This window comes from Pipistrellus hanaki (genome assembly GCF_964339955.1).
Source record: "Pipistrellus hanaki genome assembly, chromosome: 10".
NCBI classification, from domain to species: Eukaryota; Metazoa; Chordata; class Mammalia; order Chiroptera; family Vespertilionidae; genus Pipistrellus; species Pipistrellus hanaki.
Genome location: NC_140512.1, coordinates 41,736,335 through 41,871,149, shown reverse-complemented (window position 1 = coordinate 41,871,149; position 134,815 = coordinate 41,736,335). Strand labels below are relative to the sequence as shown.

At 38.4% G+C, this 134,815-nt stretch overlaps 1 protein-coding gene across 2 annotated transcripts; it reads left to right on the top strand.

The window, feature by feature from the left end:
* The first annotated feature begins 48,329 nt into the window (after positions 1-48,329).
* On the top strand, positions 48,330-114,861 carry HYCC1 (hyccin PI4KA lipid kinase complex subunit 1). Of its 2 annotated transcripts, XM_084896538.1 has the most exons (12): positions 48,354-48,562; positions 71,774-71,852; positions 80,596-80,697; positions 85,914-86,093; positions 87,616-87,696; positions 88,189-88,304; positions 90,686-90,781; positions 94,493-94,609; positions 96,740-96,827; positions 97,338-97,497; positions 109,094-109,389; positions 110,296-114,861. In XM_084896538.1, the coding sequence occupies exons 2-11, from the start codon at positions 71,802-71,804 to the stop codon at positions 109,360-109,362; spliced, it is 1,260 nt and encodes a 419-aa protein (XP_084752664.1). In that variant the 5' UTR covers positions 48,354-48,562; positions 71,774-71,801; the 3' UTR covers positions 109,363-109,389; positions 110,296-114,861. The 2 variants fall into 2 exon arrangements, with proteins under 2 accessions (XP_084752663.1, XP_084752664.1); XM_084896537.1 differs by lacking the exon at positions 109,094-109,389 and having other exon boundaries at positions 48,330-48,562.
* Positions 114,862-134,815: the final 19,954 nt, after the last annotated feature.

Sequence of the window (134,815 nt, the reverse complement as noted above, 5' to 3'; positions counted from 1 at the left end):
CGGCTGACTACATTAAAGTATCTCCGATTAGTGTCATCTCCCTTGGGACAGGGTTGGTATTTTCTTCCCTGCACTGTTAGAGGTTGGTATATCGTAGGCGCTGAACAAGTTATCACTTTGCTGCAAGTTATAGGCTTATAACACGGAGTTATTTACTCATCCATTTCTTTTTAAAAAAAATACATTTTATTGATTTTTCACAGAGAGGAAAGGGAAAGGGATAGAGAGAAACATGGATGGGAGAGAAACATCCATCAGCTGCCTCCTGCACACCTCCCACTAGGGATGTGCCTGCAACCAAGGTACATGCCCTTGACTGGAATCGAACCTGGGACCCTCCAGTCCACAGACCGAGGCTCTATCCACTGAGCCAAACCGGTTAAAGCCATTCCTTTCTTATTAGTTGACATTTAAGTTGTTTAGACTTTTTCTATTTTCAAAAGATTGCTATGAACATGCGATCCTTTTTTTTTTTTTTACCTCCTTATGAAACTGGAAATGTTGGCGTTCGTGCTGCCCGTCACTACCAGAACCAGTAAATAGAGTCAAGCATTGGATTTTTATGGGTGCTTTCATCGGGAAGACGGTGTGTTATGTACCCCAAAAGACCGTCTTATCTCTCATCTCAAGTTGGCCTTTTTATGAGGAGAGAAGTGCAGATAAAGGGTTTGAAATTCAGGAGAAATTAGGTAAAGGGTCTGGGATTTAGGGGAAAAGTTTAATCAGACAAAGCTGCAGTCTGATGATTTTTCAAGCAACCCTTCATCTGCGGACTGGTGATTCTTGATCTGAATCCTGGGAGTCTGACATCTCTCCCAGAACACAATGGTTCAGATACTGCCTTGGTCTCTCACAGTCCTCCTGGGCACAAAGGTCGAATTGCTTGTGGGTCTCCTGAAGTCAGGGTAGGTCCAGTCATACCTTTCAGTCCCTGGAACAATAGTCTTCTACATGCATTAATTACCAAGACTATTAGCTATATAACTAAAATGAAACATTTTTAACTTCTTGATTTCCCCATTATTCCCCACTGTTAGTCTATCTCAGGGGTCTTCAAACTATGGCCCGCAGGCCACATGCGGCCCGCAGAGGAGTCTGATCCGGCCCGCCAGGTTTTTTGGGCAGTGAGCGCAGCCGAGGTGTTACAGTAGGAATTAGTAGTTCATATAGTCCGGCCCTCCAGCACTCTGAGGGACCGTGATCTGGCCACCACTTTAAAAAGTTTGAGGACTCTATCTTGTTTCAATTAGATTAGTTTCACTTGGGAAAAAAAAAAAAAAAAAAAGATTAGTTCCATATGGAAGTAATCATTTTGCTGTTGAGCATGTATCTTAGCATTAGTCTTGTAGGGGATTTGGGAATACACTTAAAGGAGCACATTGTATGCAACAACAAGCTATGATACTGAAAAAGATGAAAAGAATGAAAACAAATGCCTCCCTAAGACCAGTACCACTAGAGAGCCAGGAGGTTAGTGGTCGGCAAACTCATTAATCCACAGAGCGGCAAACCACGGCTCGCATGGTTTGGGAGCCGTGGTTTGCCAACCACAGGATTAGACGCATCAATACCAAACCATGGCTTGGGAGCCGTGGTTTGCCAACCACAGGATTAGACGCATCAATACCAAAGAATCCCTTTCTTCGTTTTATCATTTACTTGATTTACTTTATGCTCTTTGAGCTGTGAATTATCAGTCAGGTTGAAACAGCAGAGTCCTTTAAATTCTTCACATCCGTGACTTTGTCTTAAAAGGAGGTCGTCTATAGCTGCCTGGTTTTCTATTAACACTGCCCTAACTTGTCCTAGTTCTTGACTGACACTGATGGCACTGAAGGCTTGAGAGGTGGCATTCAAAGCCTTCACCACAGTGCAGGCTGATCTATAGCACTTATTTCTGTACTCAGAGAGGTTACCATGACTGGCATTGCATATGAAGATATGTTCATTGGGGCGAGAAAGGAGCAAATCCCTGTTACAATCAGGTGCAAGGGAGAGCTCCTGTGGAGCCCGTCAGTCTTCCTAGAGAACATGGTCCCCTGGGACTGGTTGCTGAAACAGAGGAATAGACAGTCCTTCTGTTAGAGACGACCAGAGAGGAACCAAGCAATACTTAGAGAGATGGAGTTACACTTTATCATGATCACATGCACGGGTTGAGAGAAAACTGTATTTCAAATTCTGGGCCCCAACGTGAAGGAACTTTCCCTATTTATATCTTTTTACCTTCTTTATCTCCCAAATATATATATTTTTTTCTGGTCCCCTTTGCAAGTTTTAAAGAGCCCCATGTGCTGGGGCTTTGAGACCTCAACCAAAGGCTTGGCCTGGCACCAGCACTGATAATTTCCTCTGGGAAGGTTTAATGGCCTCTGAAGTGGGAGTAGTCTTATTTTCCTTATTATTTAAGCAAGCCAGCATTTACAGAAGCCAAAATAACAGAGTTAACATTTCAAACAGCAGTTTTTATATAAGGTGGATGCTTCACTTCCATATATTCGAAACAATCCTGTAGGCAATTTGACGTGACCAAAGGCAGAGATACATTAGTGCTGGTGTTGCAATTTATCTCACACCTGCTGAAAGCTTAAAACAGCTTAGTACAGTTGACAAAAGTTGCACAATCCTCACTATATTAGTAACTTTTAAGGAAAACATTCCCTGTCCTTTAGAGTTACCACAGGTCTCCAGTATAAATATCAGGCCCATATTGTTTTTTTTTTTTGTTTTTTTTTTTTTTTTTTTTTTTTTAGCTTTTATAAACTTCAAAAGACCTCCATTGGCTCCTTTTGTGAAGATAACAGATCACTCACCGAGAGGGAAGAGTTCCCAGTGGACAAAGGAAGGCGGTAACAAACTTGGATACATTGATACACCAGATTTTTTTGTATCCTTCCACTCAAGGATATTTTTCCATTGATTTTCTACAGAATGGAAGGGAGGGGGACAGACAGAGAGAGAGAAAAATTGATGTGAAAGAGACACATGCAACTGAGGTACATGTCCTCAACTGGAATTGAACCTCGATTGGAATATGATCCTAGCCCTCGCTGGTTTGGCTCAGTGGGCCAATGCTCTATCCATTGAGCCAAACCAGTGAGGGCTAGGATCAGATTTTAAAAAGGAGCTTTATGACAGGCAAAAGGCAATATTTTAGTGTTATTTTATTTTATTTTTAAAATATATTTTATTGATTTTTTTTTACAGAGAGGAAGGGAGAAGGAAAGAGTTAGAAACATTGATGAGAGAGAAATATCAATCAGCTGCCTCCTGCACACCCCCCCACTGGGGATGTGCCCACAACCAAGGTATATGTCCCTGACCAGCATTGAACCCAGGACCCCTGAGTCCGCAGGCTGACACTCTCTATCCACTGAGCCAAACCTGTTAGGGCATTTCAGTGTTATTTTTAAAATGCCTAATAAGGCTGTGCATGTTTTCATATGTTTATTGGTCATTGGTGAATTGCCTACTTGTGTCCTTTGTTCTTTTTTCTTTTGATCTCCCCCCCCCTTATTGATTTGTAAGTATTCTTTCTTTCTTTTTTTTTTTTTAAATATATTTTTATTGATTTTTTTACAGAGAGGAAGGGAGAGATATAGAGAATTAGAAACGTCGATGAGAGAGAAACATCGACCAGCTGCTTCCTGCACACCCCCTACTGGGGATGTGCCCGCAACCCAGGTACATGCCCTTGACCGGAATCGAACCTGGGACTTTTCAGTCTGCAGACAGATGCTCTACCACTGAGCCAAACCGGTTTCGGCGTAAGTATTCTTTCTTGAGGCAGGTTTTAGGCAAGTTGAGTTTTAGGTAATATATGTGTGAAAAATGTCCAGTAAGCATTGAAAACTCAGGATGAGGCCTCCAAGAAAAGAATATAAATGAGCAAAAGCATATTACTGATTCATAGCTCAAGGAAGGAAAGGATCCAGCAGAGGCAAACCAGTATTCAGAGTGACCCAGAAAAACATGTCCTCATGTGACCCTCAGCGGCCAACGTTCTTTTACTACACAGTTTAGTGTGGCCTGCATGCCTGCAGGGAGTCCGGTCTTTTTTGAGTTTTACTCCCCGAGAAGCCCCAGGGGTGTTGATTCATGTCCAGATGTTTGTCCATCTAGCTATTATTTTTTTCTCTCAGCAAGTCCAAAACTCAGTGTGCCCCCTTGAGGCGAGAGGATGCCACAGAGCCGTCCCGATGCTGTTAACTCCAGAATGCGCTCCCTATGTAGTGTTGACCAAGACACTCCGTACACTGCCTCCTGAAACCTGAGCCCCGGCCAGGCCACGCTCTCTTTGCCCACTGACCATGTGCACGATCGCCTCCACTGCCGAAGCCGAACCTCAGGATGGCCGTCTGCTGACCCAGGCCAAGCAAACCGCCATGGCTCCAATTGTGCCACCACGGGATGTTGCAGATCCCAACCCCGGTTACGATTGCTCCTTATAGTACAGAAGGGAAATGCACAATATGTTGTCAAAGGGGTCTACATAAAAAGTGCCCGAGCCTTATCACCTTCTAACCCGTGTGACTCACACTCACTCCTCGGAGGCCCCTGCCTGCCTCTGGGTGGCTGTGTTGGGGGCAGGTCCACTAACGAATCCAGGTTTCAGGATTCAGGTTTCCTAGTTGATTGCTTCACCTATCTCTACCCGTCCTCGTGGTAAATCATCTCCTAGGGCCGTGGTCAGCAAACTGCGGCTTGCAGCTCTTTGGCCCCTTGAGTGTGGCTCTTCCACAAAATACCACAGCCTGGGCCAAGTCTATTTTGAAGAAGTGGCGTTAGAAGTTTAAGTTTAAAAAATTTGGCTCTCAAAGGCAATGCCAATCGTTGTACTGTTGCTATTTGGCTCTGTGGACTAATGAGTTTGCCGACCACTGTCCTAAAGATTTTGTTGTTCTTTCCTGTCGCCTAATTTTAAGTCCATGGAACAGTTTTGATTCATTTGACCTTGGGAGGGAAAGAGACACGTTCTCACTTCCATTCCTCCAAAGAGTACCATCATGTGTTGAGGGCTCTGACCGATGCATTCTCATTCCCAGCATCATTTGCTTGGAGTGGAAGAGTGCTATCGAAATGTTCTGTTGTGACTCAGAGACACAGAGAACAGACTGGTGGTGGCCAGAAGGGGAGGGAGTTGGGTGACTGGGTACAAAAGGTGAAGGGACTGAGAAGTATACATTGGTAGTTACAAAATCATCATGGGGATATGAAGTACAAAATAGGGAATATAGTCAATAGTATTGTAATAACTATGGGCGGGGTCAGGGAGTACTAGAAATATCAGGTGGGGGAATACTTTGTAAAGTATATAATTATCTAACCACTATGTTGTACACTTAAAACAATATGAAATAATATTGAATGTCAGCTGAAATTGGAAAAAAAAGTAAAAAAAAAAAAGTCCTATTGCATCACATCAGCACCTTTCTCACTCTCTTACCCAGGCAAACTTAGGCGAAATGTTGGACCCCCAGCAGAGGTGAGGTTTCTATGAGGACCCGACCAAGCGAGCAGCCTCAGAATGTATTCATAAGCTCACCTCTTTTGGTAACATTTGCAAAAGTAGATATTTTTGTATTCTTTTTCTCAAAGCTCTCTCCTCCCAGTTACAAGAACTTCAGGCTCTGCAAAACCTGGATCCATTCCCGATCTCAAGCAAAACGTTGCAAAAAAGTTATTTTGTTGTTTTAACTTTTAAGAGGTAAAGTAGCACAATAGTTTCTAGCCCACTTGATTTGGTCCCAGATTCCATTTCTCACTAACTGTGAAATGCTGAGTGTGTTACTTAACCTCTCCGAACCCGAGGTTCCTCAGCTAGAAAACGGAGAAAGTAATGCATGTCTTCAAGGATTGTTGTGGGAATTAAAGCACCTAGAATGGTGTTTAGCACTTAGTAGGTAATCAAAAAGCTTTGTATGTTGTTATTTATTTATTTGCTGCAAAAATACCTTTCCTGGAGAAGTGGGAACTTATTTCTCATGTGTTTTATATATCTATTTTTTTAAATTTCTTACCTAGACCTGGCCAAAAACACTCAGAAAAACAAACAACAACAACAAAAACAAACACAAACAACCGTGAATATGAGAAGAAGAAGCTAGAAGAATGGGGCTCTGCTCTGAATTCCTAACTGAGTTAGGAGGAAAAGGATCCAAATGATTGCCAACCAGTAAGTTTTTTTGTCCATATCTCAAATTTGAGGTTTTCTGGGTGATTAGATTGCCTTGACTTTCCCAACATTATATTACAAAAACAATATAATGTTTCTATCTAGGCAAGAAGGCTAGAGAATGTCTTTCAAAACCATTCACTTTTGGTCTAAATCTGAAAGGGAAAATCTGATACTGAAAGTATAATGAGGAGTCAACATTCTTTGAAATGTGATAGCAAGAGTCAAGGTGGTGGTCTTCAGCTCATATACCAATATGTTAAGTGGCCATGCCCAAAAATATAGTGTGTGTGTATGAGTGTGTGTATGTGTGTGTGTTTTCCCAATTAAAATGCCAAACATATTTAGTCTTCCATACTCATGGAAGTCTTAAGTGAGAAAAAAGATGATAATTTAGCCCTGGCTGGTGTGGCTCAATTGGTTGGGCATTGTGATGAATGTTTCTCTCACTCTCTCTCTCTCTCCCTTTCCCTCCCTTTCTCTCTCAAATCAATAATATATATAATTGATTTTTTTACAGAGAGGAAGAAAGAGAGTTAGAAACATTGATGAAAGAAAAACATCGATCAGCTGCCTTTTGCACACTCCCTACTGGGGATGTGCCCGCAACCAAGGTACATGCTCTTGACCGGAATCGAACCTGGGACCTTTTAGTCCGCAGGCCGACGCTCTATCCACTGAGCCAAACCGGTTTCGGCAATAAAAGTATATTTTTAAAAATAGGATAATTTAGTCACATCCTTAGCTTAAAATATATGAATTAGGTACATAGATGCTCTGTGAAAAAGACTTGGGAAGGAAAGACAATAACTCAAATACCTTCAAGGAATTATTTGGAATACAGAGAAAACCCAAGGAGACTGGAACATTTTTTTTTTATAATTGCTTAATTGACTTTTTTGCCTGTGGGTCATGCACTAATTCACTGTAACCGTAGCTTGTAATTAAAATGCTGTTTTAGTTAAGAAGACAACATGACAATGAATCTGTCTATGAGAGGATTTCAGCCCAAGGCGTTTGTTCTGCCTCTGAACTCAGGTCAAGTTGGCTGCAGTAAGTACATGCTCTTTCTGAATTCCTTCCCACTGCACATCATCTTTTTCCAGTTTGTCTTGAAGGTCCATCTGCTGCCTATCCCACCCTTTTAAGGACAGATGTATTCTCCTGAGCTTATATTTATCTTCATTCTTCCTCATTGCCCCCCCCTCTATCCCAGAAACACACACATCAGAGCCACCCTGTAAAACCAGTGGAAATTTGCCCCCCCCCCCACTTCCTTCTCACTGAGGTCTTACAGACTAGACTTTCTAGGTAATTCTTCCCAGCTTCTCTAGGTTTATTTTCTATCCCCTTTCCCTCTACATTTCCACATATCTTTTCCCACACTCCACAAGCATTTCCAACAATAGACAAAACACACAGAAAAATTACAAATGCTGATTTTCTAAATCCCCCAAATAGGTTGAACACAATCCCCAACTATTCTATTGCTGTACCAACATTCAAAATCTGTTGAGAAAATTTCTGTGTGTGTGTGTGTGTGTGTGTGTGTGTGTGTAAGCATTTAAGGGAAAAAAATCTTTTGACTTATTATGTAATTTCTGGTTCCCTCACTGAGTTCAATAAAAATCAGACAAGACAAATGATTCTAACAAATAATTTTACTCAAGAATTTTGCTTTTAGCCCTGGCCAGTGTGGCTAAGTTGGTTGGGCATCATCCTGTGCACCAAGAGGTCACCAGTTGGATTACTGGTTAGGGCCCAGGCCCAGGTTGCTGGCAGATTGCAGACTCAATCCCCAGTTGGGGGCCTGCAGGAGGTAACCGATCTATGTTTCTCATCCATGTTTCTCTTTCTAGAATCAATAAAAACGTATTTTAAGAAGAAGTTTGCCTTTGAAGCTCTGTACTGTTCCACACATTACCTGAGATACCTGCCTGTCCTTCAAACAGAGTTCACAGTTACTTTTACCTGTCACTTTCTTCTTAGCGCCTACCTGTGTGCAGAAGGAGGGAGCCATCCTTACCTTCACCCAAGAGTATTGCTTTCTTTGTAGTTTTGATGCCTTTGAGGTTGTGATAAATATACACTGTGTATATACTAGTAGCCCATCACATGGTATCGCATGCAGTAGGCCGCCCGCCGCTTCCGCGGAAGCTGGTGGGAACTGCAGCGCTCCACTGAGAGCCATGCTGCTTCCAAAGGAGGCGGGCCTGCCATCTCCGCTCTGGGCTGCACTCATCAGGCCCCTGGCCCTGTCTGTGTCCACTTTGGCTCAGCCCAAGCCGGCATGGCGACAAAGCAAGCATTCCGCCAGGCCGCTCACGATGCCTGCTCTCAGCGGCTGCCCCCCCTCCCAGAACTCCCCTCCTCCCCACGCCGCCCTCCCAGGACCGGGGGACTGGCTCCAGTGGGGCTGAGAGGACTTGGCGCCATCATCTTGTGGCTATGGGCACCACCATCTTTGTGAGGGAGTGATGGTTAATTTGCATTATATTTATTTATTTTATTTTATTTTATTTTATTTTATTTTATTATTATTATTTTTTGCTTGCAGCAGCTCTCTAGACCTGTCCTTCCCAGCCTCTCATCAGATGACTGCCACCATGAAGGACACGACCTGGACTTTTAAATACAATTCACTATAACCACCTCACTATCCTAAATTACCAAAGCTCTGTGTAAAAGAAAATGGGTCCAAGGGTCTTTACTGAAAGAACTTTGAAATATTATAACTTCCTTATATTCGCTATATCTGTTATTCCTTCTTTGTTTCCCTGGAAAACTGGTGAACATTCTACAGGGCAACAAAACCATAACATCTTTGGGTCTGATTTCTCTAAAGGCTGCAAAATCATAACACCTTATTCAGTCCCTCAGGGTAACCTCTAGCTTCACAGGGCAGTAGCACCATTTTCTCTTTTACCAATTGTGGCTTGTTAGTCAAATATACTTCGAAAACAAAGTGGCCATACCCACTAGAATGGGAGGAGGATAAATCGGACTGCAAAGTTCCACTAAGTCTTTCTTCCAGTACTAACTTTGAAAGTCCCCAACATTAACCTTTGTAAGGGAGCTGGTACTTTCCTATACCACCATTGCTAGAATTGTGTTTAAAGTAGGAATAAACAGGCTCTAGGAGGCAAACCTAGAGATGTAGCCCATGACTTTCAGTTTTGTGTGAAATCTGTTTTGGCTACTCAGAAACCTCTTCTGTCCACCAGCCATTTGCCCATGGAGTTCTATTTAGGCAAAAACAAACAAACAAAAGCAAACAAACAAAAACAGTTCCCTTTTTAGCTGCATTCACAGCCACTGCTGCTTCTCTTGAATGCAAGAGTCAGAGAACTGTTTATAAAACTGGACTGACCAAGAGAAATATTGTGGATGGCAGGGATTTATTTTTTCTCCTTATCTTAGAATCCTTATCCTAACATGGCACAGTCAATAAATGAAGCGAGCATATACAAACATCACTAGACTATAAATACTTCTTGTTCATGACCTTTACCTAGTGCTGGAATGTGATGAAATGGGATAAATGAGTTTCTGAAATGCCTGTTTGAATGTCAGTATCTTTTCCAAAAACAAGGCAATCAGGTATCCTGTTAACTCACATGCATGTCTTTTTTTTTTTTTTTAAGGAAAAATTGTTGAAAAATCATCAGGAGGTGGTGGATTGATGATTCTCTCTCATCATTGATGTTTCTGTCTGTCTCTCTTCCTCTCCCTTCCTCTCTGAAATCAATAAAACATATTTAAAAACAAAAGAAAATCTTACATACATTTTTTTCCCTCTTGCTAAGCACCTCTAATTTTTTTCTCTCTTCAACAGATATAGTAATCCCAAAATTTGGTTCATTTGTGAATTTTAAAGGATAACGCCTCTTCTTTGGGGGCACTATGAGCTTCTCAGTGATCGGAAATGAACACAGCACTTGTTGCTATGTGCTTACTTAGCACTCGCTGCTACTTGCTTCAGACAAGCAGGGAAAAAGCTCTTTTCAAGACTGAAATATAATAATAGCAGTTGACAGATTCTATAGTATTCCCTCAAAGTGGATAAAAATCATATTCTTTACCTGGTAATCTGTGCTATAGTCTTAGGAAGAATCTTGTAACACAACAGCATTGTGTGTGTGTGTGTGTGTTTGTGTGTAAGAGAGAGAGAGGGGCGTTTAGATGTTTATTTGATTATTTTTGCTTGAGAAACAATCTAGATTTTTAGAAAGAATTTGGGCCCAGCTCACATGAACTGTGTGCCAAGATGTAACGAATCCTGGGGACAAGAGCGGGTTCTCTCTCCGCCCTCCGGCTGCCTCACGAAGGGCCTGGGAGAAGTTGTGCCCTCCACCTCAGAGTGGCTGAATTTAATGCTTAGATCCAAGAATCGGACATTAGTCAGGGATCCTGTCCTCTGGGTGGGGTGGGATGCCATTTGCTCTGATGAAAACTGCAGCTAAGGGGAGGAGCTGGTAAGGGGAAGAGCTGGTAAGAGAACCCCTTAGAACCCATTGATACCTAATTATCACAGGCAAAGAAAAAAAACAAAACAAAACAACCCACAACGGGGAAAATGTGTATTTCCTGCTTTACAGACAGCTCCAGAGGATCACAAGCTACAGCTACAGTGTCCTTGGAGAACACTGACTTCTCCATCACTGCCAAGGAAGAGGTTAAAATGGATATTTTTACTTCAACCATTTGGGAACCCTGTTTAACCTCAGAGGAATAGGGATTGTCTGAGACTGAATATTTGATTTCTTGCTCATGACTTATATCTTGTCCTCTTTCCGCCTCTAAAACAATTTCCCCAAATCCTGTGGTTTCCCGTCCTCTTCCCTTTTGGGGTTATATGTAAATAAATACCCATAAGAGCCCTAGCTGGTTTGGCTCAATGGATAGAACATCAATCCGCAGACTGAGGGGTTCCAGGTTCGATTCCAGCTAAGGGCACATGCCTGGGTTGCAGGCTCGATCCTCAATGGGGGGTGTGCAGAAGGTAGCCAATCAATGATTCTCTCTCATCGTTGATGTTTCTATCTCTCCCTTCCTCTCTAAAATCAATAAAATATATAATAAAATAAATACCCATAAACGATTAAAGCAAGAAAATAAATTAGAATTAAAATACCAATTTTTGTTTTGCAGCCCTTTCTCAAACCCTTCTTGGCACCTGGAAATTGTGTCTGTGTTTTTCTACATATTAGTATCTTTTCTTTAGTAGAAACATGGCGGAACGTCTCAGAGGCCAGTGAAAAACCACAGCCTCTAAGAAAAGTAGGACATAGCAACTCAATCTGCTTGGAGGAGTCAGTATAAACTCAAGATTTACAAAAGGGCCAAAATCGGTTTGGCTCAGTGGTAGAGCGTTGGTCTGCGGACTGAAAGGTCCCAGGTTTGATTCCAGTCAAGGGCATGTACCTTGGTTGCAGGCACATCCCCGGTAGGGGGTGTGCAAGAGGCAGCTGGTCGATGTTTCTCTCTCATCGACGTTTCTAGCTCTCTATCCCTCTCTTCTCCTCTCTGTAAAAAATCAATACAATATATTTTAAAAAAAAGATTTACAAAAGGCATATGTCCCCGCTCTGCCCCAGCAAGAAATAGTAAGCAGTCATCACAAACTCTCACGAGTACTTACAATGCTCACATTTGGGTCTTTGATACTTTTCTCCACTAGAAGGAGCCTGGACTCCTCTGACTGTAGTAGTTTCCAAGATTAGAGACGAGGGGGGGGGGGGGGGGGGATTAAATGGGTAGGAAATATCCTTCTATTGCCAGAAAATTAGGATTCTTTTAGAAATACAGTAAAGTCTGTGCAGACAGTGCCAAAGGAGCACATTAAAGGTGTTCCCACTGACTAAATTTCTGAAAAAAATCAATAATCAAACGATTATTTTTGCTATTTAAGTTCATAATGAAACTCAAAAGCAAAAAGTTAGATGGAGCAGGAGGCCATCCTGGGCATGGACACCCGACAGCAGAGATGAAAGGTTCGGCACAAGGAGCCCTCAGCCAGGACATCTACCTGCGGTATAGGTCATGCTGTACAGGTTTTGGGCCAGAGGAGCCAATTCACCTTGCAAGTCGTGCAGAAGAGGTTCATGAATGGCACCTGCCGGCCGCCCCTGTTTCTTTCCCTGATGATCCAAAAGATGATGCTTCCTGGCTGGGGCAGGGGTGAGGGTGTGTGCAAAACCGCTGTAGTCGTAGGGACAATAACCCATGACGTGCGTCCAAGAGGTGCCCAAACTGAAGGCGTGAGCAGCCACGCTGGAGCCGCATCTTCAAGCCCAGACACAAGATCCTCATCCTCAACTAGCTGGCCCTGGACTCCCCCAAGGGCTGTGGCACTGTCCTGCTCTCTGGTCCTCACAAGGGCAGAGAGCTGTCTGGGGATTTCACCAAGGCTCCTGGAACCACGCCAAACCTTATCTGTGCCAGGGGGCCAAGGAGCCAGCCACAGCCACACAAACCCAGATCCTAGCTTGTTATTAAAAATATTTTGGATGTTGACAAAGAGCAAGGTTAAAATGTAAGCAAAAAGGTGGATATGAGACAAAAGAATGGTGACTATGAATATATTTGTTCAATTTTTACTTAATGAAATGAGATAGTGTTTTTGTTTTTAATTTATGCCTTATTAAAGAATAATTTTAAATGATTTTGGGCTGTGATCAGATTCCAAATCCAACTGAGCAGCAATCATTTGATTCCCCTAACCCTGCAGTTCTGGTAATCAATATAATATTGTGAGTGTGTTTGTCTCTATTATAAGTTGGTTAAAATATTTATAAAAACCTGATAGGTTAAATTTGTGATTTTAAGTAATTATCAAGAGCATATAATTAAATAAGCTTATAATCACTAATTATCTGGGAAATTTTAAGTAGTTAAATCTGTGATTTGGTGTATCAGCTATATGAATAGTGTATGAATGTTTAGGAAAATGTTGATAGTTTAGTATTTAAATAAATGCTAATTGTTTAATGCATCAGTTAAGTTTCTTGTGCAATACTGATGCATGAAATGCAACCCCCAAATCACATATTTCATATTCATGGCCAGCGGGAGGCTCTCCGTTAGACTGTGAGTTGAGTTTAGGTTTGCTCTGGGACCAGTGGCTATTCAGGGCTCTTCACAAGGCAGATGGCAGAATTACAAGAGGAGAGTGGAAACATGTGACTACCTTAATTCCTTGGCTCAAAACTGGCAGGCTTTCTTTTTGGTCCACATTCCATTATCTCTAAAGCAAGTCACATGCTCAAGGCCAACATCAAAAAGAGGGGCTCTCACTGGTTTGGCTCAGTGGATAGAGTGTTGGCCTGCACACCAGAGAGTCCCAGGTTTGATTCCAGTCAAGGGCACATGCTTGGGTTTCGGGCTCGGTCCAACGTGCAGAAAGCTGCCAATCAATGATACCCTCTCATCACTGATAGTTTCTATCTCTCTCTTCCTCTCCCTTTCTCTCTGAAATCAATAAAAAATATTTTTAAAATAAGATAGGAAAAAATGCTCTACCTGCATTTTTGAACCATGGCAAAAAGGGAGGAGGGAAGGCAGAATCGTGAGCAAATAAAGTAATTTACCACACTCAGTACATCCCTGAGATAAAAATATTGGATAGTAACTGAAGCACAAATAGTAGTGATTATTTTCCATGCACAAAAGCTGCTCATAAATTAAAGACTTTCTACAGCCAAGTTCTGGGTAGTGGAAGGCTATTTATTTTTGCGGGGTCAAATGCACTATGATGAGAACTTAATATCATTTGACCTTAGTGTTTTTGAAGCAGGATTGCAAAGTTACTCATGATATAGAAATTTAGGAGGGGTTTAGTTTATTTTGTCTATAGCTGATTTGGTCTTGTGATCTGGTACGTAGCTGGAAAGAACAAAGTCAAAGCTAACTCAATTTAATCTGGTTTAAGATGTATTCTGACCTTGTAATTTAAACCACCTCTTTAGGTAATTTCTCAGGTTCTTGGGTTTCCCACATTTTCATACCCTTCTGCCTTCTTATCCGAAGAGAATAGATCACTAATCTGAAGCTATGGGGTAAGGAGAGGGGCCCCTGTAGTGTTTGTTCTCTTGGTTCTTGATTGTGTACTGCTTAGTTCATCCAAGTTTTGGCTATAGGCTTCAGTGGCTGCTAAATTCATTTTCTTCTTTTTTCTTTTTTTCTTTTCCGATTCAGTCAGGACCTAGTCACCCTTCCTTGTTGACTTGGGCCCCTTCTGCTCTTTCTGGCTGCAGACCCTTAAAAGTATCCCTCCACTCAGCCCCTGGCCAGGCTGTTCCTCCTGTGTGATCATCTCCCCCATGGCCACAACAGGGCCATGGCAGGCTGCTGGCTCTCCACTCTGTGTATCCAAGGCAGGCTTGGGAGTCCAATTGAGCTCTTTCTCTCTCTCTCTCTCTCTCTCTCTCTCTCTCTCTCTCTCTCTCTCTCTCTCTCTCTCTCTCTCCCTTCCTCTGCTCTCTCCTCTCTCCTTTCTCTCTCTCAGCCTTTCTCTCTTGGTCTTCCTGCTCCCTTTCCTTCCCTCCCTCTCTCTCTCAGGGACCTCAGCACTCCAGTCTCAAAAGCATGCCGGGACACCTGGACACTCACACTTGTGTTGAGATTAAGCCACTCAGCACAGCTATTCCAGAATCCCACAGAAAGGGTCCAGATGACCACCTTGGAGCATGAGTTTCTCACTGTTTGTCTTTCCCTTCCTCTGGTCGCTCTTTTCCTTCTCACCACCCCCTGGACTACAAGTGGGAAAGTTTACTTTTACTTCTATCACATCCTCCTACCACAGTGTAGGTGTTTCTTGGCATAGTGTTACAGGCAAACAGGAAAAGCTCTGTGATTTGGTTTGCCAAGTCTAGCTCCTAACATGTTAAGTGGGAGCCAAAGTGATGTAGAAAAAGATCTCTTTCACTTTGACAGTTTCCCACTGCAAAATCCTAGTTTATATGTCAGAAGCGGACTGTTATTTTTTTTTTTTTCTTCATTCCTAATTACCATCCACCCCTCGACAGGCACAGAGATGGATGCTTTTAGATCTGTAAAGAGAAAGTCATGACTAGGAAAAAGCAAAAGAGAAAAGCATGTGAATTTCTCAGAGTTCTGCTGTTGGCACACTGACACTTTGCATTTGTCAGGGTTCCAGTTGAGTAATAGTTCAGAAAATCTGATTTGTTTCCACTTCTAGGTCTATGATTTCCTTGGGCAACACTGTGGAGAGCAATCTGGTACGTACATGATATGAAGGTTGACATTCACTGGTAAACAGCCATTAACTTTATGTCTGTGTTCATTTTGGGGGTTGGGATGATGAGGATTACCTAAATAAGAAATGAAAATAAGTGAGTCATCTCCAAATTATCTGTCATCACCGCCGAGGCAATAGGAATCCTTGTCAGGTACATCACCCACCTTTAATCTCTGACCAAAAGAAGACATGCGTTGTCATAATTCCCCTCGCTCTCTCTCTGTGGCCAGATTCTGGGATATTCAACTTTAGGACAATAAACTGGTGCCCTGTGGCGTTCAGCATCTCAGAGGGAGACACCAGTTCTTCTTGACAGTGACCTGGGAACATGAGGAGCATTATTCTAACAGTACCTGTAACTCTCAAAATGAATGCTGCCCCTGCTCTTTGTTTTTTTTTTTTTTTTTTTTTTTTTTTTTAAGAAATGGAAACCACTTCCCACTTAGTGTTCAGCTTATCAAATCCCATCCGGAGTAGAGTTCTAGAGAGTCTCCTAGAGGAGATTTGAAACAAATGCCCAGCTCCCTCAGGACTTGTACAATCTGGGAGATGAACTGATATCTCCAAAGAGAGGGACAGGCCACATCTCCTGCTTCTATTCTATCACTGTGCTGGCACGTAGGACTAGCAGGGATACTTTGATGACTCAACACTGATAGCATCCTGCCCTGTGGAGTGAAACTCTAAGAGTTACAACCTTCTCAGTAGAAGATATTATCTCCCTCGTATATACCCCTGGGTCTTTAAAATCCCTTTAAAATTCAGGATCATATTGAAATAAACTTTTTGGGGAAATCGAAGCTGTCAGGTTGATTATCTAGACAAGAGGAGAGCTGTAAATATTTTAGGACCACTCTGGGCAAAGAGAGAAAAACAGTATTCTAGGGACCATTACTGTATTACTCACTGCTCTCTGCGGTATGAACTCAGCATGAGCACAAGGCCAGTGGGGCTAAAATTATGTGTTCAGATCTCCAGGGTAGAGAGATCTGACTCAGTTTTATGGCTTTAGATGAGCATCCCATCTCCACCCTGCTCCTGCAAGGGAATAATCTTCAGTTGGAAAAACATCTTGCTAAATAGTTGGTGTTTTAAGTATCTACTGCTGTGTAGCAAATCACCACAAACTTAGCAGCTTAAAATAACATTATCTCACAATCTCTGTGCGTCAGGTGTCCAGGCACACTTTAGCAGTGAACTCTGCTTTGGGACTCATTTAACTGCAATCAGATGTGATCTCACTGGGAGGTTTATGATCTCACTTCTGAGCTCACTCAGACTGTTCTGGCAAAATTCACTTCCTTCACTGGTAGTGAGGGCCCCAGCTTCTTGCTGCCATTGAGGCTGTCCTCAACTCCTAGAAACCATATTGTTCCTAGAGTTGCCCGCAGTTGCTTGCCTTGGAGACTTCCCAATATGGCTGCATACTTCATCCAGCTAGCAAGGAGAGTCTCTAGAGGCTGTGTACTAGCAAGACAGAGGCTGACATAACGTAACATGATCACAGAAATGACAATTCATCACCTTGGTCTCATTCTATTGATTAGTACCAAGTCGTAGGTCTTGTACACACTTAGCAGGAGGGGATTATAGAAGTACATGAACACTGTGAGGTGGGGTGATGAGGACCATCCTAGAGCCGTGGTCGGCAAACTGCGGCTCACGAGCTACATGTGGATCTTTGGCCCCCTGAGTGTGGCTCTTCCACAAAATATCACGGCCTGGGCAAGTCTATTTTGGAGAAGTGGCATCATAAGAAGTTTATGTTTAAAAAATTTGGCTCTCAAAAGAAATTTCAATCGTTGTACTGTTGATATTTGGCTCTGTTGACTAATGAGTTTGCCCACCACTGTCCTAGAGACTCTGGCTGCCACATTTGGGAGAGAAGATAAGTCCTGCTGAGGGTTTGGATGTTGCATAAGTTCCAGATTTAGGGGTTGGTGGGTGAGCTGTATCATACCAGGATAAGGAAAGGCAAGGAGAAAGAGTAAACATTAAGTGGAGAAAAGAGCCAACAAGATAGAGCGCAGGATTAGGCAAAGCCAGTGAAAGAACATGGTAATAACCCGACCAAAGGGTCTTTTGAGAATGACAATGCTTAGGTTACCTGAGTGCAAACCCTCCCTGTCTCCCATGAAATCTGCAGTAGAATCTACTTTTTTCTGGAATGTTATTATAGTTGGGAGTGATTTTTTTTGTTTTGATGTTGCAGAAACTGAAGAAGTTTGTCCCAAGTTTGACATGAGAGGTAATGGAGTGTGAGGCTGGAGCAGGTCCAGAGGACATGGGGGACTAGAGCTGAGGGGTTCCAAGGTGCTAATTCACTGAAGTCTTGGAGAGGCCTTCAAAATGTCCCCTTGTCAAGGGAAGTGGCAAGAGATATGAGAGGCTAGGGTGCCTCCAGCCATAATTGGCATTACATAGAAATATGAGGACTTTAAATAATATTATTTTAAAATTGAAAATTGGGGGAGTGGGGAGGAGAGAGAGAGAGAGAGGGAGAGAGAGAGATTTGGGGGTAAAGAAGGGAATGCATTTATTAACCTAAGTTGACTATGTCTTGGTTGCCTGGATCACTCCTACTTTAAGCAATAAGTCACACAGTCACTGACTGAAGGCCCTCCTATGTGCCAGGTCTGCAGAGTTTAAAGAGAGATTAAGCAAGAGAATGCTTTCTATGTATTTCTAGGTGGTCCTTACCACAAGTGCTACCAAGTAAGGCCTGGACTTCCCATTTGACACATTTCAAAACTGAGTCTCAGAGAAGTTAAATAATTTGTTTAAGGCCACACAGCCAGTAAGTGGCAGAGCCAAGATTCATATCCATGCCTGTCGCATCCTAAAGCTCATCTTCTTTTCATTCTTTTTTTTTTTTTAATATATTTTTATTGATTTTTTACAGAGAGGAAGGGAGAGAGACAGAGAGCTAGAAACGTCGATGAGAGAAACACCGACCAGCTGCCTCTTGCACACCCCCCACCGGGGATGTGCCCGCAACCAATGTACATGCCCCTGACCGGAATCGAACCCGGGACCCTTCAGTCCGCAGACCGACGCTCTACCACTGAGCCAAACTGGTTTCAGCTTCTTTTCATTCTTTTCTCATCCTAATGTTTGAGGGAATTTTGGGCTGTCTGACAACATAATGTTATTATGAGCCCTGTTAAATTGTGCAGTGCTTATTTCTCCATAATATATGCCTGCATAGCGAGCTTTAGGAACTCTCCTAATGTCACACATCAATGATTTTAGTTTAGATTTGAACTAATTAGGAAGCTTTTGGTTGCAAGTAACAGAATATCTGACTGAACATTGCTAAACAATAGGGGTTTATTATCTTGCATAAAAAGAAGTTTAGAGGTAGGAAGTTCCAGAAAGCTTAATGATACCTGAGCTCCGGGTCAGCTAGGCTGCCATTCTCTTGGCTTTCTCCTTGTGGCCACAAGATAGCTGCCACTACTCTAAACATCACACCCTCATCTAATAATACCAGCAAAAAGAAAGGATTTTGTTTTCATATGACTCTCTCTTTTATCAGGGAAGAAAATATTTTTAATAACCCTCGGCTGGTTATCCTTATAATTGATTGGGCACCTTTCTTTCTTAAATCACTGTAAGTAAAGGGAAATGAAAATGCCATGACTGGCTTCAGCCAGTTATGAAGAACTCCCAGAGGCAGGATGGACCTCCCCTGAGCAGATTGCTGCCTGGCATTTGAACAAGCCTGGCATTCTAGTAGCGATGGAGAAGGAAAGACAGACCATTGGATCTACAGTGTCTGCTGCAGGATTCTGTGCCAAAGGCTGCTCGCTGAGGACATGTGGGCAGAGCCTCCGTGCTGAGTCACTGTGCTTGTGTTTTGGAGATCTTCCTAATAACCAATTCCTCTCTGACATCCTTGTCCCATGGCTCAATGCAAATATTTAGTTGGGTTCAAGTTTCGGTCTTTGCACTTGTGAGAATTAGCTGCCATTCTCGGGTACATTATTATTATAAAGCACATTATTATCCCAAACTCTTACTGCCTTGCTTCTAATGTTTTTGAAGAAAGAGCAATGAGTCATTTCTCACAGGATTGGAAATGTGAGTACCTCCCTTTGGAAACAGCACACAAATGTATAAATGGCAAGCATTCTCATCATGTTTTGTGCCCCTGGTATAATGACAACACAGTAATGTCATTACAACAGTAATGATAATAATGATAATAATAATAATACCTACCATGTTTCAAATGGTGTCAACCACTGGGCTGAGAATATTTATACAAACATATATTTTAATCCTCATAACATTTCCATGAGATAGGGTTGCATATCCCCATTTTACAGATAGGAGAATCAAGAGAGAGGTTATAGGACTTGTCAATAGGACCAAGATCTAGGCTTTGACTCCTGCGGACTGGCTCAGAGTGAGCTTGCTGAATGAGTATGGTGTTCTGCTCCCAGTAAGCTCAGGATGTTTGTCACCAGCTGCAGAGCAAAAGAGAGAGGGAAGGAAAATGTTTTCTTATAATGGAAACTGACCATCATGGGGGAAGCATTCAACATTCATTTGTAAGAAGGAAAATCCTGAGTAATAGTTTTAGACAAGCACTATTATACTGTCAAGGTTAGCTGGGGTCAAATCCAAGTTTTGCCACTTACTAGCTGCATGGCTGTGGGCAAAGTATTTCAGCGCTGTCATTGCCTCGTGTCATCATGTATAACTTGGGAGAATGGTACCTACTTCACAAAGCTATAGAGAAGATTATATGAGTTAATGGATATAAAGCACTTAAAACAATGGCTGGAACCTAGTGAGTCATTGAGAGTTTGTGGAAATATTATGGGCCTGGAATCAGATGGGCTAAGGTTTGCATCCTAACTGTTATTTGACATCTAGGTGACTTGGGCCAAAATGCTAGACTCTCTGTGCCTAATATACGACTGTGTTAATAAATGAGTTTTAAGAATATGACCTGTTTTGCCTAGTCGGCATGACTCAGTGATTGAGTGTCAACCTATGAACCAGGAAGTCATGGTTCAATTCCTGGTCAGGGCACATATGTGGGTTGAGGGCTCAATCCTCAGTGTGGGGTGTGCAGGAGGCAGCTGATCAATAATTCTCTCTCATCATTGATGTTTCTATCTCTCTCTCTCTGTCCCTTCCTCTCTGAAATAAATAAAAATATATTTTAAAAAAGAATATGACCTGTTTTAATAGTATGTTTACAACATTACCCTTTCTTTGTAATCAAAATTCTGTATTGATAGGTCTGATTGGTACCACGTGACTTACTAATATCAGGTTGGTGTTGCTTTGAATGTAGCAACTCAGATTCCTCTACCTTAACGATAGACCTCAGTATAACTTCTCAAATTAACATCTGGCCAAAAAAAGTGCCACAACTCGTAAAACATGTAGGACTAAAAGAAGGGGCAAATGTTAGGAAAGGTGATAACAGTATCCACTAGGCATTTTATCCTCTGAAATTCTCAGCAAAGGAGTCTCGATGCGGAGACAAGGCGAAGCTGTTGCCGCCTGTCGTAAATACACTGATGCAGAGTGTTGCTGCTACAGTACAGTGCATGTAGGCACGCACACCTTCTCCCCCACTTTATAAAATTGTGTGTGGTTTTTCTGGAATGTGGGTGTTTTTTTTTTTTTTCATTATTAGAATTCAAAAGAAGTTTATCTCACAAAGGTGAAGAGCCTCTTCTTTTTTTTTAGTGCATTTTATTATTATTATTTTAAAATTTATGCCGGGACCCGTTTGGCTCAATGGATAGAGTGTCGGCTTGGGGACTGAGGGGACCCGGGTTCGATTCCCGTCAGGGGCATGTACCTTGGTTGCGGGCGCATCCCCGGTGGGGGGTGTGCAGGAGGCGGCTGATCGATGACTCTCTCTCATCGATGTTTCTAACTCTCTATCTCTCTCCCTTCCTCTCTGTGCAAAATCAATAAAATATATTTTTAAAAAATAAGATTTAATTCACTTTTATAGTATTGTTTGGACACCAGGCTTTTTAAAAGCTTACATTACAGGCAGTTACATTCATGATCATCTAATTCATTTTGGGAGCATATTTAAGATGACAAGCACAATATTAGGCACTGGAGGTACAGAGGTCAAACACCCAAAGATTTTAGCCATTCTAATAGGGCATTCTAAAGTGCCCCTATTCTTTCTTCTTTCCAAATTATTCCTCCTCTATATCTTTAACAGGTATATCAGATTATATCATTGACTCAGGGCCTGTTCTTGGCCAAATGCTACAGAAGAGGGAAACCTGACAAGTGAATTCACCCAACAATGTCAGGGCCCTTGCATGACCATTTGCAGTGAGGGAAGAACTGCCGTTTACAAAGTCAGAAACAGAAATGCATTTCTAACAAGCGTTTAGGTAGAGATTGTAGATCAGAGAGTCTGTAAGGCCCCTCACATTTCCTGGGGTCCACTCTCTCAGTCAGAAAGGTCCCGAAGTCCTCTTGGACTAGACCTTAGTATCTGCACCATTACACCCTGAGCAAGCTAAGCACAAGGCAGGACTCAGGGATGCAGAGATTTTACATCTTCATTTATGCGGTGTATTTTCCTTAGACCTCAGTATAGCACATTTAATAACCTCAGGCCAAAGTAATATCTTTAAAAAATATATATTTTATTGATTTTTTTACAGAGAGGAAGAGAGAGGTATAGAGAGTTAGAAACATCAATCAGCTGCCTCCTGCACATGCCCTACTGGGGATGTACCCGCAACCAAGGTACATGCCCTTGACTGGAATCGAACCTAGGACCCTTAAGTCCACAAGCTGACGCTCTATCCACAGAGCCAAACCGGATTTGGCTAAAGCAATATCTTTAAACCTGGATAATATGAACAGTTATTGCTATCAGCTTTTAATTTTTTCCTATTAGTGAAGGTTAGGCTTTCTCATTAGTGAAGGCAAGAAGTTATTATTTTGTAAAATTTTTATTACAACAGACCCAAACTCCAAATAGTTCAAGCCAAAACAAATTGCTGCCTGAACTTGTTCAACCAATACCCAAATGTCCACTTCCCTTTGAGCTTTATGGAGCTGGCCCCAAAATAATTCCTCTTTGGTAAGTGTGGGGGTGCAGGGCAGTTCACCTCAAGATATCCCACAATGGCACACTGCTCACTGCTCACTCACTTTGAATTACATTCACTTGAGAAGCAGCAAGAGTGGGAGGAGCTGTCTGACTTCCTCTGTCTCTCTAAATGCAGGAAATACCAGGTATACCAGTTAATAACGGTGGATTTTGTAATAAAAGAAAACACGATAATTTCAAGAGAAGCCTCAAAAGTGCTTTATTCAAAGTAATGTCCATCACTAGCCACACATTTCTCCATCTTTCAGGGAATTTGTGGATACCATCCCAATAGAACTTTTCTTATTTTGAGGCAAACCATTCAGAGACCCAATTTTCCACTTCTTCATATGTTTTTAAAAAATATATATATTTTATTGATTTTTTACGAGGAAGAGAGAGGGATAGAGAGTTAGAAACATCGATGAGAGAGAATCATTGATCAGCTGCCTCTTGCACACCCCCTACTGGGGATGTGCCCGCAACCAAGGTACATGCCCTTGACTGGAATTGAACCTGGGACCTTTCAGTCCGCAGGCTGACGCTCTATCCACTAAGCCAAACCGGTTTCGGCAACTTCTTCATATGTTTTGAAGTGCTGCTCAGAAAGTGCATGTGCCATCCATCAGAACAAGTGGTCATCTGAAGGGGCGAGGTCTGGTGAATATAGCAAGTGGATTAATACTTCCCAGCAAGATCTTTTAATGTGTCTTTAACTGGTTTTGAAATGTGTGATGGGTGTGTCATTCTGGCCCATTCTGGTCATTTTACGATCAAAGCGTGGTTCAAGTTGATTATTTGTTGTAGGTAGCAATCAGTATTAACAGTTTCATCTGGTTTTAGAAGCTCATAATATACCACACCTTCCTGATCCCATCAAATGCAGAGCATTGTCTTTTTTCCGAAGTGATTTGCCTTGCAGTTGATGTTAATGGCTGACCTGGATCAATCCATGTGCATTTGGGATTCTCAAAATAAATCCACTTTTCATCGCCAGTCACAATTCCATGCAAAAAAGACTTTCTTTTGTGCCGTTGAAGCAACATTTTACTGATGACTTTTTGGTTTTCCATTTGTCTTTCATTCAGTTATGCAGCATCCATTTTCATTTCTTTAAAATCTTTCCCATTGCTTGTAAATGATGGAAATTGTTTGCTGAGCAACATTTAATCTTTCTGCATGTTGTTTTTGAGTTTGACACACATCTTCATCCAATAATGCTTGTAATTGTTGGTCTTCAAACATTTTCTGTTGACCAGTCATTCTTTGTCTTTCACATCGAAATTATCACTTTTAAAGCATTTAAAAGTGCTCACAAGTATCTTGAGATGGAGCATGTTCACCATAAGCTTCCCAAAGTATTCAGCAACACTTTTCTTCAAAATAAAATAATGAATTAAAATCCCAGCAAATGCTCTTTTTTTTGGCACAAAATTCAACATTTAAGCATAAAAATATCTATGATGTTAACATCTTCAGCAAATTTGACATATGAAGTTTTGAAGCTTGTTGTCAATACAACAAAATAGCATACATATCAAATCACATATATATCAACATATGTGTAACTCCATCTATTGAAAAAAAAATCTGCATTATTAACCGTAAATCTCCATGTGCTAGGCACCCTCTCTGTTCCTCAGGGCTGGGAGACAACCTCATCACAAGAGGTTTCTTAAAAAAGCCCGGGCCGGGTGGTTCAGTTGGTTGGAGTGTCACTCCATACCCCAAAAGTGTGAGTTCAGGGCACATACCTAGGTTGCAGATTTGATACCCACTCCCCCTTTAAAAAAAAAAGAATTAAAAAAAAAAATTCAGTCATAAAAGCCTGTGTAAGCAAACCTTATATCGCCTTTACTAATTTACTGCCTAAGCCCAAACCTTGCTTAGAGTCCTTTCTAATGAGCACTAACTTTTTTTGTCTTGCCAATTTCTAACAGATTTATTGCTTCATTGTCTAAAAAGTGTTTTTTAAATGCCTGGTTTGATCGTAGTATGATTTTTCCATGTGCACGTATTAAATTTTTTTTCTCTTGTTAATCTCTTACTGTGTCAGTTTTATTACTTTATTACTAGAGGCCCGTAACACAAAGATTCATGCAATAGGCCTTCCTTTCCCTGGCTGCCATTTTCCCTCTGGCAGCTAGGGCCCAGGCCTTCACTCTGGCCTCCGCCTTCCATCTTTGCTCCAGCTGAGTGCCGCTCCTTTAGCTCCCTCCATATGCATACTGCCCAGACACCTGGAGCAGCTGCAGGGCAGGGCCACCACCATCTTTGTCAGGTTAATTTGCATACTCACTCCTGATTGGCTGGTGGACATCATGAAGTGACAGTCAATTTGCATGTTTCTCTTTTAATAGTGTAGATTACTCCAACCATAAGAGATAAAGAAGGGTAGGGGGAAGCAGGCATTTTCTCTCTTGCTGACATAAGTATTTGGAGTTCAGATGAGGACTTATAGGAATCATGATTTGCTGGGCTGCCACTCTGCTCTCTGAGATAAAATGGTAATAAATTTTAAAGCCTATGACTTTCTATAATGAAACTGACAGACCAAAAGCAATTTTCAGTTTTTCACAAGGATCCAGGGAGTAGAACTCCCTTCCGCACTATTAAACATTTCTTGGCAGCAGCTTGCTCGATGTGCCTGAGAGCTCTTGGCAGGAGCTATAATAGAATCGCCCTTCTTCCCTCTCTTACCCCAGCAATTCATAGTCGATTTATATTACTTTCTGAGAAAGGCAATTCTCAGTCCTAAGGGACATCAAAATGAAAAGTACACCAAATGAAGTGTTTAATTTAATCAGCCCAGGGATTAAGTAAAAAGTCTTTTTCTCCTTTGGGCTTATAATAGCAAAATAACCTTCTGTTAGACTTGGTTACACAAGCACTTATAAAATAAACTTCTGGCATAGGTGATGTATCATTTATTGTAAAATGTAGCAGAGAAAGACATTGGAATATAAACCTATTCATTTCTTATGGGACTGCATTTTTTTTTTACTATAATAAAAAGATTCTATAATGTCTCAATATGATAGATATTTATCTTTTTAATTTAAAAGAAAGTCATAGACTGTTTTTAAGAGCTGTTGAAGGTTTACATAAAAATGGAACAGAGCTCTGGCTGGTGTGACTCTGTTGGTTGGGCATAGTCCTGTGCAGCAAAAGGTTGCTGCTTCGATTCACAGGCAGAGCACATGCCCAGGTTGCAGGCTCAATCCCTGGTGGGGGCATGCAGGAGGCAGCTGATTGATTGATGTTCTGCTCTCACATTGATGTTTCTCTCTCTCTCCCTTCCTCCCTCTTTAAAAATCAATAAAAGAAAATTCTTTTAAAAATTCAGCAGAAAGTTTCTACATATCACTCTCCTCTCAGTTTCTCCTATTACTAAAATCTTGCACCTGTGTGATATGTGTTGCAATCGATGAACCAGTTTTGATATGTTGTTATTAGCTAAAGTGCATAGTTCACATTAGGGTTCACTCTGTCTTGTACATTCTATGGGCTTAAACAAATGTAAAATGACATGTATCTACCATCATAGTATCATATTGAATAGCTTTACTGTTCTAAAGATTCTCGTTCTGCACCTATTCATCTCTCCCTCCCCACAAACCCCTGGCAACCACTGAACTTTTTAGTTTTTAGTTTTTAAAATATATATATTTATTATTATTATTTTTAAAAATATATTTTATTGATTTTTTTTTTACAGAGAGGAAGGGAGAGAGATAGAGAGCTAGAAACGTCGATGAGAGAGAAACATTGAGCAGCTGCCTCTTGCACACCCCCTACCGGGGATGTGCCCGCAAGCAATGTACATGCCCTTGACTGGAATCAAACCCGGGATCTTTCAGTCCGCAGACTGAAGCTCTACCGCTGAGCCAAACTGGTTTCGGCCTACTGAGCTTTTTAGTTTTGCTTGGTCATTTCCAGAATGTCTTATATAGTTGGAATCATACAGTATCTAGCCTTTTCAGATTGGCTCTTACACTTAGCAATAAGCATTTAAGGTCCATCCATATCATTTTGTGACTTGATAGTGTATGTTATTGCTGGATAATATTTCATTGCTGAATATTTCACTGTATTAATGCACAGTCGCTTGTTTTTCCATTCATCTACTAAAGGACATCTTGGTTACTTTCAAGAGTTGGCAATTATGACTAACGCTGCTATAAACATCCACGTGCAGGTTTTTGTGTGGATATAAGTTTTCAACTCATTTTGGTAATCACAAGGGGCCATGATTGCTCTCACATGCAAGATATGCTCTGTTTTGTAAGGAACTGCCAAACTGTCTTCCAAAGTGGCTGCAACATTTGACATTCCCACCCACATTCCTAGGACACTCTGGAAAAGTTAAAACTATAAGGACAGACACAGGCTGGGGATTGACTACAAAGGGGCACATAAATGAGAGTTCCTGTTGTTCCACATACTTGCCAGTCTTTAGCGTTTAGATTTTAGCAATGAGATTTTAGCCATTTTAATAGGTACGTAGTGGTATTTCATTGTTGTTTTAATTTGTCCACATGCATGTGAAAGTGTCTGAAATAGCCCTGGCTGATGTGGTTCAGTGTTTAGAGCAGTGTTTCCCAAACTTCTCTCATGATGAGAATCACCTGGTGGAGTTGTTAAAACACAGATTCCTGAATCCCAACTAAGAAGTGCTAAACTAGAATTTTTGAGAACATATAGGTAAAATTGCATACTTAACTAGTGCTCTAAGACAGATTTTATATACAGAGCACTAAGTTAGGTATGCAATTTTACCTATATGTTCCCAAAAATTCTAGTTTAGCACTTCTTAGTTGGGATTCAGGAATCTGTGTTTTAACAACTCCACCAGGTGATTCTCATCTGAGAGAAGTTTGGGAAACACTGGTTTAATTAGAGTAGGGGTGTCGAACTCAATCAGAGAAGGGGCCAAAATCTAAAATCCAGCCTAAATCGCGGGCCGAATGGTTTACTGAACAGTCATAAACTGACAATGTCATAAACTGACAGCGGAGTGCAGTGATGACAGCGCGGTGCGGGCCACATTGCAAGGCCTGGCGGGCTGGATTTGGCCCGCGGGCCTTGTGTTTGACACATGTGAATTAGAGCATCAGCCCCCCCCCTCCCCCCCCCCCCCCACTGAAAGGTCTCAGGTTTGATTCCCAATCAAGGGCACCTACCTGGGTTGCAGATTCCATCCCTGGCTTCCTGCAGGAAGCAAACAATCTCACATTCATATTTCTCTCTCTCAAAATCAATGGGAAAAATATCCACAGGTGAGGATTAACAAAAATAAATAAATTAGCGAAAGTGTCTAAAAACATATTTCTACCTCCTGATCTGGACTTGAGAGATAAGGTTTAGGACTTTTATGATATTGTATGTAAAATTGTGTGTGGTTTTTCTGGAATGTGGGACATTTCCATTATTAGAATTTAAAAGAAGTTTATCTCACAAAGGTGAAGAGCCTCTTTTTTAGTGCATTTTATTATTATTATTTTAAAATTTAATTCACTTTTATAGTATTGTTTGGACACCAGGCTTTTTAAAAGCTTACATTACAGGCAGTTACATTCATGATCATCTAATACATTTTGGGAGCATATACTAAGATGACAAGCACAATATTAGGCACTGGAGGTACAGAGGTCAAACACACATGATCTTTGTTCTTAAGAAAGTCAGACTTGTGGAGCTCCCGTTGTCAGCCAGTAAACATAGAGGTGAACCCAAAGATGTTCTGTCAGTTCCCATTACCTCTGGGTGCTCAGTCCTGGTTGAGCCAGTAGATGTCATTGTAGTGTAGGATAGATAACTGATCAGCTAGCCTGAAGGCATGGAATTAAAAATGTTTTATCTTTCTTGTCTTGATTCACTACGCACATACATACTAAAAAACATAGTGCAAGTTTTTTCTCTTACTGACACACACACAAAGCTGCTATTAGTATAAAATTGTGGTTATTTTGAAAGGGAAAGGAGGTTTCAAAGCCTAACTAAGACGTATTTCTACAAAAGGAATATATATATATATATATATATATATATATATATATATATATATATAACCAACACTATTATAACTCCTGGAATATAACGTATAACGTAGCAGGCAACTTGAGACTGTTAACCTTTCAACATGATAATGGAGACTTAAAGCCTTCATATATAAAAAAACCTAACAATAACCATTACTTTTATTTAATAAAACGAGCTTTTTCCCCTTTAAAAAAACAAAGACAAATTGAATACTTCCAGTAGCAGTTTGAAAGACTTAAATTTTAGCCTTTGTTATGTTATTTCAGAGGCTATTCTATTCTGATATATATAAAAAATTTGTACAAGAAAAAAAGGCCTGTTTTAACTTTTCAAGTGCTCATCCATTCATTAAGTAAATTATGTTAATGCCACATAATTAATATGATTATACAGGGCCACAGCTTATTTATCTTGTACTTCAAGCTTATCCTTTCTCCATTGAATAACCTCAGCACATTTGACAAAAATAAATGGATCACCCTAGCTGGTTTGGTTCAGTGGATAGAGCATTGGCCTGCGGGCTAAAGGGTCCCAGGTTCAATTCTGGTCAAGGACACATGCCCCAGTTGCAGGCTCGATCTCTAGTAGGGGGCGTGTAGGAGGCATCTGATCTGTGATTCTCTCTCATCATTGATGTTTCTATCTCTCTCTCCCTCTCCCTTCCTCTCTGAAATCAATAAAAATGTTTGTTTGCTTTTTAAAGACAAATAAGCTGTGATTTCTGTTCTCCAGGAGCTCATGGGCTAGTACACACACACACACACACACACACACACACACACACACACAGATGTTACTGTTAAAAGATTTTAAAATAGGGATATATGCATACATATTGCTCAGAGAATAAAGGGTCTAACTCAATATGGTGGCTGTGAGCAACAGGGTAAACTTGACCCAAAAAGTGACATTCAAGCTGGTTCATGAAGTATAAGCAGGGTTTTTCAAATAGACTGGGTGCTAATGTCTTATAAAACAGCAGGAATGCAAAGAGCAGCAGAAGAGAACATGCACTCAGAAAAAATGACAAGTCATTCAGTGTGGCTAGAGAACAAGGGACAAGGTGCCTTTGAATGCAGAGATTAAGAGAACATGCGGCTAGAAAAATGGGCAAGGGGTCTTTGTATGCCACGAGAAGGGATTTGGATTTCTGTAGACGGTTGGGAGCTATAGAAATATTTTACCTAGAATAATAACATTATAAAATTTGACTGTAAAAACCCATTTTGCTAGCATTTTGGAATATGATTTGAAGAAAGAAGAAACTAGAGGTAGGGAAACCAGTTTGATGATTGCTGTAGAAATTTAATTGTGGGGTGCTGAAGCCCTGGCCTAAGGCAGTGACAGTGAAAGTCTAGATTAAAGGACACTTCCAAAAGACATGGGAGAGTGAAACTGATGAAATTAATTGAAAGTATATAGGGAGAGAAGAGGTGAGAGGGAAAAGGGAATTGAATATGTTAGAATTCTGGTTTGAGTAACTGAATGGCAAAACCATTAGTTGGTTAATTTATTATTGAAGAAAGCAAATTTTAAACACAATTGTCTAATAATCCATTTTCAAATAAGAGTACATATTTAAGTTAGAGAAAAATGTCAATAAAAGAATTCTGGATCCTATTTTTCTTTTCTCCCAGTCAAGGACATATTTCTTTGCTCCTTCTCATTCAAATACTGAAACAGAATGGAATCTGAGACCTTGAAAACCATGTCCAATCTATGCCTGAGCTATTTCACTAGTGATTCAATGGTTACCTTAGAGATGAGATAAACAAAAATTGTTCCCTTTTGTGTTCCAGATAATTGTCTTGTTGCCTAGGAAGATAAGTTCTAACCTCTGGCTCTCTGGAATAGGATACCACCTCTTCCTCTTTGGTAGTTTATTTCATTCTGCTTTGAGATTTATTTCCGTTAAAATCTCCAAACATGTTGTTCCCAGTTTATTTGAATTGCCTACTTCTTCAATTTACAATATATAATTATAACAATAGCTTCTGAGTGTCTACCATGTATCAGGCTTTGCAATACGTGATTTGGTGATATTATTTCTTTAAATCTTAATACACCTATAAGGTACAAGGTGGTCTCATAATTTTAAATATGAAGAAGAAGCTCTGTGAGTTTAAGAATCTTGCCCAGTCTCCTTAACTGGTTAGTGAAAATAATCAGTACCTGTACTCAGGTCTACCTGACTCCAAAGCCCTTGACATTTCCATTATGTCACACTGATTAGATCTATATACAGAAAAACAAAACTTGAAATAAAAAATGTAAACGTGCTGAAACTGGTTTGACTCAGTGGATAGTGTTAGTCTGTGGACTGAAAGGTTCCAGGTTCGATTCCGGTCAAGGGCATGTACATTGGTTGCAGGCACATCCCCGGTGGGGGGTGTGCAGGAGGCTGCTGATTGATGTTTCTCTCTCATCAATGTTTCTAACTCTCTATCCCTCTCTTTTCCTCTCTGTAAAAAATCAATAAAAATATATTTTTAAAAAATGTAAATGTAACAAAAGCAGAGGAAATATTATAATGAAACTCCATGCACCCTTCACCCAGCTTCAATTATTAACTCAGCCAGTCTTTTTCATATTTTTTAAAATTAAAATTTATTTTTATTGACTTCAGAGAGGAAGAGAGAGATAGAAACATCATTGATGAGAGAGAATCACCCCCCACTGGGGCTGGCACCCACAACCCAGACATGTGCCCTGACCAGGAATCGAACCGTGACTCAACCATCCTCTGATCAAAACTTCTTTTTTTTTTTTTTAATATATTTTTTATTAAATTATTATTTTTGTACATATACCAATGCCCCCTTGCCCCCGTACATACCTTTTCTCCCCAGAGTTTTGTGTCCATTGGTTGTACTTATATGCATGTATACAAGTCCTTAGGTTGATCTCTTATCTCCCCCAGATCTCCCCAACCTCCCCACTGTAATTTGACAGTCTGCTTGTTGCTTTACTGTCTCTATATCTATCTTTTGGTTCTTCAGTTTATAATGTTCTTTATCATCCATAAATAAGTGAGGTCATGTGGTGTCTCTCTTTCATTGACTGGCTTGTTTCACTAGCATGATGTTCTCCAATTCCATCCAGGTTGCTGCAAATGAGAATTTTTTCTTTTTTATGGCAGCATAATATTCCATTGTGTAAATGTACCATAGTTTTTGGATCCAATCATCTGCTGATGGGCACCTTGGCTGTTTCTAAATCCTAGCTATTGTAAATTGTGCTGCTATGAACATATGGGTGCATATATCCTTTCTGATTGATGTTTCTAGCTTCTTGGGATATATTCTTAGGAGTGGGATTACTGGGTCAAATGGGAGTTCCATTTTCAGTTTTTTGAGGAAGCTCCATACTGTTCTCCACAGTGGTTGCACCAGTCTGCATTCCCACCAGCAGTGCACGAGGGTTCCTTTTTCTCCACAACCTCGCCAACACTTGTCTTTTGTTGATTTGTTGATGTTGGCCATTCTGACAGGTGTGAGATGGTACCGCATTGTTGTTTTGATTTGCATTTCTCGGATAATTAGTGACTTTGAGCATATTTTCATGCGCCTCTTGGCCTTCCTTCTGTCTTCTTTGATCAAAACTTCTTGCCTCAAGGACAAGGAAATGCAGTGGAAAGCTGGTGGGCTTTGGAGATAGACAAGTGTGAAGTGGAATTTTATCTCTACTACTTTGTTGGTTAACCTAGCCACATTGGTTAACTTCTCGAAGCATTAGTATTAGATTAACCATTGGATTGTTGCAGGCACAGAACATTTGTGCACCCTCTAACTTTCAGGTAACAGTATCAGCTAAGCTCTCTTCTGTTTGGTGAATCAAAATGATTAGCCCAGGTCTGAAGCCCTGCAGGGGGGCTCACAAAGGCCAGTGATAGAGTTGCAGAGGTGGCCAGAGAGAGGACAGGATGCCAACCAGCCTTTCTTTGTTTTGCTTTTAACATAGACCAAGACTCTGAGGTGACCTGCCCACAGCTACTTCCTCAAATCACCAGAGCAAAGAGGGTACACCTCTTTTAGGCTGCATACTGCTCATTCATGACTGGCGGTCACTTTTCCAGTCCCTTGGGACATTCCCTGAGACCTGAATTCTAGGCAGGGGGACAGTAGAGAGGGAAGAACAGGGTATAGTTTGCTTCCCTCCACTATCTAGTAGAAAAAGCCCTACTTAGAACGAGGAGAGGAGAACAATCTTCTAAAAATTCACAGTTACTGGGCAAGTAGAGGTCGATCCAGGATCTGCCTGTGTGGTGCTGCTTATTGTAAAACTAGAGGCCCAGTGCACAAAATTTGTGCACTGGTGCAGGGCGGTCCCTTAGTCTGGTCTGTGCCCTCTTGTAGTCCAGGAGCCCTTAGGGGATGTCCGACTGACAGCTTAGGCCAAAGCCCTGCTGGTAGTGGGCTTAGGCTGGCAGTTGGACATTCTTAGCACTGCTAAGGAGGCAGGAGAGGCTCCACCACCACTGCGCTTGCCAGCCATGAGTCTGGCTTCTGACTGAGCAGCGCTCCCCTGTGGGAGCACACTGATCACCAGGGGGGCATCTTCTGTGTTGAGCATCTGCCCCCTGGTGGTCAGTGCATATCATAGTGACCAGTCATTCAGCTGTTCAGTCGATTTGCATATTAGCTTTTTATTATATAGGATTCAGCAGATTGCTCTGGGCTCTTCCTCTCACATTTGAAATCAGCCTTTTTCTGGCATGTTCCCCAGTGTCTGAATGGGAGTTTTTTAAAATGATGCTATAGATAGATAGATAGATAAATAGTGCTCTCAGAAGCCCTGGGTTTCGATGATAATGGAGAGGGAATAGGAGAGTAGAAGGGGCTTGAGCCACTCCACTTCCATTCTGTAAGTTCTGCTGTGCTCAGATTCATTTGCTGATTCTGGAGGAAATATAATTTGGCAAAAGAACAGGGCTTTGCTGCTACACACACACACACACACACACACAGCCAAGCAATTTTGGATATTCTGCCTAAGGGGAAATTTTTTAGGGATAACGGAGAGAAGGAGCAGGCAGAGAGCAAGCAGCAGACTCCTGAACTCATCTGTACTATGAGACTTTATTACTAGTAGGTGGTGTTCCCAGTGAAGTTAAGAAAACATATGTGTGCATGTTCATGTGTGGTTGGTAGAACCTTTGGGATGAGTGGCTCTTGACTCTGCTTGCACATTATGATCACCTGGAGAGCTCTGAAAAATACTTGTGTCTGGGTTTTACCTCATAGAGTTGCAAGATCCTTGGTCATTAACCCAGGTCTCCATATTATAATATCAGAACAATTATGTATTACATAACTATAAATATATACATATATGTGTTATAAGTGTATATTATAAATAAAAACTTTATAGGAAAACTTGGCACAATTATAAAGTTGAAGTGTTAAGAATGACTATCAATAATGACATTTTTTGATATTTCCCAATTTTATATTATTTTCTGCTCATGAAGACACAAGATATATGGCCATAGGCTGTCTTGGCATTGTGTTATAATAGATAAAGAGAGATGCATCTGGGGGAGATAATAGATCAACCGAAGGACTTTTATACATGCATATAAGTACAACCAATGGACACAAAACTCTGGGGAGGGAGGGAATGTGTGGGAGGGAGGGAGGGGGGCAAAAAAAATCAATAAAATATATTAAAAAAAAAAATAAATAATAAAAAAGAGAGATGCAAAACAAGCTTTTTTTTTCATTTTGTGTTTTTATGTATCTTTATGATTTATTACTGCTTCCTGATTACAATAAAGAACATTTTAGAGAGTTAATATGACTATCAGGGGTATTGGTCATGGCCTTGGAAAACCACAAGGCTATAAATGTCCACTCTGCTTGAATAATGTTGTAAGAAAGTATAAACACTAAATAACTTCAGAAGCCATTTAAGTATAAACACTAAATAACTTCAGAAGCCATTTATTGTAAATTTACTTTAAAAATCAGTCATTCTTCAAGATGACAAAATTAAACTGCTCAAACCAACTATAACATTAAAATTTAAAGCAAACATAAGAGCTCCTTACTTTTTATGTATTTGAAAGGTGTGTGTTTGCTAAATTGATTACCTTTTAACTTTTAAAAACGATGTGTTGATAGAGCCATAGAGCAACTGGCCTAAACAATCCTTTAAACCCCGTGGAAGTGAGTCATGAAATATTCACAGCACACACTGTAATCTCAGAGGCTAAAATGCTTCCCTTGTTGATGTAGCTGCTTCGCGGGAAGGTTCTTTCCTAGGGAGCCGTGGCCTTCGTTGCCATGAGCCTAACAACCTTCCCAAAGCTCGGCCTGTCGGTGCCGTTACCTCTCCGTTGCAAGGGAGCCTGTGAAAGGAAAGAGGGGAATCCTCACTCCACAGTGACTATTCTGTGCTGAGGTTAACACAGGTCAGGAGGAACATTTCTGATATTTGGAAATGGTCTCCCAAATTCAAATGTAGATCTATGCAACCTACTTGAAAAAACTCGGGGGAAGAGATTGTTGGGAGAGCTTGCATGGGGGGAGGGAGGCTGATAGAAGCTCTAGGCTGTTCTCATCCTGGACAAGCTTCTCTATTTGGGTTCTTACGTCTAGAAAACTTTTAGCCAAGAAGTCACAGGTAATCTTTCCATCCCCTGTGCTGCTCAGTAAGGTCATTAAAGGAATGGAAATAAATTTTGGGAAATAAATAAATAATGAATGAATGAATGAATGAATGAATGTTCTACAACCCTCTTCCCCTTACTCAGCAAATGACATTTCTCAACAGGCACTAGGCAGGGAGGAAATGCACATTTATTGAATGCCAGCTATAGTTCAGGTACTGTGCTAAGCACTTTTATATGTATCATCTCCTTTAATCCTTACAGATACCAAACAGAAATGTTATTTTATAGATTGACAATTTAAGTTTCAGAGAAGCTAGGTAATTTTTCTGAAGTCATAGGTCATGAGAGTGGCGAAGCCAAGGTTCGGATTGTCGCCTGAATTCAATGTCCACATCCTTTTCATTACACCAAACTGTCTTTAAAGAAGCATGATGCCTTTCTCTGGCTGGCACTCCCAGAGACGTGACCTCACCGGTGCACGTTGGAGCTGCCCGAGGGGAGGTCCCTACGCCCCCAGCACAGAACCCTGGAACCTGGGGGTGAATTGGAGAGGAACCCAGGCTTGGGGCTTCTCAGAAGAAGAAATTGGTGCTCAGAACATTCTGAGCCTCTTGAACGCCCCAGGGAAACCAGGGGCTTCTGGGAGCGCAGAGAGCAGGCCTGCTGTAAGCTTTTTCCAGCTTCTATCTGCTGAGCAGAGCCTTGCCAAGTGCTATCCCCAGTAAATGTTGCTGGTTCTTCCACCAAGGATCATGCAGAGCTCAAGCCCCAGATGTGCTCCCTGTTCTACCAAGGGGTCCCAAGGCTGTTTTTCATCTTTCTCGCCTTGGGTTTGGCACACAGACGTGTGTTTACCTGCCGGTGGACTTTGCTTCTTCCACCTTCCTTCCCCTGTGGCATGGTGGGTAGGTGTGCAAGTCGGCTCTGGCGATGTGGCTTCAGATGGAGGAAGCCAGGGCACAGGTCCACAGGATGGCTTATATATATGACAGTATATTCACAAAAGGATTTCAATTGAGTTTTTGAGATAGTCCTCTTAATGATGACCTTGTTTGAAAACCCCATGGAGTGGAATATTTGAAACCAGTACTGTTCTTGAAAAATCCAGATGTGTATACTGTTAGTATCTCAAGAGGCATAACTTTCTCTTTTCATCTCCTAACATAACCCCAGTTTGGTCTGGGATTCCTTTTAGTTTAAGGCAGTGGTCTTCAAACGTCAGAATACATGGAACACTTGTTAAAACTCAGATTACTGAGGCCTCACCCTCAACATTTCTTATTCAATAGAGCTGGAGTAAAGACCGAAAGTGTGCATTTCTATCAGATTTCCAGGTTTTCAGAAGCTTAAACTGCTGCCCTGGGGATTACACTTTGAGAATCACTGGTTTAGAACAACAGTGTCACTTCTCTGATTGGGGGTAAGCAAATGTAGTCAACAGGCCCAATCTGACCAAAGGCAAAAGTTCCTCAACCCTTGGTTGGAGGGTTTACTCTTTCCTAATGTAGAAGAATAATGGACAGTTATTGGTTGCTGGCAGCCATTTTATTGCCATGAGGAGAGAACCACCCTCGATAATAAGCCAGTGTTATAGATGGCAGAATAGAGGGAGGAACAGAGTCCAAGCCTTTGATGACATTATTGAACCACTGAATCAACCAAGCACCTCCTGGTATGTAAGATTGTGCAAATTTCCTTGTTTAAGCTACTTTAAATCAGAGCTTCTGTTACTCTGGCCACAAGTAACTAACTACGTAATGTCAAATGTATGTCTTAAACTCAATAAAATGAAAATACATCTATTTTTAAAAATTTTATTGATCTGAGAGAGAGATTTGTTGTTCTAGCCATCCATGCACTCATTGGTTGATTCCTGCATGTGCCCTGACCGGGGATCAAACCCACAACTTTGGTGTTATGAGGACTATGCTCTAATCAACTAAGCCACCCAGCCAGGGCAAAATACCTGTATTTAAAATGAGTAACATTTAAATTTAATACCAGCTTTTTCTTTCCCAGATAATTGACAATGTTATCTTTCATTAATGAGATAATACCTATATAAATAATAATCCATTTCTATGCTTTTAATCACAGAAAGTACTCAGTAAAAGAACACACCTATTCTTAATGCTTTCATAATGTACTGTGAGCAGAAAAACAATTTTCCTTCAAAAGATTCAATGTCATTAGTTAGTAGTTGTCAGTGAGAAACATACTCCAGTACATTTCTAAATTAGGAAGCACTTGAAAGTCTCAGACAAGACAAATTCCTTCTAAAGAAGCAGATCAACGTTATCTTAACAATTGCCATTTGTCAGAGCCTCCATTCTGCTTTGTAAGTCAGGTAGGAGCAGAAGTGAAATAAATTACTTTACCTCCTTCATGTTTCATATTGTTACCTAAATAACTGCAACTGTGAGAAGGTTATAAAAAATAAAAAAGCAAAACTCTCAGACAATGTATTTGCTCTTTCTTCTTGTACCACAAAACTGGGAAAAAAAATGCATATGTTTATCCAGTTCATTTCTTCCATGTACAAACATGCCATTCATTCTTTATGACCATAAGCAAGCACATATTTGTCCGTGATTCTGATACATTTCCATGTAAGACTTCTCTCTGTGAAAGGTAATTTTATTGTGGTGTGAACATTCGCTTCTCTTTATGTTACCTGAGGACAGAACCTCCCTAACCTTTTCAGTTACTTTGGAAGGAGCCAATAGCAAGTTTTGAGTTTTTATCAAAAGTTATAATAAATAGCAATAGTAATATCTGTTACTACTTAGTACTCTGTGTCAGACATGATGTTAAGGGTTTTACAGGGATCATCTCATTTTATCCAACCATTAACTCATTCACAAACATTGTGGAACACACAGCATTTGCCAGTCTGGTTCTACAGACCATTTTGAGCTAGAATGTTCCTCAGGGTGCGGAAGAGTAGCAGTGTGACTTGGGATCCCAGGGCAAGAGCCATATTGCTCAGATGGGAGATGGAAAAGATAGAAATCACAGTCTCTCTTTTTTATTCCCTGAGTTTCTGCTCCCAGGACGGTGTACTGTGTTTCTCAAAGTTTATTTCCTGATATTTCCACAAGAGAACGATAATAGGTTATTTTAAAAGTTTTTAGGACTAGGCTGGCCAGTGTGGTACAGTGGTTGATCGTCGACGTATGGACCAGGAGGTCACAGTTTGATTCCTAGTCAGAGCACATGCCTGGGTTGTGGGCACGATCCTCAGCAGGGGTGTGTGCAGAAGGCAGTGGATTGATGATTCTTATCATTGATGTTTCTCTCTCCTTATCCCTTCCTCACTGAAATAAAATTTAAAAATATTTTAAAAAATGTTTCTATGACTAAAAATTTTGAGGGGGTAACATGGGGGTTCAACCATTAAGCAGAAGCCGTTTTATTTGTTTATTTGTTGATCCTTACTCAAAGATATTTTTCCATTGATTTTTTTGTTTGTTTTTGTTTAGAGTGAGTGGAAGAGAGAAACATTGATGGGAGATAAACACATCGATTGCTGCCTCCTGCTCATGCCCCAACCAGGGCCCGGGCCAGGAAGGAGTCTGCAACCAGGTTATGTACCTTTGACTGGAATCAAACCCAGGGAGACCTTTTGGTCTGCAGGCTGATGCTCTATCCACTGAGCCAAACCAGCTAGGGCAAACATAATTCTTTGCTACTGGAGTTTTCTGTGCTTTTGGGCTCTCCAGGAAGGTGCTGCACTAATGTATTTTCCAAACTTATTTGACCACAATCATGCACCCCCATTTCTACCCCCACAGGAGGTACAGTGTTAGGGTTCTATGGCACACTCCTCAGGAAAGGAAGCTATTTTTGCTCTTAAAAGCTTTTCTATTTCTTCCTCCACTTCACAGCTTCCTAGTGCTCTAAGAGCTCCAGTTGTTATTCTCCACAATTGCAAAGTCCCCACCTCCATGCCAATCTTCTGCATCAACAACACATCTAATTTCCAGACATCACAGCCATTTTCAGTCAAATCTGAGATAGCTACAATAGACATTAAGCTTCTCAAATCCTTTTATTTTTTTAGATAATGTAGTGGCCCCATTCATGATGACTGGGGGAGGAGGGAAGAAGAGGACACAGAGAGGAAGGTTATTATTAGGAAGAAAAAAATATAAATGTCAGTAAATAAATGAAGCTTGGTACAGCTAAGTTCTGAAAAACTTTCAACTTCTGACTAACAACCAAAATGCAAAATGCATTCAAGTCATGGATCCTAATACCCCGGATGCAAAAATGAAAGGGAAATCTTGGAAATTGCCTGCTTAATCTGGTTATGTTTCAAAGTCAAGTCCAATAATTCTTATCAGAAAAGGTGTGGAGAGGGAGGGAATGGTCTTTGGAACATGGACCCTGTAATTTGGTATTTATATTAGCCAAATAATTTAACCATTTCCAAACCTGGGTTTCTTTTGTGTAAAGTGTGTACCTCTATATTGTTGAGTTGCTGTTCTGATGAAGTCCAGTTAGAAAACAATAGTGTAAGTCATAATAAGAAAAAATAAAAATAAAACTCTTAACTCTGTATGCCTTTTCCTCCTCCACTCCATCCTCAGACCTCATCATCCTCTGCAGATGAAAAAAGGAGTAATAGCTAACATCAAGTGGGGAGGAGAGGATGAAGGGAGTTCTATAATTCACAGCTTCCTTTTGAACAGAAGGTTTTTTGTATGAGCCAGAATCCTGATAGGAAACTGAACCATTCAATGGAAGAGGCATTAACTAGTAAAGGGACTGTTTACAGAGATGAGGGCATGGGTAAGGGAGCCAGCAAAGATGTTGAGGTACAAGCCACAGTGGGAAGGAGGAGGCAAGGAGAGCGAAGGGGTTAGCAGAGAGAAGGGTCTCTCTCTCTCTCTCTCTCTCTCTCTCTCTCTCTCTCTCTCTCTCTCTCTCTCTCTCTCTCTTTCTCTCCCTCTCTCCCTCTCTCTTTCTCTCTTCTTCCTCCCCTCAGTTCTCCTGCAGGTATCTCCCACTGGCTCAAGCCAGACAGAACCAGAAATCAAAGGAGCCCAGGGGAATGTATTATGAGTACTGAGCCTCTCAGGGACCAGAACGAACAACCTGTGGAGAGGAGATGGACAATAACCCAGCCTCTTTAGCCACACTCCTAACTTCTGGGTAAAAACTTTGAGCAAAATCCCAATATGTCAACTAAGGGAACACTATATTTTTAGAGTTTAATCCTCTCATTTTATAGATGACAAAGCTGAGCTCCACAGAGCTTGTTCAAAGTCACACCCGCAGTCTGACCTTCCTTTGCCGGAGGTGACCAGGCTGATCAGGGGAAGGAGCCAAACACAGGTGGCTTCTCCCCACCTGTATAGATGGAACACTTGTTGGTACTCTTATTCGTGGTTAAAATTCTTTTCTTAGAAGCAGGAAAAACCCCTGCTAGTTCAAAGGTGTCCGTGCTGTGCTGCAATAGCAGTGCCCTCTTCTAGACGTGACTGCTGCCCCATAAATGTGACCACGTCTTTGGATTTTGAAACATGAATTAAGTAACTGTGTGTTTTTGTTTCTGAATGTCATTAATACTTCCTATCATAGCCATGACACTGTACCTCAAACTTAATTGCCTTAACTAACACAAATTTATCTGTAAGTCAGAAGTCTGACATGGGTGTCACTGGGCTAAAATCCGTATCTACTGACCACATTCCTCTCTGGAGGTGCTGGGGGAGAATCTGTTTCTCTGCTTCTTCCAGCTTCCATAGGCTTTTGTGTTCCTCGTCTTGTGGTTCCCTTTCTCCATGTTCAAACCCAGCAACAGCATGCTGAGTCCTTCTTACACTGTCACTTTGACTTTCTCTCTTGCCTCTCTCCTCAACTTAAAAAATAAATAAAGTGCAGAGCATGGAAAGGTCTGCATTATTCTTCAGGGAAATGCAAATTAAATCCACAATCAGCTACATTACATACCCACCTGAATAGCTGGATCTTAAAAGACTCATAATATAAATATTGATAAGGATATAGAGCAGCTGGAACTCTCATATTCCACTGATGAGTGTGTAAGTGATAGAACTACTTTGAAAAATGATTTGACAGTATGATGCATATGCTAGCCCTAAACCCAGTAATTCTACTCCTGGATATATACCACAAAAGTGCACATACATGTGCATTTGAGAAAAGTGCACATATTATACATATACACGACTGCTGCAAGCAGCATTATTTGTAATAGTTCTCCACTGGAAACAACCCAAACATCCACCAACTGTAGAATTGTCATTGTGACATCCTACATAATAAAAGGGTAATATGCAAATAGACCAAACGGCAGAACAACCAAACAATCAATCAAAGCTTAATATGCTAATGGTATGCTAAGGCCCCTCAGCTGCTCACTATGATGTGCACTGACCACCAGGGGGCAGATGCTCCAACTGGTAGGTTAGCTTGCTGCTGGGGTCTAGCTGATTGGGACTGAGCGAGATGGGCTGGACATGCCCTGGAGCTCTCCTACAGTCCCTCCCAGCCCGATTGTGCTCCAGTGGGTCCCTCAGCCTGGCCTGCACTCTCTTGCAAATTGGGACCACCCAGGGATGTCAGAGAGCCAGGCCACTCCCCTTGGGAAGGCGCCCGACACAGGGCTCATTGCTGGTGAGTGCTCTGCGGCAGCACTAGTGAGAGCTCGTGGCAGGCACAGTGAGGCTGGAATGAGTGGGAGCAGCAAGAAGGAGCTGCAGGCGGCCTTGGACTTCAGTTTTGTCCCGATCCCTGCAGGCCACCCAGAGGGACTCCATCCATGCCTGAATTCGTGCACCGGGCTTCTAGTATTCATATAGTAGAAAACCATGCAACAATGAAAAAGAATAAACTACAATTACAGCAAGAAACATGGACAGACTCCACAAACATAACGTGGAGAGGAAAAGTCATACTCACAGGTATGCATTCTGTATGATTCCACTTATATAAAATTTAATAGTCATAGATCTGTTAAAGCTGTAGGAGTGAAACTGGAGGTTATTTTTGGGAAGGAAGAAGGAAGTAATGATTAAGAGCAGGCCCAATGGGACTCCTGGATTATTGTCCTTTTTTTTTTTTTTTTTCTTTCCCTGGGTCAATGATTGCAGTGTTCATCTGTGAGAATCCTCTGAGGTAATTATATTTTTGTTTTCTCTCTTTTTTACATGTGTACTTCAATTGAAAACAAAATTAGAATGTAGATGGTGCAAATCAACAAAGCCTGTCCCTGCTTGACCCTTTTTAGCATATATTTCCTTCAACAGTCCCCCTGATTTTTCTTAGCTCCTCTCAGTGCCCAAGGTCTCCAGATTGAGAGACCTCCCTAGATATTGTCAGGCTCGGACATCTACATTCCTTCTCTTTGCCCCACCCCCAATTTTCTTTCCTTTGTTAGGGACATAATCATTTAATATTTGCCAACTTTTGGATGACTAATGTGACATTTTTCTCTTCATGGTGTAATTCAAATTTGGATTTAAAAAAAATCCTCAGGAGTGACTTTAGAGATTAGTATCATGGTTCAGGGCATAGAGGTGGAGGTGGTTCTGGAATGGCACCCCTTAAATGAAACCAAGTAGCTGGGCCTGGACATGCACCCCATGCCTGTGCAGAGGACCTGCCTCAGCTGAAGCAGAGAGGTCTAGAGAAGGCATCCCCTGGTTCTGCAGCGTAACGGGTATGAAGACAGACCAGCTGCATGGTGTCCTTCCTGAACATTGCTGATGAGGTTGAATTCGCTCACTGAAACTTTTTATTGGCATAAATATCAGGGTGGGGTGATGATGACTAAGCATATGAGAACAAAATGTGAAAAATGGAAGTATTATTCATACACTGGACTCTCTTAACCCAAGAATTACATACCAGAGTGACTGTGCTAGCAGAACTCTTCGGGGGTGTGGCTCTCCTTCCCAGACTCATCTACCGATTCCCATTCCTTGTGCGTGTTGAATTTTTTGGGCATATCACAACCAAAGAAGTGTGTGTCCCATTTGCTGCCTCTTGTCTCTGGATGGGAAGTTAATATACAGGGAAAAAAATTGGAAATATTCAAGGTGATACACAATGAAGTGCTGCACTGAATACAACTGAAATACTTTGCTTCTGATGCATTCCAACGGTCAGAAAGGGGAGAGATCATGTTTCCACTTGGCCTGTGGACTTGGGGGTGGGTGTGCAAACCTGAAAAAAAGTCATAAACCAAACCAAGACAGCAAAGGAAAACTGCCCACTTTTCATGTTCTCCTTTAGCCTATATTTCAGAAGTTCTTTCATGAGCTGAGCTATTATTACTATTGTTGTGGGAGCCAAAGATGACAAAGCACAGTTCTACTTGGAGGTGGTGGAGTCCCTGTTAATTACAGTTATCTATATTTTCTTTTCTGTGTCTCACAAATATGAACAAAATTGGCTCAACTATTAAAAGACAAGGGAAAGAAGACTTTTTCCTTAAAATATCTGTTATAAAGATATTAAAATTAATTTTAATGTGTGAATCTTTTTTGAAAAAATAATGGAGAAAATTCTCTTCTTTCCAGATGCTATTCCTAGAAAAACCTGAAACCAACCTTGAAGAATAAAGTTCTTTTTGCACACTGCAATTGGTCCAGCTTCTTTCACTTGGTCTATAATTCTAGAAGTCCAATATTGGTTTATACAGGGTGAAAGGTACAACGATTCACTTAGAGTATTTTAGGTGATGCAGATGGGAATCTTATCGGATTGTGGGAGAGCTGCCATTGGATCTTACATATGTTGAACACAAACACCGGTGCAGCAGTAGGAAATGAGCTGTCTCATTGTCCCCTAGACAGCAGGACTTCATTGATCCTCATCTTTGTTGCAGTGACTCATTGTACTGTCTCTACCTCTACTACTCCTTTGTTACCAATGTCTTTATCCTCCACTTTGTATGTCTTTTCTCTGCCGAATGTCTTCAGATCACTCATAACTTGCCCCTCTTAGGGCTTCTCAGGGCTTCTTCCTAGTTCCTTACTCCCACCATATGATTGACTTTTCTTTCCATTTCCAGTTCATATTCTTGAAAGAGAATGGAGATAGGTAGTCCCCATCATCCCTGTTTGGGTAGTGTTCCCATCAGGTCACCTTTCAGGCCTGGTTATCTATTCTATGAAGGTGGTTATATGGCATAGACCATAGCTTAGGCTGCTCCCTCAGCGTGGGGAACTGGCTGGAGTGGCTCTCCAAGAGGGGAAATCTGGCATAGCAAGACAGAATGACCTCTTAGTCATGTTCTTTTGTTCTGATTTTCTTTAAAAAAGTATACTGACAAAGTAATATATTTTTCATGTTTTGTCAAAATTCTCCTGACTCTTTCACTTAAAATAGTCATGTTACACAGAAACAAAACATAGATTGGTGGTTGTCAAAGACTAGAGGTTGGGGGAAATAGGAGGTTACAGTCAAAGGGTACACATTTCTAATTATAAAATAAATAAGTCCTATGGATGTAGTATACAACATGATGCTTATAATTAACAATACTGTGTCATATACTTGAAAATTGTTAAGAGTAGATCTTAGATGTTCTCACCATGCACACACATATACAGAAAGAAAGAAAAATGGTGAGTATATGAGGTGATGGATGTGGATGTGTTAACTATCCTTATGAGTTATTTCACTATCTGCACACACATACACATACATATATACACATAAATAAAATTATCACATTGTACACCTTAAACTTATACAATGTTATATGTCATATCTCAATAAAGCTGGAAAAAAAGTCATGTTACCTAGCTATTTTCTGGCTGATTTTAATAGAAGTATATTTGAGCTAAAATTTTCAGAAATTTAAAATCATAGGAAAGATATTTATGCTTTATAATGTTCAACTGACATTTTATTCTTTTTTTATTTGTTTATTTTTTTACTTAATTTCCCCCTCCCCCTTTACTTTCTTTTCTTTTTTAAACTGACATTTTAATAAACATTTTGGTAAGAAGGTAAATGCATTTCAATACTTAATGTAGAATTGTGCCTATGGCTATCAGAAGCTAGCAATCATGGAAGGTCTGGAATATGCTGACTTTAATAAAGTAGGTAAAAAGCATTTCTCTTTTAAAACAGAATTGCTCTCAGGCATCTTTCTGGTGCTTTGCTGCTAAAATATTAATAGTTATATGTAGCAGTTAACTGCAGACTGTTACTGTTGAAATTATTGTTATATGCACAAATTGTGATGAAAAGGAGAGTGGATTACAAACATAAATCTGTGTTTGTGTTTTACTCTAGAGGAAAGACAACTTAAAATGCCTTTTGTATCATCTTACCACTGCAAAACAGGAAGTGAAGTCAGGCAGTCAACTGCTTCCTGTCTTCTTGCGGAAAAGAAACAGATATGTAAATATACTAGGCAGCCTTCAGTTCTCTCTCCACTCAGTCCATCTCTATGCATGGTCCCGATTTGGCATTAGTAATGTTATGCTGCCATTTCTATGTTCTCCACCCTGGGTGTATGTTAGAATCAACTGGGAAGCTTTTAAACTAAACCTTACATCCAAGCTCCACCCCCCAACTTTCTGATTTATTTGGTGTGTCTTGGTTTGGGCATTTATATTTTTAGAAGGCATCCTAAGTAATTTGAAGAAGCAGGCAGGAAGCCACTAGGCAAAAGGACAGAATCTGAACATTTAAATCTGGCCAGCCCAAACAGCCTCCCATGCCCTCTGTACATTGCTTGTGCTTCTCCTCTTTGTTCAGTTTCCAGGCATTCCAAGAGGTTCTTCCTCACACTTCTCCCTCACCCCCTACCCCCCATTCAAATTCCTGTGCATTTCTCAAGACTCGGATCAGTATTACCTTCTTGTGACGCTTTCCCTGACTGCTGGACTTGCTCCCTCTTCTGAACTCACACAGCGGTTACTGCCTAGAAAATCCTCTGAATAATTAATCAGTCATGTTCTGCTTTGTGCCATCTCTTTCATTGTTGTGTCGAATGATTAATCTTTGCTTAACTCTTCACCTGCTATCCAGCTATGTATGCTGTAAGCTTCTTGCATTCCTTTGCATTCTTGTCAAGCTGAATGCCTTATAGTGTGCAGAAAGTCAATAAACCTTCGCCCTTCCCTCCAATGTCTGCTTCCGAAGGTGTGGTTCAGGCCTTCATCTCTCCTGGAGTTTTGCCCTATCCTAATGGGCCTTCCCTGACATTGAGACTCTGGCTCTTTAAATCAGGCCAACACATGGTGGCTCACATGGATAAAACGATCAGTAAAACTGATTGTGTGTGTGTGTGTGTGTGTGTGTGTATTCCCCTGTTCACTCTTGCTCTCTCCCTGTTTTGTGAGCTAACTGACCCTTTGGCTTTTGTTTTCTTTTTGGCCTGTCACTCTCCTACTTCCTGTTTTGCCATGACTTGATAGCAGAATTCAATTTCTCTGTTTTGATTACTTGTGTTCTTTACTATGTCAGGGTATAATAGACTCACTAGATCTTCCTGTCCCTGTCCTTTGGGTAAACACTTGCCCTGGCCGGGCTGTGGCCCAGCTGATCTAAATTACCACCCCAATTTTCCACCAATTCCCTGGCCTGACCTGTCAAGATTCCCCTTAAATAGAACAGATACTCTCTACACTGGCTTTAGGGTTTTCATCCTTTAAAAGAGACCTGATTGTGTTGTCCTCATGATTAAAAGATTCTGTTGGTCCTTCATTGCCTGTAGAATAAAGTCTAAATCTGAACTGTCCAATAAGGGAGTTATTAGAATGCAAATAAAGATCGAGTTCTTTAGCTATATGGTATATGGATTTCAAGTATTCAATAATCACATGAGGATAACGACTATCAAATATAGAACATTTCCATCTTCCCAGAAAGCTCTGTTGGACAATGCTCACCTAATACCTTAGTGTAGCTCATGAGGCCTTTTACAATCATCTCAACCCTTTGCTCTAGCTTAATTTTTGGCTGCTACTCACTTTTCAGCCTACACATTTTTTAATGTTCCCTAACTGCCCACTGCCCTGTCACAGCTCCATGCCTCTGAACATGCTGTTTCTCTTCCCTTAGACTTTATTCCCTGGTAAACTGCTAGCTATCTTTTAAGATCCTATTCAAACATCCCCTTCCTTGTGAAGTTCTCTTTCTTAAAGTGTTCTCCTTGCTCTTTGAACCTAGCTCTGTTGCCCTTATCACTACATTTTGTTATTTTTTGCTAACAATCATGGCTATGCTCTTGGAAGGGAGATCCTGCCTGATTGTTCTATAGATCCCCCAAATGATTACCTAAAATTGTTTGCTTAATGCCCTTTTGATATCAAGTAATATGTTTTCTTATTCATGTGTAGCATATTTGGAAAGCTTACTTGTTGCTTTAGAAGTAACCTAGAATGACTTCCCATTTTCAGGTTGAAGGTCCATTTTTCTTCTCATTAATACTGATTGGATTTGAGAGGGATGTGGTAGTAGGAATTGACAAGGTAACAACAACAACAACAACAAAAAGAGAGGGACTCTATGTAGGAGCTGACTCAGATGTGCTCAGCTTCCAGTCGTTACATAAAATAATGTGTCTTGAAGTGTAGGGAAATAGGAAGATGGAGGTATGGGAAGTTAGGGGGGAGTCCATGGAAAAAATTGGGAAATTGTATTTGACTTTTTTCCAGGCTAAGGCCAAAAGCAACGATATAATAAAGTGGGAAGAGTTTTTATTACCTTTTTATAAAAACGTGTTTTTTTGGCTTAGAATTTAGTACAATTTTGATCAATTCTTGTGTCTCCAATTACTGGGAAGTAAGTCCTTTTGATCAAGAAATTAAAATACCAGTGAGTTTCTCTTCTGTGATTACGGTTAACATCACTCCGGAAGGCTTATTTTTTGTCTGTGAGGGCTATCAATCCTAACTGCTCAGAGTCTGCCAGACCTTCACCCATCACTCTTTGTGGCAAATCTCAACAGTCAATCATCTCCACTCGGGCGCTCCGACCACGCCCACTGCGGAGACCACGCCCACCGAGAGTAGCTCTCGCTCCCACCTCACGGGTCCGCCCCCGACAGAGCAGAGGGAGATTCTCATTGGTGGAGAAGTTGTTCTGGTCCCGCCCCAGGCGGCGGCGATAGGCCGAACTGGAGTGGGGCGGTAGCGGTTGGTTGCCTGGGGACGGGTCCCCCGTCTTGCCCGTCAGAGTAGCTGGCGGCGGCGGCTGCTCTCGGAGCTGGGTTGTCAGTCAGTGAGCGGAGGGGGGGGAAGATGGCTCGTCGGGACCCGCTCTGCTAAGGAAGAAGGGAGGCAGGTGCCGCTGCTGCCCGGGGGAAGGAGGAGCAGACGCCTCCGCCGTCGCTGCGAGCCGGGCGAGGGAAGTTCTGGGAGTGGAGGTCCGGGAGCCGCTTTGGTGAGTGCGGTCGGACGGCCCACGGCGGGGCCCCCAGGGCGGCCCGCGACCGACAACTTTTTTTTTGTCCGGGAGGAGCCGGGGGAGGCGGCGGCGGGGAGGGGACGGGGACCGGGACTTTGTCTCTGGGGCGGCGGCTTCGTTGGAGGTAACGGCTTCCGCGCGAGGCGTCGCGGGTGGGCGCGGGACCCCGCCGGGCGCGGGGGCGTCCGGGGCTGCGGGCGGCGGGCCCGGGCGAGGGGCTCGCGGTCCACGGCCGCTCGCCCCGAAGTTGGGCGCCCCTCGCCCCCCTCCTCCTGCTCCTCCTGCCGCTGCTGCCGCCCGGGCGGCGGCCGCCTTGTGCGCGCGGACTCGAGCCTTTCTTCCCGGCGAGGAGCGGTCCAGGCTCCGGGCGTGACCCGGCTGTCGCTGCTTCGGGGTGGGGGGTGGGGGGTGGGTGGAGAGGTTGGGGGGGGGGGTGTGGGACCGGCCGCCCCTCTGCTGAGTTGACCCTCACCCTCCGCCAGCGGCTGATGCTCCGGCCTGACCTCTCCCATCCTTTCCTCCCAGCCCCCGAGGCTACCGCTCTCGGTCCAGTCTAGTGGCCAACATAGTCCCGTCGACCCTTAAAATCCGGCCCCCACCCCTCTCGTTCTTTGAAAGCGTTCGCTGGGCTCCGTGGTCCCCCGCAGGACATGGTGGTGGTTCAGAAAGCAGCCACGATTCTTCCCTTGGTTTTTACACCGGAGATCTCTTCAGCCTTTGCCTCCTTTTTTTTTTTCTTGGAGTTATTACTCCCCAGAGGCCGGTTTTAACCTTCTGGAGAATCAATCGTCTGGGGGTGTTTTTTGTCTGAACATTGTCGCATTGAAAGACCTCAAGTTTGCACGCCTCAGCTGAGCTGGGTGTCCGCCCTTGAGCGTGCACATGTGTGCATTGTGCACTCAGAGTTTAGGCAATTTCTCAAAGATTGGACGTTGCCCTAGCGGTGGTGATTGCACCGAACCGGTGTGTGGGATACAAAACGCTATCGCCCTCCCGGCAGCCGCTCCGCTGGCTCTCCAGGTAGGGGAGTTGGTGCCCCTGGCCTGGCAGCTCCCGCTTTTCTCAGAGCCCCCACTGCAGGCAGGAGGGCCCAGGAGGGCCCACGCAGCCCTTTGGCAAATTACTTGTCTTTTTGAGTCACACGTAGGTTTTGGAGCTGGTGTGCCACCTCTTTGGTTCATGCAACACACTTTTACAGGTTGAGGTTTTCGGCTTTTAAAATCTTATCTACATAAAGTCATAAGGATCTGTGTAACCTTGAGTCAATGTTATATTCCCGGGAGGCTTGTTTTCCTTGAGAATATTCTCTTGAACATCCAAACTCTACCCCCTTTAAGCTCCCCAATTTACAAGCTTTTTTTTCTTTAGGTTAATACATTTTAAGGTTTGCAAGACCCACATTAGTCCAAGGTACCACATTTTTTAAGTGCAGGGAAAAGCAAGCAAGAAAAAAGAAAAAAACCTTTAGTTATTCAAATAATTCACATAAACAAAATGGTAAGGAAGAAAACCATCACATGGTTGAAAACACATTCTGGATTTGGCTTATTCTTTTTTGATTTACACTGATTCTTACCAGAGAGGGATTATAAAACCCTCTTAGTTATCAGCCTTAACAGTACCTGGATATGGACATCCAGATAAGGCATTGGCTAGATTAGTATGTTATTCCTACTTCCTTTCTTTGCTGTATTTGTCTTTTCTGAAATCTACTGTAGGTTGCATTTTTTGTTTGTTTGCTTGTTTGTTTAGAGTTGTGTCATTTTGACTGAGTTTAAAAATACCTTACAGTCAAGATATTTGACTGATATATTCAGGATCCTGTTGCCTGATATTTATTTTATAATGAATATTAAGAAATCTTTAAATAATGTTAGTATGAAGATCATGTTTAGGGTATCAGGTTTATATTTTGTAAATAATTGAAATTATGTCAAACAAATTTATTTTGTACTGGCCCAAGCGTTAGGTACTAGGGATACAGAAATGAATGTCATAGCTATTTGTCATCAAGGAATTTATTAATTTACAACACAGGTAAGTAAAATAACAATCCTACAACCATGTGATAAATGATATGCCTAGTGTAGTAAGGGAGCAGAGTAGGAGATGGCTAACAGCTTGGAGTCAGGAGCACACAGTAGAGTTTTGAAGTATGGTATAATTTTGCCAAGTGCAATGAATCACTTTCCAAGAGGAGAATATAGAAAGTGAGAAGGCAAGGAGGCATGAGAAACCATGATAGCTTAGAGAAGTCATTCTCAATGACAAGTCCAAAGTCACTAACATTGACATTGAATGCAGGGATTAGGGAAGTGGTGGAAGATGAGACTAGTGAGGGTGGTAGAAGGCTGGACCAGGGAATTGTTTCCTGGCTAAGGTGATTGCTTTGAAAATGACCAATAAGAAACTAATCGATTTGTGTTTTAGATCCTTACTCTATGTCAGAATGAGGTAGAATCTGATTGGCCCTGTCACCTTTGGGAAGAAAGAAGGAGGAATCAGGACCCTGAGGATTTGACTTCATTCTATTGATTGGAAATGAGGAACACATAAGTGGAGGGAAGATGATAAATTATGTTTTCAATTTTTTAAAATTTGACCAAGCTATGGAGCATTCAGGTGAAGATACAGGTGTTTGGATCTAAGGATGTGGAATTTGTAAAGGAAATCAGGATTAGAGGGGAAATTGGGGGTTAAATTGAAGCTGTATTGATTTAGTTATGCTGAAATAAGTCAGGGAAAGCCTTTAGCATGACAAAAAGCAGCAGCCAGAGAACAGACTCTGATAGAGCAGAAGTAGGTAGAAGAATAGTGTGAAAGAGAATTGAAAGGTGGAGTCAGAGAAAGGTGGGAGGGCCATCAGGAGAGATACTAAGGGTGGAGAGATCTTCACATAGAGGAGGAATGGATGGCCAGTTTTGAATACTGTAAAGAGGTATCAAGTAAGGAGAGGACTCCAGGAACCAGTGAATTTGTCAGGAGTCCATAGGTGACTTTAACAAGTACAGTTTTAGCTGAGTGGTGATTCAGAAGCCAGTCTTCAGAAAATTGAGAAAGAATGTGTAATGATGATAAAGTAAACATGCTTGAATGAGGCATTTCAAGAAAACTGAAAGAATGGAGAGAGGAGATAAAGACCGTATAGAGCAGTGGTTCTCAATCTTAGCTGCACATTTACAATCATCTGGAGAGTTTTTAAGAATCCCAGTTTCCAGGGGGAGCCCCCATATCAATTTGTGGGTGGGACCTAGACACCAATATTTCAACAGCTTTATTGAAGTTTAATTAACATTTAATAAACTACACACTTAAAATGTATAGTTTAATTGACATATGTTTACATTCACAAAACCATCACCAAAATAATGAACAGATTCATCACCTCCAAAAGTTTTCTCACATCCCTTTTCTTGCATCCCTGTAAACAAATAATTGCTGTACTTCCTGTTACAATAGATTAGTTGCATAGGTATTTTAAAGTTCCCTGGGTAATTCCACTGTGCAGGCTTGATGAAACCACTATAGAGGGATTCAGGTTGAAGAAATGTTATGCTTGTTTCTTTACATTCTTAAGGAAAGAAAGAAATAAGATATTCAGGAAAGATTAGATGTTTATTGGAACTAAGTTCCTGAGACAGTAGAAGTGATTAGAATTTAGTGCTTTAACCAATAAGAAAGGAAGATAATTCTGGAAACAAAATCTCTAACAAAGATGTTAAAGATAGTATATTTATTTGTTATTAGCATCAAAGTTGTAATCATATAGTATCAGGATTGGTTCTCTGAAGTACTAAAAAAAAAAAAAATTAGCATGTTGATATTGTGGAAATGGATGCCCTTCAGAAAACCCCTTACATGGAGCCTGAGACCACTGGCACTCCCATGTAATGTTTTGTCATTTTTATGAGAGGAGCAGATGGAATTAACAGTTTGATTATTGCTTACTGTTGAGAGCCAGAGTCTTTTTGGCCCTTGCAGAGTAAGGCTGCATATTTGCACTGAGGAAAGAGAACATTTAACATTTGAAAATCTCCTGTTTACAACATCTTTGCTCAGAAGAAATCCTGCTGGCTTGTCGTTAGGACATATGCCTTTTAAACACATTGGGGGAGAAAATAATTTCTCTGTCTCCCAAATGAGACTGAGAAGATTTGTGATTAGAAAGTGTCGAAGGCCCATGCTTTCTATACTGAGAAAGATAATACCTACATTCCCCCATTCACTTTTTAGAAAATAGTTTCTGGCTCACAATTTGAATGTAGGTAAAAGCTGAGCCCTATTGGTGCTGAGGTCCGGGGCTGTTCCTTACTCTTGATTCTTACATTTGCCAGGGGGCTAAAAGCAGAATGGCTAATATCTAAATATTGTTTCACATTGTATTTGATCATAAAGGTGGAGTGAAAAACTTTTGATTCTTTTCTAGAGTTCTCAGCATTTATTTCACTGTGATTAAAGTACTAAAGTATGCTCTGACCTAGAGAGGCTTGGCATCCTTGATTTTGGTGCAGCCTAAATAGAATGGGAATATAAATGTTGCCCTGGTTTTGGATACCATTGTTACTACAGTCAGCAGTTTTGTAAACATTCTGTATTTTCTTAGTTACTAGTGTAATACATAATAATTGTAGTAATATTGTAAAATTCGGGAAAGCATAAATAATCATTATTATCACTTTGGTCTTACTGGCCTTTTTAATAGGTATTTACTTTTTTTTTTTTTTTAAGCCATATCACATATAGTTTCATTTTTTGGTTTGAACTGTTTTCTTGTTGTTTTATTTTCACTTAATAGAATGAATGCTTAACCAAGTCAATCAAATATTATATATTTATAACATATAACATCATTTTAAATGTGTGGAAATATTTGGCAAATGGATTTATAATCTTTTATTAACCACCATTTCAATTGTTAAAAATTTAAGCTTTTCTCAATAAATGTGAGTGAATAATGTAGCAGTTAGGTTCTTGACAGTTTAATCATTACATTTTTATTTCCTTAGGACAGTGTTTCCCAAACTTTTGACATATGTGTACCCCTTCTATAATTTTCGTAACACTGAGTACCCCTCGTCAAAAAAAAAAGAAAAAAAGAAAAAAAAAGGATGTATTAGGCACGGTGCAGTGCATATCCCCACCAAACTCCGGTGCAACACGTACCCCCACCGAACTCTTCCCGTACCCCTGGGGGTACGTGTACCACACTTTGGGAAACACTGCCTTAGAATAAATTCTGAAGTCAAAGGTTATGCATATTTAAATTATTTTAAATAGATACTAATAGATTGCCTTCCAGAAAGGTTTAATTACTATTCATATTTATTAATTGTTTTGAGAAAGCCAGCAACCTCTTCATATTCAGCACTAGCAATGAAAAACTGCCATTTAATTTGAAAAGTTACATCTTTTATAAATTTTATTTCATTATTAGTGACACTAAATATTTGTATTTATTTTGTGAATTATCCATTAGTGTCCTTTGTTTAAGATATTTGGAGATTTTTAAAATTTGAGTTATGAGAGCTCTTTGTATGTGAAACTATTATACCTTTGTCAAATTACATTGCAAATAATTTCTTCAGTTTATCATCTGCATCCTAATTTTGATTTTGGTGTAGGTTTTTCTTTTTAAACAGATTTTTAAAATCCTCACCCAATGATATGTTTTATTGACTTGAGAGAGAGAGAGAGAGAGAGAGAGAGAGAGAGAGAGAGAGAGGGAGAGAGAAGGAAGGAATAGGAAGAGAGAAACATCAATCTGTTGTCTCTTCCATGCACCCAATCTGGAACCCTAAACCTAGGTATGTGCCCTGACTGGGAATCAAACATGAGACCTTTTGGTGTACAGGATGTTGCTCTATCAAACTGAACTACACTGGCCAGGGCTTTTTACACAGATTTTAAAACATTTTTAGTATAGTTAAATCTATCAAAATTTTCTTTTATGGTATCTGCCTGCTTAGAAAAGCCTTCTCGAATTTCCAGATTATATCACTCGTCACCGCTATTTCCTTATATTACTTTCACAGTTTTAAAAAATATTTACATCTTTATATATCTTGGATATATTTTAGTATAGAGTGGCAAGTCCATTATTTTAATACTTTTTATTGAACAATAATTTTTCCTCAAAGGATTTATTATTTTTAATTTTTTCTTTAGCGTCACAATTTTTGTGATTCTTAAAGTCAGTTTCCCTTCTTTTTATAGATTTTATTAGGGTGACTCTGGTTAACAGAATTATATAGGTTTCAGGTGCACAATTTTACAACACATAATCTGTACTTGTATGTTCACCACCCCAAGTTAAGTCTCTGTCCATCACCATTTATCGCCCTATATCCACCTTCAACTTTTTTCACCCTCATAGCCACCCCTCCTCCAGCAATCACCATACTGTTATCCATGAGTTTTTTTCTCTCTTTTTTTTTTTTTTTTTTTGGCTCAATCCTCCCTCCTCTGCCACTCAGCCCTTTACCTCACCCCCAACTGTCTAGCCTGCTCTCTGTATCGTATATATGAGTCTATCAGTATTTTGCTTGTTAGTTCATTAGATTCCACATATGGGTGAAATCATATGGTACTTGTCTTTCTCTGACTGGCTTATTTCACTTAGCATAATGTTCTCCAGGTCCATCCATGCTGTTGCAAAAGATAAGATTTCCTTTTTTTTTTACAGACCAGTATTTCATTGTGGAAATGTATCACAGCTTTTTTTTTATCCACTCATCTACTGATGGATACTTGGGATGCTTCCAAATCTTGGCTATTGTAAATAATGCTGCAATGAACCTGGGGGTGCATATATTTTTTCAAATTAGTGTTTTGGGTTATTTGAATAAATCCACAGAAGTAGAATTACTGAGTCATAAGGCAGTTCCATTTTTAATTTTTTGAGGAACTTCCATACTGTTTTTATAGTGGCTGCACCAATCTGAATTCTCACCAACAGTGTACAAGAGTTCCCTTTTCTCCATATCCTTCCTCAGAGGTTTTAGATGTCATCTTTATTATATAACAAATTACGTCTATATATATCCATATGAATTTTTCTAGGCCTTTTATTCTGCTTCATTGGGATCTTTATTGATCCAGTAATTTCAAACAGTCCTAATTATTAGAACTTTTAATATACCTTATTATATGGTTGTGTGAATTTCCATTATCTTTTTCAAAAGATTTTCAACATTTTTCATGTATTTATTTTTCCAGATTACCTTTAACTGGAAACATTTTACTAAGATTCTAAAAGATCCCCATTGGGATTTCTAAATTAACATTTTGGAGGTAATTGTGATATCTTTACAATCCTATATAATAAAAGCCTAGGTGATGTCATGCCCTCATCCAACGCCCTTTTGTGACTTTATCACAAGATGGCCGCTACAAAGATGCCCTCCACAAGATGGCCACATGCACAGTGGAGGTGGGGCCTGGGGGTCCTGCAGCTCCTGTGCAGCATGGAGGAGGCTGGTCCCAGTGTCTACCACCTTGCAAGGAGGAGGCGGGTCATGGTAGGGGAGGGCAGTTGTAGGTGATTGAGCCGGCAGGGGAGGGCAGTTGGGGGTGATCAGGCCAGCACAGGGAGTGGTTAGGTGTCATTCAGGCTGGTAGGCCGGCGAGTGGTTAATAGCCAGTGGTCCCGAGGGGTCCCAGTTTGGAGAGGGTGCAGGCTGGGTTGAGGGACCCCCTCCCCCCATTCACGAATTTTGTGACCGGGCCTCGAGTATAATTATTTTTCCAAGTCATCTTTAATTACTCAGTGTTTTATAGTTTTCTTCATTTGATTCTGCCCATCTTCAAAGTTAAATTTTGATATTTTAAAACTTATTTTGCTATTGTGAATGTAATCTTTTTTTCATTGTATTTTAAAGAGGATTACATCTTCTAGATATGGGACATAGAAAAGTTGATGATTTGTGTATACTGTTTTCTAAATGGTCATTTTATGAGTTTTTAATTCTAATAGTTTTTATTATTTTGTAATAAGGTAGTTATAGCATTGCAAATGATAGTTTTATCTTCTTGCCAATATTTGATATTCATTCCTTTTTAAAAAAATTATAATTATCAGAATATCTAGGATAATGTTAAATTATGGTAGCAAATAGTAAACATCTTTGGCTTGTTTCTCATTTAAATGAGAATAATTTTAGGGTTTCAAAGTTGTGCATTTTTTTTGACAAATTTTTTTAGCATGTTGAGAAAATAGTTTTTAACTTTCTTTAAGTAGAAGAGATAATATTTGCATAATGCATTTTATTTTTACTTAAAAAATATATTTTATTGATTTTTACAGACAGGAAGGGAGAGGGATAGAAAGTTAGAAACATCAATGAAAGAGAAACAATCAGCTGCCTCCTTCACACCCCCCACTGGGGATGTGCCCGCAACCAAGGTACATGCCCTTGACTGGAATCGAACCCGGGACCCTTGATTTTACAGGCCAATGCTCTATCCACTGAGCCAAACCAGCTAGAGCTATTTTTATTTTTAAAAATATATTTTTATTGAGGAGAGGAGAGAGAAACATTAATGATGAGAGAGACTCATTGATTGTCTGCCTCCTGCACATTCCCACTGGGGATTGAGCTTGCAACTTGGGCATGTGCCCTGACCAGGAATCAAACTATGACCTCCTGGTTCATAGTTTGATGCTCAACTGCTGAGCCAGTTGGGCAATATAATGCACTTTATATAATTCACATTTTAATTTATTGGGTGTTCAAAAACAATTTGTATTCCTGAATTTTGTTTGTACCTTGTAAAGAATGTGATGTAAGATCAAGGAATTTTGGAAACAGTACTTTCCTACTGTTTTTTAAATATTTGCCATTGTTGAGGCTTGTGTCAGTGTAGCCTTGTAGTAGTAAATGTTAAGTGATATTTGTTTGGTGTGTGTTTCTTGAACAAAAAGTCTTTTGATTAGCTGATGAACATTAGTTGCTTTCTCATATAAATGCATAAAGATTCATTTAGTTATTTGCACGAGACTTAATGAAAACATTGTATTTGAGTTCTTAAACTGTACTATGAAAATTATTTCAGGTTATATCGATAGAGTGATTTATAGACTTGGAAATTTAGAGAATAATGTAAGCCTTAAAAGTGCTAAAATTGGTCAAGCAATTATGAACTCTATTTTTATCCTTTTTTTTAAAAAATATATTTTATTGATTTTGTACAGAGAGGAAGGGAGAGAGACAGAGTTAGAAACATCGATGAGAGAGTCATCGATCAGCTGCCTCTTGCACACCCCCTACTGGGGATATGCCCGCAACCAAGGTACATGCCCTTGACCAGAATCGAACCCAGGACCCTTCAGTCCCCAAGCCGACGCTCTATCCATTGAGCCAAACCGGTCTCGGATATTTTTATCCTTTTTAAAAATATATATTTTATTGACTTTTTACAGAGAGGAAGGGAGAGGGATAGGGAGTTAGAAACATTGATGAGAGAGAAACTTCGACCAGCTGCCTCCTGCACACCCCCTGGGGATGTGCCCCAACCAAGGTACATGCCCTTGACCAGAATCGAACCTGGGACTTTTCAATCCGCAGGCTGACGCTCTATCCACTGAGCCAAACTGGTTTCAGCTATTTTTAACTTTTTTTGAGCCCTTCTGGGTTTTTTTGTTTTTTTCCCCCCCTTCCATTGTCAATAACATTTAATTAATTGAGTTAGGGTACTGGTCCTAATTAACATACACATACTACACTACCCTCCTCTGCCCATGTGGAGCATAACAAGTTGCCCATTTGGCCTCTTTAAACTTGCTAGGTATATATACACTCTCTTCATCCCTAAATTTCAAGTTTCCTGCTCATTTGTCAACCCATAGATATTACAGTGGTGGACAGAGTGACAACATAGCCCCTAAAACGTACACACTTTAATAGTTTAGAAGAGGGAGAGACTTTTAGGGAAAATTATGAAACTTCAAGTGCATCCTGATAGAGGAATAGGGAAGAAGGTGGAAATATTTTAGAAATGGATTGGGTGAAAGCATCCACTAAGTAGGGAAAGTAGAACTGTGCAAATCAACTAAACTACTGGAGAAGTACAGAAAATCAGAAGGATGGTTACATGGGTGATAGAATTCTAAAGTCAGTGACATCTTCCTAGTAGAGTTTCAGAAAGGAAGACACTTGTGACAAGGTTAAAGAGAAAGAATGAGTATTGAGGAAGAACCAATAGATTTATTTATAAGACCATCGAGAGTATATGATGAGAACCAATAAATACTGTAAAGGAGGTAAGGAATAAATTGGTGGTGAAATAATTGGAGGCAGTGGCAGTAGATTAGGTTACTAAATCAGAATGTTAATCAGTGAAGCATAAATAAAGATGGCAGTATCTGGAGGGCACTATAATCTAATAAAGCCTTCCTCTCATTCTCCCTCCATCTCGTTTCAGGAAGTGTAAGATCCTGAAATTCATTCTCAATTGTCAAATTGATAAATATTTTGTTAGTGATAATGAGAGCTATCATTATTTATGTCTATGGTGTGCCAGTGCTTTATTTGTATTGTTATTTTTTTTTTTTACCTTTTTTTAAAGAGAGCATTTTTATTATCTTTAATATATTTTATTGATTTCAGAGAGGAAGGGAGAGGGAGAGAGAGATAGAGAGAATCATTGATAGTCTGCCTTCTGCACATACACCTCTGGGGATTGAGCACTGGCCATGTGCCCTTGACCAAAATTGAATCCAGGACCTTTCTATCTGCAGGCCAAAGCTTTATCCACTGAGCCAAACCAACTAGGGCTATTTTTTACCTTTTAAAAAACTTTATTGTTTTAAGTATTACAAATGCCCGCCACCCTTCGACACTCTCCATCCTGCTGCTGACCCCTCGTCAGGCCTTCCCTGACCAATGTTTGTCCATGGGCTATGCATATAAATTCTTTGTTTAATATTTGTATTGTTTTTAATCCCTAAAACATTCCTATAATGCAGATGTTGATAACTACTTTTCACAGTAAGAGCACCATTATTAACAGTTCTGAGGTCACTATAGTAAATACCAGTGATACACTTTTTCATCTCTTTTCTTTTTCTTCATTCCAGTAATTGCAAAAAAAATACTGAAACCAAGAATTTTCTGAAAATCACAGGCTAACAAATGCCAGAGCTGGGTCTAATTGTGAAATAAAGACTGACTCCAGTATCCTACCATGTTTTTTCTGTGACCCTATACTTTTCAACTTGGCTGCCAAAGAGAATCATCCATGTAATTTATTTTTCCCTACCAATTTATTTTAGAATGAAAATATTCTAGTTTTTAATTTTAAATGAAATATTAGGGAGAAAAAAAAGAATAAAAGAGTATTGGATTGTTGAATGGTGATTGAGAATGGGGTCTCTGTAGTTAGACTGCTTGAGGTTTAACCTTAACCACTTACTAGTATGTGACCTTGGACAGGTTATTTGTTTAGGCTAGCAGCAGCTCCTCCCTCCCTCCCTCCCTCCCTCCCTCCCTCCCTTTCTTCCTTCTTTCCTCCACCTCATCTTCCTTCTCCTCCTTCTCTTCCTCTCCTCTTCCTTTTCCTCCTTCTCTTCCTCCTCTTCCTTCTGCTCCTCCTGCTTCTTTTGTGAAGTAGAGATTATATTATCACCACTTGAGAAGACTGTGAGGTTTAAATGAAAATTCCCATAAAGCACTTAACATGGTGCCGGACACATATGTGTTTGAGGAATATTAGACATTATCACAATATCGATATTATCCATGGACATCTATTATTGCTACGTATGAAACATTTGACTCACACTAAGTGTTTTCCAGACTTTAGTCCCAATGATGCCAGTTGTGTCTGAACAGTGAAGGATTCATGGTCAAATGTTTTTGGGAAAATACTTCATTCTAAACACTTTTTTTGGAGATGTTTATAACACAGATTTAGCATATAAAGGCCCTGAAAAGTCCATTGATTAAGCTTAAAAGAAAGAAAACTCTTTAACTTTCTTTCTTTTTTTTTTTAAATATACTTTATTGATTTTCCACAGAGAGGAAGGGAGAGGGATAGAGAGCTAGAAATGTCGATAAGAGAGAAATATCAACTAGCTGCCTCCTGCACACCCTACTGGGGATGTGCCCCCCAACCAAGGTACATGTCCTTGACCGGAATCAAACCTGGGACCTTTCAGTCCACAGGCCGACACTCTATCCATAAGCCAAACTGGTTTTGGCTTAATTTTCTTTGTTCATTTTTTAAAATTAAGGTATTATATGTGTACATATCTAAGGTATTATATGTGTACATTCCCCCCACACACACACACTCCCATACATGCCCTCCCTCTCCAGAGTTTTTCATCCATTGGTTTTGCTTATATGCATGCATACATGGCTTAACTTTCTTGAATAGTTATATTTTCATCTGGGAAACCTTTTTTTCTTTTCTTCTAACGTCAACTCAGAAAGCACTGCCTAAATTATTTAATGTACTTGCATTTACCTTGGTTAGTAAATTAATACAGAGGTTTATCCTTTTATTTTTCCTGATTATAATCTGCAATAACAATATGATGTTTAGTTAGAAGGATCCAGGAGTTGGAGATTCTGATATTTCTGTAACTAGGAGAGTGATCTTATATTTTACCTCTGTATATGCCTTGATTCTTTTAAAAAAAATATTTTATTGATTTTTACAGAGAGGAAGAGAGAGGAATAGAGAATTAGAAACATCAATGAGAGAGAATCATCCATCAGCTGCCTCCTGCACACCCCCTACTGGAGATGTGCCCACAACCAAGGTACATGCCCTTGACCGGAATCGAACCTGGGACCTTTCAGTCCACAGACCGACACTTTATCCACTGAATCAAATCGGTTTCGGCTGTGCCTTGATTCTTAATGTGAGATAGATAGACTAGGTCTCTAAATTTCTTTTCTTCTACCTGTGAAATTCTAAATTGTTAGGTAAATGACTATAAACAATTACATTGAAGAGCTATGTTAGATTTGACTTGCCTGTTAGATTTGACTTTTTTTCAGTCTTAGTACCAATTGTTATAGAACCAGCCTTGCAAATATATTCTAGGTATAGGAGCTAAATCCTGATCAATTATCTGATATAAAATTAATTATAGAAATAGTCACAAGCAACACTACAGTCTGGTTAAGGTAAAATTTTTGAGCACTTCAAATTTCTCAAAGGTTTGAAAAATCTGTTAAAGAAGTTCAAATTCTAGTAAGAAGTTACACTGAACATTGTTTTTTTTACAAACTTAATTTAGTTTACTTTGTCACATTCTGAAAAGTTTGTAGCCTAACAATTAAAAAAATAATAAAATCTATCCTTAGCCAGAGATTATTTGTTAAAAAGTATTTCCTCAAATCAATGCTGGTAATGATACCTTACATTGATTTATCATTCTACAATTTAGAGTGGTTTCATGTTTTATTTTCTCCTTTTAAATATTGAGTGTGGTAGGTTAGGACAGCTGTCATTTTTTTTTACACTTCAATGTCACTCAACAGTCAAGTCACCAAAACTTGTTACCAAATTTCCCATCTCCATTGGAATAATTGGTGTAATTGGAACAATTGGAATAATGGTGGCCCCAGTCACTATTCTAGCATTTTTCAGCATCCTTAAACTATCATGTTCTGTTGGAGTCACTGATTTAACTTCCTTGTCCTACATATTTTCTATTAATGCAGCCCAATGTGGCATTAACCTTTTTTTAGTGACTATGTTACATTTTAAAATCCCTCTTAAGCGCCTAAATTATTTTTCTGTAAGTAGTTATGTTTCCCATCTCTTTTTTGTCCACTCTTTAGAATCAACTGTATGATCTTCATTTAATTTTCATTCATAGCTTTACCTTTTAAGATTAAGTGCATGTTACTAACCTGTTATAAGAATGTGCTTTGTATAGGTGTTAGCAGATCTGTTTGTGAGTGTGTGAGGGATAAGGGTGGATTGGCTCTGGTTATTTGTCTGTGGTAGTGAGAGATTTCACTTAGTTATGAACCAAACAAGCAGTTTTATTAGCTAATCAGGTTAATATTTTTCTAATTGGATTATTAATTTTTGAAAAGTTCAGGAATCTTTTTATGAAATAACATGTTATGAATCTTGTTAATTTAGCAGTAGTGCCAACATCTCTTCATATCATGTCCATGACAGCAAACTTTAATACCTGTAAGTTTAAAATGTTTGAAATGTAAAATATGACATGACAATCAAATGACAAAATTCTTATATGTAAGATTAATTGGAGATTAATATTGAAATAGAATAAAAGCCGGGACTGGTTTGGCTCAATGGATAGAGCGTCGGCTTGGGGACTGAAGGGTCCCGGGTTCGATTCCGGTCAAGGGCATGTACCTTGGTTGCGGGCATATCCCCAGTAGGGGGTGTGCAAGAGGCAGCTGATCGATGACTCTCTCTCATCGATGTTTCTAACTCTCTATCTCTCTCCCTTCCTCTCTGTATAAAATCAATAAAATATATTAAAAAAAAAGAAATAGAATAAAAAATTTAACTGTCAGAGCAGTTATTTAAATTAACTTGATTGTCTATCTAGAACAGTGATTCCCAAAGTGGTCTATATCGACCCCCAGGGGTCTATGACAACCTGCAAGGGGTCTACGTCAGCGAAAAAAAAATTTGGGGGTCCATGAAATGAAAATGGGGGTCCACGATAGTGGATCTCAACATACACTGATAGTACCTATTTACTTACATCATATTATCTTATAATATAAAAACATATAAATTATTTATAAAAGTACCTATGAAGTAAAAAATTTATTATATATGTTTATAAAATTGTGTAAGTTGTAGGATAAAAACCTGCACATAATGATATACCAGTATCATCTTGTTACAAGCATACGCGCAGTAAACATTCTTGCCAATTTTTGTCTCAAAGCTTCGCGAACTTGCACCGACTTGTTCAATTCGTCACTCTATAAATATGAATGTGAGAAAAATACGTTCATTCGTTTCCTGAATCTTGAATAGGAAAGTGCTGAGAAAACATTTAAAAAAATATAAACTGGTAGTTTATCATACAAATTATAGTGAATCAGTGTTATTTTGTTTGAGAATGCCGGAGAAAAGTAGGTACATTATTTTTTATTAAATTTTATGTTACGTATATTTTATATAACAGATACAAAATTTTATTTTGAGTAGTTTTAATTTAAATTCAATAAATAAATGTATAAAACTTAACGTGTTTTTATTTCAAGTTTTTAACACTAAACTTCACTACAGTTAGAAATTTACAAAAAAATCAATATCAGGTAAGTAGGGGGTCTACCCAAAACCGAAAAACATGGCAAGGGGTCTACGGCACAAACAAGTTTGGGAACCTCTGATCTAGAATATTCAAGATAATAGATAAGAATTACTAGAAGTCTGGCTGAAACCGGTTTGGCTCAGTGGTTAGAGCGTCGGCCTGGGGACTGAAAGGTCCCAGGTTCGATTCCGGTCAAGGGCGCGTACCTTGGTTGCGGGCACATCCCCAGTAGGGGGTGTGCAAAAGGCAGCTGGTCGATGTTTCTCTCTCATCGATGTTTCTAGCTCTCTATCCTTCTCTCTTCCTCTCTGTGAAAAATCAATAAAATATATTAAAAAAAAAAAGAATTACTAGAAGTCTGAATAATTCAGTAAGATTGGTAGAAATAATCAGAATACACAGGAAAAGGATGGCTTTCCTAAATACTTGTAATTAGCAATTATAATTACAAAGAACAAAACATAAAGTTTAAAAAAAGAGAAGAGCTCATTTATAATAGTAGCATAAACTAGCCCCTATCAGATAACAAAAGGCACTTGTAGAACAGACTGTTGATTGTTCACAACTATTTGTTTTTCACTTCTTTCTCAGGAGTAGAACCCAAATTTTTAGCTATGTGTCACCCTGTTAAAGATTATTTTGCTTAGCTTCCTATAATGTTATGTGTGGCCATTAATACTGAACTCTGGCCAATGAGCTATATATGGAAGTTATCAAGAGCTCAGGGAAGGACGTCTCCTTAGGTGGAAGGCATTCTCTCTCTTCCTTACCCTTTTTTCTTGAATGAGGGGAGAATATGAGTAGGAGAGTCAGAGACCCCACATAGAGACGAGGCTCAGGGACAGAAAGTTAAAATGAGGTGTATATTGAGAGCATTTTGAGCTAACAATGAGGTACAGTGTGTGTGGTCATTACAGGACAATAAGAAGAGGAGATGTTCAGTAATTAGTAGTTTGCTCTGCCAGGTAGATAGGTCAAGAAAGGTAGTCTCGGAGCTCCAGTGGCACAATCGGTTAGCACGTGGTACTTATAAGAAAGGTAGTCTCTGATGATCTCTTATTATGGGTAATGCCCCTAACTAAAATTCTTCTAGTTGGCTTAAGGCACATGTGTCAAACACAAGCCCCGCGGGCCAAATCCAGCCCGCCAGGCCTTGCAATGTGGCCCGCACCGCGCTGTCATCACTGCACTCCACTGTCAGTTTATGACATTGTCAGTTTATGACTGTTCAGTAAACCATTCGGCCCGTGATTTAGGCTGGATTTTAGATTTTGGCCCCTTCTCTGATTGAGTTCGACACCCCTAGTTTAAGGGGTTGTAGGGGACAGATGCTCTTATGAGCCCACAGGGTTTCAGTTGTCTTTAGATCAGAATAGTCTGAATACCACAGACACACATCTTGGGGTGACTTGTTCTGAACCCCAACAGTTCCCTCCTCTGAAGCTTCCTGAGAGAAGTATCACATTCCAGAAGTTGGGTCCATAGAGATTGTTCCATATCTCATTAAACTAGTCTGTCTAAGCATAGGTCAGATCATTTAAACAGTTATTCATTTCAGGAAGTGGTGATGCAGGTGGGCTCCCAAAATTAGTCCTATGATGCAAGTAAATCAGGGGTTTAATAAAAGGCACTTCTATGGAAACAAGAAAAATGAAGGCTAATGATTGGAGCAGAGTATGTTCTCAGTTTCTGAGTTCTGAAGACAGGCAGTAGAGAAGATTTCCAGATGTCTAGCCATATCTAGATATTGAGCAAGGTGCTTCTATAGATGTCTGTACTTAAAAAACACATGGCTTTCTTTTTTTCTTTGGTCTTAGGAATTGAGGATGATAGGTGGGCTGTGAACTGCTTCTAGAGCTGCATTTCCGGTTTCACAATGTCCTGTGTAAGATAAGGGCAATTGCTCTCAGTTTCTCAAACGATATCATAGGTTGTCCTTCCTCCCAAGCGACTTCATCCCTACTTAGTTTTTTTCCCTTTGGGTACATAGTTTTCATGTTGTTTTATTTAGCATAGGAGAGGATGTATTTTTAAAAACATGTTTTTTAAATTTATTTCAGAGAGATGAAGGGAGAAGAGAGAGTGAGATAGAAACATGGATGAGAGAAAAACATTGATCGCTGCCTCCTGCATGTCCCACATTGGGGACTGAGGCCAAAACCTGGGCATGTGCCCTGACCTGCGACCTCCTGGTATATGGGATGAAGCTCAACCAACTGAGCTAAACCTATGGAGTGTGAGGGGTGGGGAGAGAGATGATTTCTAAGAATTCCTATCATACTCTTTAATATTCAGCTTCCGATTTTGCCAAATTCCTGTTTTAAAAAAAGTTATTAAATCTTTTCAAATAACTTGTCAGGTTTCAGCTGGAATAAATGGTAAATATTTCTGGCAGTATTACACAATTGCATGGATTCAAGAGACTGCAAAGGTCATTACCTTCCAGATCATTCCCTCTGATAGTGAAAAGAAAAAAAACCTGACAGACTTCAGTCCCAGGAAGGCAGGGAAATGTTTCCTGATGAGACACAATGTCTATTTCCACAATACAATCAGATAAAAGAGATGCAGCTACTTTTCATGAAGCTGTGCACAGCATAACATCTTGCCTCTAATCTTTTATCTTAACTCCATTAACCATTAAATCTTAACTGTAGTCTCCATTAGAACTTTTATCAACAAGTTTTGGTAGATGAATTGTTCCCTGCCAGACATCCTTTCCCATAAAACATTCAGACAAAGTTGACATAACATAAAACCTGTTTAAACCTTCCAGTTTTCATAATTGTATCAACCCTTACATTACTTTATTTTTTAAATCTAATTCTAGCCTGAGTTAGGGCTTCACCAATGGGTTTTTGTTCCCATAATTCATGAAATTCTCATGTCAAGGAGCCCTAGAAATTTCTCTTTGTTTTACTCTATCAGTATTAAAATATAGGTATCTTATTTTGTTTATTTGATTTGGAAGCCCTTACTTTTAACTGATCTAATATTCTATTTGGAACATTACTCAAATAATCATTGTACTTTAGGTTATAATTTCCTTGAAGGCTGGCAGCAGTTTGGTAGGACCATAGCCATAAATGGATTTAAGCACACATTTCTGCTTGGCCATACGTTGGAGCTTCCAACCTGACAGTTACCAAATTCAGTTCATAGGACATAAAAATATATACATTGTCTTTTAATAAGATTTTGCCTTTTGTTTTTTTCTCTTCATAAGTGCAGAATGGTTACTAGGTGTACCGGTTAATGGGGTGGATTTTTTTCAATAGATGGAGTTATGCATACTAGTAGAGTAACTAGTTTGCTTTCATATTATGGATCTCATAATTGATTCTCTTGCACTGATGCTAATAAAATGAGAGTCAAAGCTTCTGTTCTCTGTCTCAAAACACACACACACAGAACAAAACAAAACAAAACAAAACAAAATAAAATAAAAAAAACAGGCCTGATTTAACCTTACCTTTGCTTTATATTATACTCTTACTCCTATTTTCTTTTTGCATGGATTTGTTTGTTTTTATCCTGTTATACACATTTGTGAAGCAAAGTGAAACTCAGTAAATATAAATGTACATGATGTGTTTTTTTTATTTATTTATCCATTGTTTATTTAGTAAATTAGGATAGAAAGTTATCACAAATAGAATTTGTCTACATCAAGTCATAGAAAATTGAGGTAACATTCTTACAAATATTCAAAATAGCCCTAGTTGGTTTGGCTCAGCCGAAAATATGTTCTTCTTAAAATTAAGACTAATTTTTATTTCTTTTTTGTGTGTTTGTTTTTTAATCCTTACCCACTCATGTTTAGAGAGAGGAAGAGAGAGAGAGAAACATTGATGTGAAAGAGAAACATTCGTTGGTTGCCTTTCGAATGTGTCGTTCCTGGGGATCAAATCCATAACACAGTTATGTGCCCTGACCAGGAATCAAACTGGCAACCTTTCTTGTTACACAGGACACAACCAACTGAGCCATTCTGTCAGGACTGAGACTAATTTTTAAAAGGTTAAAAGGAATCAACAGAGATATGCAAAGGATCAAGAATAGTCTAAGTAATCTTTAAGGACAACAGAGCTTAAGGACTTGGACTTCTAAATATCAAGGCTTACTATAAAGCTTACCAAAAACTAGGGTAATTAAGCCAGTGTGTTATTATCATAAGAGTCGGGGGTAGTAGGGAGCGGGGGAAAAAGGGACAATGAAACAGAGTGGCCAGAAACAGACCTACACATACATGATTACCTGATTTATGATGAAAGTGGTACCAGAATTTAGTAGCAAAAGGATAATCTTTATAATAAATTTTCCTAAACAAAAAAAGTATTGGGAAGAGTGGCTTTGTTTCACATTTTAACAAATTTCTTTAATGACTTAGCTTAATAGAACACAGTTGGATCCTTATAACTGCTTCAACATTCAAACTGATATATGATAATCAATTTGTATTTTAATTTTTTTTTACATTCAATGTGATTTTGTATTAGTTTCAGGTGTATAGCATAGTGATTAGACAATCATATACGTTACAAAATGATCGCCTCAATATTTTAAGTACTCACCTCCCACCATCACTAAATTTGGTTATTTTCTCTTGTCAGTCTGTCTCATGTAGATTTAATTATTAGACTAGTCAAAGAAACCTGAGAGGGTAGAGGAAAGTTACGCCCCTCACCCCCATCCCACAGTTGGCACTGTAAACAGAAAAACTCACTGGCTGGGCATTGTTCACCCTAAAGCTGCTACAGTAGAGAGATCCTAGGACCTGTAGCAAGCCCATAAAGATAAGAATCTTGCCAAATCAGACTCCCAGTTCTCTACCAGCACAGTCTGGTGGAAGCACAGTGGCTGGAGTCCTTTTTTATCCCCTTTCTAAGTTTAGATTAGCAAAAGAAAATATATTTTTAAAATATATTTTTATTGATTTCAAAGAGGAAAGGAGAGGGGGAGAGAGAGAGAGAAACATCAATGATGAGAGAGAATCATTGATTGCTTCCTGCACACCTCCTACTGGGGATTGAGCCTGCAATCTGAGTATGTGCCCTGACCAGAATCAAACCCAGGACCCTTCAGTTTGTAGGCTGACGCTCTATCCACTCAGCCAAACTGGCCAGGGCAAAAGAAAATATTTGTAAAACTAATTTCTTGGGCTTATCAATGTTTGGTTATTTGGTATGAGTAGTTATGAATTTTATTCTGTATTTCTCTCTGTGTCTGGTGTCTCTCCTTTTTTGTCTTGTCATATGTCCTGAGAACTTGACCTTATGACCAGTGAGAATACTTTCTCTCTGGCTTCCACTATCTAGAGGTTGCACTTGTGTACATCCTGCTCTCTGTCCAGCCAAGTTAAGCTCTCAAGGGAATTTTCTTTGTATATCCATTTCCTTCCAGGGATGATAAAAACAGGGCCTCTCATTCTTGTTTTCCATTAGTTGGAGAATATATATGCATATGGCAGGCACCCAAGTAGGCTGTGGATTTGACCTTAGGAAATCTAGACACCCCATTTAAAAGGGGGTGAGGAGGGTGGGAAACATGATTCCCTCTATTTTGGAATGGCTGTTTCTAACTCTGGGAGCCAACTTTATCTTGTGAGGGTTGCATTTTTTTGCACTCTCCTTTGGGGATGTCCCTTGCTTCCAGAATATTAGTTTGAGTAGCTATTAAGATCCTACTCGTCAATAGACAAACCCTTAGAATTGGAAAACTTTCTAAATGAAAAAGAAAGAAAAACATTTTTAGAGAACTCTCATATTGTTATAATGGCTAGTCATTAAGATTCCTTAATAAGGTGGAGGGAGATAAAGAAAAATAAATTCAGACACCTTCCTGTTTGCCTTCAGACATTTGCAGATACAGAGAAAACAAGCCCGGCCAGCATGGCTTAGTGGTTGAGCATTGACCTATGAATCAGGAGGTCATAGTTCGATTCCCGGGTTTTGGACTCGATACAATGTGGGAGACAACCGATCAAGGATTCCCTCTCATCATTGATGTTTCTATTTCTCTTTCCCTCTCCATTACTCTGAAATTAATATATACATATTTACAGAAAGAAGGGGGGGGGAGGGAAAAAGGAGAAAAGGATGGGATATTGGAAGTATACTAGTAAAGAATAGATTTTCCTGATACTAAAAATGGAAGATGTGAATTTCCCCCTCTTTTGGACATAAAAGGAATAATGGGATGGGGAGTGAGCTGGGGGGGAGGGAGGGGTAGGGGGGAGGTAATAGGGGGAAAAAAGGGGACTTATATAATACTTTCAATAATAGAGATAAAAAATAAAAGAGGACAATGTGGTGTAGCAGTGTTTTCAGTAAGCTTGGACATAATTCCAAAGTGTAGTGCAGATTATCTGAATACACAGTTTTATGAAATCAATAATACTGTACAAATAGATGGTTTTCTGATTGTCTGACTTGATCCAAGAATAAAATTTAGAATTTAGAAATGGGCCATTTTTATTCTGAAAAATAAAATGTGTATTCTCAAGTAATTCTTCTTGAATATGAATATGTATATATATATTTTTCTTAATGTTTTTCATGGAAATTAAACAATAAGTTTTACAACTTATCTTTAGCTAAAAATTTGTGTTGTTCATTAAGGGACATCTGCATATTTAGATAGCTGAGCGGAGACTGTATGAGTTGATATTCTTCAATAATACTACTGCATAATAATAATATTTTATTGTAGGTACTGCAGTAAGTTCTTTATTTACAACTTTTTGTGGAATTCTTACCACAACTTAAAAGTAGGTACTATGGTTATCCCTATTTCACAGATGAAAAAAGGCCAATAAGTTGCTCAAGGTTATATGCCCAGTATAATATAATTAGGATTCAGTTTCTGGCAATTCTGTCTCAGTTTCTACTACTTGATAATGCCGATGAAAATTCCGAAGCCTAATGCAGTTTTTGTACCTGAATTAGGAGGTTAGGAAATTTAGATAGAGCTAAGATTTTCTCAAGAAACAGTTTCTAAGTCTACTGTTATATAGATGGGTGGGTGAAGAAAACTACATTGAACTCTGACAAGTTTTGCTGTAGATAATTTGTTTTGCATTTCCTAAGCTTCCTTTTTTAAATTTTTTATACTTAAGTAATTCCAATCATCTGAATAGCTATTGTTGAATACAATCATTATCTTGGGTAATACCACTTTTAGTTTTGTTTTATAAATATTAAGCTTTTAGGGAACCAAGTGGCTTGCCTAGGTAGACTGTTATTCTTATAAACAACTGAAATATAAGCAAATTAAATTACTTTAATGCCTTCTATAAAATCAATTTTGGATGCATGTCCTTTTGAAAATACACAGTTTTAAAATATTTTCTGCAATTTTCTTGTGATGCATCATCTATTTGAAATTATTCACTTGAAACTAGGAAAAAATGTTCAGTATGTTTTGCAGCTGGCATTCGTGAAAGCTGAAAGTTACAGAGCCAATTTCATCATATTATGGCACTTACACTTTTGTCAAAATTCTTGCCTTTTAATGCTTGTTTGTGCATATTGGTTTTGAAATGAACCCAGTAATTTCTGTTTGAAATTGCTTTACTTTTACTAATAGGAAATAAATTTTATAGGTTTATTTCTACCTATAATAATCTGACTATAAAGAAAACATACTTAAGTTGAAACCGGTTTGGCTCAGTGGATAGAGCGTCGGTCTGTGGACTGTGAAGGGTCCCGGGTTTGATTCCAGTCAAGGGCATGTACCTTGGTTGCGGGCACATCCCCAGTGGGGGGTGTGCAAGAGGCAGCTGGTCGATGTTTCTCTCTCTTTGATGTTTCTAACTCTCTGTCACTCTACCTTCCTCTCTGTGAAAAATCAATAAAATATATTAAAAAAAGAAAAGAAAAGAAAACATACTTAAAATTTTAACAATTTTCTATGTTAATTTTCAGATTGAAGATTTAGAACAGATGTGGAAAGATGTTCACTTCAGAGAAAGGGGTTGTGGAGGAATGGTTGTCAGAGTTTAAGGTAAAATTTATTTTAATATAATTTTTATATTCCAAAGAACTTTTGTCTGGGTTTTAAATTCTAGTGGCTTTTTTATTTTTATTTTTATATATGACTGAAAAGCTAAATATTTGTGGAAGCAGAAGTATGTCCCAACAAATCTTGATAGGTAATTATTTACACATAGTAATCTTTTCTAGAAGATCAATTCCTTTTTTTTCTAAAAGTGGTTCAGTTTGTTTTCTCCTTTTCATGGCAACACTGCAAAGAACGGTTGGTGTCTGAATTTTGATGTCATTCTTTTCAACCACCATCAAACTCCCAACTTGTTAAATGTTAGTGGGCATCATCAACAGTGAGGAGAAAATGGGAAGATATTCACCCAGTTTTCTACCAGTGGATCTTTCTCTAGTTGGCTAACTCAGTGACCATATAAGGGGTGTATAACTTTTGGTTAGTTGATGAAAATAAAGCCTGTTTTCTTGTTTCATGACTTGTGTCTCTGATAGCTAAAATTGTGATGCTTTAACCAGTTAATTACCTTGTCCTTGTCTTCCGGGTCTCAATGTTACACATAATTATGTGAGCTTCATGATCATGAACCATAGGGCTGCAACTGTCACCTTTTTTGTTCAGCTTTACCACCCCAAGACCTTCAGGGACAAACATATAGTCTGACAAAGTCAAATTTTCTGGCTTGTTTCAGTGAGGGAGATTATATAACAGGTACCAGGGAGGCATTTCACCAAACAAAGGAAAAGATAAAATTGTTGTAGGATTTAGAGCACATGTGTCAAACACAAGGCCCGCGGGCCAAATCCAGCCCGCCAGGCCTTGCAATGTGGCCCGCACCGCGCTGTCATCACTGCACTCCGCTGTCAGTTTATGACATTGTCAGTTTATGACTGTTCAGTAAACCATTCGGCCCGCGATTTAGGCTGGATTTTAGATTTTGCCCCCTTCTCTGATTGAGTTCGACACCCCTAATTTAGAGGAAGGGTGGAGTTCAAATGAAATTTAAATGAAGCTATATTTTGATGGACTTAAAACAAAGCAGGGCTATGTATAAATGGGGTCAATATCTGGTCTCAACTTTGCAGTAGACTCAGGGTATTGTTGTCTTGGAAACTACAAAGTTAACATTTATATGGAATGTTGTGTTCAAAAACCCCTCCTCTGAACCTTTGTACATACCTTGGAAATTGAGCCTGCTTCTCTGTGTCCAGGTGAAGTAGCTCCTCCCGGCAGAAGTGGGATGTTTCATTCTTACTGATTAATGTTTAAACAGCAGTGTTTTTGATATTTCTGATTTTAGACAATAGGACTTCTCAGTGAGTAACAACATAGTAGTCACTCAAAAAAGGAGCTTGTTATGATACTTTTGGCTACAGTGTGTCTGAGAGAATATTTCCTATTAAATTTGCAGCTGGCCTTATGGTGATGTTACCTCATCCTGATGAATGAATGGCTGAGCAGATTTTTACTTTTTCAGCTTTCATAGTCAAGAATTGAGTATCCTGCCGAAACCAGTTTGGCTCAGTGGATAGAGCGTCAGTCTGCAGACTGAAAGGTCCCAGGTTCGATTCCGGTCAAGGGCATGTACCTTGGTTGTGGGCACATCCCCAGTGGGGGGTGTGCAAGAGGCAGCTGATCGATGATTCTCTCTCATCGATGTTTCTAACTCTCTATCCTTCTCTCTTCCTCTCTGTAAAAAATCAATAAAAAATATATATATTAAAAAAAAAAAAGAATTGAGTATCCTTCTATGGAACCCTAAGTAATTATAAAGTAAATTAGAATATTATAAAAGTGCACTGTATAGCCGGGACCGGTTTGGCTCAGTGGATAGAGCGTCAGCCTGTGGACTGAAAGGTCCTGGGTTTGATTCTGGTCAAGGGCATGTATCTTGGTTGCGGGCACATCCCCAGTGGGTGGTGTGCAAGAGGCAGCTGGTCGATGTTTCTCTCTCATCGATGTTTCTAACTCTCTGTCCCTCTCAATTCTTCTCTATGTAAAATCAATAAAATATATTTAAAAAAGTGCACTATATAAATTTTACATATTGTAATAGATTGACTAAATCTTACATGCTTTTTTTGATGCATATTGTTGTCTTTGTGAATTGAGTGTTCATGGTGTTTTTAGGTTTTTGTTATTTTTCTGCTTTAAGGGGTTTAATATGGTTCATTATATCATGATTTTTTTTTCCAGTTTGATGGAAATTGTCAAGTTTAACAATTGAGTACCACTTCTAGAACATTCTTATGTTTAATGGTGAAGTCAAATTTGCAAAAGCAAATATAGCCAGTTAGCTAATAAGTCCTTAATAGGGGAGTTATGGAAAGATATCATGTTGAAAGATGGAGAATAGGAGAGGGGTCAACTATTAAGGCAAATAATTTAAAATAATGACTGAATCCCTTCCCTTCGCCTCTGTTTGTTATTCCCCTTCCCTTCAGGCTTGACTATATAGATACCCTGGGAAGTTTAGCAGTAAGGGCAGTAATGTTCCCAGTGTTTGAGGAAATGGGTTTTTGGAGGGAGGGTTTCAGAGATGGCATGTATAAGAGTCAACCAGAGTAGTTACATTGGTAGGTTGGTTACTTTGAGCAAATAGGTTATATGGAGGATAATGGGAGTTAGATTTCTCTGTGTCTGAGAAAGAAATTAGAAACATGGAATGGGAAAGGCAAGAAAGAACCCTAAGATCCTAAGGTGTTGTATTGAAATTAGGAGAATCATGGGAAAGGAAATTTTTCCATTGGCAGGAGAGGAGTGAAATCCTGGGCCCCATGAAATAAAAAGTAATTTAACTTAATTTCCCCTGCAAGATTAAAATTATCCAATTTTCAATCAGTTTGGTATAACAAATGTTTTAAATTATTATCTAGTGTATCTTATAGCCAGTTAAAGAGATATTTCCTATTCCTTGGTAATTTGCTATGGATTCCTGAAAATTATTTTGAGTATTAGTATTATTTTGAATTATGCTAATGTGTGTTTAATTTTTTTTTTTTTTTATGTTGGATAAAGAGATTAAGGTTATCAGGCAAAATCAATAGTATACTAGAAGTAATAGAATGCAAAAAAGTGCTTTAGAACAAACCTCTTAAGTATTTTTAAAATTAGAGTATCTTGTCTTTGGAAATGATTTGTGATGTTAATTACATTTTTGGTTAAAATTTGGCAAAATTTGAAGACATGCTTCATACTAAAGAATCATTTGGCAGATGGTTTTTAAAAAATGTAAGGATGTGTGATATAGGTTGGGTGGAAGAGAATTAATGAAGATGGACAGATGGCTGGAGAACCAATAAATAAAACAACTCTGTCCAAAAACATGAGATTAGATTTTTGAGTGATATATCTATAATAATAAAAGGGTATATGCTAATTAGACCAACATAAAGCCGGGGCCATGGAGAAGCCAGCCCGGGTCCCTGGTGCCTGCAGGCGGTTGGAGGGAAGCCAGCCCAGGTCTCCAGTGCCTGTGTGCAGTTGGAGGGAAGCCAGTCCTGGTCCCTGGTGCCGGCAGCTGGGGAGAAGGAAGGCCTACTCTTGCACGAATTCCGTGCATCGGGCCTCTAGTACTTATATAAATACTAGAGACCCAGTGCACAAAATTCGTGCTTGGGTAGGGTCCTTAGCGGCTGCCAGCTGCTGACCGGGACCTTTCTTTGTTCTGTACCGCCTCCTGGTGGTCAGCACATATCATAGTGAACGATCAAAATCCAAATGGGTCGAACTCCCGAGGGGATGCTTTGCATATGTATATATTTTTAGAAAAGGCCTTTGCTTGGTTTTTTAATTAAAAAATATTTTTATTGACTTAAGAGAGGAAGAGAGAGAAACATGAATGATGAAAGAGAATCATTGATTGGCTGCCTCTTGCACACCCCACACTGGGAATTGAGCCCGCAACCCAGGCATTGTGCCCTGACCAGGAATTGAATCATGACTTCCTGGTTCATAGGTTGACACTCAACCACTGAGCCACGCCTGCTGGAGGTTGGTTGTTTAATTTAATTACTATGTGCTAATATGGCCAAAGCCATCATGATTGGTAAAGTGGTATAAAGTTTCTGAGAAGTCAGAAATATTTTGATCTAATTATAATTCTTCTGCTGGGTGGTTTTATGATATTGGGCCAATCACATAACTTCTTTGGGTCTCAGTATTCTCATCAGAAAAATTTAAGTCTAGGTAGTCTGTGAAGATGATTTTAGTTCTTTCTACACTGTTCCATGGTCATGGTCTGAACTCCCAATCTCATAACCTCACTCAACATTCTCTCAAATGTATAAAGACAACTCAGTTTACTTTGTGTGATTCCCCCCCCCCCCCCTTTGGAAGAACCATTCAGTGTTTACTTTGGCCTTGGGCTTTTATTTTCAGCGCACTTGATATACCAAAATAATTAGACTGGGACTTCATTATTTTAAGATTTCATGAATTTCAACCTCTAGCTTTTCAAAGTTTTACTTGTACCAAATTATCTTTCAGATTGTATTATTTTCTTAATGCTATATATAGATTTATCTAGCAGATTTCCAGACTCCAGACTACTAAGTTTTTTAATTTTCTGGTAATCACTGAATCTCAGTGTAACTCAAATCCAGTCTTATGTGTAACGTTTTTGAACAGAATTGCTTTATTTATTGGTTCTTCACCCATCTGTCCATCTTCATTAATTCTCTTCCACATAACCCATATCACATCTTTACATTTAAAAAAACCATCTGCCGCCAAAATCGGTTTGGCTCAGTGGATAGAGTGTCAGCCTGCGGACTGAAAGGTCCCAGGTTCGATTCTGGTCAAGGGCATGTACATTGGTTGTGGGCACATCCCCAGAAGGGGGTGTGCAAGAGGCAGCTGGTCAATGATTCTCTCTCATTGATGTTTCTAGCTCTCTATCCCTCTCCCTTCCTCTCTGTAAAAAAATCAATAAAATATATTAAAAACAAAAACAAAAAAACCCCATCTGCCAAATGATACTTTCTTATGAAGCATCTGCCTTCAGATTTTACCAAGACTAATTTTCCAACATAATTTCCATAACTACTTTTTTGTCTCCAGTTCTGCCTTCTGAAAGTGTGAAAGCTTAACTGGTATTTAAGAAGGCCAGTACTACCCTAGTTGGTTTGGCTCAGTGGATAAAGTGTTGGCCTGTGGTCCCGAGTTTGATTCCGGTCAAGGGCCCATACCTTGGTTGCAAACTCTTCCCCAGCCTGGGCCCTGGTCAGATGTGTGCAAGAAGCAACCAATCCATGTGTTTCACATCAATGTTTCTCTTTGTCTTTCCCTCTCTTTTCCACTCTCTCTAAAAATCAGTGGGGATGGAGCTGCCTGCAGACTGAAGGGTCCTGGGTTCAATTCTAGTCAAGGGCACATGCCTGGGTTGTGGACTCGATCCCCAGTAGAGGGCATACAGGAGGCAGCCAACCAATGATTCTCTTTCATCATTGATGTTTCTCCCTCTCCCTCTCCCTTCCTCTCTGAAATCAATACATATATATTAAAAAAAGAATTTAAAAAAACCAATGGGGGAAAAAAAAGGCCAGTACCTTTGAACTGATACAGTGCAGAAAAATATAAAGATTTGCTGTAACACTATTTAAATCATTAGGGTCTTTTAGATCTTAAAGTTTTCAAAGCACTGTTCATAACTACAGCAATTATATTTTCTCCCCTGTATAAGCAATATTAACTTTTCCTATATTCACAAAATGAAATAATAATTGAATTGTGATAAAATGCAATAGTTCATGGCACTAATTTTTAGGAGACCTGTCCTGTCATTGAACAGTAGTAGGTTGGTTCAGGGTATTTTTCTAGAGGTTGGCTTTTCCAAAAAGAGCTATTTTTGTTTGTTTTGTCTTTGGCTGTTTCACAGAAAACATTTTACCTCATGAGGCTTAATTGGCACATAAACTCAAATTGTAGCTAACATTTTTAATGAATGTTCCAATTTTAGCTTAAATAGTATACATAATATTGTAATAATCTTTATTTTTTACTAATTTTTATGATTTAATTTCAGTTCACTCAATTAAAAATTTTATAGTTAGACATACATATGTATGTGTATATAAAATAATGTATTTTGCATATATAATTCAGGTTCATTTCCATCCACTGTATTAGAAATCTGCTGTTTATTTGACTATTATTTCCTTTTATATAGATTCCTCCAATATTAGGTTACTCTTGATCAAATAAGGGAAATGAAATGTTGTCTGCAGATCTTTTGTTACATTCTTTTGAAATATTGAAGAATGCCCTAATCTCTTCTTTATATAAATAGCTGCAGTAAAACTCCTTCCTTCCACCAACACCTGAGAATGGTGGAAGTTTCCCAGATAGTTCACATTTACTTACCACTCTGCTGAACAAAACTATTTTATTAAAATTTAAAACTATATTATTTACTTATATAACCTAAAGTGAGATATGACCTAGTTTTAAAAAATCTGGTATATAAACAGTGACAGTATTCATTTCTTATATTCTTCATTTATAATAAATTCCTTCAGCAAATGTTTTGTACACAAACATAGCTTGTGCTGAGTGCTATGGTTGGAGAGGCCATAAGATAGTTCTTATCCTCAAGGAGCTCACAGTAAAGTGAAAATGAATCAGATATCCTTATTATAAAAATTATGCTGTTTAGTTTTCTATGTGTATTTATGCACACATACACCTATGTTTACTAACCATAGCCTACTTTATTTGTTTATTTAAAAAATATAAATATCTTTATATTTATATTGATTTCAGAAGGGAAGAGAGAAAGAGAGAAACATCAACGATGAGAGAGAATCATATTGGCTGCCTCTTGCATGTTCCATACTGGGAATGGAGCCTGAACCTGAACATATGCCCTGACTCAGAATTGAACCATGATCTCCTGGTTCATGGGTCAATGCTCAATCACTGAGCTACACCGGCTGGGCAACCATAACCCACTTTAAATCATGAAATACTAGGATATGGGACGTGTAAAAAATAATGTATCTTGGAATGATGTTAGCAATATATTGAGACACTAGTGGCCCAGTGCATGGGTTCATGCACATTGAAAGAAAAGTAATTAGAAGTAATATTTTAATATAGCTATTTGCCCTTTCTCTATGATAGAAGTGTCAGAGATGAAAGAAAATTAGTAAAATGCATATAAAAATGATATATAAATTGAAAAATAAGCAATAACAAAGACATGATGTAAAAATGATATAAAAAACAAAAACATGATATAAAACAGGATCGATAAAAACAGTGACTGATAAATTGATAAAACTTATTCTAATATCTTCCTGTACACCACATTAAGAGTAAAAACACTTTCAGAGAGCTTGACTAATTTCCCTTATGATGAAGTATTTACAACTTTAACTTTAACGTCACACACTCTTCAAACTTGAGAGAAACTAACATATAACTGACCATGTCTGAAAACAGATTCAGATAGGAATATTCCTACTCTGTTTAGAGTTTGTCCTTGTGATTTATTAATAGTAATTGCAAATGCTGGCATCATGGGAAACTGTCTTTGAATTAATTTAAATGGGAGGCCAGTGTCAGATGGGGACAAATATCATGCATGCATGAGTCATTTATTTTTAAATTGCCAGTGTGCATCATATTTTCTGGCCAGTCAGTTGGGTGGTTAGACAGACATGTGGTTGGTCACTTAGCCTTTTATATATCTAGAAGAAGATGCACATCATATGTACTGGCTGGTTGGACGGACGCATGGTGTTGGTCACTCATCCTTTTATATATATAGATATATAGATAATATCTGCTGCTGGATTTTTGTTGATTGATTGCTTGAAGGAAGTAATGTGCATGAGAAAGAATGACTTGGGAGACAGACATACTGTTAAGGAAGGGGTATTTTCTAGGATAGGTTTTTATCCTTTGTTATGAAGTGTTCTGGTTTTGCTTTTCAGATTTTCCTACTATTTTTATCCTAAACCACCTGACTTACTCCTGGAGTTTTATCTCTTCTCATTTCTCCTTGGTCATGGTGTCCTTTATGAATGGGTGATTAGTTGTCTATATTTTGAATGTCATGAGGAAAACTGGTTTGTTGGTAGTGTGGTTACCTTGTTCTGCAGTTCTGAGAAGTCTAAAATTTCTCACCAATTTTATAAAGGAGAACAGCCTTACCTAATTTAACAGCCACCCAATATGTAACTCAGAAGAGTTACTCTGATAATGATCTGTAGCTTTCAGGTTTGAAACATTCAATCCTTGTACAATGATGTTATTAACATAATGTTTATTAAAAAGCAGGATTTTGAAAAAAGCAGGATCAATATGGCTAATGAGATTTTTAACTTATATAATACTACAGAAAAATGTATTTCTGGCTTTACACATGGTTTGTATTCTCATTTTTTACCATACACTATGATTAAAGATGAAGTGTTGATGTTAATTTACATCTCTGTTGATAAGAGGACTAAATATATTTTTTGTTTTATTTTTGCAATTATTTTTTTGAGAAATAATTTACGTAACAATTTTTTTTTGTCTTAAGGTGACAATGTGATTTTTAGTATATTCATAATGCTGTGCAACTAAAACTGCCATCTAATTCCAGGACATTTCCATCACCCTAAAAGAAGCCCCATACCTGTTAGCCACTCTCAACTCTCCCATCCCCCAATCTCTGAAAACAACTGGTCTACTTTCTGTCTATGGATTTGCCTATTCTGGACATTTCATAAAAATAAAATGTATTTTTTATTTTGTTTAGACACTACCAGAAGCATCTTTACCAAATTATGCCACAAATTTGAAAGATAAGAGTTCTTTAGTTTCATCTCTTTATAAAGTTATCCAGGAGCCACAAAGTGAGGTAAGTACTCTTACAGTTTATTGTACTAGAATTATTGATTGTACTCGTACAGTTGATTGATTTTAAAATTTTTATTGTGAAATATAACATATATAAAAGAGTAAGAAAAATATGTGTTTAAACAACTATAGTGTACATTATTAGTGTTTAACTAATTGCCTTTGAAAAACGGGGTAAGAGAAGAATACTGTATGTTCAAAAATGGCAGAGTAAAAAAACATTTATAATAAAATGAACTCCAGTGTACCCACCCCCAGGCCAAGAAATAGAATTATTACCAAAATCCAAAAGCTACTTCTGAACATGTTCCTCCTCATCTTTCTCTCTATCTTGCTTGAGGTAGCCTAGAAAAGTCTGGGTTACTACATTCATCTACTCCTTTGGCAAATATTTGTGTCCACTATGAGCCAGCCACAATGCTAGGCAATAGAGAATCAAAGATAATTAGAATCTTTAAAGATGAGTAGCATTCCTCTCAAAAGAGGAGGGAGTAGAAAGTAAGTAAACACATACTTCCAAGGCAATTCTTAACTGATGCTAGATGGATATGCTTGAATTTGCCAGGTGTACAAGATAAAAGACCATTCCAAGCCGTAGGGATAGTTTACAGAGGCCTGAAAAAATGTAAGGCATTTAAGGAAAGGCAAGCACCGGCTGGTGTGTTCCTCAGTCCTTTCTTTTCTCTTGCTTCCATTTCCTTTTCTTTCTTTCTTGGTAGCAAATTTAGTTCAAAGGTGCTAAAATGATCTATATTCCAGATTCTAATGCTTATAAATCCCACCATTCATAATAGAAATAGAAAAGGGTTAGAAATAGTGTTGGCAATAAAAAGGCATGGCATTTAGGAAAAAAAGCAAATACATAGGCTAATGCAGTAGATAAGAGAGGATAAGACTGGTAGGAACTGAGGCTGGAAAGATAGATTGGGTTGTAACCATTGTGGACCTTGAAATCTATCATAAACAGTCTAGACTTTTTTTGCACTGAAGGGATGACTTGATTAGATTATTCTTTTAAGAAAGTGGCTAGGTGGTGGATATATTTAGAGAATGGAAAAGTTGAAAACAAGAGACTAGGAAGCTATGAAAGTAGCCTAGGAGGGAGCTGTTGAGAACCTGAGTGTGCCAGTTAGAATGGAAAGAGGGGGATAGAAGGGAGGAATATGAGGCATGTGGTTCTTTTGTACTTGATTTTGGTAGAAGACATGAGATGCTCTAATACCATGAGTATCATTATTATTCAGTGCTAAAATAACTTATACTTTGGAGTTCAGTCCTATATAAACCCATGTGCCTTTGGGATGAAACTGTCAGAGTCTTTGGATATTTGAGTAGTTCACCTCTGGAGGGAATCTGGAATAACCCAGCTTCTGCTGAGTGTGCTATAAAGTGCATCATGAATTTTAAGTGCTGAAGGAAAGATTAGGGAGTATAGTGACAAAAATGTTAACTGGAATAACTGAATAGAATAATCATAATTTGCTTGTCCCTCCCTTCTCCTCAAAGCTTCTTAATTTGTATAGTATGTGTAAATGGTTTCTTGAAGAGTTTTAGTTTTTAATGTTTTGGTAAAAGTTTTCTATATTTAGTGGAGAATTATTTTACCAAGTAGAGTAAGTGTACCTATGTGCTTTATAATTTTGTAAGCAAGTTAATTCTTATTTATCATTTTGTGCTTCATATTTTTGAAAGACTTAAAAATTATTCTTTTGTGTTTTAACCAAGCTACTTTGGATAGAGTTTGTAAGGTAAATTTCTGATAGGCTAGTTTGGTTCATAGATTTCTTTTATTCAAATTAACAGTGAAAACAGCTTTAATGGTTCATAGCACTATTTCTCAAACTGTGATGAAAGACCAGTTTTTAAAAGTTTTCTAATATGTCACAGAATATGTATACCTAATGGTCATGGTGAACATGTAACTCACATTACATGTGAGCTCCCACACAGATTTGGTCAACTCTAACTAATTTATACTCTGAATAAGTCTGCTGATCATCCACTTGGATGTTGTAGCAATATCAAGTTGCTATAAAAGTTTCTTCCTTTTAGTTTCTGTATTTATATTGTTGGGGACTGGTAACAGTTTGTTGATGGTTTTTAGTCCATGGACCACACATTTAGAAGCACTGATTTAGGAGGTTTTGCATATAATTTTGTTTTATGGTTTTTGCCTGATTAATGTGGTAAAGACAGTGTGTAATCTGTATTCTTTTTTAAAAAATTCTTTGTTGTTGAAAGTATTACATATGTCTCCTTTTCCCCCCATTGATCTCTCCCCGGCTGTTCCCACCCCTAGCATATGCCCTCACCCCCCTATAGTCTGTATTCATCACACCCCTATAGTTTGTTATGCTTATATGCATGTATACAAGTCCTTTGGTTGCTCTCTTAAACCCTTCCCCACGCCCCCCACTTTTCTTTGAAGTTGGATGGTCTGTTTGATGCTTCTATGTCTCTGGATCTATTTTTGTTTATCTATTTATGTTGTTCATTATATTCCACAAATGAATGTGATCATGTGATATTTGTCTTTTTCCGACTGGCTTATTTCGCTTATCATAATGCTGTCCAGGTCCATTCATGCTGTTGGAAATGGTAAGCGTTCCTTCTTTTTTACAGCAGCGTAGTACTCCATTGTGTAGATGTACCACAGTTTTTAATCCACTCATCTGCTGATGGGCACTTACGCTGTTTCCAAATCTTAGCAATGGTACATTGTGCTGCTGTGAACATAGGAGTGCACATATCCTTTCTGATTGGTGTTTCTGTTTTCTTGGGATATATTCCTGGAAGTGGGATTACTGGGTCAAATGGGAGTTCCATTTTTAATTTTTTGAGAAACTCTATACTGTTTTCCACAGTGGCTGCACCAGTCTGCATTCCCACCAGCAGTGCATGAGGGTTCCTTTTTCTCCACATCCTCGCTTGCATGTGCCATTTGTTGATTTTGAGCATATTTTCATGTCTCTTGGCCTTCTGTGTGTCCTCTTTTGAAAAGTGTCTATTTAGATCCTTTGCCCATTTTTTGATTGGATTGTTTATCTTCCTTTTAAGTTGTTTGAGTTATCTACAAATATGAGGGATTAAAACCTTGTTGGATAAAACATTGGCAAATATGCTCTCCCATGCTGTAATCCATATTCTTAAAAGACAACTCATGCCGGGACCGGTTTGGCTTAGTGCATAGAGCGTCGGCCTGTGGACTGAAAGGTCCCGGGTTCGATTTTGGTCAAGGGCATATACCTTGGTTGCGGGCACATCTCCAGTGGGGGGTGTGCAAGAGGCAGCTGGTTGATGTTTCTCATCGACGTTTCTAACTCTCTGTCCCTCTCAGTTCCTCTCTGTGTAAAATCAATAAAATATATTTAAAAATAAATAAATAAATAAATAAATAAATAAATAAATAAATAAAAGACAACTCAGCCCAGCTGATGTGGCTCAGTGGTTGAGCATCAACCTATGAACCAGGGGGTCATGCACAGTTCGATTTTTGGTTGTGGGCTCGATCCCCAGTAGGGGTCGTGCAGGAGGCAGCCGATCAATGATTCTCTCTCATCATTGGTGTTTCTTTCTGTCCCTGTCCCTTCCTCTCTGAAATAAATCCTATGTAAAAAAAAGCCTAATATGCTAAGTGTCCGGTTAATTGTTCAACTAATCAAAGCATAATATGCAATGATATGCTAAGGTCACTCAACCACTTGCTATGACGTGCACTGACCACCAGGGGGCAAACAGTTGACCAGTCGACAAGTTGCTATGATGTGCACTAACCACTAGGTGCAGATGCCCCGACTGGTAGGTTAGCTTGCTGCTACGGTCCAGCTGATCGGGACTGAACAAGACTGGCCCGACATGCCCTGGAGCCCTTCCACGGTCCTTCCCTGGCTGGCCAACCTCCTGCATCTCTCCCGGCCCTGATCGTGCACTGGTGGGGTCCCTCAGCCTGGCCTGTGCCCCTTTTACAATCCAGGACTCCTCAGTGGATGTTGGAGAGCTGGTTTTAGCTCTATCCCGCAGGCCAGGCCGAAGGACCCCACTGGTGCACGAATTCATGCACCAGGCCTCTAGTGTGTGTGTGTGTGTGTGTGTGTGTGTGTGTGTGTATAAACATCCATTATAAATTAGTTTCTGTACATTACAAGTATTGGTAGTTTTTGAAAATCTGTTTAGTAACTACTTAAATTTATTGCCTGATGGTGTGAAAAATGACTACTCTGAATCTCTTCACATATTTGTTTATGACTGTGTGTGATCACTGAATATGCTTTTTAATAATACTTACCTACAAGGGTCTCTTACCTTGACTTTCTGATTTTAAAAATGTCTGTTATACAGATAGCTCAGAGGTTGTGATGGGAGAGGAAAGGTTATACAGATAATTTCCAAATCATATTTAAAACAAAATGACAATGTTTAGATTATCCAGTGCAATTAACCATGGTTACAATAGGGATGTAGATCTAAGGGTTCTGTAATTATTCAGCTATTCCATGCATTTGTCATTGTTGTCAAATGCTGCCTAATTCTAAACTCAGGAGGTGACAGTAACTACCTAGGATTCCCACTTCAATTTCTCTAGCCCTGTAGCCAATTATTTATATAGTGGCAATTTTTACAAATTTTTTAAATTTATTTTTTCAATATATTTTTAATTGATTTTTTACAGAGAGGAAGGGAGAGAGAGAGAGAGCTAGAAATGTCGATGAGAGAGAAACATCGACCAGCTGCCTCTTGCACACCCCCTACCGGGAATGTGCCCGCAACCAATGTACATGCCCTTGACCGGAATCGAACCCAGAACCTTTCAGTCCGTAGACCGACGCTCTACCACTGAGCCAAACCGGCTTCGGCAGCAATTTTTTTTTTTTTTAATTAGGAAGAAAGGGTATTAAAGATATTAAGGAGAAAGTATGTCCTAGGTATTTTAAGAAGTTAAAAACATACGGTTTTAATAACAATGCTAACTTAGAGTTATAAAATATTTAAAGTTTATAAAGTGCTTCTATACACACTTGGTTTGCTTGAGCCTTCCAATAGAGTTCAAAGTTTTACTAAATAGTTAGCAATGAGTAGTTTTGTTCTCCCCTACAAAACAATGGGAAACACATTTATATATTTCAGTAATTACCAATCAAAGAAAGACTTGTATATTTTATATATCAATGTCTTTCAAATACAGTCCAATCTTTGAATTAACATTTTGCCTTGTTCCAGTTGCTAGAACCTGTCTGTCACCAGCTCTTTGAATTCTATCGCAGTGGAGAGGAGAAGTTACTTCGATTTACACTGCAGTTTCTTCCAGAACTGATTTGGTGCTACCTAGCCGTCTCAGCAAGCAGAAATGTGCACAGCAGTGGATGCATTGAGGCTCTTCTTCTAGGGGTTTATAATTTGGTTTGTATTGAATGTGGTTAACAAAATGTTTTTTGGCAAAAGCAAATGCATAACATTATCAGCAAAAGCAAATATCAACTATTTTTCATGTTTGTAAATCTATTTGTGTTTTTTGTACATCAAATGATTCAGCTCATTCTTCCAAACATAACTTTATGCGGTTGAAGGTTATATGGGCATACCGTATTTTCCGGCGTATAAGACGACCCCCCAATTTTACAGTTAAAACATAGGTTTAGGCCTATATTCGCTGTATAAGACTACCCCCCACTTCCGAGGCAACACCAGTTCTTTTTTTAATAGACCGCCTCTCTAACTCAGCCAATCCAAGCAGGCTTTTTATGCATGCAAATTATATATGTTCTGTACCCGAAGCTACATTGTGTTCTAGTAAAAAGCTTGCTCAGATTGGCCAGAGTCAGAGAGGCAATCTATTAAAAAAAGAACTGGTGTTGCCTCGGAAGTGGGGGGTAGTCTTATACAGCGAATATAGGCCTAAACCTATGTTTTAACTGTAAAATTAGGGGGTCGTCTTATACGCCGGAAAATACGGTACATATAATCTATATATATAGAAGGCTAATATGCAAAGTGTCCCTGTGAGTTTGACCAGGAGACCAGGAGTTCGCTCGCTCACTATGATGTATGCTGACCACCAAGAGCTGGCGCGGAATGAAAGAAGGCTCTAGCCAGTAGCCAGCAGCTGGGGAAGGGAGGCCCTGGCCGGCCCTAATCACTGACCAGACAGACCTAGGGACCCTAGCTGTGCATGAATATTGTGCATCGAGCCACTAGTTATGTAAATAAATCTTTTGGGGATTGACTGAAGACTGAAAATAAGACCAATTCTTTTATAGAAGTATCTGAAAATATCATTATTGAATTTAAAAGTTTTTAAACTTAAAATCTATTGTCTATAAATTGTTTGTGACCTTCACAAAAAGTTTAGGAGAAAAAAATTTAGTCTAACATCTACCATTAATAGTTCTGTAAAATCTGGACTATCTCCAAAGTTTATAACATTGATTTAACATGTAGTTTGAATTAGTAGTAGTGTTTGTATATTAATTAGTATGACATTCTAGATAGTTAAGGTTTCTACTTTTAAAATGGAAAAAAAGTAACTTTTTCTTGACATATTTTGTAACTATGTCAATTGATTTAGAAAATGTAACTTTTTACATGAAAAAAATTAATGACTATTAAGATTACATCTAATGTCAGTCATCCTTGAAATTACGTTACTTATATTTAATTTTTTATGCTACTTAAATTTTAAAAGGTGAAAAATTTATGCAATCTGAAGGGAAACCAGAGTATTATATTACTTATATTTTAAAAGTGAAAGGTTAAGTCCAAATGTTTCTGAATAATTTATGATGGATTATCATAATTTAAGATTTCAGTTGACTTTAAAATTCTTTTCTTTTCAGGTCATACTTGAGAATAACAATTTAAATTTAACCTTTAAATTTATGTGTAAAACGTAACTATTTTAATATACTTTCTTTTACTTTTGTAGGAAATAGTTGACAAACAAGGACATAGCAAAGTACTGAGTTTTACGATTCCATCTTTATCCAAACCATCTGTATATCATGAAGTAAGTGGCATTTTATCAGTGTTTTTATTATTGCTAAGATTTGAAGTTGCTATAAATTGGGGTCTGGTTATTGAGACAAAATTTTTTATCAGTTTATTAGTACCGTAAGTATAAAACACTAAAGTATTTGCTATTTTCAAATTTGAAATGAGAATTCAAAATCATTGAACTCTAAAATCTGATTCTTAAGAAATTTATTTAAAGTATTTATTTTGAAATATTTTTCTCTTTTTCCAATGGATAAGACTAGTCTTTTTTTTTTTTTTGGTAGTAATTATGTGTTTTCATGGTAGAACTTTTGAAGTTAAACTATTATTTCTATTTGTAGTTTGGTTGTTTGTTATTCTTTGAGCAGAAAATTTAGTAGACAGTTTGAATATTTTTTAGATATATGATTTCATGGCAATTATTTTTAGTGGTACATGTATTCTAAGTTTCACATTTTTAACAAAGGGTTTTTATTTTTTATTTTTTCGAATGTCCTTTTTTTAGCCTTCCAGCATTGGTTCCATGGCTCTGACTGAGAGTGCACTATCCCAGCATGGTTTGTCAAAAGTTGTGTACAGTGGACCTCACCCCCAAAGAGAGATGCTAACAGCACAGAATAGGTATGCTGTAGAGACATAACTTATACTACTACCACACTGATTTAAAACATTATTTCAGTAGGCTTATAAATAATGTTTAATGAGTTGTATATAGCAATTTTTTATTTATTTTTGTTTGTTAATGTCTTTATATATTTTTTAAATTTAATAAATCTTTATTGTTCAGATTATTACAATTATTCCTCTTTATTTCCCCATAGCTCCCCTCTACCCGGTTCCCATCCCACCTTCTGCTCTTACCCCCTCCCACTGTCCTTATCCATAAAGTGTATGATTTTTGTCCAGTCTTTTCCTGCACCCCCACACCCTTTTTTGTCAATCAACTGAGAATTGTCAATCCACTCCCTTTCTATGCCCCTGATTCTATTATATTCACCAGTTTATTCTGTTCATCAGATTTTATTATTCACTTGATTTTTAAATTCACTTGTTGATAGATATGTATTTGTTGTTCATAATTTTTATCTTTACATTTTTCTTCTTCTTCTTAAAGAACACTTTTCAGCATTTCATATAATTCTGGTTTGGTGGTGATGATCTCCTTTAGCTTTTTCTTATCTGAAGCTCTTTATCTGCCCTTCAATTCTGAATGATAGCTTTGCTGGGTAAGTAATCTTGGTTGTAGGTTCTTGCTATTCATCACTTTGAATATTTCTTGACACTCCTGTCTGGGCTGCATAGTTTCTATTGAGAAATCAGCTGATAATCATATGGGTGCTCCCTTGTAGGTAATTAACTGTTTTTCTCTTACTGCTTTAAATATTCTCTTTTTGTCTTTTGCTCTTGGCATTTTAATTATGATGGGTCTTGGTGTGGTCCTCTTTAGATTCCTTTTGTTTGGGGTTCTGTGTGCTTCCTGGACTTGTAAGTCTATTTCTTATACTTCCAGGTGGGGAAAGTTTTCTGCTATTATTTCTTCAAATAGGTGTTCAGTATCTTGCTCTCTCTCTTCTTCTGGCACCCCATAATTCTGATGTTGGTACCCTTGAAGTTGTCCCAGAGGCTCCTTACACTATCTTCATATTTTTGGATTCTTTTTTCTTTTTGTTTTTCCGGTTGAGTGTTTTTTGCTTCTTTGTATGTCAAATCTTTGACTTGATTCTTGCGATCCCCTAGTCTGCTGTTAGATCTCTATATAATATTTTTTATTTCAGTCAGTGTATGCTTAATTTCTAGTTGGTCCTTTTTCATATCCTTGAGGGTCTGGCTAAATTTATTGGCCTTTTCTAGAAAATTCTTGAAAAACCTTATAACTGTGGTTTTGAACTCTATATCCAGTCGTTTTCTTTCCTCCATTTCTTTCATTTGTGATTTGTTTCTTTGTCTCCGCATTTTGGCTGTATCCCTGAATTGATAGAGTGGCTTTGTGTGCTAGGTGTCTTATAGGGCCCAGTGGCTCAGCAGTTCCAGTTACCTGAGGTGGGCACTCTTGATACACCCCTTTGTGGGCTGTGTTCACAGTCTTGTTGTGGTTGGTATCCCTGGGAGGAATTGACCTCCAGGCTAATTGGCTGTGAGGATCAGCTGTGTCTATGCTGGGAGAACTTCTGTGCTGGAGACATCCTTATGAGATAAGACTTGCAAAAGCCTCTGTGCTCAGCTTGGATGGGGCGGAGTCTCATTGCAGAGCAGACAGCATTGGTTTCCTGTCAGCCCTGCCCTAATAGGTCCCTGTATCTCAGTGTCCCATGGTAATCGCTGCAAGCACCTCTGAGAGATAGCCGCCCTCGAGTTCCACCTGCTGCCGGACAGCCCACATTCTCCCTGAATGAGTCTGGGTCCCCAGAGTCTCGCCTAGAACTGGAGTTCAGCACAGTTGGGAGCTTTTATCTCCCTCCTGCTTGAGAAAGCCAGCCATGCACTCAGTTGCCAGTCCTCTCCATGCATGCATCTCAGTACCTCTGCCTTCCACAGTTCCTCTGAGTCTCAGTGTGCTTTTCTCTTTCCTTCTAGTTGTAGAATTTCCACTCAGCCATCCTTCCTGTGGTTCTGGATGATGTACGTTTTGCCTTTTAGTTGTAGTTTTGAAATTGTAGTATGAGGCAGCAATTTAGGTGTTTACCTATGCTGCCATCTTGGTTTCTCCTCTATATAACAATTTTTTAAAATATTAAGTCATTGTACAAGAGAAAAAACGTATTCCCAATTTGCCACTTATCCTTTGCTTTAGATGTCATTGGAAACATCAAATTTTTAAGATAATTTTAATGTGATTGTTACTTGGGAAGTCTTTTTTCTTTTTTGAGTTTTATATTATTGTTGTTGTGATTATTTTATATACGTTTATTCTGTAACATACTTCTCCCCACTGCCAGCTTAATTTAATTATGATTGACTTAAAATTTTAAAGATTTGTAAATATTTTTTTGGTTTATCTTTAGGTTTGAAGTATTGACATTCCTTTTGTTGTGTTACAATGCTGCCTTAACCTATATGCCCAGTGTTTCTCTTCAATCATTGTGTCAGATTTGTTCAAGGTAAATTAAAATTTAAGTGTTTTTAATATTGAAATAATTAATCTAGGGTTGCTAGTTTGTTATATATCTCAGTTGTTTTTGTTATTTGTTTAAAACTTTTTTTATTAATTTGCAAGAGAAGGTAGAGAGGGAAAAAAAGAGAAACATCAATGTGCGAGAGAAATATTCATCAGCTGTCTCTCAACCAGGGATCAAAGCTGCAACGTTGGTATATGTTATGACAGAATTGAACATTGATCAGTTGCTTCCCACATGCGCCCCAATCAGGGGTCACACTGGCAACCTTGGTATGTGCCCTGACAGGGAATTGAACGCACCACATTTTGGTGTACAGGATGACACTCCAACCAACTGAGCCACACCAGTTAGGGGTATTTAAAATGTTAAATAAGCTGAAACCAGTTTGGCTCAGTGGATAGAGCATTGGCCTGCGGACTGAAGGGTCCCAGGTTCGATTTTGGTCAAGGGCATATACCTTGGTTGTGGGCACATCCCCAGTGGGGGGGTGTGCAAGAGGCAGCTGGTCAATGATTCTCTCTCATCGATGTTTCTAACTCTCTATCCCTCTCTCTTCCTCTCTGTAAAAAATTAATAAAATATATTCTTAAAAAAATAAAAATAAAAAAAATAAAATGTTAAATAAGTTGCACTAGCTGGTTTTGCTCAGTGGATAGAGCATTGGCCTGTGGACCAAAGGGTCCCAGGTTCGATTCTGGTCAAGGGCACATACCTTATTTGCGGGCTCCTCCCTGGCCTGGGTCCTGGTTGGTATGTGTGTTGGAGGCAACCAATCAATGTGCATCTCTCACATCGATGTTTCTATTTGTCTTTTCCTCTTCCATGCTCTATGAAAACTGATGAAAAAAATATATTTGGGCGAGGATTAAGAGTTGGAAAAATAAGTTAAATAAGTTAATATGAAGTTCAGCCTAGCCAACACATAGAAAGTTATTATAGTCACAAAAAATACAACAAAGAAGCTGAGGTGGACACTTGGAATATTTAATGGAATATTTCACCAGAAAATAATAATATTATATAATTAAGAGGATGGAGCCATTATGATCTTTCAGTATTTGACATGTGGTTGTTTCTGTTTTGTTTCTTTTAAAAACAATTATTTATTAATTTCTGTTGTGCTCTAACTTGGTACCAAGAAATAAGTAAGAGATACAGTTTTTAAGCTTTCCTTGTTTATACAAAATTGAGCCACCAGGTTGGTTAAATAAATTATGGTAGTTCTTAGGTATACTATGCAAACATTTAAAAATGTTGATTTAAAAATGTATTTACTGATAGATTGTGTATGCAATGATTCCAGCATTAATTTAAAATATGACAATAGTCATTTCTGGTTAGTAGAATTATGGTTTATTTTAATTTTCTGTTCTGTTCTAAATTTGCTATGCTGTGATGAACATGTTACCTTTAAAAAACAAATAAACAACAAACCAAAACAAAAAGATTTAGAAAATGCTTTTGGTAATTCAAGTAAATAGAGAATTAATAAACTTGTAGAATAATTCAGATTTGGAGGACTTATTTAGAAAATGTAACTTTGAAATATTAGTAAGAGGGAGGGTGCATAGAGCAATACTTAGAAATCAAATCAAAATGAACCAAACAGAAAATCAGAAATTGATACTGAATGAGATATAAAACTGTACAGGACCAGAGGGAGAAGGTTGGTAATAAAGCAAGAGGCTTGTTAGAGAATTGGAGAGTCAGATGATTCCTAAATTAGCATAATTAAATTTCCTAGATGTTGGAAGATGATACCAATGTGCCATTTTCTCCACTTACTGAATTTCTCTAATAAGTTTCTTGTTAGTCAAAGGTGCCCAGACTTTTACATTTTATAAGATCTGTAAAATTTTTATAAAAGATGCATAGTGTTGCCAACTTTTTATCTTGCCAAGTGATATTATAAATATCTACCCTCAACATTATTAACAAAACTGAAACTATTTTAATATAAAAAAAGAGGGAGAGTGGAAGGGAAGGACAACATTTATAAATTAAAAATGGGATGTTTAGCTTTCTTTGTTTCTCATGTCACTATGGTCTAGTAAAACTTTGTTATGGACTAAAATGAGAATAAGGACCAACACTTCATAAAAACTAGTTTAAGGAGTGACTTGATGTAGCAACATTCATCTTTAGACTTTAAAGCAGACTACAGAGCCCAACTTCTATTCTGGAGTAGTGTCTTAGATGGTAGGGCTCAGGAATGCAGATACAGATATAAATAAAGACATCTATACCATAAATCTGAAACTTAGCATCTTCTAAAACAGTATCTTATTTGTCCAAGTTCATTTAATGACACTACCACCCATACTGCTATCCACTCTAGTGTATAAATAATCATATACTCCTATTCAATTTTATTTCTAGATGTGACTCCTCCCTTACTTCTTTAGATTGCTCACTTAATCTCACTTGTGGGATGTTTTGATACTTTCCATTCCTGTTTCAGTGACTTCCAATACAACCTGTGTGATATAATTGAAAGACCAAGCTGATCATGTTACTCCCTTGCTTAAAACAAGACCTTTAGCTGCTTCTCATTGCCTACATGATAAAGCCTAGCAGGATGTAAGATACTCTGTGATCTGACCCTTAGCTAGCTTCTCTATTCCTAGCCTCCTAGCATTCTATCCTACTAAAATTTCCCCAGTCTTCTTGATATCATGCTATTTCACCCTTTTTTCTTCAAGGCTCTAGGTTTATTAAATAAATTATGGTAGTCTTTGGGTGAGGATTAAAAAAGAAAAAAAAAGTAAAATGAGTTAATATGAGTCACTAGGTTGGTTAAATAAATTATGGAAGTCCCAAGAAATAGCTTTCTGGAAGCCTTCTCTGACTTTCTACTTCTTCCACTAGAGATTTCCACTCTCTCTTTTTGTTATTTCTGTAACTTGTTCATTGAACTATTTGTTTACTACACAGTCTCCATGGTTAAATTGTGAATTCCTGTGGGTGCTAAAGCTTTCATATATATCCCTAGTGTTTGACACAATACAAACCTTTTAAAAAAAAAAAATTCAATTTATCTTTAATTTAAGGTATGTACAATACTATATGATGTTTGAATGTCATTTTAGAGTATTTTTTTTAGCCTGCAGTTTGTGTCAAGAATTTTGTCAGTGCCCAGATGGCATGGCTCAGTGGTTGAGTGTCTCCCATGAACCAGGAGGTCATGGTTTGATTCCCAGTCAAGGCACATGCCCAGGTTGTGGGCTTGATCCCCAGTGCAGAGTGTGCAGGAGGCAGCTGATCAATGATTCTCTCTCATCATTGATATTTCTGTCTCTGTCTCCCTCTCCCATCCTCTCTGATATCAATAAAAATATATTAAAATATTTTTTTTCAGGAATAGAGAATCACACCACAGATCTATTTATAATAAATAGTGCTGAATCCATGTACTAGGTTTTATAGTGACTAAAATATTGATCAAAATTAGTGAATCAACTTTGAGAATATGGTTCACTTACTATATATTGTACTAACACCCCTCTAGCTTTATGCATTTCCCCCCCAATCTAATTTGCTTAGGAAAATATTACAGACAAATATTCTGTTTGGAAAGATTCTTTTGTTTAGAGAAGTGAGCAAACCCAGTACATTGTTGGCTTATATATGTTAAAAAATAAATTACCTAAAATTTTACCAATTTTACAAATATTTTTATTTTGGTCTTTCTAGAATCTGTGTTTGTGGATATCCCAGACAACATGTAAGAAAATACAAAGGTGTAAGTAGCAGGATACCAGTTTCTTCAGAATTCATGGTGCAGATGTTAACAGGGATTTATTTTGCTTTGTAAGTTTATTTCATATACAAAGTAAACATTTTATCTTTTTGGAAAATTATAGTTGTTTTATGTTGTTTTATTGTTACTATATACTTGCCACAGTAGATAAATAATTGGCATATTTTTGTGAAAAAATATCAAGATCTTGATAATAGTTTTATTTCAAATATATCTTTTAATGTTCTGAAGAATTTGCATCCAACTAAAACACTTAAATTTAAGAACAGAATGAAAATTAGCAACACCTAAGTATATGCACAGTTCCTTTTTTCATTACTCTTTTTGCTGTAATTTTCAAATAGCCTTTTTTAACCCAATGAATATCTTTTTCCATTCTAGAAATTTTAACTCTTAAAAAACATTTTAAAGCCTCTTTGATCACAAATAATGTATTATTAGTTTCTAATATTGATGCTCAGCCTTAATGCCTTACATACTAGTATTTTTCTTTGAACCTTATCTTTTACTTGGTAATTCTCTTATTACACATATTTTACTGTATTTTTTATTATATTCATTGGTATTTTAACTTTCCATAGTAGATTATAAACCTCTTGAATGAGGCAGAATTTATGATCTTTGGGCCAAATGTGGTCTGCTGCCTGCTTCAAAAAAATTGTGTGTGTGAGATCTATGGCTGCTTTTTTTTTTTTTTTTTTTTTTTTTTGCTGTAGTGACAGAATTGAGTACAGACTTTCTGGTGGGTCACAAGCCAAAAATATTCATTATCTAGTCCTTTAAGAAAAAGTTAACCCCTGGATTAGACCTTTTTTAAAAAAAATATATTTTATTGATTTTTTTTACAGAGAGGAAGAGAGAGGGATAGAGAGTTAGAAACATCAATGAGAGAGAATCATTGAACAGCTGCCTCTTGCACACCCCCTACTGGGGATGTGCCCCCAACCAAGGTACATGCTCTTGACCGGAATCAAACCTGGGACCTTCCAACCCGCAGGCTGACGCTCTATCCACTGAGCCAAACCGGTTTCGGCATTGATTAGACCTTTAATATTGTCCCATTGTAATCACATTTTCCCTCTGATATATTGCTAATATTTGCAACATACATCGCGCACACTTCTAAAGGACTATCAAAATACAAAGAAGTAATTACTTAGGATATTGCAAACCACAGTAGTTGTAAATTCTCATTAAAAACTATGGGAGCCCTATCCACAGTTTGGCTCAGTGGATAGAGTGTTGGCCTGTGGACTGAAGGGCCCCGGGTTTTGATTACGGTGAAGGGCATATACCTTGGTTTTAGGTTCCTCCTCAGCCCAACCCCTTGTCAGGGTGCATGCAAGAGGCAACCAATCGATGTGTTTCTCTCACATTGTTGTTTCTCTCTGTCTTCCCCTCTCTCTTTCACTCTCTCTGAAAATCAATGGAAAAAATATCAAGGTGAGGATTAAATTTTTTAAAAAAAAACCACCATGGGAATTACAGAATAATCCTATATAATAAAGTGTGAATATGCTAATTGACCATCACACCCTCACAAAGATGGTGGTGCCCACAGCCACAAGATGGTGGTCCTCAGTCCCCTCAGCTGTGCCACGGGCCTGCCTCCGGAGTCCCTCAGCCCCACTGGCTGTGGGTCTGGCTGCGCCCTGCACCTGCCGACAGAGTCCCCCAGTTCCCTCAGACCTGCCGGCCGTGCGTCTGGCCACACCACACGCATGCTGCCAGAGTCCCCCAGTCCTCTCCAATTGGAGAGGTGCAGGCTGGGCTGAGGGAACCCCACCCCGTGCACAAATTTCATGTACCGGGCCACTAGTTTGACCATAAAGTGTTCTGAACATTATTCTAAGGTAAAAAATTTGCTATGTTCTGACTTGCTTTGAAAGTATAAAATGCTTTGATATTGCCTGCCTTATTTTTATATCTGTTTCATAAATAGAAATATCTTTAGAGAAGAAATGTACATCTATAAAATATTCTATTCTATTAATTGGCTTTGAGATACAATTGAAAGGAATTAAAAGAGTTAAAAATATGTATTTAAGGAGAGAGTAATGCTAGGCAATGTGCTAATGTGACCAATTATTTTCCTCAGTAAAGATAGTTTCTCATTGTATTTTGTTCAAGTATATAGAATTAATTTAAAATAATTATATTTTATTTACTTAATTTTATAGTTATAATGGAGAATGGGATCTAGCTGAAAAAGCATTGGATGATATTATTTACAGAGCCCAGTTAGAATTATATCCAGAGCCATTGCTGGTAAGTGCCTCATTTATTGATGCAATTTTTTAAATTTAAAAATTCTCAAATTAGAACTGTAAATTGAAGAGTAGCCAGTCATGTCATTAATACTCAGTGATTCATGCTCCTGTTATACTAGGAAAATTTTATATTTGAAAAGGTACACATATAATAAAATTTGATCATTTCATTTGCCTAACTTCTTGGATACATGATAGTCTTTTTATCTTACAAGAATGTTCTCCTTAACATGCTAGAGCTACACTTATTATTGATAGTTAGCATTAGGTATTTGGAAATATAATTTAATCTTTTGAAATTTCATCACTTGCATATTATATTTAACTATATGTTTTCTTGTGAGTTCTTACCCCTTATTCCAGAGGATTTATATATTATCTTATAGGAAATACCTTAGAGGAAGTATTTTTTTAAAACCTGTTAAAATTTAACATCTTGTTTTATCTAAGGTATAATAATACATTTTTATTTTTAATACCAATCTTAAACTATATGTTTCCCTCTTAGGTTGCTAATGCAATAAAGGCTTCGTTGCCTCATGGTGCCATGAAATCTAGTAAGGAGGGTACAAGGTGTATTCAAGTTGAAATCACACCAACTGCCTCTAGAATATCAAGAAATGCAGTAACCAGCATGTCAATAAGAGGTCATCGGTGGAAAAGACATGGTAGGAAATAAAAAAACTCTACACATTAGAGGATTGTTGAGTCTGTCACATTTTTTCCTGGTACTGTAACTCCTGGCTTTAGATAACAGTATCATAGTGGCATGGAAGAAAGACAGGCAATAAGGAAAGTAGAGCCCCTTATGTTACATACATGAGTGAAAATTTATTTAAATATTATATTGGTTTTTAAATTATCTTTCAATAGAGAGAAAAGTAGAAAAATTCATTTAAAAATTGTTCATACATTTTGAGTTTCTATTTACAATTACTTACAAATGTTTCTGATTTCTAAATATCTTTCTAGCAAAGTACACTTGCATATTGAAGTAGAACAACTAATAGGGACTTCAACATTTTATTTTGGATTTCCTGTAAAGGATGCCATAGTATTGATGCAACCCTAGGCATTTCTGTTTTCTGGAAGTTAATTTTCTTCAAAGATTGTTTAATATTCCTCCTTGACTGTTTCATTTTATTATTTGAAAATTCTATTGGAAGTTAATTTTATTCACCATGGTCTTCTCAATGCTTCCTATTTCTCTTCCTTCTTTTATAATTAATTATTTCTTATTTAATTTCTTATTCTTTTTATAACTCCCCTTCTACCTAGAAGTTATTGTAGTGGCAAGTATCCATGTAAATATCAGTGTCACCTTTCTCAGAAGGTAATAATAGAGTGGGAAGCAAAAAGTCACTGCTATGCCCTAAGCAAACATTGATTAGGGAAAAAGCAAAATCAGTTCTCTATTTTCTTTTTCCTACAAATTGATGAAAATGGTAGCTCCTTTTGGTATATTTAGTTATATTTGTCCCTATGGTCTCTTTAGAGAAATGCAAATGTGAGAAGAATGAGATTATTTATGGTGAAATAGAAAGTTGATGATGAGAAAAGTTGTCATTTTTCTTGCTCAGGGAAACTAGGAAATAGTATGTCAAATAAAGAATAATGATGAAAATTTCGAGCTTAATCGGTGATCACTATGAATCTTTTTCTCTTTAAAGGTAGTGTGACAATTCTTGAAGTTCCTTTAGGAAGGCATTAAAAGGCATTAAAACGATGGTAATGTTTGCCATTAACAAGGCAAATCATGTTACTATTTAAAACAAACAGATACTTCAGTTTCTTCAGTGAAAATTATGTTACTGAATGGAACTAGATTATAAATATAAAGTCATTTAATTAGATAGTACCTTAGAGATCAGTGTTTTGTTTGGGCATAAATAGGCGAACATAGGCACAGACAATGAACCAAATCATATGGGTCATTTTGAGCATAATGGCTCTCAAAATACCAGTTTAGGAAATGTAAGAATGAATTTTAATTCCCTTTGTTTACTTTCCTTTCTTGCTATTAAATGGGAATATTGGGAATTAGGAAGAAAAATATGGGTCCTTCAGTTAAAAATGTAAAATATTGAAGCTCAATTGTATTTGTGCATGTGTATGAGAAAAAGAGAAGGTGTGTGGATGTGTCCATGCATGCATTTAACAGAATAAGCTATGCACCCTGCAATAAAATAGAATGCATTTTTCCAGAAATAATTTTAAAGGAATAAATTACCAAAACAAGAGAAAAGACTACTTGAGTTATATTGTATCAATTAGATACTTACATATTTTCCAGATTACATTTTGGCCTCCACTTGGGTAGCTGGCACTTACGAGTACAGCTTCATTAAAATAAACTTCCTTATCATCGGGTCCCTTACACTTATTCAACCTTCACAACTCCTGTTTATGGTAACAAAAAAGTCACAGATGAGGATTTAGAAGAGAATGAACTACAGAAAGAAGTCAGGTGAATGGAGCAGATTCAGAATATAGCTCAGTCTTGTTTTCCACTTCTGTAGTGCGAATTCCCTTTATCCAGTGGACTCTATAAAGTATTCTTAGTCTAAGGTCCTCATTTATCTCTACAGGTAGGTTGCATTCTCCTGTTTTTAATGTAGCCTTGGCTTTCCTTTTTACAGCAATATTTTTCATTGTTATCTTGTTTTGCTGAATTAAAAACTTTTCTGTTTTCCATCTTTGTAGTCCTGATTCTTGCTTAAAAACCTTATTATTCTGGGCTCTTTATCTGATACTGGCTTTTTATGGGGAATAAAAATATCTTTGCTTTAGTTCTTACATATAAATAATTCTCAAGTTATAAATGGATAATTAAATTTATTATATATAAATTACATTTATTATATTGCATTCATATTATAAATTACATATATGAATTACAATAAAATTTAATTTATTTATAATTATTTTTTGCAGAAACAATGCTAAAGGGCTTGTAAATTCCATAGTGACCCACATAACCCTTTTCATCCCTTAATGTTTCTGAAGCAGAGTACTGCAGACTATAGGTTTAGTTGATGACTGTGTGAAAACAAATTTAGAGTTTATTTGATGGAACTCTTAATGCATTTCCTATTTCACTTTATAGCCATACTACTCCCTTACCACACCAAACTTCCCAGGAAGAGGGATATCTTCCCGTACTCTGAACTGTATCACACAATAGGGACGTGGAATATGCAATTTTAAGCCTACAAGATTAGGATTGGGGGAAAAAGAGGGAGGAGAAGCATGAACTTTAAAGAAGAGTCTTTTTCTCTTTAAAAGAAGAAAGCAATTGGCTCCTTTAATCCCCTTTCCTTGAGTTTCTTCCCCCCTTTTAATCTTTTTTCTTTTATTTATGTTTTTTAATTTATATAATTGGTGTGTAAAATTATATTTAGTTCCAGGTGTGCAACAGGATTCAATAGTTGTATTTACTGCAAAATGGTCACCACAGCATGTCTAACTATTTCCACACATAGTTACAAATATTTTTTTCTCGTAATGAGAATTTTCAGATCTACTCTCGTAGCAACTTTCAAATACACTTTTATTAATATAGCCGCCATGTTGTGCATGTGCATTACATCCCTAGGAGTTTCGTTTTTGAAAAGAGTGTGTGTGTGTGTATATTATATTTTTTATATATATGTCTGGAGATTTGTACCTATTGACCAGTGGACCACTTTTACCCATACTCCTCAGTGCTTCCCAACCACCAATTGTTCACTGTATCGATTAGTTTAGTTTTTTCTTTGTTTGGATTTCACATATAAGTAAGATCATATAGTAGTTATCTTCCTGTGTCTGACACCTTACTTCACTTGGCTTAATTCCTTCAAGACATATCCCTGTTGTCATAAATGATAAGATTTCTTTCTTTTTTATGGCTGAATAATATGCCATTGTAAATGTACCACATCTTCCCTTTTTTAAATTGAAAGGATCTGGTTTATTATTTCTTTTTATTATTGATACCTACCTGTTTGCATAAATGAGATATACAAGTTGAATCTCTTCTATTTTCATGTTAAGTGGGGATTGAAAACAAGTATTAAAATAACATTCTAAAAAATTCTGATTTAATGGAACATAAATGTCAGATAATAGAATACTGTACTTCAGGCTAGAAACTACATTTATTTTGTAAATATGATTTTATGGCTTTATGAGAAAATCGTTTAGTGGAAAACAAGGTTGCTAATACTTAAAAAAGCATTTTGAAAAATGCAGAAATGATCATTTTAAACTCCAAAGTAGCAAACTTTAAAGAATTGGCTATTGGAATTTTACATCTGTGATTAAAAATGTATAAAGCTTGCCAAAACCGGTTTGGCTCAGTGGATAGAGCGTCGGCCTGCGGACTGAAAGGTCCCAGGTTGGATTCCGGTCAAGGGCATGTACCTTGGTTGTGGGCTCATCCCCGGTAGGGGGGTGTGCAAGAGGCAGCTGATCGATGATTCTCTCATCGATGTTTCTAACTCTCTATCCCTCTCTCTTCCTCTCTGTAAAAAATTAATAAAATATATATTTTTAAAAATGTATAAAGCTTATGTTTTTAACTTAAAAACTATCTATACTTACTTATTAATGAAATTTAAGAAAACTAGCAGTTTTATAAAAGGTTTAAATATTTTTAGTATAATTTTGAGAAGCCCCATTATTTTCATATTCTAAAATGCTATTTGAGGAACAAATTTTCCTTTCCCAATATAGATGATAAAACATTTAGACAAAAAATAAGCATTTCCTTCTGGCCAAAGATAGCATTGCATAAATTTTAACTGGCATTCTTGATATGGAACTCTACTCATGAAGGACAAAATAAAATATTAGAAAATATTAGATGACTAAAAGAAAAAGGACCTATTGACCATGTTGGTACAATTTCCACATATGAACATTAGGTTTAAAGAGGAAAGAATTCTGGCTTAGCCAACTTTAGAAGAAAACAAAAAAAACTCTTAGTCTATGTCTAAGTAAAAGTAAAATAATTGTCTCTACAGAGAGGTAAGATATTTTACAGATATTGGTCCTTAGGCAAACACATTTGTTTGTAAATTATTGGTTTATATTTTTTACTAAGGAGGTCATATGTAATTCTTGCTGTAGTTAATGAAGTTATTTATTGTTACTTATTATTGAGCACTACACTATCCTCCCAACTCCCCTTTTAGGAGCATTTGTTGCACATTGCACACAGAAGAAGAAATAAGCTTTTATAGATAGTTTTACAATTGATGTTGCTTACCTGTTTTGGTCTGCCTGGTCATGAGGATCTTTAATCATCACGAAGGATTCACCTGGCCCAGCAGCATCCATGTTGCAATTCTTGAAGGGATTTTTTTTTTAAACTTGAGACTTAATAAAGATGACAAAAGTTATTGAGAATGAATCTACCTCAGGAAGGAGAATTGTATCATTTATTATATATGCAATAAAACTAAAGACTTGACTCTTGCACTGGCCTTTGTGACTCAGTTGCTTGGAACGTTTTCCCATACACCAAAAGGTTGCAGGTTTGATTTGGTTCATGGCAAATACCCAGGTTGCAGATTCTATCCCTGGTCAGGGCATGTGCGATGTGCAGGAGGCAATTGATAGATGTTTTTCTCTCATCTGTCTGCCTGTCTGTCTGTCTCTCTCCTTCCCTCTCCCTCTCCCTCTCCTTCTCCTTCTCTCCCTCTTTCTCTCTCTCTCTCTCCTTCCATCTCCCCCTCCCTCTTCCTTTAAGATCAATAAAAAATTAAAAAGACTTCACTCTTTTTTATTAAGGAAACTGGTATAGCTCCTGACCAATGTGTCTATAAACAAATCATTTAGACGACATTTTTCTATGTACTGCTCCTTTCATATTTGGAAAGTCTACCTTTAGCTTCAAGAGCCAGATTTCTTAGTCTTTATGTACTTGCTCAGAGTATAGTCCTTTAACTGCCAGGACCTAATTCTGTGTTTCTATGGCAGATTCACTTTCCTTTAATATGCCTTGCAAATTATTGGCCCAGGATGTTAATTGTTATAGTGTTGTTCTTTCTGACCTAGGACATACTTCATTATTTTGCGTCACACAAATGTGACTTCTGTTGTTTAAAAATGCCAATAAAGTACGAAGATAATTGATCTGTGTACCTGTCAATGGCTGCTCTTTGTAATCTGAATGATATCTAAGCTCCATACTATGTCACAAGTAGCCCTAGTGATATGTCTTACCTACCGCTAGTTTGACCTCCTTTGAAGACTGCTGTCACCCTTCCTTCTAACCCTTCGACATATTAAGCCATTTCTGCCTAAGGGCTTTGTATTAGCCATTTGGGATGTTTGAGCTGAAATTTAAATGGTGAAAAAGTGCTGGATTGCACACTTCCTTCATATTGTTTTATATATCATCATTCAGATATCAACTTAAAAATCCCTTCCTCAAAGAGAGTTTCCCAGGTCACCCATCTAATGTAGGCTTTCTCCCCTAGCACTCTGCTTACTCTCCCATTATTCTCATTTTCTTTATTGCTATGCTACTTCCACTTTCTAAAATAGTCTTGTTTACTTAATTCCCACTCTACGGTGTAAACTCTGTGAAGGCAGTGTCTTTATCTGGTTGACCATTGTGTCCCCAGAGGCTAAAACAATGTTTGGCACATAGTAGGTGCTCAATAAGTAGTAATTGAATGCATGAATGAGTGATACATTTGTAATATAGACTGATCAATTTGTTCCTTCTTTTCTCATTGTATTGAAAAAAACAGTGTAACAACATGATAATAAACTGGGTAGAAAAGTATTCACTTATAATCCCAGTATTTAAAGAGTTAAACTTTTAAATTTTTTCATGTGTGTATATATTTTTCATAGTTGTGCTTTCTTAAATTTAAAAATATTATTTTTAAAAAAATTTGCTTTTGCCCTAGCTGGTTTTAGCTCAGTGGATAGAGTGTCAGCCTGTGGACTCAAGAGTCCCAGGTTCGATTCCAGTCAAGGGCATGTACCTTGGTTGCGGGGGGGATGTGTAAGAGGCAGCTGAGCGGTTTCTCTCTCATCGATGTTTCTAATTCTCTATCTCTCTCCCTTCTTCTCTATAAAAAATCAATAAAATATATATATTTTTAAAATTGCTTTTGTTCAGTTAACAAAAAATTTTCCCAAGTCCTTTTAATAGCTCCGATTATTTTAATGGCTACATAATACCACATAGAATTGATATTCCATCATTTACTTAGCTATTCCCTTAATTTGTTAAATGATTTGTTTCTAATTTTTTGCAATTATAGATAACACTGCAATGAATAACTTAATGGATATAGATAGCATTTTATTCCATTGAATATGATAAATTATAAACTTAAACTGATTGGACTAAGGATTATGAACTTGTTTAGATATTTTGTGATATTTTAAATATTTATATCCTATAAATTATAATAAATGTATATGAGTTTCCTTGAGGTTTACTCTAAAATACTTTTAATAATTAATATAAAAATTGTACAATGTAGACAGTTAAGTTGGGGATTAATTTTTTCAAGCTTCAGTTTATTTTATTGTTTTTGCAGATAAATTTTGTAAGTGCCTTTGGTTTAACCAGATTATTTTAGATTCATAAAGCAGTCTGAGTATAAAGCTATGTGAATTCTATGAAGAAATATATTGTTCCTTAATTTAAATGATTACTTTTGAAAAATAGGGCAGCCTTTAAAATATAAAAGCTAAAGTTGGGATAAAGAGTTTCATGAGTTATATGATGAAGTAGATATTTGGGATTATAACATTACACAGGAGAGAAATCACAGCTTTTCATGATCACTTTTCATAATATTTGCAATTTGTTTTACTTTTTCTCCCCCTCAAAGCCAGAAGAAATTTTGTAGGGAGAAATTATTTGAGTACCTTTGAGAACCAATTTGGAAATGTCCACTAAAAGTATTCTTTAACTCTCCTCATTTCTGTATATGGAGAGAAGGTTACATATTTATAGAAAGTATACAAATAAAATATTATCTGAGAAGTTTCTCTTTGGACCTTTTTTGAACTTTTCGAATTATTTGAAGTCAAATGTAAGTATTGCTTTTATAGTTATAGAACAATCATGACATTGCTTTTCTTTGTCAGCTAAAAAATTCTTACTAATATCAGCTGTATATTATTTTTCCTTTTCCAAATTTAAGCAACACATTCCTAGCCTACCTTTCTCATGTCTTCTGCATGTTTTATTTATTCTGATAATTTTACCTTATAACGGGAAATTTTTTAGTCCATCAAACAAATATTTTGCACAGATTTTAAGCTCTGGGCTTTTAAACAGATTCTGTTTTCTTATGCATTTGTATTCCCTTAAAACATATCTATAATTTTCTTAAAGAAAGGATTAACTGCCTCTTTTTAGGTATATACGTTATCCTATGGATGACATAATAAATGAATTATAGATTTTAAAAAATCTATTTTTCCCCTCCAGGTTTTTTTGTTTGTTTTGTTTTTGTTTAAAGATTTACATATAGTATTAATATGTCTCCTTTCTCCCCATTGACTTCTCCCCGGTAATCCCCACCCTCCTGGCACATGCCCTCAGCCCCCCTTTACTGTCTGTGTATTTTACTAAACTTACATTTAGAGATGGCGACTTTACTTTTCCAAAGCAAAGAGCCTTTGCTTTTCTTTGTCAGCTAAAAAATTCTTACTAATATCAGCTGTATATTATTTTTCCTTTTCCAAATTTAAGCAACACATTCCTAGCCTACCTTTCTCATGTCTTCTGCATGTTTTATTTATTCTAATAATTTTACCTTATAACGGGAAATTTTTTAGTCCATCAAACAAATATTTGTTGGGCAACTAATATATGCAAACTATTTTTCCAGGTGCTGAATTATACAGCACTGACCCGGCAAAAATCCTTGCCCTCATGGAACTTACTGGTAGATAAGATAAGTAGTTGTAGGTTAGAGAGTGATTAGTGCTAAGAAGTAGGGAGGAGGGTATATGAAATATGGGGAATATTGATGGGATGGTCAAGCAAGGAGCATTCCAGGCTTAGGGAATAGGGAGACCAGTATGAAGGTGTGTGTAGGAAGATTGGGTCACAGAGCTTTGTAGAAGATGTTGGAGAAATAATGGGGAGCAATGTCATGTAACAAATGTTTATTGGAGTTGCGTAATTGTCTTTATTCATTAATTTTCCTGAGAATTATATTTCCATTCTTTCTAGCTCTTTACAGTTTCCTGCTTTTCTTTTTATGAATTTACTAAGCAGTTAAAATTTTTGCCATTTTTACCAGATAATATACATATTATTATTTTTTTATTTTATTTTATTTTATTTTAAAATATATTTTATTGATCTTTTACAGAGAGGAAGGGAGAGAGATAGAGAGCTAGAAACATCGATGAGAGAGAAACATCGACCAGCTGCCTCCTGCACACCCCCTACCGGGGATGTGCCCCCAACTAATGTACATGCCCTTGACCGGAATCGAACCTGGGACCTTTCAGTCTGCAGGCCGACGCTCTATCCACTGAGCCAAACCGGCTTCGGCAACATTAATTAAAGATTTGTGCTTATGAAAAAAACACATGCTCTTATTTTTTCTACTTGCCACCTAATTTCATGTTTGAAAATTTTTTTAATATTATGCTTCTTGGACTGCAGATCTTCACCACTATCACAGGAAATGTAATTAGCAATCCAGTTGTCTAGTGCTGCTTTATATTATTATTCTTGTCATTTTATAGTTTTGCTTGCAGAATTCTAAATTTTCACCACAGTTGCTTTTTATGAAATGACCAGGAATCTAGCAAATAAATTAAATTTATTGAAGGATGCCAGAGAACATTTAACTTGAATTGATTTTAATGAATTGGAGAGTTAAAATTTATAGTATTTTAGGTCAAAAGATTTGCTGTTTAGCTCCCCACTGAATAGTTTTGTGGCTCTTTCTGAACTTCAGTTTTCTTGTCTGCAAATGGGAGTTAAATTGCCTACTTCAGAGGCTTACTAGAACACATTGTTTTGAGAATATCCTATATAACAAAAGGCTAATATGCAAATCAACTGGACGGTGGAACAACCAGTTGCTATGATGCACACTGGGGAAGATGCTCAATGCAGGAGCTTCTTCCTGGTGGTCAGTGTGCTCCCACAGCAGGAGCACTGCTCAGCCAGAAGCCTTGAGCCAGGCTCACAACTGGCGAACCAGCAAAGTGGCAGGAGTGTCTCCTGCCTCAGTGGCAGCACTAAGGATGTCCACCTGCCATGGGGAGTGGGCCTAAGCCAGCAGATGGACATCCCCCAAGGTCTCCCAGACTGTGAGAGGGCACAGGCTGGGCTGAGGGACCCTCACCAAGTGCATAACTTTTGTGCACTGGGCCTCTAGTAATTGAATAACATGTGAACACACTCAAAAAAATGATTTAGTGGCATTCGATGCAAATAGTAGTATTTTCTATTTTGTTAGCCACCTATGCTTATTTTTAAAAACTTTGTTGTGTTAATATGCATTGGCTTTGTTATGTCTGGATAATTTCCACAGTTTATAATTTTTTGGATTGATGGTCCCTTTAATAGATCTGTGAAACTGCTTCTACAGTGTAAATAGACAAGTCTTGGTTGTCTCCCAACAGTACTGTGGTGATTTTATTCTCAGTTTTAGGGGCTTCTTAGCATTTATTCACTAAGATTTTACTTGCCCTGACTTTGAACACAGCTGTAAGTAATGGGGGATAGACTTGGTTGGAACTTTCTAGTCTCATTAAACCTGCGTTGTAGGGACACCCAGAAACTGCAGTGTGCTGTTACCGTATCAACATGCTTTGGTCTGTTCAGGAAATAAAGATTTCATTTAGAGAACCTTCAGACAAATGTTTTGAAGCACTAAGTAAATGGGAAATTATACCAGCACACTGGCCAGCCAGCCCAGGGCAACATGAAGGTTTGAGGCCCTCCAAAAGTGCATATTGTGCTGGGTATGGGCTACCCAGGACAACCATAATAACCTTTAAGTTTTCAAAATGTGAGAGATCAGAATAGAACTGTGGTTTCCAAACTTTGCTGTACATTAGTTACCTGGGAGCTTTTAAAAATCCCGGTGCTCAGGTCATAGCTCATACCAATTAAATAAGAATGTCTCATGTGAGAGCCAGGCATCGTAGTTCTTCAAGATCCCCAGCTGATATCAATGCACCATAAAGGTCAGGATCCAAAGTTTAGGAATATGTCGCTTTGGATACTGTTTCACATGCGTTAGCACCATGAGTGAGAACATTGTGATGTTATCATGAAAAGCATTTGAAAGTAATATGTAATGTCTTTCAAGCAGATTTGTGGTCTACATTTTTTAAGAGTATAAAATGTTTTACATAGTCTTACGTTGTTTTGAACTTTAATTTTCATTACTGCCCCATGGTAGACATAGTCAGGCTATTTTTTTTCCTTCTATTTCTTAGAGATATTTCCTTGACTTCTTTAAATAAAATCATGCCTTTGTGATTTAAAACAAAAAGAGTAAAATGTCTGCAAGTATAAACTAGTAGGAGGTTCATTTCTTTGTTTTGATTGCAATGGCCATTTTCAAGATTAAAGGACCAACACACAATTTGTTTTTCCAAATCCATTTTTACTTTTCTCCAGTTTAGTAATGAACTGTTACAAGATGGCCTAAATTTGTGGAATGTTATATCACAGTTGCATTAATGTTTACTAATATAAAAGATGATTGGTATGTGAGATAAAAACTATACATGTAGTGTTATTAACCATGGTATCATAAGTGAATGAGCATTTTTCCAATATTGTGATTTATGGAGTTAGCTTTATATAATCTAATAAAAAATAGAATCTTAAGTGTACAAAGGGGAATTCCTAAGTGACTTAATTTCTTTTGTTGACAAAAGCTAGAGTTTTGGCTATATATCCTTGAATATTTACCTTGGACTTTATAAATAGGTTCAAGTGGTCACACTATTATCTTAGAAATCTCGTTTTGATTTATAAAAAATTTCTGTTTCATAGTCCATGTCAAATATGTGTGTGAAAAAATGCAGAACCTCTGTTGATGCTTTGTGAGTTTCTTCATTGTCATTTAAAACAAGATGAACTTACTGTCTCCAGTGCCATCGGTATTGTATATTATGGAAATTTCTGCAGTGCAAATATGTGACTTAATTTGTAACATTCAGTTGTCCAGTTTTTGTTTTGGATCTTTTGTTTTTCTTGTTTTGCATTTTTATTTTGTTTTGTTTTCAGCCATCATTTTGTCTTATCATCTTCAATTCTAGAGCAACCTGACAACAATAATGATACTACTGAATTGGGCATCCTTGTCATTCCTGAGATTAGTGTCACAAATGTGGCCGGAGAGAGAACCGGGAATGGGGAAAAAGGCAGAACACTAGGAGAGATTGATGCTCAGCATATACAGGGTGTGCAGGAAACAGCCACAGATCCTAGAACTGAAAGCAAAGGCTTGCCAGAGATCAGGAGGCAAAAATCTGTAAGAAAACTGATGGAGGATGGAATAAACTCACCTGGCAGAGTGCAGTTTTAGCACAGCACTTTATAGCTGCACTCCAAGGTATCTCATGGAAAAGGGCCACTGCTGCATGTTTTAAGCAACAGTTGTACAGTCACAACAATTTTGCATGTCATCTAATCAAAATGCATGAATTATGCACCATAATTTCTCAATGACTCTTAATGCTCTTTGGAATGGTTATACCTATATATTCTCTGAGTAAATTGTTATGAAAACTGAGGCAGAGAATTGCTTTCAAAATAATTTTCTGCTTATGTTTTGAGATCAAAGTTATTTATTTCATTGTATTTTTGCCATCTTTGATATGAAGAAATATATATATGTGTGTATACATATATATACATATAGAGATATATAGATATCTCTCTCTCTCTCTCTCTCTCTCTCTCTCTCTATATATATATATATATATATATATATATATATATATATATAATTTTAACAAGTTTGAGTTTGTGATACTGATAGTCTATATTTTTGTCTTTATAAAATAACCTATAATATAGTATACAATCTTTAATGATGTTTGAAAATATTTTAATAAATTTTTTTAAAAAGTTCTTTGGTAAGAACTTTGATTTTTCTACTGCTTTGTTACTGGAGGAGAGCTTGCCCCCAGCTTTACTGTGTGGTATTTTTCCTAATTGTTTCTGATGCTTTGCATGGGTAGTAAGAAAATTCTTTCTAAAAACACAGTGGGGTGTGGTTTATGGCATGCTCTTAGTTTAATATACTCTAAATTAGTATTACTTAATTACAATGAACTATTTTTGGCATTTTATAGAATGTTTTGATTTATTATTTGATTTTGGTCTATAAACTTTTGCTTTACCTAATTATGCTAAAGTTTAATTATTTAAAGTGTAATTGATTTGATATTAATCATGAAAAAATAATTATTGAAAATACTTAGTGTTAATTAATCTTTGTTATTTCTTTGTTTAGGAAATACAGAATTAACAGATCAAGAAGAACTGATGGACATATCTGAAGTTGACGAGGGATTTTATTCCAGGGCTGCATCTAGTACCAGCCAGTCAGGCTTATCAAACAGTAGTCACAATTCTAGTAACAAGACAAGTGTAGGAAAGACTCAGAGACGGTCGGGAGGAAACAAAACTGGAGGAAAAGAAAAAGAAACCACAGGGGAGTCGTGCAAAGATCACTTTGCTCGAAAACAAACTCAGAGAGCCCAAAGTGAGAATCTTGAGCTTCTCTCTTTGAAGAGACTTACGTTAACAACCAGCCAGTCCCTGCCTAAACCTAACAGCCATGGTTTGGCTAAGACTGCTGCGACTGTATTTAGTAAATCCTTTGAGCAAGTCAGTGGTGTCACAGTCCCACATAACCCATCAGCTGTTGTTGGCTGTGGCACTGGGACAGATGCCAACAGGTTTTCCGCTTGTAGTCTCCAAGAAGAAAAGCTTATTTACGTTTCTGAAAGGACTGAACTTCCAATGAAGCACCAATCAGGTCAGCAGAGACCTCCTAGTATTAGCATTACGTTGTCCACAGATTAATTTGTAAGAGTTTTCTCATGTGACCAATGAATCTGGAATTATGGCTTTGCTCCTTTATGAAAGTGCCAGGGTCTTTCATTCCTGCTCTTGACAGAGCCCCGATGTTTTAAGTTCTGAAGGCTTTATCAAGGGAATAATGTCTAGGTTTCAGTAAAGTTGAAATATGGTTTTGTTATTTCTTGGCTATGCGTTTTTGTTTTCTCCTCTTTGTTTCTGTTGCCCTAAGATTGTCACTGTGACAATACATTTCGGCAGGTGGTCTGATCAGATTGGTTACATCCCATGTGAGGGCATGAGTTATTTTCCCCCTAATAACTCCTATTTTGTAGATGTAAGTTTGGCCTTCAGAATAAAAGGAAAACTCCACGTATGGCAACTTTTTTTTAAAGGATAAAACAAGTGCAACTCCGGGAATTCTACAGCTGGCTGTTCAGCAAGTCAGTGTGGAAAAATGGGCATGTGAAAAAACAAAAACGATGTGAAAAGTGCCTGATGAGAATGTTTGTAACCAGACATCTTTAAGATTAGTAGAAGAATTTATATAAAGTACTGGAAAGTGCTTGGTGGCTTAGTACATAGACTCTGATATGACTCCAGTGGATGGACAGAGGAATTTCTATTGTTATCTTTGCAACATTTGTATGTCAAAAATCATGTTGCTAGCAGATGCGTTGTTTGGAAGTGTTTGATCTGGGCTGAGCAGGTGCAAATCCCTTTCCGTTTCTAAGATAGGCTGTAAGGCCGCTTGACTTTGAAAATCCTAGTAATTCAAAGCATACATCCTTGAAGGTGACCTGGGAATTGTATAAATCTTGCAACACAGCTCTCAAGATGCCAGTGTCAGCCATATTGTTTGCCTGCAAATGAAGGAAATTAGGTAAATTTTTATCTGTAAAATATGAAAAAAATTGAGATAGGACATTTATCTGTTAACTCATTTAGGGTTATTTATGTTTGTATTCTGAAACTTAAAATTATAAAGTATTAATAAAATCACATGTATTTTTTATTTGTGAATAGGCCTATTTTTAATGTTTTTGTTATAATAGGAAGAATAACCAATGTAGTTACTCCCAATGAAAAAATAAATATTAAAAAGGCAATATGGTGGAAGTTAAGCAAACTTGTGTGTGGCTGTAGAGAGCTGTGTGACTTCTAAATGGATGTAAAAGTTTGGTGCTTGCTAGTGATGGTCATTTCACTGTGGTTGAGGTTGCCTGTGAATTAAGAATAAGTAATAATTCAGAGTAAGAGAGAAAGCAAAGCTAAGGATGAGAGTAAGCTGACTGGGAAAGAAGGCCTAGAGAACTGTCTACTTGTTCTCTTTCACTGTTAGTACACAGTGGTCTCCTTATTCATGGCCCCTCGCTGTGGTCACACAGAGAAATACTAGTTTTCTTATACCTGCTTATGCAGAGCTCAAGTATGTGAAAAATGTGTGTGTTGAGTGCTAACACATTTATAATATAAATGCAGTTCTGACCATAACTGCTTTGGCTATCATTTTAAATCTAATTATTCAAAAGGCATGAACTCATTTTCACTTATTAACTCTAAATAGAATATGGTTTTTTAACATAATTTGTTGCAATCTATTGGTATAGCTTGTAGTTAAAAAAAAAAAAAAAAAAAAAAGTGAGGCAACCAGACAATGAGGGTTGCTATAGTATTAAATAGGAATCCTGTGCACAATTTAAAATGTTTATAAAATGTCACTGTGAATTTTCTGTTGTCTTTTTGTAATTCTTTATCAAAGAATTTCCCCTAGGCATAGCTACTAACAGTATTAATAGACTTAAGAACTAATTTAAAAGATCAGCAGTTTAAACAAGTTAAGATGCTTAGGAAATATTGCAGATGAAGTTTGTGGAGACATTAGTTGGCAAAGTGAGAGAGGAGATTTTAATGTCAGTTTTTATTATGAAAATTCATTTTGGTGGTATTCTAGATCATTGCCACTCATGTGGTCTGAGAACTGTAAGTATAGTAGCATTGATATCACCTGGCATCTTATTAAAAATGCAGCATTTCAGGTCATCCCAGATCTACTGAATCCTATTCTGCATTTTAGCGAGATCCTTGAGTGATTTTTATATACAATGAATTTTGAGAAGAGAATATCAAGTGCAAACAAATCATTTATCTAACATTTAGAGTTCTCAGTGGTCTCACAACCCTAGGTCAAATATGTTAGATACTAGCTCATCATAGTCATTGTTTTAATGGTAATTGTTTAATAGTGTCAATGACAGGACTTTTAAAGTCCTCTAATACTACATTTTAATGATTCTCATTTACTTTACAATAAAAATGTAACATTTTATATTTTTCTTATTAACCATAAATGGAATTGGAGCTGTAGATGTCTGTAATTTTAAGTGTCAGAGGAATACCACACTTTTATACAATGCACAACAAATCTGCACATTGTACATTCTTTTAAAAACTCTGAAGGCTTACTCAGTAAGGTCATCCTGAATTTTTGCTCCATGTAATTTCCACCAGTTAATTTTCTGAAGAATATATTAACAGTAAAATTCTTTTACAGTACTTTTAATGTACTATTTTAAATAAGAATTATACATTTAAAAATTTTTATAGATATTATAAATATTGGATAATGCTATGATAATGGTTGTAATTATCCCTACTATTCTCTTTTCACTCATCTTTCCAAATTTGAAAGTTGGGTGGCTTTTGTAGGTCATTTTCTCATGAAGATATTGATGTGACCATTTGATCACAGACTTCCTACATATGTAGAATAATACGTTTTTTTTAATCATGAGAAGGATTCTGCACAAGATTGGAGTCTTACACCCCATCACTCAGAAGATCTGAGCAGACATTGTAGCTCCATTCCACATTTTAAACCTCTCCCTCTTCAAATACCCAAATACCTGTGGTCTTCTATTAAAACTGGGTTCCCAGCATTTGCCTTTTGGAATCTAAGTGGGGAGAGAAACAAAGAAGACTTTTCCCAGAGGACCCAGGGCAAGTGAGCACCCTGGAGTTTTTTGTACACCACTAGTGAATTTTTTAAGGACCTCTGTGGGACTTGCAGAGTAGAAATTCTCAGTCCTTAAATGATGACAGAGTTTATTTTGAAAAGTAATACTTTATTGCTCTTTTCAATTATGATATAACTTCTTGGCACACATTACTCATTTAAAAACAAAAAATTGAATTGAAGGAAGGAATATTTTTTAAACCAAAATAGATAAAAGAATTCCAGTTTTAAGGGATTTTGCCTATTTTGGAAAAATAAAAGTGTTAAATCTTTAAATTTAAATTATGGAAAAAATGTACTCTCAGACAATTTTAAATATTTAAAGAAGTTTGTTAAAATCTGTGTCTATAGGTACGATAAATCTATAGTTTATTACAGGGATGCACTTCAAAGAAATATATATGTTAAATAATGTAATTGAAAAATATTTTCTTAAAAGTCTTAAAAAGTAGAAATAATTTGATGGACACTTAAACTAAGCATTGTAGATAGAAATTAATGTATAATAGTGTTTACCCAATCTTTGGATAGAAAAAAAAAAAACCTCTCTAATCCTTTAATTAGCATGAATTTATACTTTTAGATTTGTTGCTTAGTAAAATTATGCTCAATACTTTGAGTTATTCACATTTATGTTTAATATTGTTATATTCTTCATCAGAGAACATAAATATATTGTCTTCTATACTTTGTACCTGGTGCATATCTAAGGAGATTAGCAGTGAACATTTGGAAGATGTTTTTGTGGTTTTTTATTGTAGAGTTCTAGAGTATCTACCTGTGTCTTGCTATGAAGTTTCTACTAGTACATTCAAGATCCTGTTTCACACATGTTACTTTCTCTTAAATGAAGTTTATTGTGTACCTCTTATCTTTACTTCTAATTATGTAGTGATACTAATTTTTTCATATTAAGTATACCTGTTTCTAATTGTATTTCCAGAGTTTACATTCCTAAAGAATAAACTATGATTTTGGATATTTTTATGTGTTCTCGAACTTTTTATCTCTATGGAAATAAACTGGAGTTTAGTTTTTTGAAATTGTATATATTTGTGTAAATGGTCTCCACATGCAATACTTTTATACAGCAGTGTTGACTTTTATTAAACAAAAATTGAAAAATATTTTTTCCAGATAATTTTACTCATTAAAAAAATCATCATAAAACTTAGTAAAAATCATGATGTGGAAGAAGAAAATAAAGGAGGAAGATTAGATAAGCTGAGCCATTGAGAGAGCTTTTTGGAAGTAAGTCATAAGGCAATGGCATCTCATTCCTTTATGTTTTACATGGATGAGGGGTGAGAAATGTGACAGATCCATCAGTATATCAGTGTTCATCCAAAAGGTGAGTTCCATGGGTCATGTACCTTTCGCTGGTTATTTGTCATTTCAAAGGCACAAGCACATTTAGATAATGCTTTGCCCTTTTATTTTGAATTTGAGTCCTTATCTCTTGATCGCAGGTTATATGCCCAAAGTACCTACCGTAGGATTTGGTGCATGGTAGGTATTGAGACATTTAATGAATGAATGAATTAGGTTGGTGTTAGTTTTGGGAAATAATCAAGGATAATTAATAGAGTCCAATGTATTACAGTAAAATTTTAGAATTTCATTTATTGGCTCTAGGAAATCTCCATGGCATTACTTGAATTGCATTACTTAGAAATGTGTGCCTAGAAGCAGGATCCTCTTAGAAACTTGAAAATCTTTTTTTTAAAAATATATATTTTATTGATTTTTCACAGAGAGGAAAGGAGAGGGATAGAAAGTCAGAAACATCGATGAGAGAGAAACATTGATCAGCTGCCTCCTGTTCGCCCCCTACTGGGGATGTGACCACAACCAAGGTACATGCCCTTGACGGGAATCGAATGTGGGACCTTCAGTCTGCAGGCCGACGCTCTATCTATCCACTGAGCCACACCGGTGAGGGCTTGAAGTAAAAATTTTGATGAATAGTTGATTACGTATTTGGATAATTCCATTTCATCTAAGAAACTACGTAATTTAGGAAATATTTGAAGGAGTATTTGTGGTGAATCATAGCAATCAGAGCAGTGATTTTGTAAGCACTATGTTAAATTTGTGGAAAATACACCATTCTAGTGACTTTATTAATCCCAATTAATTATTGACTCATCTAATAGAATCTGTCTTTCTATTAGGTAACCAACATAATTATTTTATAATTATTAGGGAAGACATACAAATAATTCTAGTCACTTGGTAATTTTTCTTGCATTGTTATTGTGGTGTTTGTAATATTTGTAATTGAAATCTCATTTAACCTTTGAAAACAATAATATAAAATGAGTGTGATCCCCATTTACAAAAGAGGAAATTAAAGCTCTCAATAGAGTAAGCAACTCGCCCAAGGTCACTTAGCTGATGAATGGCATGTAATGGACATATATTTGGAAATCCACCCCATTTATCTTATAAGCGACAGACTTAAGTTTTAAGTTAAAAATAAAAGTTTTCCAAAAATAAATTATGATATGTTTTATAGAATTTTAGATAATTTCATTTCAGTGGTATGGTAAATGCTGATTATTATTAAAAACATGGTAAATGCAAATTAAGATTTTATTTATGCTTTACCTCATCAGATAGATAAAGATGAAAAAAATTGATACTGGTATTGGTATAGGAGTGGGACATCATTAGGCAACACTGTAAATCAGTATAGCTAAGTTGGTGAGCAATCAGCAGGATCCATCAAACTTTAAAGTGCTGCACATATCACCTGACATAGCAAATCTACTCTTCTATGTTTATTCCACTCTCTCTATTGTACAGAAATGTTAGCACAGATGTGCAAAGGTATTCATTGCAGTATTGCTTGTAGTAGCAAAAACAAAACAAAACACAAAATACCTAAATGATCATTAATAGGGGACTACATAACATATGGTACATGCATATAGTGGAATATAATGTAGCCATTAAAAACCATAAGATTTGTATGTGATTATTCAAAAAGATTATATAACAATTTTCCCTTGGGGGGGGAAGCATATTATAGAACAATATATAGACAGAATATAACCCCATTTTCCTAAGAACTATGTGAAACATTTAATGTGGAGACTATATATATATATATATATATATATATATATATAGTGATCTAAAGACAGCCTGAATTAGGGAAAAACTGGTGTTTTTAAAAGTAGATTCCTGGGCCTTGTGCTAATCCCCCTGAATCAGAATAACTGAGTATAAAGCATGGAAACCTGTATTTCTAATGAGTTCCTCGGTTGACTCTTTTACAAACTCAGCTCAGTAGATGACAACAATGAATCTTTGTGTTTCTGGTGGTGGTTTGTAGTTACAAAGGATTATACCTCCTTTTTTAATTATGGGGGTATAATTAACGTATAAGGTTATATTAGTTCCAGGTGTACAACATAATGATTCAATGTGTATATATTGTGAAATGACCACCATAATAAGTCTATTTAATATTCATTATCATACAGAGGTAAAAGGTTTTTTCTCTTGTGATGAGACTTTTAAGATTACATATCCATAACATTTATTTTATGACTGGAAGTTTGTTCCTTTTAACCTGCTTACCCATTTTGCCCACTCCCCACCCCTGCCTCTAACTTACTTTACTTAGTATTATGTCCTCAGGGTCCACCCATGTTCCACAAATGGCAAGATTTCATTTTTTAAGGCTGAATAATATCCCATTTTAAGACTGAATAACAGCCCACATTTTCTTTATTCATTCATCCACCGATGGACACTTAGGTTGTTTTAAAAAGGTCAAATTGTTGAAGAGATCTTGTATTCCAAATGCGGCCTCCCTAAGATAAAGCCATTAACATAGATGCAACTAATGGCAACATAGATCTGTTAGTGAAAGGTGAATTGGCCTGACAGAAAAATAATCTTCTATATAGTACACACCAATTAAATGAGCAATCCTTTAAAAAAAAAACAAAAAACACACAAAACCCACCATGTCATTATTGTTGAACTCTCCCACTGATCATCAGACAATCTGTTAATAAAGTAAAACTAAGCACTAAAACTGCATTAAGAGAGTACACCACTTTGATACACTTAGCTGTATCTCAGAACCTGGAAATTGAATATTTGTAGAGTTTTGGGATCTGTGCCCAAATACTTTAAGGCACATCTGTGAAGATGGGGAACTGACTGGCTTCGGCAACATTAATGAAATGGTTTAGGATCGGTGGAAACCGAAAGCAAGGGTCTTCAAGAGTCTTGATAACCTGTTTGAGAAGCTGGCAGTTTGCTCAGGTAAGCCAATTAATGTCTCCATCCTATGGGAATTTCCTTATGCAAACAAAAAATTAGAGATGGTTTCTCTTTGTTTTGCTTACAATCTTGTCAGTCCTGGGCAAAGGTTTTTTGGAATAAGCAACTAAATCATGCTAACAGGTGGAATACAGTTTTAGCTAAGCCATATCAACACTGATGGTTTCAGCTCTGTTTATCTGTCCCTATTCAAAGATTGTAGGTCAGTGTTATAGATACAGCATATTGGTATGTCTTTTGTGACTTGGGGTTCTACTGATGATCTCAAAAGATTTTTTCCTGGGACTTCTTGACCCCTATGACACTTGGTTCACACTTAAGTGTTTTAATAGAATCCTCTCCCTCACTGGACCCTTGCACTGTGGAATTTTTAGTATGGTCCTAACACATGATGGTGAATAAAGATCTGTTTTACTAGATAAACTATGAGTCCAATCCAGGAAATTGGTGGCAGCATAGAAGATACTGTGTAACTCCTCTTCCTTTCAACATTGGATAAACTTTTTCAAAAAGTCATTGAAGACTTTTTCTGAAGTCATTGAAAAACTTTTAGGCAACTAGGACCCTCAGAGTCAAAGTCCTAGAGAGAAGGCCTGCAGAAAAGAGTTAATAGCAGGCCTGAGACACTTTCCATAGAAAGCTCTGCTTGCAAGGTTGACCTTGTAGTATCCCATAAATGTTGACATAATGTATTTGCATGTTGTGTTATTTTGAAATTTAGCTATGCATTTAGAAAGTATATAGAAATATACTTCTATTTGGACACTTTTAAGTTCTGTCATATGTAACTTGGTTGGTTGTGGTTTGAGTGCACTGCGTGTAGAATTTCTGCCTTAGTGCATCTCCCAGTCACATCATTGTTTCCCAAAATACGGTTACTTTTTGTGAAAAATTCATGATAACTTGAAAAGAATATATATTTTCTTTTTCCTTGCTGTTAAGTTTTAAATGGAGTTATTACTACATTGTTTATTATTTTATTCAACTTTTAAGAAAAAACATGTCTGTGTATGTTTTGCCATATTCTGATAACGAATTGTTGAGATTTTAAGTTACATTGATAGTTCCATTTTCTTTTGCATTTGTGCCACTTTCTAGTTCATGGTTTTTGTCTAGAACCATGGACATATAATTTCAATATCTTAGGGTTTTTCTTTTTCATATACCTTATACAATCATATAGAAGCTTGATTACTTCATAATGCTTTTGCTAAGAAATATGCTCACGATAATGCTAGTTCCCTCTGTTTTTGTTTTCCTTTTTCCTGACTTCATTTGTGTTGCTTAAACATTGTTTTAGAATTCATAGCATTTAAAAAATTCCACTTCTTTCAAACTGATTTGTATTTTTTTGTTTCAAGTACGTCTTTTGTAGCCTTTTGTAGAACATCAACCAGATGTGATTATGATTCAGTTGAATTTCGGTTTACCATTTCATTTCCTCATTTGTACCCTCTGTTTTTTTGTTCTTCTGTTCCCAATGTTTTACTTAATTTTTTTTTTTTTTTAGTATTCCATTGGCATTTTAACTATACCTCTTTGTGTGTGTGTGTGTGTGTGTGTGTGTGTGTGTTTTAGTGGTTGCTCTAGCAATTAAAATTTACATCCCTAATCAGAGCCTGTCTTTTCAAGACAGTGAATTAAGAGCTATCTTGGAAGCCTTCCTAGCAGAGGTCTATTTACATCTCATTGGCTAAAAGGTTCTTAGCACCACCTTCATAGCAATCATTGTACACACGCAGAGTGACTGGGTTTGATAAATTAAGATTCTTATTCTGGAAATGGAGGCAAAATCCAGGTACATTGAGATAGAGAGATTTCTGATGCTGCCTGAATAAATTAGTATTATTAGCAAAGAAGGGGTGAATACATGGTAAACAGAGCCTGCCAAAGTAATTAATCTTACTTAATATACTTAGTTTGCCAAAATTTTAACTTCAGTACATTTAAACACACTTATTTTTTGTTATTGATAATTTATTTTACTAACTAAAGAAAGCCTTCTCTTTCAAAAAATTACACAAAGTTTAGCTTTTAGAGTTTGTTGCTCCTCTACCTCCTATTCCTATTTTGTCATTTATTTGGTCTAGGAGTGCTCTTTAGAATAAGATTTGTAAGTTTGTGCAAAACTGGCCTATGGTAGATAATTATGATCTGTTAGTGAATTAAAGAATAATGAATGAAGGCATCGAAGTGGTTATTCCCTGACTAAAATAAATAAATAAATAAAAATAATAAGAGATTAGTTTAATTTTATTCTAGCAGATCATAAGTTCTCCCAACAACACTATTTTGCCATAAAGGAGATACTCATAATTGAAACAAAAACAAGGCAAAATAGAAAAAGCTTACTCTGTGCCCTGGGGTTGTTTCCTTTTCTATTTTAAAAAGATGTGTGCCATAAACAATTTTACTTGTAATTTTGTTTTAAAAGTCCATGTAGCATTTTGAGTGTCTTTTATTTAATATGTTTTAGTACAATATTAATATACTTGGGGAAATATGCTTAATTCAGGGAAAAATAATTGGCATTTGCAAAGTTTAATTAAATATAAAATGTTTGGCTTGCAGAAGCGAGGCCTGTGATTTTGAAAGCACATTTCCTACTTCTCTAATGGGAGCTTGCAGCTCTTTGTTAATGTTGATTGAATTATAATTTCTCTAGGGCAGAGACTAGCTCTTCTATCTCATTAGTGACTGTGTGTGCAGAGAGACAGGCTGTTTGGCCTTGTGATTATATTTGAATAAATGCCCACACGGGAAAAGATAAAGTGAATTTCCCTAACCTTCCAAGGGTATTCAAGGAAAATTCTCCTGTTTTTCTTTTAAAAAAAATTATGAAATGTTTTTATTGATTTTAAGAGAGAAGAAGGGAGAGGAAGGGAGAGGAATAGAGTGATAGACACATAGATGACACAGAAACATCTGTTAGCTGCCTCCTGTATGCCCCCTGCTGGGGATCGGGACCGAGCTGGAAACATGGGCATGTGCCCTGACTGGGAATGAAACTGGCGACTTCTTGGTGCATGGGTCAGCACTCAATCACTGAGCCACACCAGCCAGGCTCCCATTTTTATGGATAAGGAAGCTAGATAAATGAAATATCGAAAGTCACATAACTTGTGTTGTTAGAGTTGAGACTGATGCCTGATCCTCTATCCAATGCTCTTTCCTCCACACCAGCAGCTCCAGGTCTCCCTGCCCCACTGCACAACTTCCCTGGAGGTGGGCTGTGCACACCTGCATGGAGGGAGACTCTCCTGCCACCCACCTGTTTCCCAGAGAGACATCAGGAGCGGTTTGAGTTGGAAACAATTGTGTGGGGCTGTCCCATTTAGTATCCCTGAACCTCACCCACTAAGGGCCAGCACTGACCCCTGTCATTGTGACACTCAGACATCCACCCTGCCCCCATGACCAAATGCCCCTGAAGGGCTGTTGAACCAGTTGCTCTCCACGTCACCGTGCTGCCCCTCTACTGTCATCAGCGGCAGGGCTTACTACCACAATCAGCAAAAATAGTCTTGAGAAAGCCTTTCGAACATCTGTAACCAAACACATTGTATGTAGGACTCCTATTTGGAGTCCTTTGAGCAAGAGGAGTGCCAAAGCTCAGAAAAGGTGCTACCCATTGGGGTAGAAGACTTGACCCCAAGCAATCGATGATAGCAATAGTAATGCTCCCGTTGAGTTATTGCTATGTATTGGGTGCTATGTTAAGCCACTTACATGATTTCATTTAATTCTCACAACAGCGCTAAGCGGTTGTTGATCTTATCCTCATGGTATAGGTTAGTGAACTACCAACATCCCTTGCCACAGTCATTACTATAACTTCCTTTCTGTTTCCACGGTGACCCCCAGATAGTCCATTCTCCATAAATCAGCCTGAGCCAACTTTATAACATGACATCATATCACTTCTCTGCTAAAATTCCCTGACTACTTCCTGTTACTGAATGGGATCTAAAGGCCCACAGGCACCCAGGCACTGGCCCCATGGACCTCCCCGACCCCATCTCCTGCTCTGCCTCACACTGACCTCGCTCCAGCCATGCCGGCCCCTGGCCATTCTCAGAGCAGGTGAGCTGTTCCCATCTGCAGTCACTGTTCTCCCCGCAGGGATAGTTCAGTCCCTTGCTTCCTTTAGTCTCGGACCCAGCCTCACACCCAGAGTCCGGTTTTGAGGCTCCATCTAAAACAGTCTCCCTTCACTCTCCACCACCGGCTACTTCCTCCCAGCCCTTAGGGTTACCTGACAGTACACTAAGTGCCTCTTCATCCACCTGCTCATTGTTTCTCACTTCATAAGATTGGGAGCTTAGGAAGTGCGGGCTCTGTCTTGTTCACCCCCTAGAAAATGGCTTGGCATATAGTAGTAACTCAGTATCTGTTGAGTGCATGTGGCTTAGAGAAGGTAAGTCAATTGCTCAATGTTCAGAGCTAGCAAGAGATGGATTTGCACTCTGGACTCCCAGATGTCAGAGAAGACTCCTCTTTGGGGCGGGGGAGAGGGGAGGGGGATGATGGCTCAGGGTGGGAGATGGGAACAGAACCAGGCCGTGCTTCTCTCTGCCAGGAAAGGCTCAGTGAAACTTTTTAAGATCCATGACCTCCTCCTCCCTCCCTCCCTCCCTCCAAAGAAGTCCGTGAAATAACCAAAGAGAATTTAACAAAAGGCAAAACTAAGGTACAGACACTTTCAGAGACTTCATCAAGTCAGGAGTCTGCAGCTAAACTAGGATCAAAGCCCACGCCTCCTCCTGGGCCCTGCGTTTGCTAGGCAGCAGTCGCTTTAGCCTTGCTGCTTAATTGTCATATGAAAGGAATTCATGCAACTGTGAACTGTGTGTCCTTCAATCAGCTCTGCGGGGGTCAAATTGAACCAATTAATTCAGGGTTACTTCAGAAACAGCTCACCCAGAATTGCAGTCCGCCCGATAATGTTCGCTTTGTTCCATTGCTTTAGAGTCCTATTCAGTTTATGGATTTTCCTCGTCCAGTTCTTGCCATGTGTCCCTTTATCCCTGGCTCGCTCTGCACCACAAGTCCCAGGGAGCCTCGCTAGCTGTATGTTGAATACTTAAAGCTTATTTTTAAAAAGTAATTTTTAAATGGCTTATCTTTTTGGCTAGGGGGAAGCAAGGGAACTCGACAGAATAGACCCTCGAGGGATATGGACTCAATCTCTTGCTGGAATTTGCAAAGCCGATTTAAAAATGATTTTAATTTCTAGAAGATTGTTTTTAAAAAATAGAAATTCAAGAAGACAGCTTTTGAGAATGCACATTTTGAAGAACATGGAGCCATTTTCATTTCAAATACGATATTAGCCACAGAGCCCAGCTAGCTGGATATCACGGTGTGTACAATATAAGGAAACCACAATAATAAAAACAGCCTCTTTGCCCTGCTGAGGTTTGGCACTGTCTTTGCCCTACACCATTTCCTGCATGCGGTTGCTTAGAGAAATAGCTCTGTACACAAGGGGTCTAAGCGGTGGAACATTAAATGGTGACAACTAGCTAAGAAGCAAAGAAAGGATTTCGACAGGTGAAATATGATGATTTGTAATGTGGAAGTGATGCTTTTAAAAATGTGCAGGGCTGTTTGCCTCACTGTCGGGGGCAGAATAAGGTTTATGCGAAGGGAAAAATGGTAAGAATGCCGAACATCTCACAGAAGTTAGGAGAAAAGTGCAGCTCACCAGGAGGAAAGAGTAAGGTAGGGAAGGCTGGTCCCCTGAGGTGGGACACACCCCTTGGGATTCAGGTGTCTGGGCTTTAGCGTTTGTTAGGTCTCTCTCTCGCTTTACTACTTACGTAGCTTTTACGTTCTGTTATTTCTGCCCATACCTCTGCTGATGTTTTCTGCAAGATAACATTTGCCCATAAATGCCGCAAGTAGAACTAAGTTTAACAGAGCCTGGTGTACAAAGGGATACGAATGAATGAAAGGGAAGAAGGAATGTTAGACCTTTTATTCAATTTTACATATTTATCGTTCTACCGTTCTGTGTCTAGAATGCTCCTAGATACAGTGGAAATGAATTATAATTCTAAAGAAATTACTTTATTAAACAACTCATTATGCTCATGCATTTTTAACTAACTAAAACGAAAGTTTTTGATATTTCAAATATTTTTTCTTAAAAGTGAAATGTCAAGAATAAGTAAAACTTTTCTTGACATTCAATTAATATAAGTGGAATGATTTATCCGAAAAGGAGTGTGTGTAAACATGAGTAATCTATGTGGAATATTTTTGAGAATTTCTGCCTGCCCAACAGAGACCTAGTAGTTAATGACTGCTTTTGGAAGTCCAGAGTATTTTTGCCAAAGTGTCCATATAATCCAGTTTTCATTTCCTGAAACTTGTTTCCAGCTTACATAAACGTTAATGGATAGCTTGTAGTCAGTCCTGTCTTGCTGAATTATAGGTATATGGCATTGTTATTCTCTGTTTACAGCCCTCGGGTTTTGAGGATGAAAAGGGACTTCAGGGAAACTCAGAATAACGAATTTCCATTATTAGCAGGCCTATGTGGGGAGGTAGGAGCTGCGACAGAAAAATCTTTAACTCCTTTCACCCAATAGAGTTTGACATAGTTGGGGATGTGAAGTGCTCCAACAGGATGTGGGGCAGAGGAGTAGAACTTAGCTTCCCCGAGGGCTTAGTACCAGGGGGTGTAGGGCAGTCATGCTACGGACTCCCCAGGTCTTTACAACCAACCCACTGTAGTTCAGAGAGTAAAGGGGAGAAGGTAGGTGGAACTTGCTGGGTCTCCTCCACCCATCCAACACTGCGACCTTCACCTTTAACCACCCTACACACTCCACATTTTACCACTGGTCATTGACACCCTAATAGGTCCCAGTTTTCTGTTGAAAGAATATTTCTTTTCGGTGTCAGTAACAATTTTTAAAACATACTTCAGAAATACTGATAAGAGAAATAACGTGGTTATTGTGAGCTATTACCCCCCCCCCCCCCCCGAATACAGCATGAGTTGTGGGGTTGAAGGGAAGCATTAAAAAAGCATGCGGACAAGCAGTTCCACAGGCCAACCTGCACTCTCCTCAGCAGGTAGCTTGGTGATGGAGGGGGAGCAACAGGTCTCACCATCATGCGGACACCCTTTGGGTGGAGAACGGCCAACGGCAAAGGATATGGAAGTACAAAGACTAATGGCCTTGATTCTTTAATGTCCTCACCAGTAGACATAGTGGTCATTCAGGAAGTGTTGAACAAATGATGGAAATGATGGCCGTTTTAGATCACTCGGATCCCCCTCTTTTAGCACTCACTTCCCCAAACCTGCTGTCTAATACCCTACTTCCATCCCCAATAAACAGCCCAGCTGCAGATATTTTCAGCTAACTTCTACCAGACAAATTTGTGTACAAAGATGTTGACTCTAATCAAATAAAGCCTACTTCTTATTAAATACTCTGCATGCATTAAAAGAATGAGTCAGACCATAGGTCATGAACAGACATACCTTTGTGGAAAGCAGATACTCATTCACAGGAAGAACCTCCTGAGAAGGCATCGGCTCCTGCCCACTCACGGTGTTCCCTGTTCCAATAGCTGAACACTGACTGCTGTAGCTGCATCGGAGCTTAGAAGCCATGTAACCCAATTCTCTCATTAACTCGAGAGGGGAACTGGAGTTGAGTGCCTTCATGATTATCTCAAGATCTCACTTCTAATTAGAAGTGCTGGAACCAAAGCACACATCCGTAGACTCTCGAGCTAGCGACATTTCCCCACAAAGCAACTGCTCTGGACCCAACCGAGGGCCAAGAGAGGGACTCTCAGCAGACCTATTACAGCAATCCATTCGGTTAATGGGAATCGGTACACGTGGAAAAGAATGAAGGAGGTAGAACTATCTACATATACCGACATGGAAACACCTCCAGAGAGTGATGAACCAAAATGAACAGTGTGTTTTCCTATGGACAAGGTCTGGAGGATGCATTGCACCCTAGTAGCATTCCATACCTCCGGGGAGGGCTCTAGAATTGGCAGGAATGGTCGAGGGAAAGTTTGTCTTTATTTGTATTAATTTTTGTGAGGAGAATCTATGCATTAATTATTTAAGATTTAATTTAAAAGGAGTAAAACTACCTTTTTTTTTTCTTTCTTTCTTATCCTCTGTCCCTCTGATGGCTTTGCTCATTTCTGTGGATCATGTTCAGAGGGACTCAGTTTGTTAGTTTAATCCCAGGGGAATGCCTCTGGCATGGAGGGAAAGGAGAGAGAGAGTGTTTGTGGGCATAATTTTATCTTTCCCACGTTTTACTCATTGCCTTCTCCCTCATGATAATGGTCATTTCATACTTTTATTTCAAGTCAGGCCAAATCCTTGAATATAATAATAATGATGATCATAATAATGGTGATAATGAAATATGCAAATACTGAATAATACAAATAAATGATACTAGCTATGCTCTTTTGAGCACTCACTCTACCCCTGAATCTCTTCTAAGCACCCTCCCGCATTATCATAACCACTCTGTGAGGTAAGTACTGTGATTATCCCCATTTTAGAGGTGAGACTGAGGCTGGGAGAAATCAATGAACCTGACTGGCACCACAGGGCTGGTGAGTAGAGTGTGGATCTGAACCCAGGCAGTTTGACCGAGTAGGGGCTTGGGCACCGATAGGTGTGAGCATTTCCTGTACTTGGAGAAACACTGCCCACCAGTGTCTGTGGGGGGAGTGCATCCAGCCCACAGCTGACCTAAACTAGAACAGGCATGCCTTGGAGGGACCTTCTGTCTGAGCTGGTGCCCCATCACTTCCTCCTTGTGGTACTTGGAGCCTGCACATAATTCTACCAGGCGGTGTGCAGGAAGGGAGGAACCCACCTACTATCATGTTCAAGCCTTGCAACCGTTTCCCAATTACCAGTTCCTCCTGCTTAGAATAACAACAGTAAGAAACATCTTTTAAAAGAGAGAAGGGCTGGCTTCCTGGAGGCCAGGGACAGACAATTCCTTTTCTTTGAATATTGACTTTGTATCGGTCAGTTTTGTTCCTTTCAGGTACAAATATTTTGTTCTTTACAGGAGAAATAAAGTGGTGAATTTTGAAGTTTTTATAGTTGATGTGGAGAAAAGTGCTTTTTAGGAAACTGATTGTCTTACGCCAAATAAGGAAGTTTTCTTTCCACTCCTGCTTCTGTCTAAACATTGGGAATTATTTCATTATTTCTCTATTCATAACCAAAGCATCTGTGATATATCACAGAAGGTGTGTTTAAATATATGTACATATACTTTTGTATATATGTATACATTTACTATGTATATATTTATGTCTGTCTACATCTCTAATACAATGTAATTCTCTCTCTCTCTCTCTCTCTCTCTCTCTCTCTCTCTCTCTCTGTGTGTGTGTGTGTGTGTGTGTGTGTGTCTATGTGTACCGTTGGAGGAAGAACTGTAACGTTCTTTTTCTGTTCTCAAGTACCATCGAGTTTCTGCCTTGAGCACTAAATTCGCTTCTTTGACTTCTGCCAAATCCTGTTTAGGGAAGCCACCTGCAGTTTCAAAGTTGTGTTAATATTTCCATATGCTTTGTGAATATTTTCCTTTAGAAAAAAACCACACCTGCACCCTTTTCTCTCCACGTGGTGTAACACGTGTGTGCGTCCAAGGTGAAGGACATGTCTTTGTCATTCTTTGAGCCCCAAGCTCAGTGCCCCCTGCTATTGCTATACTTTCACACGATGGGCTCATGTCTGGCTGCCTGCTCTGTGCCCAGCCCTGTGCCCGGGGCCTGAGACAGGTGGGAATGTAGCTGACGTTGCCCCCTACCAGCTTGCAGGTCTCTGCCGGGCTCCCCGTTTCAGGACTGCAGCACCTCCAGGTGGATGCGGAGCTTTGACAAACACGAGGTACCAAACACATTTCTGCAAACAAAGCCATTTATTTTAGGCTGAAGCATTTGCAGCTAACCTTACGTGATGTGTCTGGGATGTGTCAAGTGGAATGCTTTGAGGGTGGCTTTCTGGCTTTCTTTGGTAGAGAGCATTTACCAAGTGAAAGCCTTCTTATCTTAGCTGTGTCACCAGGAACCCCAACAGGAAGTATGGACTAAGTACGGAGGCCGTCTGTTTGTAAGAAATATTTTAGGTCATTGCTGAAGCAGATCAGGGCCTCAAGGATTTTTCACTCAATGCTCTAAGGTTTTGTGACAGAAAAAACACACACATACAGATTTTTTTTTCTGGGCCACAGCTGCCACTACATGTTATCTGTTATGTTTATGTCATGAACTATCTGACTGGGAATGTCCCCAAACCCACCCTCCTCCACTCAATAGGGAAAACACTGATTCCTGAAATTTCCATAGAAGATGAATCCTTTTGGGTAGGCTGTCTTGCTCCCCGAGAGAAAGCCAATCAACCTAAGAGGCCCAGAACATGTGCTGGCCTTAACCTTCAGGAGGGAGTTATCTGCTCAGGGGCTGGGCAGCGAGACAGCAAGGATGAGCATCAGTGCTTCAAAGCCTGCAGGGAGGAAGAGGAGGATGCTGGGTAGCCCTGCTCTGGGCAGGCCTGGGAGCCAGGGCCCTGAGGACACTGTGAGTGTGAAGGCAATCTGGGGACCTGTTGCCTCATAACTCTGAAGAGGGCCAGTGCCTTTTTGCCTCAATGATTTCTGACATATTGCAAAGCTCACTATAAAACTCTTTTCTCTAAGAACCTTAGAATTATGGCACATGGCCTAGGTTTTTGAGACAGGAACTTTTTTAGGCCCAGAGAAGATCATTTTATTTGGTATAAATCTTTATTGTTGCAAGTATTACATATGTTCCCCTTTTCCCCCCACTGACCCCTTCTGGCCCACCCCTGTCCCCCACCCCTGTTCCCCACCCTCCACCCCAGGCCTTCACCACCCTATTGTCTGTGTCCACGGGTCCTGTGTATATGCATTCAAGGTCTTTGTTTGAATACATACCTCCCATCCACCCACCCTGGGATGTTTAGGTGAGTCTCTGGCCAGGCATTAAGCAGCTCTGCTTGGCGAGGGGCATATTTCTGCTGCGGTCCCATCAGCATCCTGGCATTGCGTGGCTCCTCTGAGCTGTGAGGTTTTTATTAAGTAAAACAGGAGGGGTTTTTTTGTTTTTGTTTTTGTTTTTTATCAAAGGCAGTCAGCAGTACTTTTACATAACAATGTTTTACAAAAATTTCAATTGATGTCACTAACTTGAATGTCACAAAACAATGAGCTTTGTTTCCCCGTCACTTTCTTCCAGAGTGCAGGTGCATCTTCATTTTTCCTAGTTATATTTATAAAGAGGGTTGGCAATGTCAAACACCCTGTGAGTGTTATCTTGACCACAACGGTGGGTAAAAGGTGTCATCTTCTATTTATTTATTTTTTCAGACTGTTGCATGTAAATTGCGGAGTGGGATGTATACAATCCAAACTCGGCAGCTTTATTCATAGCTTCTGAGGGGCTGTCCTGAGTTCTGAAGCCATAATAGGGGAGAATGAAATTTTGTTATTATAGGAAGAGGGAATGGTGAGTACCTTTTTTTTTTTTTTTTTTTTTTTTTTTCCCCCTTATTAAACGAAGAAGGAAAAGTAAAACAAAATCTCAAATCCCATTTGCACCATTTAAATGGAAGTTTTCTCCAACCACAAAAGGACATTTGGGAGAAAATAGGGGAAACTGAATAAGGACTAGCTCTCAGATGTCAGAGAATGAGTAATGTTTTTAAAATATATTTTTTTTATTGATTTCAGAGAGGAAGAGAGAGGGAGTTGAAAACATCAATAATGAGAGGAAAAAATCATTGGTTGTCTGCCTTCTGCATTACCCCTGCTGGGGATTGAACCTGAAACCCCAGCCCTGACTGGGAATCTAACCGTGACCTCATGATTCATAGGTCAAATGACCACTGAGCCATACCCAGAGGGTGAAAATGAGTGATATTTTTAGGAGAGATAATATCGTTGTGATCATGAAGGAAAACAATGCTTATTTTAGGAGATATGTACTGAAGAGGTAAAGGATTATGATGTCCACAACTTATTTCCAACACAGATTGAAAATATACATATAGAAATAGAGCTAATGTGTTAAATATTAGCAATAGGCAAATTCAGAGAGTGGATATATGAGCAGTCATTGAACCAGGAACTGAAGGTCTGTCTTTCCTTGGAAATGTTTCTGGCTGCAAGTAAAAGACAAGGGTTGAACAGTTAGCACTCATTACTTACCAAACAAGAAGGTATCAAGTCAGGGTTGGTTCAGCAACCCACTGATGCCATCAAGACCCTGGCTAATCCTGCCCATCTGCCTTGTCCCCCTCAGCTAATTGGCTGTCAATTCACACGTGTGAGGCAGGTGCGGTGGCTCTGGCCATCACAGCCACCGTCAAAGGCAAGGGAGCGGGTGGGTCACAGCTGAGTACCGTCCTCTCTCACTTGCCTCTTTTCTCAGCAGAATCTGTCCCAGAAGCCCTCAGGAGACTTTTTGCTTACACCTCAGTGGTTAGAACAGTCAGAGGTCAGTTCTAGCCACAGAGAGTCTGGGCAATGGCGTCAGATGTGAGTCATCCCCTTGGGCTGTGGGTGCACTGACTCTGAACAAAACTGATGTTCTCTTCACCAGAAAAAGGCAAGATGGTAGCTACTTTCCATTGGCTAAACAGATGCCCTTTTTCTCTGGAAGAGAATTGTTCTGTTTGTTTGTTTGTTTGTTTTTAACTAGGTAACAGAATTGATTTTACATGAAACGAAAACTAAAACTTATCCCATACTATATTTGTCATGAGGCTGTTTAACAGATAGACAAATGGTGGCCCAAAGGGACTAGATTTCTTGTCTTCCTGCCCATGATCTCTTTAGCCCAGTGAAATAGAAACTTTTTACCCATCCATGAAAACTACCTTTTGTTTCACTTTCAAGTTTGGTAATATATGTTAATAAACTGGTTACTTTTAAAGATGGTTCTGGTTGTGCTAGACATTAGGGAGCAGAACAGAATAAATACCAGTACTCGTAGTGTGAGCCACCGTTGATTAAGTGTCCTCTGTATGCAACGTGGGTGACATGTTGTCTCGTTGGTGCAAGAAAAGTGTGTCTGGCTGTCACAAATATCCCCAATTCAGTCTGAATCGTTGGACTTAATAAAGAATGAGAATATGAAAAGCTTTCAGCAACTGTTTTAATTTCTACGTTCTCCCCAACCTGTGTGAGGCCATGTAATTGGATAGTCTCAATATCTGGGCTCTTTAAATGAGAGCTAAGTATTGATGATAGCAGGTAATAGCCATAACTAGAGTTTCCTCTGGTTATGTCCCCTTCCCTAACCTTTGATCCAAGAGTAGACTTTCTCTTAGAAAGATGCTGCCCACTCATTGTAGTGAAATGAATTCCCAAACCAATCATAGCCACCTAAACATTGCTGGGAGCCATAGTCACGTGTTCTTGGAAGGCACAGAATTGCACGGCCTGGTCTCAGAAGGTCTTTGAGTGTCCAGAAGTCCCTCACCACCCCAACGGCCCATTTGGTGTTGATGGCTGGCATTGTGCTCAGATATGTCGTGGCTAGCTGCCCCCTGTTTCTGGGTATCCTCTGGAACGTGACTGGTTATGACACTGATCACTACCTGGAGGATTAGCTGCAGGGCTGGCTTGGGACAGGCCTAAGAGCCCCCTGCTCTTCTGTGTCAGAAAGGACAACCAGGCTCCCTGCCTCAAGTGTCTTATTGGGGCTGTACCTGTGGCCTATCTCCCTTCAATGACCCCTTGAGGCTGTCCTATCGCCGATAGAAACCAGGTGACTGTTCTGTCTCCAAAAATAGAGTTCACCCTTAGGATAAGTATTTTTTAAATAATTCCTCCAATGTTTTATAGGAAACATTTCCTTTTGATTTAACCTTAATATAATGTTGTGTTGGTAATTCCCTCGTTGTTGCACTCTGGTTCCATAGCTTCTGTTGCTGTACAGTATTTCATTGTATAATATACCACCATTTATTTCATTAGTTTTCCCAAAGAGCCAGATTTTGGCTTTATTAAGCCTTTCTAAAGCACCTTCATTTTTCTAGTTCAATTATTTCTGCTCTTACTGTTATTATTGGTTTTCTTCTATTTCCTGTGGGTTTAATTTGCTGTTCCTTTCCTAACTTCTCCATGTAAACACTCAGCTCCTATCTATATGGATTGGGACTTTCTCTTCTAATATACATATTTAACACTATACATTTCTCTTTAAGCAGTACTTTAGCTGTATCTGACAAGTGTTGATATGCTTTGCTAAAAATGTTTTATAATTTCCATTATGATTGACAGTTTGACCTCTGAATTATTTAGCAATGTGTTCCTTAATTTACACACACAGAAGGGATTTCTGAATTTTTTTTTCTTACTTGCCTTCTTCAAGAAGTGGAGAAACTTTGCCATGTCTGTGTTCTTGATAGAATCATATGGATACAATGTTCTCCTACCAGCAGTGTATGGCCTAGTGATGGCCGGATCTGTACTAATATTTGGGGTCTTAACTGGTGATTGGATTGACAGGAAACCAAGAAATAGAGGTAATACTCTTCTCTATGGCATATACAACAATGTGGTGAATTATGATCTCACTCTTTTGGTTTGTTTTTTTAAATATATATTTTATTGATTTTTTACAGAGAGGAAGGGAGAGAGATAGAGAGCCAGAAACGTCGATGAGAGAGAAACATTGACCAGCTGCCTCCTGCACACCCCCTACTGGGGATGTGCCCGCAACCATGTACATGCCCTTGACCGGAATTGAACCCAGGACCTTTCAGTCCGCAGACCGACGCTCTACCACTGAGCCAAACCGGTTTCAGCTACTCTTTTGGTTTATTTAGTGAAATGAAATACAGATCTGAACATAATCACAACAGAGCACAGCTTTTAAAAACTGGAAATAGACTTATTATTCAGCTTTGTGTCATTCTCTGGTGCTACATTTTAAAGTAGTGTTTAGATTCTTTTCCATCACAGATTTTTTTTTAATTTTTATTTTTATTTATTATTATTTTAAAAAATATATTTTATTGATTTTTTTTACAGAAAGAAAGGGAGAGAAATAGAGAGTTAGAAACATCAATGAGAGAGAATCATCAATCAGCTGCCTCTTGCATACCCCCTACCGGGGATGTGCCCACAACCAAGTTACATGCTCTTGACCAGAATCAAACCTGGGACCTTTCAGTCCACAGGCCGATGCTCTATCCACTGAGCCAAACTGGTTTCAGCTCCATCGCAGATTTTTAATATCAAATTCTTGATTTAAAAAAAAAATTCTGGTATTATCTATGTACAAGACACTTGTGTCATTTTTCTTAAAGGCCATTTCTAGGTGTCAGAGATATCTTTGTACCAACTAATCTGTCTAGACTAGGGATTGATATCTGGAGACTTATTTGTTCAAATGTAGGTCTCCTTTTAGCTTTTGGCTCTACTATCTTTGCAACCCTCCTTTCTCCAGCGAGAATGTAAAATTTCCCACATTTTTCCTTTTCTTCTGACGACTAGTCAACCTGATTGTTTTCTGTCCACTGAGAAGGCTTGGAAAAAGGCATTCTCTGAAGCCATACCCTCCGGAAGGCTAACTGACTTAGACTCTGGAGTATTGGTTCTTAAGCCGTATTGAAAACTTCAATCACAAACCAACTCGAGAAGTGATAGAGTAGAAAATGTTAAGTTCTTTCACTTTTCCAGTATCCTGCTTTTCCTTTCTCTCAAAGCATGTTTTCATTTACTTGCAAAACTCCACTTTTTTCTTTCTTTCTTCTCTCTCTTCATTGCAAAGGCTTTGTTCCAGTGAGCCCGTGAGCCTGCTCTGTGCCTTTTGCTTAAGCCTGCAGTTGCTGAGAGAAGCAAGAATGTGGTTGGCACAGCAATTTGGTCCAATGCAGTTGCTCTGCAGGTAGCTGCAACCTGAATCTAAAACCAAGAATAAGCAGTGTTTCCATCCACCGCTGCTCAGGCCTCACTCTTCACTCACAATGCCTCCATGGCTGCCGGCTGTGTTGTCCTGATGCTGGGGTCCTCCAGCAGAAGGGAACGACACAGACCTGGCCTGGCTGTTTCGCTGTGAGCGCCCCCACGTCCCACTGGCTCCACCAGAGTGGAGGTCGGGGGCAAGGCATGAGTACCCGTCAGTGAGTCAGGTCTGCACGGCCTTGCTCGCTGGTTTTGGATCTGGCTAGTCTTTGCCCCGGTTCTCCTCACCCCTAATTTGTGAATCAGAGCCCAAATTCCACAGACATGAAGTCAATAGACAGCAGAGTCTCTGTCTGCAAAGCACAAATGATCTGGTGCCGATGGGCTGGGAGGAAGAAAACACGTAGAATCAACGCAAACCTACCTCGAACCTCTTTCTCTCAACGGTTTTTGTGTTCGGTTAGCTCGTCCTTGGGCTGTGAGATCAGTAGCTGTAGGTACCATGTGGGCTGAGGAAGTCTGTCCTTGAATTCCAAGTGCCTTTGCCCTCCTTCTGTGACTACCCTGGCGGCTCTGGCAAACCTGGCCAGCACGGCGCTGACCATCACCATCCAGGGGGCGGGATTGTGAGCCTCCCAGGTGACAACAGCGGCCAGCTGGCTGGTGAGCTGTGCTGC

Excerpts from the sequence above, each read along its gene's own strand:
- HYCC1 (XM_084896537.1), top strand. The coding sequence starts at position 71,802 with ATGTTCACTTCAGAGAAAGGGGTTGTGGAGGAATGGTTGTCAGAGTTT. Across the intron at positions 86,094-87,615 it reads TTCTAGGGGTTTATAATTTG|GAAATAGTTGACAAACAAGG; the intron begins GTTTGTATTGAA and ends TTACTTTTGTAG. Across the intron at positions 88,305-90,685 it reads ATGCTAACAGCACAGAATAG|GTTTGAAGTATTGACATTCC; the intron begins GTATGCTGTAGA and ends GTTTATCTTTAG.